Below are 144,179 nucleotides of genomic sequence, written 5' to 3' on the forward strand. Positions count from 1 at the left end.
AAAAAAATTGGACAAAAGATAAGGCAATGAACCAAAAGAAAAGAATAAGCTGGCCTTCTTAAAGTATGATTTTTTTTTTATACAATCTATTTAAGCAAAAAGATTTAATAATTCTTTGTCAAATTAAAACTTAAAAGTCTCCAGTCACAAAATTGAAATGACATTAATGATTTTTATTTTTGTTATAAAAGTTTAATATTTACCTCCCATGTCAAAAGTGGCAGCCATTTTGGGGGTCATTATTCCGTATAATAAAATTGACAAAATATGAGAAAAAAAAATTATTATATTGGGAATGACCATCAAAAATGGCTTCCAGGGGAAGAAATAATTGCTATGTGAAAAGCATTCCTGGAGTATAATAATAAATTTTAAATAAAATTCAGTACAGACGTTAATGTGTCAGTAAATATTCGAGTTCAAAACCTATACTTCGGAAACTATTTTTATCTTTTTATAATTAAGTTTTATATAAATATAAAGTAAAATCCCATTGTATTAACATCAATTTTGTTTGCTATATTCTAAAGTTAGAAAAAGGCCAGCTTTTCATAAAGTGGGTGCACTCACTACGTATATAGAACAGAGTTATTTTAAAGCAAACCCAAATTCTCTCATTTGGCATTATTTGTAATAGTAAAAAAAAATTGCAAAGCATAACAGATACATAATGTACTCTATTAATTCCTGGAAATGTTTCTTTTTTTATTTATATTTCATTAAATTTTGTAAAACAAATATTTCTATCAGTGGTAATATATTTATGGCATCGATTTTTTTGGACAAATTTCACTATAAATACTTTTTAAAAATTGGACTATAAATCCTCATTTAAAAAAAAAAACTCAGAGAAAATTTTTTTGTTAAAGCATCTCATTACAGACCACCCCCCCCCCCCCCCCCCCCAAAAAAAACCCCCCCAAAACCCCCGTATTCAAACAATTATTTTTTTTTTGAAAAATTACCGGAAAAAACAGGCCCTTGACCCGTTTTTTTTTAAAACTGCATAAATTTAAATATGACATTAAAGCGCATTCTGACCTTCTCTAATTTTTAAAAATTTTTAAAAAATTTTATTAAAAAATAAAAATTTTTGAAGGAAAAAAACATAATTTCAATTAAAACACACTTTATACATTAAATTTCCATAAAAAGGGAAAAAATGCAAAAAAATTTACTTTTCTGCCTTCCCCAGAAACAGGAAAAAACATAAATTTGGGAAAAATTTTTCAAAACGGCTAAACCCCCACATAAATAATTTTTTTATTTCTTTTTTCTTGAAATTTTTTTTAAAATTTTTAAACTGTATTTTTATTTTAAATTTTATTTTTCTGGGGTTTAATTGGAGGTGGGGTTTAATTTCATGAGTTTTAAAATTTATTGAAATTGCTTTTTTTGAATTTTCCTTTATTTTTTGTTACTAATCTAAAACAAACCTTTCTGGTAGGGTTTAAAATTTAAAAAAATAAAAAAATTATTCAAATTATATAGCCGTGCCGACAAAACCAACATAAAGCGTTTTCGACCACATGGACCCAGACCCGCCCCGATTCCCCGTTGCTTCGTTTTCCAAATCTATAACAAGTAGAGAAACTGATAGCGAACAGCATGGATCCTGATCAGACTGCACGGATGCGCAGGCTGGTCTGGATCCATGCTGGTCGCAAACCCATTATGTTGGTTTTGTCATGACACGGCTCATATTCAAATGAAAATAAAAAGTTTTGAACAATTTGTTTTTTCCCAGGATTAATAGAATACAAGATGCATGACCTGTGTATATATTTACTGAGCTATATACCTTGGCTGGATATTTGGGGTCATGTAATAATTCCTGCTCCTGGTGAAGATGTAACAAATAAAAAATATTTAATAAAATATTTACTGGTTATGTAGCATGTATATACATGTATATATCACACAAAAAAGAAATAGGAGAAATTTAAACACCAGGGCTGCGTTTCAAAGAAAGTTTTATCCTAAGTCCTAGGACTTAAGACAAACAATAGGGCTAACTTTAAACAGTTTCAAAAAATATTTTCATCTATAGTTAGAGTCTAACACTATTATTTAATTCTTTTCCCCAATGTGTAAATCTTCATTTACATTTGCTGTTCAGAAATTGGAAAGATCTAAAACTAAAAGCGTAAATTTGGTAAGTTTTTGAAACAAAAAATGTCCAAAGGTTTTGTTATTGGGGAAATTTTTAGACTTAGAAAACGTAAACATTAGTTTCTCAGGAGTATATATTGTACTCACGGAATCTCACTGATATTTCTTAAACATTTAATCTGTAAAAAAAAAAACTTTAAAACCCGGGAAACACAGTTACCCGTGTGTAATTTTTGATTTTCCTGATAAAAATAAACATAACGAAGTAAGAAGGCACTTGGGGACACATGAAAAAAAACAAGGTGGCCATTTTAAACTGTTAAGTTTCAATAAACTGTTTTGAAACTTATAGGGGTTTTTATAAAAAAAAAATTTTATCACAATTTAACAAATTAAAAGTCTAAAAAAGAGCTTTTGATTAAGTGTTATGTTTTAGGTTTTTCCCAATTTTTTGCTAACAAAAACAAAATTTATGCTAGCCCCCCCCCCCCCCCCCCACAAATCATAATTTGTAACATATAGTGACCGATTACACCATATTACAATTTTATTAAGTTTTGTTGCAGTATTTAAATTCTATAAACAATCAACTGATAAAAAATCAGACTCAAACTTTTTGTGACTACCTTGATTTATAAATATAATTATTCCCACCAAAAATCCAATTTGTAACTTAGTACACTGTACAAGGAAATAACCATAAAATCAAAATTTTACAAACAGAAACTGAAAAAAAACAAAAACAAAAATTAAACCATGTTTTGATCCCAGCAATTTATACCTTTTACATATGCTCATCTATTGCAAAGTTCTCCTGTAAATAGTGTAAATAACATATATTCTGTTCCTTATTTTTTTGTTGTTGTATTTTAGATCATAACTGAGTATTATTGAGTTTCCAGCTTTACTGATGGAGGTCAGACATACATGAGAGATGTCACTCTGCAGGGCGAGTAAAATCAAATTTTGACTTACTAAAATCCATTTTCATCTGAAGCATTTCTTAACTTGTACATATCATTTTTATATAGTATATTTATATCGTAAATGATAATTTTATATAGTATATTTATATAGAAATCTTGAATAATTCCACTTGTCCATACAGGGTGCCTTGGGACCGATGTGAGCAATAAATGAACAATTGATTTTGCCGCACCTTCATGCTTTGTTTGTTTGTTTGTTTGTGTCATTTTACGCCTTTTTCCAACAGACTATTTCAGTCATATAGGCGGGTAGTTTCCTAACCATCGTTCCTGGAGAGTTACACCAGTACTTGACTACCTTCCTCCGCGCTAAACTACCAAAGCATCTCCCGGGGATCGAACCCACACCAGAGAGGTAACTGGATTAGAAGTCATCGACTCTAACCACTCGACCACGGAGGCGGTTGCACCTTCATGCATTATTTCTGGCAGGAACAGGCACCGACTGGTAAGAACCACTAATCTTCTGTAAGCTAGCTGAATAGTTTCCTGACACATGATCCCCCCCTCCCCACCACAACAGATACAATCAATCTTTAACAGTTATATAACCTCACCGTGCCCTACAGGTCACAATAGTTTATAGTCAAACTGCTGCCCTTAATTTCGAAGCTGTAACTGTAAAGTTTGTACCCCTAGATTAGCTTGGAAAACCGCAAAATATTTTTAATTCTGAACTAAGTCGTCTGGTTCTTCAGGTAAAGAATAAGTGGGTGTACATTTTGTTTTGTTTTGTTTGTTTGATTGGATTTTACTTCGCACTGACATGGTATAGGTCATATAGCAAAGCTCCAGCTTTTCTGGTGGAGGAAGACCTCCCAGGTGCCCTTTGTGTATAAATGAATTTATTTCAGGCACGAACTGGCACCTTGAGTAGAAACACCGATGTTCCATATGCTAGCTGGATAGCTTCCTCAAATGAAAGAAATCCAAGACCCTGTCGGGATTCGAACCCACAGTCAGATGAGGGGCATGTGGCTTGAAGTCAAGGACCTTTTCCACTCCGCTACGGGCGCCCCGTTGAAATTAAAGAGAAATTCAGATAGAATGATTAGTGGTTAGTTTGAAGACAGACGATCACAAAATCTGGTCACTGCAAACAACAGGTGATGATGTGTTGATATCAAACTTGCTAAATACTACTAAAATAGTAAATATTCAGTATGAGTCTCAGTCAGTTGATGAAAGAAGGCTCCTGGAGGTGTGTACAGAATACTGTTCTTATATAGATTTCACTATTAGAAAGTGGGTGATTTTTTATCTAGGGTGTTATATAAAAATACTAATCTATGTAAAAACTTGCTATTATTTACTAAAATAATAAAAAATTCAGTATCACTTTCAGTAAGAGGTTGAGAGAGGGATCCAGTGTATCAGTATAGATTTCAGTATCAGAAACTCGGTGATTTATAGTTTAGTGTGTAATAAAAACTAATCTCTAAACTAAGAAAGATCACTATTTAGGAAACACACAATTCTATAAAACATAAAACTTTCCTCTAAAGGGACTATACATAGTCTGTAGAATGATGATGTAAGACAAAAGTAACCATTTCAGTTAAAAGATACATGTCAATCTTATTGCTAAATAGATACCGCATAAACATGTTATAATGTTGCTTTATGTATGTACGGCAATATGGCAGAATAAAAAGTCAAAAGTACTACAAATTATATGTATAAATCATTCTTCAATTGAACTTCTTGGTAAAGGTTTGATTGTTTGTTTTTTTGTTGTTTTTTTTTCGTTCTTTCATCTTTTCATCGTGCCACATTAGTATAACTTATAAAGCATTAATACACATATCAGGTACAGTACTTTAAATGATTAAGTCAGAAATTATAGAAACAGAAGTTTAAAATATTATATTATAGTAAGTTTTCTAACAATAGATAGAGGAAATTCAAGGTTTTTCTATAAATACAGGACATATTTTAATCGAATAATATTAAAATAAATATTTCATTAATGGCGGAAGCCACAAGTGAAATCTGATCATCTTTATACCACAAGATGAAAATAAATCCTGTATTTATAGATATAACTTGAGTTTTCTAATTTTCTGTTTATAATATACAATTTATTTTCTCTTTTTTGACATACAATTTGAAAGGTTTCCCCTTAAATATTGTGTACTGGCTAAATTAAGAAGAAAATAGTCAGGCAAGACACCATTGAAAATACCGAAGAAAATATGTTTCACTGCAGTGCACAATGTTTACAGTGAAAATATGGAAAATGAAAATACGCATTTTCATTTATCAACATTTCTAATATTTCATTTTCAAGAATATAATAAAACATATAACTATGAACACAGCTTGTTATACGGAACACTGAAAATGTTGAAACCAGAACAAACACAGTTAGTAAACTAATTATCTGTGTAGAGAAAGAAGACATGTGTACGAGATAGAATTAAAAACTTGTTAAAGTCAGTATCACGTTTCTTACGCAGTTAAATGCTTGAAAATTCCTCGGACTTTTTTCCCTACAACATATAACACGATAAATCAATCATCTTGGTGTAAAATAATAAATGTGTTGCAAATAAAGAAAGAATAAATATACTTAAGAAAGTTTTTATAAGCCAAGTTATTAAAGATAAGTTATAAATATGCTCAAATTTGGTATTTGCCAATACTCATATTGCAATATAGTGTCTTTTTTTTTTTTTAAATGACATAAATATAATTGAAAAATACACACAGATTACTAGATTACTGGTAATAACATAGTTTGGTAAAGTGTCATTACAAAAACTAGCAGTTCCTTTCAGAACGGACCAAGAGCAGTAAATATAGGGAATGCAGCTTCCCAAACATCATATGCTGATTGTGCATTCTCTTTTTTAAATTAGACAAATAGAAACTATTCATCAAGAAATTCCTAGATTTCAATATAATTTCTGCAAACAAAGATGAGCATACCAGTATATGTATATCTTTATGTATATAAAAATGAAGAAACATGAAGAAACGTTTAATTAAACAATAACATTGAAAAGTCAAGAGTTTGGGGAAAAGTTTTGGTATATTTATACATGTCTCGCCTGATTAAAAATTCATTCACATGCAAATTGGTTTCCGGCAACACAAGGTCTTCCTTGAATGAATAGAGGAACCAGTCTAGAAACAATCAACACTGTATCAGTAAAATCTAAGGTATTCCAAAAATTGTTTTCCAGCAGGTGCTTGTTTCTTGACTGGTTCCCTTACCCTTGAATGAATAGAGGAACAAGTCTAGAAACAATCAACACTGTATCGGTAAAATCCAAGGTATTCAAAAAATTTTTTCCAGCAGGTGCTTGTTTATTGACTGGTTCCCGTACCACAGCGTCCTTTCCTTGAATGAATAGGAAACCAGTCTAGAAACAATCAATACTGTATCGGTAAAATCTAAGGTATTCCAAAAATTGTTTTCCAGCAGGTGCTTGTTTCTTGACTGGTTCCCCTACCACAGGGCCTCTTCCTTGAATGTATAGAGGAACCAGTCTAGAAACAATCAACACTGTATCTGTAAAATCCAAGGTATTCCAAAAATTGTTTTCCAGCAGGTGCTTGTTTCTTGACTGGTTCCTCTACCACAGGGTAGCTTCCTTGAATGACTATGGGAACCAGTTTAGAAACAATCAACACTGTATCTGTAAAATCTAAGGTATTCCAAAAATTCACGAATTCAAAAACCTAGCTAAACGCCGTTTTCCAGTACTTTCTGTACATGGCTCTGGGAAATTCACCTAATGTAGTGTAATAGCGAACTCGATGTTTTCGGCCTTTTTTTAAAATTAAATTGGAATAAAACAGTTATTTCTTTATAAGAAAATAACTAAATATCATTGTATGAATAATTCCATACAAAAAATAAAGTAAATACACAAGTTTATGCAGAAAATAACCTTATTTAGTATGGAAGATTCCACTACGTCTGTTTGAATTTTATTGATTTTCATTATAAATAATTTATTTTTTTGAATAATTTGCAATAGATATTAATGGAATATTGATAATTTAAAAAAAAAATCTTTTTTTTCACCTTAAACGGTTAAATAATGATAGAAAAATAGAAATATCACGTAACTGTGTTATGTACTTTTGGTGTATTATTCCCCAAAGCTATTAATAATAACGGTAATGTACCAAAAAACGGTGTTTAGCTAGGTTTTCGAAAAAGTCAATTGTTTTCCAGCAGGTGCTTGTTTCTTGACTGGTTAACAAACTTTAGGTGGTTAGGGTTACACATTGGGAAGCATTTTAATACAAACCAGTCAATTTTCAGGGACAATTTTATTGGTTGCAAACAAGGAATGTTTGGGACTTTGCTACATGTAATAAAATGAAAAATAAAAATATAAAATCATCATCATTGTCACAGGGCAATAAGTATTGGCAATGACAAGTGTTTGGGATTAGTATATTAAATTAATATAAGCTATCATGCTATAGGACTTTATTATTCTTCAGCTTTTGTTTTCTTTTTGGTTTAATGTCAAACAAAAACAGTAAAGTAATGAAAAACGGGATCCTTTCAAAAACGCCCAAAATCACAATAATGTGATAATATGGTGGTCATCATGGAACCTTCAATGTGACACTTTAGTTGCAATTTCTATGAAAAGCTGCGTTACTGGTCCCCCCAGTAAAAGAGTGTGTCCTGAAAGGTCAATACTTGGCATTTTCTTCAATCTTTTATTGGACATAATATAAAAGCAGGAAACATAATTTATACTTCTTGGATTTCTTTATAAATAATAAAAGTTAATGTAAGTGAGTATATTATGGTCTGATTATGTGACAGATGCTATTTCACTTCTTATTGTAAGGATACAATCATGTCCGTTACACAAAAATTACATCTTGGGGATTACATTATGGGTATAATTATCACTTTAAGTTCTGTATACTGCTCATACTTTACCATTTACATATCTGTTCTCTTTTTCTACAAAATGTTTATTATTTATTGAAATAATTTAAGTTACAGGTATTCATTTATAGGTACCTACCTGTTAGAAATATCATTGTATCAGGTGCAGGCAGAATATTATCATAATATATGACCAACTCATTTACTTTCTACAAATTACAATTAATATGAATACCTACACACAGATTTTCACCTATTCCTGGAATGAATCTTTCAGTTTGATTAGAATACGGTTCATTTAATCTGAACCTTATAAACCAGCTCAAGTTGTGTAATATGGATTGTTCAAGCTTTGAATTTAGGAAATTAGTCTGGTGGAAATCTAAGAAAGTTTAATACAATAAATGAGCTATGATATGAAACAAAGAGCATAATTATATAGCCAGATATGCAGGCATATGTGAAGGTCTGTACTGGGTAGCAAAGGCTTATAAATTTTGGATCTTGAAGATGGAAAGGTCTGTGTGTGTTAATTTTATATTGGGCAGTGTATGTGTTATAATTTGTACTGTTTGGATTGAAGGGAAAAATGTGCTGCAACATTTTCCAAAGGAACTCATGTTAATCTTTGGTAAAAGGTCAAGTAAAGGTCTGTTAAAGGTCAAGTAAAGGTCAGGTAAAGGGCAGGTAAAGGTCAGATAAAGGTCAGGTAATGGACAGGTAAAGGTCAAGTAAAGGTTAGGTAAAGGTCAGATAAAGGTCAGGTAATGGACAGGTATAGGTCAAGTAAAGGTCAGGTAAAGGTCAGGTAAAAGTTAAACAATCAGACATAGTGTATACAGAGAAATATCTCTAAGGTAACTGATATGAATTTGCTAGATTTTGTGAGACATTTACAACAATTTCATCATTCTTTTAAACAAATGATTCATATTAAAATTTTATACATGCCTTTTTTAAAATATTTTCTATTTCTTTTCTTTTTTAATGAATGATTGTCATTTAATAATTGTTGCAAAAAAGTACCAATAAAACCATAGTAACTAATATGTCCTTAACTATCAAACAACCCAAATAAATCAATATAATGTATACACTGTGTTGTACCCCATATGGATCTAAAAATTGTGCATTTAATTTTACATGAGGGCTTGAAAAGTTTAAAACTTATCCCTTGATTGTGACCTATTTTCTCTTTTACATAATGGTGTTATACTCGTAGTGCATGCATGGATCAGAGGAAATTCACATATTTTTTTAACAATGCTCAATTTTGTGATCCATATGTAGTTCACCTACACTGTCATACAATGGAAGTTTTTTTGTACTGTTTAAACATCAATCAATGAATCAATGAAGGAGACTGGTTATCTGTCACTTAAATTTTCACGAAAATCTAGCAATGCATCATGGGAAAAATTTTGGTAATGTACATGTATGTATATTGTTTAACAAACCGAAAGTATGGTATGGAGTAACTTTGTTGGTTTTCTGAAAATAACGGTCATCTTAAAAAACTTAAAATCTTAAATATCAACATCACTTCCATCACTGTTTAATAATTTATACTGTTCTCATGCCTAAATCTTGTTGTCCATCATTTGTTGAACAATTTATTGGTTAAACCATCTGAGAACAGTGTGAATAGTGTATCAGTCCATAAAGTTGCAAGCTTTCCATCAGACCATTATCTATCTATTGGTTCACAGTTTTGAAAGCTGTATATTGTGTCATAATTATTTGTGTAAGCTGTGTATTAGTCCTCAGTTTTGTAAGCTATGCAGTGTTGGTTTAACAATTTTGTTAGCTATGTTTGGTCCCTAAATTATGCAAGCTGCGTTTTGGTCTCAAATTTTGTTAGGTATGTTTTGGTGTACAATATTGCAAGCTATGTATACAAGCTTTGTATGGTTTCACAGCTTAATCATGCATTTGACAACAATAATGTTAGCTTTATCCAAATTTTATTAGCTATATAAATTTTCTAAGCTATATAATGGCCAACAATTTATAATGCAAGCCATGTTTTGGATTCAAATTTATTTAGCTATATAATGGTCCAACATAATGAAAGCTGTGTTTTGGTAGCTATGTAATGGTCCAACATAATGAAAGCTGTGTTTTGGTAGCTATGTAATGGTCCAACATAATGAAAGCTGTGTTTTGGTAGCTATGTAATGGTCCAACATAATAATAGCTGTGTTTTGGTAGCTGTTTATTGGCCCACAATAAGGCAAGCTGTGTTTTGGATTTTATTTTTGAAAGCTATGTAATGTTAAACAATTTCACAAGCTGTGTTTTGTGTCCAGAGTTGTATAAGGTAAATAATGCAAGCTTTATCAGTTCAAAATTCTATGAACTATTTCAACTGACAATTAATTTACTAGTAATTAGAGCCCACAATTTCATTAGCTATATATATCTGTTCACGCACTTTTTTGTTAGCAATATACAAGAACTAATCTAAGCATTAACAAATGCGTCACCCCACGTTTAAATTATAGACATGTTAATGATATATAGGTCAAGGTCATTTCACTACAATCACGTGGCGTCTTACCCGGCCATAATGATAGTCTCTCTCCCGTCGTCCTCTTTCCTTCTCATACTGACAAAATGTAACAAATTTTTATATAAAAACTTTTCTACCCTTTACCCTGCTGATTTTACAAAATGGACTGACCCTTGCTTTGAATTTGGAACAGTCCATTCAAAGTTTAAAGCAGCATGCCTCCAGTTGAGCAAAAAAAATATCAAGAGAATCACACTTGAGAAAAGTGTACTAAGATTTTTTCAAAAAATTAAGATGATTTAAGATTCAAGTAATAATCTACTTGTTCTGTGCAATAAAATGAATTCTTTATCCCCATATTTGCTTTTGCATGACTAAAGCAGTAAGAGTTATGTCTGCATATTTTGACTTCATTTAAGTAAATTATGACGATTGTAAGTAAAGAAAGGATGCAATGTGTAAATTACTTTCTTTGTACGTATCACAATATTTTACTTTCCAAAAAAAAAATTCAAAATTTTTTCCTGCAAATAAGCATGAATCTGCAGGCATGCTGCTTTAAGAGATTTAAGTGTCAAAAACATAAAAAGTAAAAACTGAGCTTCCAGAGGTATAGAGCCTGGTCAAACTGTAGGGATAGTTCAAGCTGGCGTGACTCTATACTGGTGGCAAAATGCTTAAATCACCTATAGTCCCAGCAGTGTCAAGGTCAACTAATTAGCTTCTTCTACAAGATATAGAATTGTCTTAGTTTTATGCTTATCACATACCCATACCGATTTTGTGACACCATAAAATTGGTATTGCATGGACGTTCAAATATTTTGACGTAACGTCATTTACGTTATATAAACATAATGTAATGACATGCTAAATGTTAATGTAACACCATATGTGCTTCAATGAAAAATTGATTCTTTTCGCACTATTAACAGTCTTCATTTTGGGTATGTGATAAATAGAATATTATATTTGTCTAGGTTCATTACTATATTTATTGAACTTGTTCGATAAAATAATATTTTGCTCACCAGAGGCTCGCATAATATAATTTTATTCAACTCGTTCAATAAATGCAGTATTGAGCCTACACTTATTCAATATTCTGTATTTTCTAAGTTGTTTATATATCCATTGTAAAAGCTTATTTAGTCAATTTTTTCATAATCCAGTATGACCACGTCTCAATGTCACCGTGACTAGAAACATAAAGTCGAAACTTCACAATGCAATTTTTTTTTCCCATATGAATAGTTGCTAAGAAAATTGACAAAACTTAGTGACATCTTTTTTAGAGCATCTTGACAAGATGTTTTCTTACAAAAGTTTCTACAGTACACAGACCAGTTTCTTTATATGAATTATTTTCATCTCTGAAACCCCTACTTGACTATCATTTTATTCAATATACATGTAAAGATCATATTTTGATTTTACTCCCTATGAAAAACTCTCTGACAAAAAATATTCTAATCGAACAAATCAGATTTTTTTTCATTAAGACTTGTATTTCTTTTAACAGTCATTTGTCTACATTTCATAGAATATTTAAGATTAAAAAAAAAAAATCAAAAGTTTTCATCGCCATGAAATTCTTTGAGATGTATCACTAAACATAATGAAAAAACTTACAGGTGTCTAAAAGTAAAATAAAAATATGTTATTAAAAATGATGTAGAAAAATATATGTTACGAAAAACTGAAAAAATTTTCAAATATTTGATTTACGTACCTGGGGATAGCGTACCGGTTGCGGTTGTGGAGGAAGTTGTCTGTTTTGATTTCTGCGCCGACGCAGAGTCATAGTCTCACTTAACTTTCGCGCCGGCTTGGCCTTGGGATTTGAACTTGGTGTGTGCACGGCACAAAACTTGATGAACAATCCCATAGCTATTACCAACCCTATACCCATCAACAACACAGCCCACCAATGCTCCTGAAGAATGAGCAAACAGAAAATCAATCAAACCATGAATAATACCTCTTGTGTCACCATTTTGTTATGTCATTTACTATCATAAAAGTAACATTATGCTCGTTTTTTTCATTGTCAAGTTGAGCTGAATTGACTCTATATTTCACAGATTGACTGTGTTATAATGGTGATTGCCCAACAGGTGTCATTGGAAAATACTATGGATATAATGTAAATCTGCTGAAAATATAAAAAGACTGCCCCAATCTTTTTATAAGATAAATCGAATATTATAGGTATATTTTGTATTCATTTACGGAAGCTTGCTTGACCCTGGTAACTTAAATATCCTTCATGTGCAGAAAATTATAAAATTAAAAGAATTATGGCAAAATATAGACTTGTCATCTTCGTGCAGTAAGGTACCTATACATTTTTTTAAAATGTCGTAAGACAAGAAATGAAAAATTTGTTAAGAAACATGCAATAATTAGTTACCACAATCCAGTTGGAAATGTCTTGCAAGGTTTCTGGATCGAAGATAAGATTTTTTAGTCTTGACAACGGTCCTTCAGCATCAACTCCACGGCAACGATAAAACACGTCGCAGTAACCTTGGAAATTGTTACATGGTGAACCTGTGAGAAATATAACATTATATTTTTTGTTGTTGTTGTTGTTGTTTTGTTTTACGTCTCAACAAAGAAGAGGTCATAAAGTGGAACAGTTATGTGATAAATTTCATAGCAGAAATCAGTAGATTAATTAAATACCGAAAAATAAAAGGTAGGAAGTGAAAACTTTGTAGAAACTTTGATGTACATTGTGTGTGTTTGAATGAATAATTAAAGATCCTGTTTTGGGGGTTTTACACAACCAACAAAATGGTTTGCGACCAGCATGGTAGAAGACCTGGGCTCGCGCATTTTTCAGGACCAACTGGCATAGTCCAACTTTGTAATAGGGTTTTCAAGGAAAGAATGATCCGGGGATTCGACCACGGGGTGGGGAAAGGTGGTTTGAATCAAGCTTCCCTCGGCCAAACCCCAAAAAGTTGTGTCAACATAATTATGTTTTTATATCATAAATATAATGCTGAAATGAAGATTTATCAATATTGTAAGTTCCAAAAAGCATTATTTGTAAAGATATTTCCAAATTTACATTTCATGTTAATAAAGGGGGGTAATTAGAAATTTATTTTCTATTAAGTCTAAGTCAATTTTTTCAATACGAAATGAATGCGTATATTTTAATGATTACATATAATGTGCACAAATATAAGCAATACATATTTTACATATTCTTCGATGTTTGAAAATTCTTTTAGAAGCATAATTATATACATATATAGAATTTAACTTAAGTGTGGTAACAACCTTAATTATAACTTACAGAATCTTTAGATAATTTATTCCCATTATCAACACCAGCTGTTATATTTGCACAGCTCTTTATGAAATGATTTTATTATTATACTAAAATAAAATATACTGAAATATTGATAAAATAAAATGCATATTTTTATTGAAGGGTATTAACGCAAAAATTACATCTTGCCTTCTTACGTTACATTGTGCTTTCTGACTTGTACACCTTGGATTCTTACATTTTATATTATGACATGCACACAATCCATCCTGACTTGCACATTTTGCATTATGGCTTGCACATTTTGCATTATGACTTGCACATTTTGCATTATGACTTGCACATTTTGCATCATGACTTGCACATTTTGCATCATGACTTGCACATTTTGCAATTATGACTTGCACATTTTACATTATGACTTGCACATTTTGCATTATGACTTGCACATTTTGCAATTATGACTTGCACATTTTGCATTATGACTTGTACATTTTGCATTATGACTTGCATATTTTGCATTATGACTTGCATATTTTGCTTTAAATTGCATGAATCATTTGTTATTTGACTATCTTCAAATTTGTCTATGTTATAAAGTTATATGTTTGATGCTAAAATCAGTTCAGATTAATGATAATGATCGTAAACTGTCTACATTTAATGTGTACAAAAATAGGAAACCTATGTTAATCGATTATATATGTATAAATAATACATGGAAGCACGCACTGTGTGCAATACAACAAGGCAGGTTGCAAACTACACTTTTTTTACGACAGAGGGCACAGGCTCAGAAACATATGTATGGAACCATACGGAAATTACCGAAAATATACGAGTATCCGGAATATCGATCACAATAGTTATGTCCCTTATTTGCAATTTAGCCATAATCTTATTTGTTACGGTTGATGTCATCACAGACACTTGGGGTGTGGAGCTTAAAACACCTTTAGAATCCAAATTAAATGTACATTTGTCAATCCCAGCACATGTGCTGCTCATAAATAGACAAGGGTGCCATAGTCACAAAATACGCCCGTTTACGAAAGCTTTAGATGGAGATGGGGGCATTATGGATAAGTGTTATCTAGCAAGCAAGTTTTTATTCTTGGCACTGTGTTGTTAAATGAACCTTAAAACATATCAGTAGGGAAGATATGCACAGGATGTGTGACCTTGACCTTGGTCGCAGGCACCTGAATTTTATGCACGGCACTCAGCCTCACAATGATTAACATTTGTGCCAAATTATATTGAAATCCCTCTATGCATGTAGAAGTTTTGCTCCAGACAAGCATTTTTCTATGAGCTCTAACTAAGACCTTCACCTTTGACCTAGAGACTTGGTTCATGTGCAGGGCACTATGTCTCATGGTGGTGAACAATTCTATAAAGTACCATGCATGTAGAAAATATGCTCCGGACAACATCTGGATATTTAATCATCTCCAGTGAGCTTGACCATGCAAATATTAACCTAAATTAAATGTGTCACACCTGAAGTCATGATAGTTACCATTTGTGCTACAATCCATCAATAAATGATGATTAAATCGTCCCTATACACATCTTCATATTTTTATCTGAACTTTGACCTCTATGTGTAACCTTGACTTTGGTCGCAGGGATCTGAATTTTGTGTGCGACACTCAGCCTCACAATGGTGAACATTTGTGCCATAAGTTATATTGAAATCCCCCTATGAATGTAGAAGTTTTGCTATGGACAAGCGTTTTTCAATGAGCTCTAAGTGTGACCTTGACCTTTGACCTAGAGACCTAGTTCATGTGCGTGACATGGCTTCTCATAATGGTGAACATTTCTATGAAATTTCATTAAAATCCCTCCATGCGTGTAGGAGATATGCTCAGGACAAAATCTGGATATTTCATCATCTTTAGTGACCTTGACCTTGTATATATTGACCTAAATTATATGTATCACAGCCATAGTCTTGATAATGACCATTTATGTTACAATCCCTCAATAAATGATGACTAAATGGTCCATATACACATCTTCATATTTTTATCTGAACTTTGACCTCTATGTGTGACCTTGACCTTGGCCGCAAGGACCTGAATCTTGAGCGCAACACTCCGCCTTACAATGGTGAACATTTGTGCCAAGTAATATTGAAATCCCTCTATACATGTGGAAGTTTTGCTCCGGACAAGCATTTTTCAATGAGCTCTAAGTGTGACCTTGACCTTTGACCTAGAGACCTGGTTCATGTGCGCGACACTGCTTCTCATAGTGGTGAACATTTCTATGAAGTTTCATTAAAATCCCTCCACACATGTAGGAGATATGCTCCGGACAAAATTGCCAGGGGCGTTCCCATAATACGTCCCGTTTTTCAAACAGGCGTATAAAAATTGATTGTATCCAAAAAAAAAACTTACTATAAGCCGTTTTGTTTCAACGTCTATAATAATACACATGTACTTTTAATTTATGGTCACAGGTATTGGAAATAAGCCCTGTCAAAAATTTGGAACTTTCCAAGAGGATGAAATATTTTACTAAGAAGTTTTTATGGCCCAAGCGCTTTGAACAACTGTTCTATTTTATAATTATTTTGTTGATAAAAAAATAATTCTAAAATCATTGATTTGAAAATTTGAAACTTGTCATTGTCAGCTGGAAATATAATTTGACCCACACAGTTTCAGTAATTAATACAAAAATTGGTTAAATCGTTTTGTATATAATTATGTTTACCTTATTTCTTCCATAGTGGAAATGGAAATTTAAAACAAAGGGACGTAACTTGGTAACTGAATCCGAACCGCAATTCGGACTTTACCGAGAATATAACTGTAGCGCCACCTGTTAGCATAATTTGGGTGTCACATATTATTATACCAGATGTCACGTCGCGTTATGCTTGCTGCATTCGGCTTTTGGCTATGCGTCATTCTACCTTATGACATTCGTTATTCAAGCTGAGTAAATAGACCCAAATATAAACAGTTGCAGGTTAAGTTATTGAATTAATACACCAGATCAACAAATGAATAATAATTGATCGTTAAATAACGATATCAACATACAATTAAGCAAGACGCACACATCAAAAAGCATAATGTGCATGTAAGAAAGCAACATGTAAAAGTCAGAATGCAAGATGTACAAGTCAGAATGCAAGATGTACAAGTTTGAAAGCACGATGTAACGTAAGAAAGCAAGATGTAATTTTTGCGTTAATTACCTTCCATATATTTTCATTTTCCATACATTCAATGTAAAAATTTATTTTTCACTGCAATAAAATATATTTTCCATATCTTCACTGGGCATAGAATCGTTCATCCAGATAACCTGTAATTCACTGCCATTCCTATATATCTGTTGGCCATAATCTTTTAACATATAAAATCATTATATGAATTAAGTATTAAATGCACTGATGTAACATAGATTGAGAGAGATATAATAATCAAGCCGTCCAGTTAGCTCAATAGGTAGAGCATTGGACTGTGAATTGGGCGACCGGTTCGATTCCCGAAAGGGCGCAGGTTACTTTCATAGTGATTTATCATGAAATCCTTTCTACAGTCATTTGCACTGTACCTCTGCTCTGGTATGTACAAAAGTTTCATTTCCTTGCAAAAGTGAAGGCAACTAGTACTGGCAAAACTGCTTGACAGCCTGCCCAGGAATGAAGTGGTGGTTGAACTGTACTCTGGTAAATTCAATTTGGCTTACTGCCATGATCCGAAGTGAAAACTATACCACCACAACCAGCACAAGATAATCAAGCTATTCAATAGTAATATAGAATTTACCTGGTGCTAGTTTAATACCGTCTGATCTTTCGTTAGATTCACCCCTCCCTGATTTTGATCGACCTGCAAACACTTCGCCTATCATAGACGCATATTCTGGAAATTCTTTGTTAATTCTGTCTAGGTCACTGGACAAGATGCACTCTCCATTTGTTATATTGTCTGTGAAAAAAATGGGGGGAAAAAATGTTACAAAATCAAAACCAAAATAAGCTTCTTAGATGTGCTTTCAAAACAAAAACAGAAATTACATATATAATATTAAAGGGTATAAAGCAATATCTTACGGCATTTTTTTATAAAATTTATAAAAAGTAATATTATATTGTTTTCATGATGATATGGTTGTTACATGTCTGTAATTTCAAGATGTTTTCGGGAGTTTTCATATACATATAGACATACACTTAACAAAATTTCTAAACAGCCACTTTTATATCATCATTTTCTCCATATCAAAATGCCGGAGTTGAAAAGTATGACACACTTTATCAAATTGAATGTTTCGTAAGAGCTTGCAAGTATTCATTCCACTCAAGCAAAACATCATATGCTATGTTGGCTATTTTTGCACAAGAAAATGGCAACATCTGTTACAGGTGGGAACTTTTACACAATTATGTTAGTTAAGTGACCTTGCCGATAAGAAAAACACCAAAAATGGCTAGAATGATGATTGAAGAGCGCGCACATGCAACTGGAATGGTGACAGTTGAAACCATTTAGTAAATTTTTAACTTTTCTCTTTCAAATTAAATTCTTATCAATAACATTTAGCTCTAGTTATCCTAATTTACATCCCACACTTACAGCTACATCCTAATTAAAATTCACAATTATATATACATCCTCATTTACATATCACACTTATGGGAAAATCCTAATTTACATATCACACTTATGGGTACATCCTAATTTACATATCACACTTATGGGTACATCCTAATTTACATATCACACTTATGGGTAAATCCTAATTTACATATCACACTTATGGGTACATCCTAATTTACATATCACACTTATGGGTACATCCTAATTTACATATCACACTTACAGGTACATCCTAATTTACATATCACACTTATGGGTACATCCTTATTTACATATCACACTTTCGGGGACATCCTAAATTACATATCACACTTACGGGTACATCCTAATTTACATAATTCTTCTTGTTCTTCTTTAGTTTTAGTTTTACCAGTCTGAAAACATTCTGTCCAGTGGAATTTTTCACACAATGACCCAGCGCATTCCTATAATGTGAAAAAAGAAATGTTTTCTTTAATTAGGCTAAAAAACTATAAATGAAAATATTCTTCATAAATTTATAGGGAGAGCATCTGATATGTTGTCCCTTACCTTCCATGGTAAATGAAAAACTAGAAATGTGTCCATAGGACACGGGTGCCCCCACCGCGCCACTGTTCTGTCAATCTTTTTACTAAGTCAAGGGAAATAACTCTACAAATACTGGATAAATCCACAAGCTAAACCCAAGGTGCAAATCTAAATATGCTGAGCAAGCTGCCCATAAGGTTTAATGACTATGTAAAATCCTTTTTTGAGTAACTTGCGACACAAGTTGAAAATTGCAAAAAATTTCTAAGTGAAGGGCAATAACTCTAAAAATACTAAATAAATCACGAAGAAAATACCTAGTGCACAACTGCACATGCTGATCAATATTCCTGTAAAGTTACATGACTCTAGGTCAAATACTTTTTGAGTTAAGTGCGACACATGTTGAAAATTGCAAAATTTTACTAAGTCAAGGGCAATAACTCCAAAAATACTAAAAATATCCACACGAAAATACCCAGGTGCACAACTACACATGCTGATCAACATTCCTGTTAAGTTTCATGACTCTAGGTCAAATACTTTTTTAGTTGCGTGCGACACAAGTTGAAAATTGCAAAATTTTACTAAGTCAAGGGCAATAACTCTGAAAATACTAAAAATATCCAGACAAAAATACCCAGGTGCACAACTACACATGCTGATCAACATTCCTGTAAAGTTTCATGACTCTAGGTCAAATACTTTTTGAGTTACATGCGACACAAGTTGAAAATTGCAAAATTTTACTAAGTCAAGGGCAATAACTCTGAAAATACTAAAAATATCCAGACGAAAATACCCAGGTGCACAACAACTCATGCTGATCAACATTCGACTCTAGGTCAAATTGTTTTTGAGTTACATGCGACACAAGTTGAAAATTGCAAAATTTTACTAAGTCAAGGGCAATAACTCTGAAAATACTAAAAATATCCAGACGAAAATACCCAGGTGCACAACTACACATGCTGATCAACATTCCTGTAAAGTTTCATGACTCTAGGTCAAATACTTTTTGAGTTACATGCGACACAAGTTGAAAATTGCAAAATTTTACTAAATCAAGGGCAATAACTCTGAAAATACAAAAAATATCCAGACGAAAATACCCAGGTGCACAACTACACATGCTGATCAACATTCCTGTAAAGTTTCATGACTCTAGGTCAAATACTTTTTCAGTTACGTGCGACACAAAAGTGAACGGACGGACGGACGGAAGGACGGACGAACGGACGGACAAGGGTAAATCTAAATGCCCGCCACTAACGTGGGGGCACAATAAAATCTGGCGGAATAGAAAGTGCACAAAAGACCGCCTGCAGTATGTATGTTACTAATAAGATGGTATCATTGTAAATGAGGCATCTTCAACAAAGAGGAAGCTAACACAAAACTTAGCATTTTTAAAAATCAAACTCTCATTTAATGATTTTAAAAACTGTATAATATTGCATTAGACTTATTAGTAATAAACAACTCTTACCCCATTCTGACATGTGAAGCCAAAGTAATTACAGTAACTACCATCAGGTGCTAACACTGAATCCGGACACTCTGCCTTGTTCCCAGTGAACAGATGTTAAGGAAATTGTAGAATTAAATCAGGTCAATTTTAATATACAGAAAAACTTATATGAGTAGTACTTCGATTTGACGTTTTTCTCAATGTGTCGTAGTAAAAACCAAAGTCCCAATTTTCCCCTTATATATTCTTTATAAATAGGGGGCCATGATGGCCCTGGATCCCTCCGTCAGGGTCCCTGACCCATCAACCGCATCCATGCAATGTCTTAGACAATCATCCTTCTTTTAAATATAATGAGAAATGAATATATGGAAACAAATTATTACATTAAACAAAATTATGAAAAGTCAACACAACTTAGTTACATCATCGCACTTTGTGTATTACTGTATAAGTGGATATTTATGTCACAAAAATTTTGTGAATGTCTATAAGTGCGGAAATATTTGCGAAAATATGATTTTTTTAGTTTAATATCATTAATTAAGCAGGTACATGTTAATAATATGCCACAATTGTAATCATTCTATTCAGTTGTTTAATACCTGTATCATTTATATAATTGTTTGAAATATACATTGCTAGTTTGATAAATTTCTTTGTCATATTTTGAAACATTCAGATGTCATATGAATAACCTATTGTGTAATTAACACATCATTAACACATTTGTGATTTGTTAAGACCAAACTATTGAACAAACAAGCAATGAGAAAAATAATTTCACAACTTGAACAGTCAAACTTATTCATGTAAGATGTTGTATGAAAACATGTTTTAAAATTATAGAAGAAAGTTTGTCTGAAAAGAAATAATTTTTGCGCAATCAAATATTTCCACATCACAAAATTAACCACTTATACAGTCTATTGATCTAAAAGTATAATGCATGGATACAGTCAAGATTCTCAGTAATGTTATAATTAATGATACATTTTTGGTGTTGAATGCACAAAAGTCACAAAAATAAAATCTTCACATAGTTGAACAAAAAGGATATGAGCAATAGGCTGCCGAGTAGCACTCATCTTTGAATCTGCATGTTTTGTTTAATGCAAATGGTGTAAAGTTACAATCGCTTTCACAGCAAGGACCTTTTGACGGGCTGAAAATACATGTTTAAAAATTATAATTTTTTTAAATATGAGGAAAAAAAAAGTACTAACAGTAATCAAGGAATTTCAATTTTTTAAACATGACCCTCTTTCTATCCATAGCTTCAATATACTGACATTTTGAATGACTACTCCCCATTCAATACTCTAGAAGACACTCCCCCCCCCCCCCCAGACATGCCTCCGCTGCCCCGCCCATCCCTTAATTGAATAGTTTATCATATGAAATGATCTCATTATATACATCTTCCCGAACACGTCATTTCCTATTTCATCACATCTACTCACACAGAATTTTGACTTTTACAAAAAGCATGCAAATCAGGTTAAATTTAAACATTATAATTATTTAACTGAAGAAATGTTTCTGAAACATGTATGCCCCACATAAACCAAATGAAATGTTTCTGAAGCATGTATGGCCCTCATTAACTAAAAGAAATGTTTCTGAAACATGTATGCCCCTCATTAACCAAAAGAAATGTTTCTGAAACATGTATGCCCCTCATAAATAAAAAGAAATGTTTCTGAAACATGTATGCCCCTCATAAATAAAAAGAAATGTTTCTGAAACATGTATGCCCCTCATAAGTAAAAAGAAATGTTTCTGGAACATGTATGCCCCTCATAAATAAAAAGAAATGTTTCTGAAACATGTATGCCCCTCACAAATAAAAGGAAATGTTTCTGGATATGTATGGCCCTCATTAACCAAAAGAAATGTTTCTGAAACATGTATGCCCCTCATAAATAAAAAGAGATGTTTCTGGAACATGTATGCCCCTCATAAATAAAAAGAAATGTTTCTGAAATATGTATGCCCCTCATAAATAAAAGGAAATGTTTCTGGAACATGTATGGCCCTATTAACCAAAAGAAATGTTTCTGAAACATGTATGCCCCTCATTAACCAAAAGAAATGTTTCTGGAACATGTATGCCCCTCATAAATAAAAAGAAATGTTTCTGAAACATGTATGGCCCTCATTAACCAAAAGAAATGTTTCTGAAACATGTATGCCCCTCATAAATAAAAAGAAATGTTTCTGAAACATGTATGCCCCTCATTAACCAAAAGAAATGTTTCTGGAACATGTATGCCCCTCATAAGTAAAAAGAAATGTTTCTGAAACATGTATGCCCCTCATAAATAAAAAGAAATGTTTCTGAAACATGTATGCCCCTCATAATCCAAATGAAATGTTTCTGAAACATGTATGCCCCTCATAATCCAAATGAAATGTTTCTGAAAACATGTATGCCCCTCATAATCCAAATGAAATGTTTATGAAACATGTATGGCCCTAATTAACCAAAAGAAATGTTTCTGAAACATGTTTGGCCCTCATAAACAAAAAGAAATGTTTCTGGAACATGTATGGCCCTAATTAACCAAAAGAAATGTTTCTGAAACATGTATGCCCCTCATAAACCAAAAGAAATGTTTCTGGAACATGTATGGCCCTAATTAACCAAAAGAAATGTTTCTGAAACATGTATGCCCCTCATAAACCAAAAGAAATGTTTCTGAAACATGTATGCCCCTAATTAACCAAAAGAAATGTTTCTGAAACATGTATGCCCCTCATAAACGAAAAGAAATGTTTCTGAAACATGTATGCCCCTCATAAACCAAAAGAAATGTTTCTGAAACATGTATGCCCCTAATTAACCAAAAGAAATGTTTCTGAAACATGTATGCTCCTCATAAACCAAAAGAAATGTTTCTGGAACATGTATGGCCCTAATTAACCAAAAGAAATGTTTCTGAAACATGTATGCCCTTATAAACCAAAAGAAATGTTTCTGGAACATGTATGGCCCTCATTAACCAAAAGAAATGTTTCTGAAACATGTATGCCCCTCATAAATAAAAAGAAATGTTTCTGAAACATGTATGCCCCTCATAAATAAAAAGAAATGTTTCTGAAACATGTATGCTCCTCATAAGTAAAAAGAAATGTTTCTGAAACATGTATGCTCCTCATAAACCAAAAGAAATGTTTCTGGAACATGTATGGCCCTAATTAACCAAAAGAAATGTTTCTGAAACATGTATGCTCCTCATAAACCAAAAGAAATGTTTCTGGAACATGTATGGCCCTATTAACCAAAAGAAATGTTTCTGAAACATGTATGCCCTTATAAACCAAAAGAAATGTTTCTGGAACATATATGGCCCTAATTAACCAAAAGAAATGTTTCTGAAACATGTGTGCCCCTCATAAATAAAAAGAAATGTTTCTGGAACATGTATGCCCCTAATTAACCAAAAGAAATGTTTCTGAAACATGTATACTCCTCATAAACCAAAAGAAATGTTTCTGGAACATGTATGGCCCTAATTAACCAAAAGAAATGTTTCTGAAACATGTATGCCCTTATAAACCAAAAGAAATGTTACTGGAACATGTATGGCCCTAATTAACCAAAAGAAATGTTTCTGAAACATGTATGCCCCTCATAAATAACAAGAGCACCGCTAGGCGGAGCATTATATGCCCGAAAGTGTTTTTTTTTAGTAAGGATGAAGCATTTGTAAGACATGGAATTCGCTGTTCATCCTATAAAATTTTACAGCTGTAGGTTGATTAATACTTAAGTTATTAATAATGACCTTAACCGTTGACCTTGTGACCCCAAAATCAATAGGGGTCTTCTACCTTATATGGACAATCATCCTAAGAAGTTTGAATATTGTGGGCCAATTGGAACTTTAATTATGCTCTAGAAACTGTTTTCAGTATTAAGGTAAAAGTGACTTTGACCTTGTGACCCCAAAATCAATAGGGGTCTTCTACCCAATATGGATAATCATCCTATGAAGTTTGAATATTGTGGGCCAAATGGAACTTACGTTATGCTCCGGAAACTGTTTTTGGTTTTAAGGTAATTGTGACCTTGACCTTTGACCTAGTGACCCCAAAATCAATAGGGGTCTTTTACCCAATATGGACAATCATCCTATGAAGTTTGAATATTGTGGGCCAAATGGAACTTAAGTTATGCTCCAGAAACTGTTTTCAGTTTTAAGGATATAGTGACCTTGACCCTTGACCTTTTGACCCCAAAATCAATAGGGGTCTTCTACCCAATATGGACAATCATCCTATGAAGTTTGAACACTGTGGGCCAAATGGAACTTAAGTTATGCTCCGGAAACTGTTTCCAGTATCAAGGTAATAGTGACCTTGACCTTTGACCTTGTGACCCCAAAATCAATAGGGGTCTTCTATCCAATATGGACAATCATCCTATGAAGTTTGAACATTGTGGGTCAATTGGAACTTAAGTTATGCTCCGGAAACTGTTTTCAGTATCAAGGTAATAGTGACCTTGACCTTTGACCTTGTGACCCAAAAATCAATAGGGGTCTTTTACCCAATATGGACAATCATCCTATGAAGTTTGAACATTGTGGGTCGAATGGAACTTAAGTTATGCTCCGGAAACTGTTTTCAGTTTTAAGGTCATAGTGACCTTGACCTTTGACCTTTTGACCCCAAAATCAATAGGGGTCTTCTACCTAATATGGACAATCATCCTATGAAGTTTGAACATTGTGGGTCGAATGGAACTTAAGTTATGCTCCGGAAACTGTTTTCAGTTTTAAGGTCATAGTGACCTTGACCTTTGACCTTGTGACCCCAAAATCAATAGGGGTCTTCTACCTAATATGGACAATCATCCTATGAAGTTTGAACATTGTGGGTCAATTGGAAGTTAAGTTATGCTCCGGAAACTGTTTTCAGTTTTAAGGTCATAGTGACCTTGACCTTTGACCTTTTGACCCCAAAATCAATAGGGGTCTTCTACCTAATATGGGCAATCATCCTATGAAGTTTGAACATTGTGGGCCAAATGGAACTTAAGTTATGCTCCGGAAACCAAATTGCTAACGGACGGACGGACGGACGGACGGACGGACAGACAGACAGACAGACGGACGCCAGGGGGTATAACATAATATGCCCTTTCGGGCATATAAAAAGAAATGTTTCTGAAACATGTATGCCCCTCATAAGTAAAAAGAAATGTTTCTGAAACATGTATGCCCCTCATAAATCAGAAGAAATGTTTCTGAAACACATATGCCCCTCATAAATAAAAAGAAATGTTTCTGAAACATGTAGGCCACTCATTAACCAAAAGAAATGTTTCTTAAACATGTATGCCCCTCATTATAATAAGCCAAAAAAAAATGTTTCTGAAACATGTATGCCCCTCATAATAATGAGCCAAAAGAAATGTTTCTGAAACACATATGCCCCTCATAAATAAAAAGAAATGTTTCTGAAACATGTAGGCCACTCAATAACCAAAAGAAATGTTTCTTAAACATGTATGCCCCTCATTATAATAAGCCAAAAGAAATGTTTCTGAAAGATGTAGGCCCCTCATAATAATGAGCCAAAAGAAATGTTTCTGAAACACATATGCCCCTCATAAATAAAAAGAAATGTTTCTGAAACATGTAGGCCACTCATTAACCAAAAGAAATGTTTCTTAAACATGTATGCCCCTCATTATAATAAGCCAAAAGAAATGTTTCTGAAAGATGTAGGCCCCTCATAATAATAAGCCAAAAGAAATGTTTCTGAAGCATGTATGCCCCTCATAATAATAAGCCAAAAGAAATGTTTCTGAAGCATGTATGCCCCTCATAATAATGAGCCAAAAGAAATGTTTCTGAAACATGTATGCCCCTCATAATAATAAGCCAAAAGAAATCTTTCTGAAACATGTATGCCCCTCATAATAATGAGCCAAAAGAAATGTTTCTGAAACATGTAGGCCCCTCATAATAATAAGCCAAAAGAAATGTTTCTGAAACATGTAGGCCCCTCATAATAATAAGCCAAAAGAAATGTTTCTGAAACATGTAGGCCCCTCATAATAATAAGCCAAAAGAAATGTTTCTGAAACATGTAGGCCCCTCATAATAATAAGCTAAAAGCAATCTTTCTAAAACATGTAGGCCCCTCATAATAATAAGCCAAAATAAATGTTTCTGAAGCATGTATGCCCTCTCAAACCAATCAATGATGACCACAAAATCAATGGGTACATCTTCTTGTCATGACCAAACTCCACAATAAATTTTATGAATGTAGACCAAAATGGTTATAAGTAAGACAAGTCTTTCTGTAGAGAACTCCACTGTGACCTTGACCTTTGAAATCAACAGAGGACAAATCTCAAAATCAACAGAGGTCATCTCCTAGCCATGACCAACCTCCAGGCAAAATCTTAAGACAGAAGATTTAAATGTTCTCTACTAACTATTCTCATCACCTTTTGTGTTCCAGGCCACAGTGACCTTGACCTTTGACCTACAGACCCAAAATTCAATATAGGTCATCTACTAGCTACGAGCACAATTTCAGGAGTGTAGATTTAAGTGTGCACTCTAAATCTTAGGACTGTAGGCTAAAAAGCAGGGATTTTTTTTTTTGGCTTATTTTATTGCCGATATTCGGTCATATTCCCAATTGAAAATAGTATATAATTTTCCCAATCCGCAGGAAAGAATTCCCAATTGAAAGTTACAAAGTAAAAGTATTGAATAACAAATTCTAAAATCTTTGAAAAAAGGAGTTTCTTCATTCTTAAATATTTGAAGATGCCATCCTAGACAATAATTCTTTCCATATATTTAATCACAGCAAAAGTTAAGTCATGCCTTTTTCCCATTTTTTTTCACAAAACATCGCTTAAATTCCCAATTCCATGGGTATGGGTCATGTTCCCAAAATCCTGGAAAAAAAACCCTGCAAGGCAAAAGAGACATAGTAACAGTATTGTACCTGCACACAGCATTAGGTTTCAGTTTACAGGCCTGCTTTTCTGTGTAGCCAGGTGTATTTCGAGCTATACAACAATTGTCTGTTTCATCCTTGTAGAAACCAGAGTCACAATCCTCCCCGTCTTCAACTATACCATTCCCACAGAATGGTCCACTCTCTGTAATAAACAACAACAATCAGGGCATTTTTTGTCAAAATTGTGAAGAGGCCTTGGCCTGTTCATTTAATGAAAAAAGCGCGATATGTCATAAAATTGTGAAAAAATGACAAAATCAAATTTGCCATTTAATGAAATTTTGAAACCGGATATGATGAAGCTTGATAATAATTTCTGTAAAATCTGCTTTGAGTCTGGTAAACATGCACAAATACCATATAACTTGATTAAAACTATTTACATGTTTGCAATAGGGAAAAATCAAGTTTTACCAGAAGGTAAACAATGAAATTTGAAGACAAAGTCCCAAAATTTTATGAAATCTCTTTTGAAATTGTAAATTTTTTCCCGCCACTTTGTGAAAAAAAAAGTGCAATTTTGAATTGTGAAGGGGCCTGTTATCGGCCCCTGTTAAAGAAGTAAAAAATGCCCTGACAATATAAAATAAACATGTACCCACTAGTGGCTTTTTCAGGTATTTTGGAATAAGATCACATACTTAAATTCGAAATAAAAAATGTAGCTTTTGAGGAATTAGAAATTTTTTTTAAGTTAAACTGTGTAAATTAAACTATCATTCTTTGTAAAATAAAAAGCTATTTTTGACTGACTGTTAAAGCCCCACTATGCCCAATAAAATGCTTTTTATTTCAGTCACAAATGCCTATTATTTTTAGAGTATTTTTACAGATTACAAACATCAACTTATCGGCCAAATGTATGAATCTATTGCTTTCTGGCAATAAGTATGGTATTGTGATACATAATTTATATGGAAGTCAAAATACTATATGTTTACATTTTGCTACTTTTATAAAAAGTCATGTCACATTAAGCGTTACTCCCTTCATGAAATAAGCCATCTAACTGGCTAAGTAACCATTATTTGAACATTATAAAATTCATGTAACCCTACGTAAAGAAGTGAAAAAGTATTCATTTCTGAGGCATATTATGCCTTAATGCCATTAACACAAATAGAAATCTTAAAATATTTCTTCAGATTAAAATTGGTATTATCAACAATTTTGTCGACAGGGCAACATTTGTTTTCTATCTAATACAGATAAAATGGAAACTGAATTATGATAAGGCATCGAAAAATATTTTCTGAGTCACTCATCCTGCAAGACCAATAGCTTATAAATCCAGGCAACATTTTTCTACTCGACCTGCATCGTGTTCACTCAAATTCTACTAATAAATACGAGCAGACAATTGGAATTTTCTATCTCTGATGATATATTTTTACCTTCAAAGCAGTTGTATTTGCCTGGGCTTTTGTTCACTATAGCATGTATGACACGTGTAATGTTGTCTTTACTGCAGCGTGAGAACATACTGTTGTGAGGTTTATCTCCCATTGTCGCACTCGCGTACATTATATAATTTCCCTGACTAGCATCGCTGGCGCTCGTTCCGTACGGTGCACATTCTATACCATCATCATGCTATAATAAATAGAGGATACTGAATGAGTGTCGGTTCAATAAATAAATTATTGAATGAGTTGAATAACTAGAAATGTGTCCATAGGACACGGGTGCCCCCACCGCGCCACTGTTCTGTCAATCTTTTAACTAATTCAAGGGAAATAACTCTACAAATACTGGATAAATCCACAAGCAAAACCCCAGGTGCAAATCTAAAATATGCTGAGCAACCTGCCCATAAGGTTTAATGACTATGTCAAATCCTTTTTAAGAAACTTGCGACACAAGTTGAAAATTGCAAAAATTTAAGTGAAGGGCAATAACTCTAAAAATACTAAATAAATCCAGACGAAAATACCTGGTGCACAACTGCACATGCTGATCAATATTCCTGTAAAGTTACATGACTCTAGGTCAAATACTTTTGAGTTACATGCGACACATGTTGAAAATTGCCAAATTTTACTAACTCAAGGGCAATAACTCTGAAAATACTAACGATATCCAGAAGAAAATACCCAGGTGCACAACTACACATGCTGATCAACATTCCTGTAAAGTTTCATGACTCTAGGTGAAATACTTTTGAGTTACTTGCGACACAAGTTAAAAATTGCAAAATTTTACTAAGTCAAGGGCAATAACTCTGAAAAAACTAAGAATATCCACACGAAAATACCCAGGTGCACAACTACACATGCTGATCAACATTCCTGTAAAGTTTCATGACTCCAGGTCAAATACTTTTTGAGTTACGTGCGACACAAGATGAAAATTGCAAAATTTTACTAAGTCAAGGGCAATAACTCTGAAAATACTAAAAATATCCAGACGAAAATACCCAGGTGCACAACTACACATGCTTATCAACATTCCTGTAAAGTTTCATGACTCTAGGTCAAATACTTTTTGAGTTACATGCAACACAAGTTGAAAATTGCAAAAATTTTTATAAGTCAAGGGCAATAACTCTGAAAATACTAAAAATTTCAAGATGAAAATACCCAGGTGCACAATTACACATGCTGATCAACATTCCTGTAAAGTTTCATGACTCTAGGTCAAATACTTTTTGAGTTACATGCGACACAAGTTGAAAATTGCAAAATTTTACTAAGTCAAGGGCACTAACTCTGAAAATACTGAAAATATCCAGACAAAAATACCCAGGTGCACAACTACACATGCTGATCAAGATTCCTGTAAAGTTTCATGACTCTAGGTCAAATACTTTTTGAGTAACGTGCGACACAAAAGTGAACGGACGGACGGAAGGACGAACAGACGGACTGACGGACAGACAAGGGTAAATCTAAATGCCCGCCACTAACTTGGGGGCACAAAAATCAGTTTTATTCAACTTTGTTCAATAATTTTAGTATTGAATTTACGTGAATATAATATAAAATTCTATTTATCACATACTCAACAGATACCCAACATAAGAACTGTTCACAGTGAAAAAATATTACTTTCGCTTTGACGCGCCTATAGTATAACCCTAACATTTAGCATGCCTTTGGGTTATGTTTGCATAATGCAAATGATGTAATGTCAAAATATATGCTAAGTCGTGCAGTACCGTGCATATGAAACGATTATAGCTTTAAAACTTTACTTAGTCTGTAAAAGGGAACGCACCTTCCAATACATAGTTTAGTTATTCTTTTATTCAAATTAGACATATTCAAGATATTTAAGATTTCAATACATTACTGCAACAAAAATATTTTACTCAAGGAAGAGCACAGTGTATCGTTAATCGACTTACCGGCGAGCCAAAATTATGACCAACTTCGTGAGCAAAAGTCAGTTGTGACACTTTAGAAGGCACTTCCTTGCCATAATTTACTGTTGATACAATCCCTGTATTTAAACTTTTTGACACGGTTGCGGACTTCTCGCTGAATTTCTTGTTTCTCTCACAAACTCCACCAGACGCAGCTGTAAAGTATTGCTTGATTGGTAAAAAGGTTGCATACCTCCAGATGAGCCAAAATATTTCAAGAAATTCAATCTTTAGAAAAATGTATTAAGATCTTAAGAAAAGTAAAAAGATTCAATAATTTATTAATTGTTTACTAATGACTGATTTTGCAGTATCAATCACTATAATTCTACTGCTTTACTAGCACAGTAAGAGGTTTTTATGTATATTTTGACCTCTTTTTGGTACTTAACGCGGATTGTTAGTGTTGTTTGCAATGTATAAATTACTTTCTTTGTTCACTTCACAATATTTTACTCTTAAATCCATTTTAAAATTTTCATGAAAATTGCAGTCTCTGGAGGAAAGCTGTTATGCTGTTTTAATGCCAGACCAACACAGTATAACGTCATATGTCGCCGAAACAGGAAAAAATGTAAAATTTCATTGTGATTGATCACGAAATCCATTCTACAGTCAACCTCACTGTACCTCTACTCTGGCAAGGCATGTACTGATCTTAAAAAGTTCTTTGTCAAAATTAAGTCTCTAGTACTGTTAAAACTGCGTTACAGTCTGCCTAAGAGTGATACAGTGGCTGAACTGTGCTCTGGTGAATATGCAAACTGGTTTACAGTGGTAAACTACCACAACCACCCACAACCAATTTTTGATACTTACAGTTTGAGGCCCCAACCCAGGCTAGGCCTAGAGTTCCTGCGGAGAAATCCCGATATGTAAACACGTAGGCAAGACAAAATCCATCATGGTTGATAAGTGAATTGAGATTTAGGAAATTACTGACGTCGATGTTAGGTTGACAGAATTGTCTGAGGTCTACATCATTGCAATCAGCCTGTGTCATCACCTAAATCATACAAGAAATATAAAGTTAGTTTAGTTTATATAAATCTAAATCATACAAGAAATATAATGTTAGTTTAGTTTATATAAATCTAAATCATACAAGAAATATAATGTTAGTTTAGTTTATATAAATCTAAATCATACCAGAAATATAATGTTAGTTTAGTTTATATAAATCTAAATCATACCAGAAATATAATGTTAGTTTAGTCAATACAAATCTAAATCATACAAGAAATATAATGTTAGTTTAGTCTATACAAATCTAAATCATACAAGAAATATAATGTTAGTTTAGTCAATACAAATCTAAATCATACAAGAAATATAATGTTAGTTTAGTCTATACAAATCTAAATCATACAAGAAATATAATCTTAGTTTAGTCTATACAAATCTAAATCATACAAGAAATATAATCTTAGTTTAGTCTATACAAATCTAAATCATACAAGAAATATAATGTTAGTTTAGTTTATACAAATCTAAAACATACAAGAAATATAATGTTAGTTTAGTTTATACAAATCTAAAACAAACAAGAAATATAATGTTAGTTAAGTTTATACAAATCTAAAACAAACAAAAAATATAATGTTAGTTAAGTTTATACAAATCTAAAACATACAAGAGATATAATGTTAGTTTAGTTTATACAAATTTATCTTAGTTCAATTCAATTTAATTCCTTTAGTTCAGTTATGTAGGAAGCTATAAGCTTATTGAAACAGTCTCAAATTCATAGTTCTAAGTAGTGAGTGTAAAGTTTCTTGTCCAAATGAAACAACGGCTTGGCCCTGAGAAAATATGAACCATCGGCCCAGCAATCCTAAGATTACTAGTCTGATTAGTAAAAACTCGGCCACATTGATATAAAACACTTATCAATAAAAGGTCTAACTGATTTTCTGTTTTGAGCTCAACGAAAGGACTAATTATGAATATTTCTGTACATATTGATTTTGTTTTATATGATTTTAAGAGCAACAAAAAGCAACAATTTTTTTGTGTTTTGCACTCAAAAATGTTTTATACTGTGTAACTTCTGAATTCCAGAGATCAAAAATTACACTCGTCCACTTGTACTAGTAACAAGCAATTATCATAGTATTGCAAGCAATCCATAAGTCCCCTACCGGTTAGAACCCCAGCAACATTCTGAAGGGCCATTGGCAATTCACTTATGTTTCTATTTTAAGTAAATTTGTTGAAAAAGTTCTTTAAAAGTGATCACAGGAAACAGTTTTTATGTACAGACAGACGGACTGAAGGACACTCTACAGTTATTTTTTAAACATCCCTGTTATCAAAATATAACATTTTTAAGAGCAAAATTTTTAAAAAGGAGATAACTCTTGAAATAAAGATGCAAGATGTCATACCTGATGTGAGTGTAACAAAGAACAATTAGTAATGAACGTATGAATAAAGAATGGTTATTTTTAATTTGAAGTAAATGAAAGTTAAAAGAACGAATAAGAAAAATTAAAAGTTTAAGGAGGAGATAACTTTGGAAATATGGATGCTAGATTTATAAACCTTGTCATATTATTATGATGTGGGAATTTGAAGAAAATCCTATCATGATTGAAGAAGTTGAAGTAAAAATTACCAATTTCTCGAAAAAAAGTCTAAGTTCAAAAGGGGCCTAATTCTGGAAATAGTCTTGATAGAGTATTGAACTTTCTCACAAATGTTAAGTGATAATAAGAAACATATATAATTATGAAGTTTGAAGTAGATACATTCAGAAAAAAAGAAGTTATTAAAAAAAAACAATATTTTTGTTTTCATGAAAATTTAAGTTCAAGGGAGGTAATTCTAATAAATTTTGTGCTAGAGTTGTAAACTTTGTCACATATGATGTGGTTGATGACTAGCAACTTATATTTAAAGTTTGCAGATAATACCTTAAGAAATAAAGAACATATAGTGAAAAAACTTAAAAAACTAGAATCAGAAATCTTGAAATTCAGTCCATTTGTTGCCATAGCAACCAGGAAGATAAGAAAAGGATGTGCATAATTTCCAGACTGCCATCTACCCATATGTCAAGTTTCATAAAAATATTTTCAGTACTTTTTGCGTTATCACTGGATCCAGGTTTTGTGTAAAATTTGCTATATTTTCAGTCTATTTGTTGCCATAGCAACCAGAATTTTCAGAACAGGAAAAAAAGAAAAAGACGTGCATAATCTCCATACTGCCATCTATCCATATATCAAGTTTCATAAAAATATTTTCAGTACTTTTTGCATTATCGCGGGATCCAGGTTATGTGAAAATTTTGCCATATTTTCATTAGATTTGTTGCTATAGCAACCAGAATTTTCAACATAGGAAGAAAAGAAAAAGACATGCATAATCTCCATACTGCCATCTATCCATATATCAAGTTTCATAAAATATTTTCAGTACTTTTTGCGTTATCGCGGGATCCAGTTTTGTGGACGGACGGACTGACTGACGGACGGACGGACGGAGGGTAAACCTAAAGTCCCCTCCGGTAAACCGGTAGGGGACTAATTAGGAGTAGAATTTAAGAGACTTCGATGCAGGACAAGTAGAAATTTTTTCCCCCAATTGCACCTCAGGTTGGATTCAAAATTGCCACCATCAGCTTATGCGTTAAGTTAACCAATAACATGTAGAAACAAATCTAGACCAAAATTTTGGAAACAAGAACAACAAACTTCTCCATAAATGACTTACCTTAGCTTTCTGTACAGCAAATGTAACAGCAGTGTATGATATTGTATTATCGTACGTCGCAAAAGTTGTAGCCATATATATCTTCTTTATAGCATCAATATGACTAGCAAAAAATAATAATATAGCGTCTCTTGCCAACTCGTTGTTCTGAAAGAAAAACCAAATATAATCATTCTAGTTCTAAGATAAATGATGATTTATTTGAAATAAAACTTTGACAAGTATATCATGTTCCTTTTTCTATCTGGATAAAAACCAAGTTGAAAAGTTTCTTTGCTTCCAAAAGAAACATGGAAGACATACACTGTTATAACTTATGTATTGTTGTAATCTGGTTGATAAATAAATGCAATATGATATATATACGTGTACTTCTATTAATGTCTATGCCAAGGAATAAAAGTGACAACTATTATTGTGTTCTTATAAATCTGGATATATATGATATAAGGTCATTAAACCCCAGATTGGCACTGCTGAGATTGTTTGTGTTCCTGGCTTTTTTTACATACGTTTTTGGTCATATCACAGTGGTTGTCCACCTAACCGGCTAAATTTCTGGATAACTAACCAGTAATTACCAACTTCTCTGCAATTACTTATCCCACATTTCTGTATCAGGAACTGAGGGACCTTGTCCCAGGTCTAAACCAGCGACCCAGATATTACTTATCTGTCCTCACCCTGTTGAGCTTACAGGGTGGACGACAAAGTTAATTTCTTTTTAAAAACTAACTCTCACAAAAAGATGTAAAAATTTTATCTTCTATGGTGCTCACTTAAATGACCTTAACACAATACATGTATCTTTGAACAAGGAAACATGTAGAATAATCTATTTTTAGATTCAGAGGCCTTGAACTTTTTGTACTTACACCGTTAGATTTGACCAGGTAGTGATCATAAAGGAAAGGGTCGGACATGAGCGACATGAAGCATGAATTCTTCTTATAATTAACATCTATTAACGAAGATCTCTTCTTGCGGGAAACAATTTTCTCGGATTTCCGGTTGGCTTGTTCCGTATATTTCTGGTGTGTATCTTCAGTCTGAATCTCCTGCCAGGCGGAATCATGCTGCAAAAATAAATAAAGGACAAAATTGTTAACACTGTTAAAACAAAAAAAGCTCAGTAGACTATACATGTATTGTTTCAAAAACGTAGGTAGTAACAAATGACCTTCCGAGAGCTAGATATTCAGGTCTGTTACAACAGCTGGTGTAGGACATTTTTTCTTACATATTACTTACATTTCAGTAAGACATTATGAAAAAAATATTTCAATTCAGCACTTTCTTCTTATAGTAGCGTATGAATTCACAACTTTATTCATAACGGATAAATGATGTCATCCAAAGAATTCAATTCATTCATAAGAGGCGGGCGGGAATGACATCAGTTTAAAGCACGCAACTTGTCTTACACATTGGGCTGTAAGACAGGTTTGTCTAGCATTGGTGTCTGATAAGCAAGAAAAAAATATTTTAACATGTAACAATGGAAGCAACAACAACCAGGAACAGGTTGTCCTTTTTGTATATCAATATATATCCTCTCTCTAAAATGCTGTAATCTTCAATGTTCTCAGTGTTAAATAAAATATTATCATAATTCCCTCTAAACAAAACAAATATCATCTATACTGGTTTGGGAGATAAACTCCGCCGAAAATCAGTGTTTTGGGGGCATATTTCATTTATTTGTTTACGTATTCTGATGAATCTTACACCATAATAAACTTCAGCTCTTCGATTTTCCGGTATCACCATAAAAGTTATATTTAGAAACATAACGGGTAATTTTGAGAGGCCTTGGAAGAGGTACGTAAAAAAGGATATTTTTAACGCGCGCGAGTAGATAATTCCGGCTCTTTGTTTTTTTTCTTAAATGAGTAAGTTAAAACGTAAAATAACATGTTTAGACATTTTATTATTTCTTTGCTGTTCATTTATGTCAAATAAAAGATATTTGTTACCAATATTGTTGAGCATTACGTTAGTATAATGAATATCTATGATAACACAATATTTATATGCACCGTTCTATGTAACATATAAACCATTTTACGTAAAAACACATGCATTATCATTTATTAACGTATAACGAAATATGTAGTTAAAGAATTAGTGATTCAAATTTATTTTTGCTTAGCTTAACAGAGTGAAGAAGAAATTAATTTAGTGGTATTCAACTTACACATTAACATATAAAAGGAGCATTTAAAATCAGTCTTTCAATCCATTCCAATTAAAGATTACAATTGTGTAAGAAGCCTTTTTTCTGAGTTAGCAAGACAAAAGTGAGTCTGAATTTCATCTACAAAATGTATACGTCTACAGACGTTGTCTGCTTTACCGGTAGTCGGTCAATATATAAAAGTACCCCTGTGCGGGCCTCAAAATGAGCATCTGCTGCACATGCGCACAACAATGGGATTCCCGTACTTTTTATAGGCATGTTTTGTAAACAAACAGGTAAAAGTCTGTGTTATTTTTTAAATATCTTACCAAACTTGACAAAATTTCCAGATATTGTCGAATTCCAGCGATAGTACGAGATGGTGAGCTTGATTAGATAAAAAATTCCGATAACTCGATTTAATTTTAAAAAGCCGAGTTTATCAACCAGCCGAAGTTATCTCCCCAACCAGTATGTATAATTATGCACTTTTTTTAAAAACTACAATTTATTACTTCTCAGTGTTAAATAATATATTAGCATAATTCACACTAAACAAAACAAATATCATCTATATGTATTATGCACTTTTAAACACTACACTGAATTACTTTTGTAGCTCTGTTAGCATAATTCACTTGAAACTAATCTCCTATATATTCATTATATGAGCCGCGCCATGACAAAACCAACATAACGGGTTTGCTACCAGCATGGATCCAGACTAGCCTGCGCATCCGCGCAGTCTGATCAGGATCCATGCTGTTCGCTTACAAACCCTATCACAAGTAGAGAAACTGATAGGGAACAGCATGGATCCTGATCAGACTGCGCAGATGCGCAGGCTGGTCTGGATCCATGCTGGTCGCAAACCCATTATGTTAAATTTGTCGTGACGCGGCTCATATTCATTTTATGCACTTTAAAAACTACAATGTATTACCCTTTTAGCTCTGTTAATTTCTTTTATCTCTGAAGCTACAACTTGTCTCATCCATTCTTTGGCGTTTGTATTACCACATGTCCCCAACTTTTCAGCATCTCTTTTTTCCCTGAGTCTTCTCTCCCTAAACATACAGTATGGTCGAGGTTTTAATGGGGTTTTTCGGTTTTTTTTTAACAAATAGTACGGTAGAGGTTTCTGTGTTGGTTTTTTTCACAAATAGTATTGTAAAGGTGTTTTTTGGGGTTTTTTTCGTAGACAAACTTATTAGTCATGATTGTAATGACACAGTATGGAATAGATTTTTATTTTAGCAAATATAGTATGGTAAAGTTTTTCATATAGAATATATTTGTACACATGACAGTGATAATATGGTATGGGATAGGTTTTAAGCAAATTGCCTTACAGCCTGTTAAAGATCAGGATAAATAAATAATCTTAGTAATATAACAGATTAAAGTTAAACAATGAAATGTTCATTTAGCCTGAAAGTATAACAATTAAGAACTAAAACAATGAATACACAAGTAGGTAAAAAATTGCACATATTGGTTTTATTAAATCTGTTCATTTCACCTGATTTAGCAGCCTTCAACCTTCAAGAAATTAAATCTTACAGCAGAAAGTTGACACAGCATCAGTGTAAAACCTAGAAAATCTAGTTGATATGCAAGAGTATTTATTCTATAATGCTTCACGTTATTTCCTCATAAATAGACTGAGTACTTGAGGGTAATATATAGAGAATATTTGTTTAGTTCAGTGTAAGACCGGAATATATTTCACCGAGTGAGCACCAAAAGGTATATTTCACGAGTGGCGCTGCCACGAGTGAAATATGAATTTTTGGTGTTCACGAGGTGAAATATATTTCGATCTTACATAAAACTAAACAAATTTTCTTTTTATTATATGCAAAGAAACGTTTAAAAAGACATTTTTACCCCGTACTAAATAAAAAGGGCGCCAAATAATAACACAACGTGACATCATTTACGACGTCACTTCATTAAGTTGGTTTCTAGTACTGTGAACGCTTGTATTTCAGTGAAACAACGTAACAGGCTTAAATATTCAAAACAGTGAAATTACCAAATGGATAATTTCACTGTTTAAAACAGTGAAATTATCAGTTTTTATTTCACTGATATATTTCTATAAACCACCGAAAAGCATGTAATAAAAAATGATAATACTTACATGTAAGTACACAAAATAAGAGAAAGAATGTTTTATAGGCACATTTAAAGCCCTAGAAATAGTTACACTTTTTCTTATGTGTTTTTTAATGTTGTTTATAATAATGTATTTAGAATATGCGAGACGCTTATCACCATTTATTATGGCTAGCGACAGGAAGACAAGAGGAATAGGCAATAACAATATAGGTTGTGTTGTCGCTATTGACGAAGCAACGCGCAAAGTGTACCAAATCAGCCACCATAATTTATGAAAGAGTTCAGTGCTATTTTCTTCAGATGTTAAGCATCTAACTTGCTCTTAATCCATTATTTTTTACATGACATGTATGTAAAACACATGTCTGCTCTTTCTAAAGAAGGAAAAATTAATTCATTTCTGAAGCATAATGTGCCTTTAATTAAATGAATGTTGATGTCATATGAGCAAATAATAATAGATAATCATATAAAAATTTCTTCTCTACTCAATGTAGTTAAACTCTTAATTAATTAATCAATTAGCAATTGATATAATGGCACTACCTACAATGATACAAGTATATAATACACAATTTCTCCTTCAAATTCTTTGAACTCAACCCTTATCGCACTTAAATATCTTAAAGTGGATTAGTCTTCAATGGGCACACTTTCCATAAGCATTTCATATATTTAAACAAGATTGCATTTGAGAAAAATGCTATGCCACCGCATTAATACAACACTAAATAGTAGTGTAGGAACAGATTTTTTTTTGTTTCTATACAATTGAAGATTGTCATAATGCATAGATCCCTGACCTATCTAATTCTTATTATCAGATTAGTGATTAAATCTATTGTTAATCAAATAAAAGATCAGAGCAGGAATATATCAATGCACTTGAGTCTAGTGAATTTGGTGGTGAAGGTCATATTTCACACAGCCAAATTTCATGACTACATCAAAGGACAACACAGTAAGACACTTTGTCAAAATCTAGGTAAGCTGATATCAAAGTCCACTTTACATCTTAATCTGTGCACATGGTTCAAATTTCATAGCTGTAGATCAAAGCACAAGAAAGTAGGTCACATTATCAAAATCTAGGTCACCTGATATCAAAGTTCAATTTTACAACTAAAACTGTGCACATGGTCAAAATTTCATTGCTGTACATCAAAGGACAAGAAAGTAGGTCACTGTCCCCTTGGTCAAGGCAAAATTTTGACCCAAGGGTTTAATTCAGAACAATCTTGATACAGGTCCACCAAACAACATTTCAAGTCAAATATCTAAGCTGAAGCTTTCTCCCATTCAGAAAACATTTGTTTTATTTTCCGTTTTTACTATGTGTACATAATGAGAATCATGCCCCTGGACAGGGCCAGTTTTGACACCAGGGGAAAAATTTGAATAACTTTGGTAGAGGACCTATAGATGATATTATATAGCAAACATGAAAGCTCTATGCCTTGTACCTTCAGACAAAAATATTTTTTATTTTTTTACTAGATATACATAATGTAAATCAATGACCCCCGGGGCGGAACCAATTTTGACCCCAGGGCTAAAATTTGAACAATCTTGGTAGAGGTTCACTTCGCAAAGTCTCATGCCATATATTTCAAACTCTAGCCTTTTGTCAATTCAGAGAAGAAGATTTTTCAAGTTTTTACTTTATACATATAAGGAAATCTAGCGCCTCTGGGGCAGGGCAATTTCAACACTAGGGGTATAATTAAAACAACTTTAGTAGAGGACCCAAAGATGATATTATATACCAAATATCAAAGCTTTAAGCCTTGTACCTTCAGATAAGAAGATTTTTTAATTTTTACTCTATGTTCATAGTGAAAATCAATGACCCCTAGGGGTGGGGCCAATTTTGACCCCAGGGTTATAATTTGAACAATCTTGCTAGAGCTTCACTACACTATGTTTCATGCAAAATATCTTACCTCTAGCATTTGACAATTACTAGAAGATTTTTTTTTAAGTTTTTACGGTAAGTTTTTACTATATACATGTAAGGATAACCAATGACCCCCGGGGCGGGGTTGATTTTGACCCCAGGGCTATAATTTGAACAATCTGGGTAGAGGTCTACCAGACAATGCCTTCTGCAAAATATCTAAGCTCTAGGCCTTTTGGGTCCTTATAAGAAGGTATTTTAAGTTTTAACAATATTTACATATAGTGAAAATCAATGACCCCTGGGGCCGGGCCAATTTTGACCCCAGGGCTATAATTTGAACAGTCTTGGTAAGGGTCTACCAGACAATGCCTTATGCAAAATATCTAAGCTCTAGCCCTTTTGGGTCTTTTCAAGAAGGTATTTTAAGTTTTTACTATATGTACATACAGTGAAAATCAATGACCCCCGGGGCGGGGCCCATTTTGACCCCAGGGCTATAATTTGAACAATCTGGGTAGAGGTCTACCAGACAATGCCTTATGCAAAATATCTAAGCTCTAGGCCTTTTGGGTCTTTACAAGAAGGTATTTTTAGTTTTTACTATATGTACATATAGTGAAAATCAATGACCCTTGGGGCGGGGCCGATTTTGACCCCAGGGCTATAATTTGAACAATCTTGGTAGAGGTCTACCAGACAATGCCTTATGCAAAATATCTAAGCTCTAGGCCTTCTGGGTCTTTACAAGAAGATTTTTTAAATTTATTCTTCTAATTCCTTTTGGTTGCCATGGCAACCAGATTTCTGCATGGAATGAAATTCTTTGAACAACTTTGGAAGCCCTTCACCCAAGGATCAATCCTGCCAAGTTTGGTTTAAATTGGACTAGTGGTTTTTCACAAGAAGATTTTTTAAGTTCACTATATAATCTATATAACACACACACACACAAACAAACACACACACAGGTGAATCGCTATATGCCACCGCATCGCAGATGCTGCGGTGGCATAAATAAAAAAAAAACCACCATATAATTTGGATATACATGTACTTATAAAATATTTCTTGGAGGAAAAAAAAGTTTACGGAATTTAAAGTGATATATTAAGATCATATAGTATAATGATGAATAATAATATTTTGTTCTAGAACATCTTTTTATCTGATATATATAGATATTTTATATCAGATCATGAACCTCACACTTACCAAGAACATCTATATATGAGCCGTGTCACGACAAAACCAACATAATGGGTTTGCGACCAGCATGGATCCAGACCAGCCTGCAAATCCGCGCAGTCTGATCAGAATCCACGCTGTTCGCTATCAGTTTCTCTACTTGTAATAGAGTTGGTAAGCGAACAGCATGGATCCTGATCAGACTGCGCGGATGCTGGTCGCAAACCCATTATGTTGGTTTTGTCATGACACGGCTCATATAATTATTTCAGGGTATTATTGTCATGCTTGATACTACTGAACTCTATGACAGTATTACAGACCTAACATTATGCCCTTATTCACTTTAAATTGGACTAGTCTATCTTACAATCTTAAGACAAAGCCATTCATTGTTTTAAAAAAAACACACAATGTAATTGTATTGATTTCAAAGCAAAAAGAGCAGACCATCAGGTGTGATAGCACGCCTGATTTGAACCTTTTGCGGCAAGTTTGAAAACAGTTAATCATTCATATAATTATATTACTAGGAATCTGAATTTGAACTGTGTGTTATTGTACAAGAACACGTTCAAAATTATGGGGGGTGTGGTATGGGGGAGGGGAGGGGCCATAAAAATTACCTGAATGGGTCCAGGTTCATGTCACTTTCTTTATAGATGACAGAATGGAACTGTGGCTTCTTATCGAAAAATCTGTAACTGTTTTCTACATGATATGTCTCTTGCTCACTGGGTATATGAATGGAACCAGTGAACACACCCTGTATAATCCCACCCATCACAGAACTGCCCGGTTTATCTGTAAATATAAATTATTCACTAACAGAAATAGAAGATATTCAAGTTTTTTTTTTCCTATAATACTTAAGTAAAGATTTATTTTCATCAAGTGGCACATAGAAGGATATTCAATTTTTTCTATTAAGACTTTAGTAATGGTATATTTTAGTGAAATATGATATAATTTTCATGCCAAGAGATGAAATTAAATTCTGTATATTTATAAAAAAAAACTTTAAATTTTCTATTTATTATATTTATACTTTTTACTCATATTGGATCTTACAGTTATTAGTGAGGAAAGAGACTTCCATATGAGCCATGTCATGACAAAACCAACATAATGGGTTTGCGACCAGCATGGATCCAGACCAGCCTGCGCATCCGCGCAGTCTGATCAGGATCCATGCTGTTCGCTTACAAACCCTATAACAAGTAGAGAAACTGATAGCGAACAGCATGGATCCTGATCAGACTGCGCGGAGGCGCAGGCTGGTCTGGATCCATGCTGGTCGCAAACGCATTACGTTGGTTTTGTCATAACACGGCTCATATAATTATTTATTTGATATGAATTTAGTTTAAACTAGTTAGGAAGGACACCAGTGAAAATAGGGATAAATAATAATTATTTATTTCACTGCTTTGAAAAATAATTTTTTTACAGTGAAAATATGATAAATGAAAATATGCATTCTATTTCATCAATATTTCTCAATATTACAATTATAAGTATATAATAAATAATCATGTACATGTCACTGTTATTTAAATTCTTGATTTTTATTAAAGCCCCATTATGTCCGAAATAAGCATTTATCTTAATTTCTCAAAAGTGTGATTTTATTTTATGTGTCAAATTCTTCCTTGTGAAGCATGTACTGTATCTAAAACAATTATTTAAATTTTATAAAATTCATGTTTGCCATTTAAAAAGAAGGAAAAAATTAATACTTATAATTGAGGCATAATGTGCCTTTAAACCTGTAGTATCAGATTTTATAAGGATGGCTTTTAATGTATTAGTTTCTATGAAACAAAAACAACAACAAATATTTATTTGGTTGGTTTTAGGCCGTTACAACTAACTGACAATGTTATGGCTATTAAACAACTTGGCGAAGAGGAACAAATTATTTTTTGGAAAAACTGGCACTAAAATCTTTTAAAAGCAAAACAAGATATTGAAAAATATTGTTATCAAAATATCTTAATCTGTTTAAAAATGTTCTATACTTTAACTTATAGACAATTATAATATACTACACTGTTTTTTATTTTACTGATTATAAATTTTTTAACTTCCTGAGTTAAATATCACCTTGCTTATTATCTACAACAGGAAGTAAAGGTTATTGTGTTACATTGTGCTATTACATCTTGCCTTACTATTATAAATTATTAGCATTATAATTGTCATTGTTCTTTCCCCATTAATTTTTTTTCTTCCTTTTTTTTTTGGTTGGATTTTATGTCATACCAACATAGTATAGGTCATATTATGGCAACTTTCCAGCTTTACTGGTGGAGGAAGACCTCAGGTGCCCCTCCATGCATTATTTCAGGGACAAATTGCCAGAAACCTGAACCTAACAGTACTGATCCCGCACTGTATTTAACAGTACTTTTAAACCCTGTCTCTTACATTATTTATTCAAGCCCTGAATCTTACAATACCTTTTCACATCTTAACACTGATAGTACTATTCACAACCTAAACTTTACAGTTCTTATTTAAACCTTTAACTTGACAGTACTCATTCATATCCTGCACCTTACAGTACTTATTTGCATAAAAAAATTAAAAGTATTTATTCACACAATGAATTTAACATTTTTTTTATTTTCTTATTCAAACCATTAACATAACAGAACTTATTCACACCCTGAACCATAAAGTACTTATTCACACCCTGAACCATACAGTACTTATTCACACCCTGAACCTTACAGTACTTAATCACAACCTGAACTATACAGTACTTATTCACAACCTGAACATTATAGTAATTTTTCACATTACAGTACTTATTCACACCCTGAACCTTACAGTACTTATTCAAACCCTGAACATTGTAACAGTACTTATTCACACCCTGAACATTGTAACAGTACTTATTCATACCCTGAACCTTACAGTACTTATTCACACCCTGAACATTATAGTACTTATTCACACCCTGCACATTACAGTACTTATTCACACCCTGAACCTTACAGTACTTATTCACACCCTGAACATTATAGTACTTATTCACACCCTGCACATTACAGTACTTATTCACAACCTGAACCATACAGTACTTATTCACACCCTGAACCAAACATTACTTACTCACACCCTAAACCATACAGTACTTATTCACACCCTGAACCAAACAGTACTTATTCACAACCTGAACATATCAGGACTCATTCACACCATAACCCATACAGTACGTATTCACACCCTGAACCAAACAGTACTTATTCACAACCTGAACATAACAGTACTCATTCACACCCTGAACCATACAGTACTTTTTCACACCCTGAACATCACAGTACTTATTCCCACCCTGAACATTGTAACACTACTCATTCACACCCTGAACCAAACAGTACTTACTCACACCCTAAACCATACAGTACTTATTCACACCCTGAACCAAACAGTACTTACTCACACCCTAAACCATACAGTACTTATTCACACCCTGAACCAAATAGTACTTATTCACAACCTGAACATATCAGTACTCATTCACACCATAACCCATACAGTACTTATTCACACCCTGAACCAAACAGTACTTATTCACAACCTGAACATAACAGTACTCATTCACACCCTGAACCATACAGTACTTTTTCACACCCTGAACATCACAGTACTTATTCCCACCCTGAACATTGTAACAGTACTTATTCACACCCTGAACCTTAAAGTACTTTTTCACAACCTGAACCATACAGTACTGATCGTCATTCATTTTTATTACCAAGAAATCACACTTACCTTTAACTTCTCCCTGGTAAATGAAGGACAAGTCTGGTCTTTGTTTTGTCCCATTGAACTCGAGCACAAAGTCTGGTGTGAACACAGATGCATCATGCTTTAAACGTAAATTGAAGTTTCTGAAATAAGAAAATAGAAAATTACAAGTATTTATATTAGCCAGATTTTTTTCCAAAAAACTTTTACCTTTTACATACATAAAGACTGCAGAAATGATTTTTTTAATTCTTTAGATCTTTAGGCATTCATGAGTTTTGTTACATTAAATAATGCATTTACAACATGTTAAATGGTTGATGAAAGGAGAGCAGAGGGATACATTCAAGTACCTTGAAGTCAAAATTTTTTACCAGTGCTCTGTCACTGACACCCCTTTCAGAAGATTTAAAGCATTCAATAATTAGGCAATCCAAGTAATTCAAATGTAAATGGCAAAAACCACAAGGAAAGACCTTTGTAACATACGAATTAATGCGGTGCTTTTTTCATTTACCCTGGTGACCTTGACTTTAACCATAGTGACCTTTGACCACCTGACCTCTAAGTTGGTCTGGTGTGTTAACCTTATCAATATACATGAAGTTTGAAGGCTGTGGGTTGGATTAAGACTTCTGCGTTATCATCAAAGTTCAAGTTTTGTGAATAAAACAAACAAACAAACTGACAGACAAATAACAAAATGCTCTCCCAATGATCTACAACTCCAGGATGTAAAAATCTAATCTTTTTATTGATACAATTCACATGAAGTGTTATCACATTCTACCCTTGAATATTTATTATCTACTTATCTCTATTTTGTTGAATTATACATACTATAAATTATAAACCTAAACACCAAAGAAATGTTATACCCTTTCTTTGATAAAAAGCCAATCTTAACATACACTTATCATCAAAGTATTCATTCAAAATACATCAAGAAAAATATAAATATCTAGTGTTGACCACTATTGATGAGTTTTGACTGTGACAGTTTTTACCCAGTTTTGACCACTATTGGTGAGCTTTGACCACTATCAATCAATAGTGACTGTCTAACCAAGTGCCGACCTCTTTTTATGAGCTTTGACCACTACCAACCAAAAATGTCTGCTTATTACCAGTATAGTCCAATTAAAATAAACATTGACTGGCACCACCTGGTTAAAATTGACTGGCACCATCTGGTTTATGATTAACTAACAAGGAATTACCCTATTTCTCCGCAAGTGATTGACAACTTATCCCACATGATTTCTACATCAGCAGTGAGAGACAAATGACCATCAAGTTCATAAATAATAAAAATATCTGACATGTTTGCGGTTCGGACCGAAATATCCGTCCCGAAGGGATCTGCCCATGGGCGGGTTCCCAAGGGACGGATATCACGATCCGAACCGCAAACATATGTCAGAGATTTTTTCTTGCATATTCTAACTTTTAAGACTAACTTACTTATCAAATGCATTTAAGTTTAAATGCACTGCGTTATCTATTGAACGTTTATGCCGCATATGTTTATTGTGTAGTTGTTCTGTGTTATATGTCAATTCCTCATAGTGCAGTATATACTCGTCTAATTGTTTACACTCTGAAATAAAACAATAATAACAATTAATTACAAGTCGAATTTAAAGTAAATTTGGTCTATATTACAAAGATCTGTTATATATATGAATAGTTAATACTTTGACAGCCTATGTAGTATTAGTTTGTTTGTTTGTTTGGGTTATACATCACACCAATACAGTTTAGGTCATTTGGCGACGTTCAAGCTTTACTGGTGGAGGAAGATGTCAAGTGCCCTTCCGTGCATTATTTCAGGCACGAACTGGCACCTGAGTAGAACCACCGACGTTCCATAAGCTAGAAAGATAGCTTCCTGTATTTAGTATTAGACATGTATAATAACAAACAATGAAAGAATTTATATAAACATGAAAGTTGTAGGCAACTTGACAAAAGTTGTGAGATAATTATGATAGGATATTTCATATATATTATATTTTATATAGTGGATAATAAAATGTTCTAGAATACAATATTATAATTCATCATATACATTGTAAATGTTCAATGTACGTCACTTAGAATTTTAACATTCTATTAACTAAAAATTAACAACCACCATCCCCAAACACATTGACCCCCCTACCCCCAAACAACAACAAAACACAAAGGTGGGTTAATTACGTTAGCCTGATAATACAATTTTCCTTTTTCCCTTTATATCAATAATTATAGGATAAATAAAGATGTCAATTAGTTTTACAAGTGGGTTGAATTTTCAGCCGCATTTTGTAAAACTCTCAATATACTGTATTTCTCCTGTATAATGTTTCAAATTGATATTTTTGTTCATATCAGTAAAATCATAAATTTTAAATATTGCAGAAAAAATATTTTGTTATATTACTTTTAACCTATTACCTGCCTTTATTCTTTAAATGTAATTATACATGACATTGTATCATATATAAAAGTACTAGAAAAAATATTTTGTTATATTACTTTTAACATTTTTTTTTTTGATGCGTTTATTTAAGGTCGCCGCCGGAAAGCCCATATGGGCGACCGTACACTCAAGTCGGGCCTTCCTAGAGCGTCCCGCCGAGATTTTTCATCGATTTTTTTCCAGCTTTATTGGTGGAGGAAGACCCCAGGTGCCCCTCCGGGCATTATTTCAGGCAAGAGCTGGCATCTGGGTAGAACCACCGACCTTCCGTAAGCCAGCTGGATGGCTTCCTCACATGAAAGATTTCGACCCGAGTGAGGATCGAACCTACAGCGGTGAGGGACCTGTGATCTCAAGTCAGCGACCTTAACCACTCGGCCACGGAGGCCCCTTTACTTTTAACAAACACCCGCTTTTATTCTTTCAACATTTATACATGACATTGTATCATATATAATATAATCATAACAACCAATTCTTCTTGATCATACATTTTAAATACCAGAATAACTGCTTTATTATGGTATAACTTTTAACCTACAACCCCATTTATTTTTTAAACATTTATACAGTCATGACATTGTATATGATATTATCATAACAACCATTTCTTCTCGATACCAGAAAAAAAAAAATTGTCATATTACTTTTAACCTATACACCAACCTTAGATTATTTGTTATACTTGACATAGTATAATATATAATTCTAACATTACCCAAACAGGAAGATTTTTATGTCACCCTGACATTATGATCGTCACTATTCAGGTATTATATATCAGGTATATAAACTTGGTATAATATTACATTTATTTACCCAGGTGTATAACTTACATTGTAAATTGATCTTAAGATTATACAATCTTATTTTGACTAACATTTCTGTCTTATCTCAAGCAGTAATTTCTTTATACTTGTCCCTATGATACAATACTTATACAGTAAATTCTAGGAAATCTTCATTTTACTTTTTGAAATTTTGTACATTAGCTTTAGGATATTTCTAGCTCAGACTACCTGGAAAATAATTACGGACAATTGATTTTACTGCCCCTGAATATTAGATGCCTTTGTCTTATTTGATATAATACAATATCTTGTAAAATTTCAGTCCAGTCATGACATCTTACATTAAACATTGTTCAATTGTTTTTGTATTTGGTTAAGCTGCTGGCCTAAGTAATGGAAAGGCAAGCTTCAGTCTTTTAATACAAAATACACTGAAAACGTGTATTAAGTCTTAGATAAATAAAATATTCGATTTCAAGGTTTGAAACCAAATATCAGCTAAAAAGAACTGTTTTCATTAGCTTATGTAACAGTTTGTTGTGATTTTTTTTTAATTAACATGTTTGACAGTTCTATAGGAAGATGTATGACTGTTAACATTGTTTTGTTGAAGTTCTTGATATTAAAATGACAACATCTGTATATATCATGAATTACTGGTGAAAGTTCACCTGTAATTAACAAGAATCAATTAACAATCAACACATAATACATGTTACATCTGTTACAACTGACATTTTAACATATGATCAAATCTTAAGGCACAAGGTTGGGAAAAAAAAGCTTCTTAAGTAACATCTATAATCTCTATCTAGGGAGAGGAACAGTTTCCTTTCGTTCTTAAATCCCTTTCAATTTTATGTAACAATTATGATACATGTACATATAAAATGTAGTGAGTTCTATATTGTCGCCTGGCAATAAGTACAGTAATGGGTTAACTCTTTTTATGATTTTATAGGAGTTAAGCTGTTATAGCACCAATGTGACGATATATATGTTATGACAATTACCTGTAAATATAAGATGAAAATAATTTATAAAATTTCAGATAATGTGGTTATATTTTTATGTCAGCCATGATTAATCATTAAATACTTTCAGTATTCTCAGATATCAATTTAGTCATGACTCGTGTATTGACAGCTATATAATTACAACTGTCAATTAAAATCACTAAACAGTTGTACATGTATATGAAACTATATACATGTGAATGACTATATTATAAACACATGACTCGAGTTATTAATGTAATGTAATTGTGTAGATGACTGTAACCTGATTAATGTTGCTTGAAGGTAAATAAATAATACACCCTACCTCTAAAACAACAACTAAATTACAGTGGTAAAATATTTGTAGTTGTTTTTTATGCTAATTTGTGACTTTTACATTATAATTTAATATATAATAAAAGAATGTTCTATTTCACAGGTCTCTAATCTACAAAAAGTTGATAGCTTGACATTCTTTCTAAGTTTCAATAAAATATAAGCAAGTGCTTATAAAACATAGCTCAATATGCCACTTCTGACCTTTTAATTTACCATTTATTACAGGAACCATCCGGTTTAGCTCATTAGGTAGAGCATTAGACTGTGAATCTAGTGGCCCTGGTTTCATTCCCGGACAGTGCCAGTCACTTTCGTTGTTATCACATTGTAACTTAATTGGCACTTATAAAATATGTTAAATCAAATGATTTTCTAAATCACTTATAAAACCTTTCTTGTCAAGAAATATTTAACAATGATATCCAAATAAAATATTACTATTGTTTTTGTCAAAAATTTGAAATACTTTTGAAAATGTGCCCTGATATACATGTATGGTAGGCCAATCCACTTTAAAATGTGCTCACTAAATAACCGACCAATCCACTTCACTAAACCGAATCAGTTCCCTTACAACAGCTCTATCAGAATTTCACACAAGGACAATAACTGGGACAATAATTGGAGGAGAATTAACAGATGAACAATAATGTAAAACTTGGTAATCCAGTTATCACATGACCTCATTGTTGTTGGACTGGTTATTGATTCTATAAGAGACAATATAGTGATAACAAAAACCAGTCTGTGTTCTTCTGTCCAACATGTACAACAAAAACAACATGCACAAAATTTTAATACAATTACAGACGGGCTAATTAATTAAATTTCTTTACTAACCATAAACCAATCTAATTCCCGTGCTCATAAAATATGATACAAATTAAAAGCTTAGTTGTTTAAATTTAATCAAACCTACCAACTAAACCTTATGCTTTGTTCAAATGTGTATGTTTTTAAGAGCTTTTACATGCAATGCAGAGCAAAATTAACAAATCTTTGGAAAAGGAATTCTTAAAGAGCTGCTTTCCCCAATGCTTGTTCCTCAGTAAAACAGACACCTGAGTGGACAAATAAAGGTAAAATTGAGTAAGATACCAATTACAGTAAGGTAAAATTAATTGAGTTATAGGCCAATTAAGGTAAAATTGAGTTACAGACCAATTAAGGTAAACTTGAGTTATAAACCAATTAAATATTGAGCATATCTTTATAAGTGGTTTTTATGCTATTGACATGAAGGTCCGTTATTAAAAGTTCTGTGACCTAAATCAATTACTGATCCCTCAGAGCATGCAAGATTTATATGAGAAAAATCTAAATTTTTCGTTCTACTATTTTCTATTGTGCTGTGCTAAATATTTTACAGTGTAAATCAAATTAAAGGATCTTATGAATACTTTATAAAGCACCTAATTTTGCTGCTCTTTGATGCAGAGTATTAAGTGATATTGTTTTGTGCACTGTAAGCAGGGTGTTCACTAGCCATGAAATCTTGAGGGTCATTTTGACTAAGTTTTACTGACTACAAGGCAACATCCCCATGAATTTAACAAAACTCTGACCATGGCTCCAGTTAAAATCATGAGGGTCAAATCAGGCATTTTGGAAATTTGAAGGGTCAAAGTGTCATTTCAAGGGTCAAACGGACACCCTGTGTAAGTTTTCATAGAAGATAATGTTACACTATCCCAATCGGAGAATTATTGTAAGTGTTTATAAAACAGCAGGAATGTTGCTGCTTTCATAAAGTCATCTTGCATTTATTACATTAACACTCATTGTAAAAACCTTCTCCAGATACCTGTATACAATTATATACAGCCTCTATTGTAACAATAAGAAATTGATCATTTAAAGGGACTCCACTGAGGTTTAAAAACCTAAAAGCATAACATTTGAATTTCTTACATAAATGAGCTAGGGCACTTTAAACAGAAATATATGCAAAGATAGTTTAACTTAGGAAATATACTTTGAAATAAATTGAAAATCGTATTTTTATGCTTTTCTTAAGCCCAATTTGAGTGAAAAGCGTTTAAACGTTTTTCATTTTGGGTAACTTTTTACAATTTGAATAATTATTCTGGAAAAACGAAATGCGCATATGATTTGAAATTTTGCACAAAGATTAGTGTTCTAAACCTACATCAAATGGTTCATTAATCTTGAAATAATATTTCAGTCCCATCATATCAAAAAACCTCATTGGAGTCCCTTTCAGTTGTAATGTTGTAAATAGCGAAGCACTCTAAGTTTGGTTTGTATTCTCTTTAGGTAAAATATTCACCACTTGCCCCACACCTCTGTAGGGTTTGTCAATCCTACCAGGGGTCTCAGATAATGTTCCATGTGAGAAAGCTATCCAGCTAGCTAAATTAATACAGAACATTGGTGATTCTTTACTTACATGTAAGTTCCTCCTCAGCAACAGTAAGTCCTCACCTTAGTGCAGTAACGGGTAAGTTCTTCTAAATTTAATCAGTTAACCAGTTATTGCACTAATGTGACAAAGTGTTAATATAATTAAATGCAAAAAATATATTAAACTGTGAGTACTGCACTATAATTTACAATGTGTACATATGAGCCGCGTCATGACAAAACCAACATAGTGAGTTTGCAACCAGCATGGATCCAGACCAGCATGTGCATCCGCGCAGTCTAATCAGGATCCATGCTGGTCGTAAACCCATTAAATTAGTTTTGTCATGACGCAGCTCATATTATAAAAGCTGAGAATAATACAGTATGGGGGTTAACATGTTTACATAGAATGAATGTCTAAACAGTGACAAAACCTTGTTTGACCTTATTTTGACCTTTTAGTACATTTGTACATTGTATGTTTGTATAGCTATTAGTTTACTGTCAGTCAACTGTAATGAAACTTTATAGTAAAATTGTAACAGCTTCATTGTTACATTCATCACACTACCAATCACTGCCTCCCAGGTCTGACCATATTCCAATAAATTCTAAATGTTTTTAAATGTTTAAGTAAAGGATGCTTACAGTAAAATTTTAATGAAAATTTTGTGGTTGTTTTTTAAATGGCAAAAAAAACAAACAATATACATGTACTGTAGACTGCATTTATGGAGCAATCTTTTTGTCCAGAAATATTCATAAAGTTTTGACTTTTTATAACAACGCTTTGTATCGTAATACAAATTTGTTCAGAATTATCATAAAACATGTATTATTTCTGTAGCAAAAAAATGTGTTCTGAAAAAATTTTATATAGCAGAATTGTTTATAATAGTAAACATTTGCTCAGATTAATATTCAGTATCTAAGTATATGAACTGAATAAAAATTCATCCATATGTAAACATTTCATATGTGTGAGTAAAATATATACATGTAAGTCTCAAAATAAATATTATAAAGTGTTAAGTGTGCCATTCAAAGGTAATTTATTGTATATACGTAAGTGGAATAATAAACACACACTTGTTGTATCATCAACAACAACTTTTTACAGGATATGATAAACAAATAAATAACTTCTAAATTTATATAACAATAAACTTTTGTTAACATTGACATTAACAATTATTGGATATAACGGTGAATCCTTAGATAATAGGCCATTGTTTGAGGTCTAATGTATAAATTGTCCACTTTTCACCTTTATAATAAACAAAAATATAATTTTAGACATTACATCAAAAGTTAATATTGTATAAAGATGACCTACTGTAAATCTTTGACCATATTCAGGGGTAATAACTCTGCAGAATTTGTTACTGTTAAACAATAGACTTACTCAAGAATTAAGAATATTTTGTTGTTTTTTTTTCAAGTTAATAACATAGGCACAAACAAACTTTAAACTTTAAGACATTAACAGCTTCGAAAATGAGCAAAACAGGTTGACTGGGGAATGACTAATCTATAGTGACAGGTAGTGCACCGTGATGCTAAAACAAGGTAAAAGTTAGTACCTATACAAATCCCACTAATAAATTACTGAATTCCAGATAATGTCCATTGATGTACAAAAGTTTCAAAAGTTGACACAGATTTCAACCGTAAACTTGTCTATCTTAATTTCATTATCTAGACAAAATCCTTTCATCATTATTTTTTTTGTTTTTTTGGGAAAATTAAAATAAATATATATATTATATAATTATGTAAATAATACAATGACTGAAAAACAAACAGTGCAGACCATGATCAAATGTCGCTCCATGGCGGAGTGGTTAACACGCCGGACTAGTAATCTAATGATCGCAAGCCGCATGGGTTCAAACACTGTCAAGGGGCAAGTCGATGTTTCCATGAGCAAGAAACTTTACACTCATTGCTCAGTACTGGTTGGTTCAAGGAACGTTTCGAAAGTGTGCCTATAAGCTTATAGCTTCCTACACAATTAAACTAAAATAAATTCTGTATAAACCACCAAATGGTCCGCACTGATCTTGTTGGTAATATATTTAGTTGTTACCAGCAAGGTAAATTGTCAGATTTATATGTGATATCTATGTATGTAGATCTAATACGTAATTTCTCTTACATTAAAATTTGTATAACTTGTGTAAAATCTACAAAATAAAATTTATATTCAATTTCAGTGTAATATATTACATGAATCATTGAAAACGAATATTAAATATATTATCATTGAAACGAAAATCATTATTTAATTTTTTTTACTTTAACGTAGTTGTGGGAAATTGCCCATCCACCCAACATCCATTAGATTTATTTGCATGATGTTTTAATGTCATGATTAACAGAATCCTTTTATATATAATATAAATCTTTATGGGTAAATAAATCAGCATTCAAAACATGTTTCTTGTATTGGTGTTATTTGCGTATCTGCCCAACCAAAACTTTTTTTACCCATAGAAAATGTGTCATTATAGTATTTTATATGTATCATGAACAAAGTTCGATGTTTTGAATAGGGATGTTAACAAATGTAAGATAAATTTATAGATGTTGATACTCTTGAATGATCTTCAAATTTACTCAGAAGAGAACATATCTTAAAGGGACTCCCCTGTGAGGTTAAAAAGCCTAAAAACATAACATTTGAATTTCTTACATGAATGAGCCGGGACACTTTAAACAGAAATATATGCAAAGACAGTTAGGAAATATACTTTGAAATAAATTGAAAATCATATTTTATGCTTTTCTCTAAGCCCGATTTGAGAGAAAAGTGTTTAAACTCTTTTTATTTTGGGTCATTTCTTTTACAATTTGAAAAAACGAAGTGCGCGAATGATCTGAAATTTTGCATCTAAACCTACATCAAATGGTATATTTATCTGGAAAAAATATTTTCAGTCCCATTATGTCAAAAACCCTCTGAGTGGAGTCCCTTTAATGAACTCAAATTACATAAAAGCACATAAAAACAGTGGTGAATCTTTGTTGTTTAACATATGAATCATCATTTATTAAATCATGATTATGTTCAGTTGTAAATTTACAGTGTTAAATTTTGACTTTGCCAGCCACTGGGGCTTTAATATATGGCGAGCCTTGCCAGTAGGGTTTGATATTAGTAATATTAGTATAAATGACTTTGTGAATAAATAAATAGTCTTCATTATAAACTGAGATGTTAAATACATGAATTTATTTCGGGTAATGATTATGTAATAAAATTGCTCAAATATCGCATTTTTATAATGGTAAAAAAAAACACACACACAACACCTCAAGCATATCTGTATCTATTAGACCATTACACCATTATATGATCAATGATCATACACTGATTTTGAACACTTACCTTCCAGATTTTATCATTATAATATTGTATCACATTACCAACAAAAACTTTTATAGTTTTTCTGAAAATATGTCCTAAAGCAATTATATGAGTGAATATAATAGTTTCAACAAGGCTCTAGTCTATACTGCTGGCAAAGACTTATCAATTTCACTTCCATGCAGTCACCAGGCTCTATATATACTATTTGCAAAGACTTATCAATGTCACTTCCATGCAAGCTGACCAGGCTCTATATATAGTCAGGTTGCACAGAAGTGAATTTATTAGCCTTTGCCAACAGTAATAATGTTGTCAAAGGCTAATAAATTTCACTTCTGTGCAGTCTGACCAGACTCTATACTATTGGCAATTTAGGCCAATTAATTCAGTCTGACCAGACTCTATACTATTGGCAACTTTTAGGCCAATTGATTCAGTCTGACCAGACTCTATGCTATTGGCAAAGGCCAATTAATTCAGTCTGACCAGACTCTATTGTACTGTTAGTGTTAGCAAAGGCTAATAAATTTCAAATTTCAAATTTATGCAGCTCAAATTTCAGTTCAGTATCACATGGACTGGTGAGATTCTTTATAATATTTCTAAATATTATTTTTATCTTTTATTTAGTTTGAATTCTTTAACAATTTCCCAGTTTAATGGGCATATACATGTACAAGTTTAGCTGTTTAGCTTTAAAACATGCACACAATTTAAAATTATTACTATACACATATACTGTAAGGTGAAGAAAGGGGTTTATCTCTTTTTTTATCTGACAATGGGAGATTTATCAATATTTACAAATAAATCAAACATATCTAATAAATATTATCAGTGAGGATTACTTCATTTCTATGTAAAATCATAAAGTTTTGTTCACAAATAATACAATAATACAATCAATTGTACAATATTTATAAATATAATGACATCACAATGCTCTTGTTGGTCCATTTGAGTTATGATTTCAATGCCAAAATTAAACAAATAGACTGCTACCCAGTAACACAAAATCCATTGAAAAGGAGAAATAATCTTAACATTTTACATGTAGTTTAAGTAAATTGTAAAATAAAAGAAAAACACTTATAACTTAATAATGACAGTGACCTGTTCCCACAACTGCAGTAAAAAAATATGTACAGTCTTTAAGTAGACACAAATGTTGAAGTCTAAATCATTTTGACACATTGATTTCTTTTAAATTTAATTAACTGACCGTCTTATTAAACAACAACATTAAATTTCATATATAACTGAGAAGGTATGACTTTTATTTTAAATAATCATAAATTATTATAAAATATGTTTTAATTTCTTATAGTATATAGATAGATATAAATATATTATGCCTAGTATATACATGTAGATTTACACCTCTGCAGACACATCACCTAAAGCCATTTTTTGTAAACAGTCACACTCACACTTCATCCCTCTTTTTACACCTTGTAATTTATGAAATCTGATTGAGACACTTCATCCCCTATTTTTGAATTTGTGTTTGACATAAATGAATGTGAACGGAAACATTTATCTTGTACTAATATGGTTCCCATTGACTAAAGTAAGCAGTGCATAAAATATCTAATTAATGCCATTTTGAAAACAAAAAATGTAAACTAAATAAATGATCATTTTTTATTACTTGACTTCCTTGTTCTTCGGATTTGTCTATTTTCATTTTAAGTGTTGAGGGATGAAGTGTCTTCACAAATTTGAGGGGTGAATGGGCAGCACAAAATACCCAAATACACCCAAATATTGCCTAAATATACCCAAATATTGCCCAATTATACTAAAAATAAATGTTTTATACTAAAAAAGTGCTGTTTTAATCATGAATACAATATACACTTTCACTAAGATATAATCAACCATACCCAAAAATACATTTCCCTTTCATTGTATTTTGAACCAAAATACAGTCTATATGTACACCATCAAAGCTATTTCTTTTAAATAACATGGACACTTGTATATGATATGTATATGATAAAAATGTTAAATATCATATCTTGATTTAAAATTGCAAGTACATTCATAAAGAACCTATATAGTAGATAAGCAAATGTCACAACTTTATTTTCTTACAACATTGTAACTGTCCATTTCAACAGAATGAATGAAAATTATAGTAGCAGACTAAGTCATATTATATTTAATAAACAGTTATTCATTTATCATTATAATAGTAATAGATATATTTTAATACGAACAAAAATAAATGTTGCTATATTTGGGTATTTCGTGCCACCGGGGTGAATAGTCTTATTGATTTATTATTATTCATTTACTTTTTATTAATTTTTCATTTTTTTTTTGGGGAGGGGGGGGGGGAGTGTCTTGATGTGTGAAGTGTGTGGATCAACTCTTTGTAAAATGTAAAATAATACATGCAATTAAGTGGCTAAATTTTGTTGCAACAGGACGTTTCGGCCCCATACCAAATCGGCCCCAGTGTAAAAATCGGCCCCTGGACGTTTCAGCCCTTTTCCGCGAGACGTTTCGGCCCTACTATTTAGTACAGACAATTAATTAAATTAATTAACAACAATAAATTTAATTACAATTATGACCCTTTAATTCTTTAAATAATTAATTATCTTTTGATCTCTTGAACAATTTAGATATATGTACGTTTAGGTTTTTAAAGGTGTAACAAACAATAAAGGCAAGTTAATCCTTAATTTATAAAAACAAACCACTAAAACTTCTTGATTAAGAAAGTTAGTTACAATTATTCCTTAGAAAACATTATTTTTTGATCTTAATTAAACTATGGGCCTACGTATTTTTTTCAAGGTTTAACTAATTAAATGTTCATAGCTTTATGTAAGTAATATCAGAGAAAACTTCAAAAGATTTTAAAAAAAACGGTTTGCTATAATCTCCTGATCACTAACAAAGTTCTATGCTCCTGCGTTTATGAATAAATTATGCAAATGAGCCACGTTGAGCCGCCATGTTGGAGTTTCGGTAAACGTGTTGGAAATTGCTACCTGTTCGTTTTGAAAGCTCGTCCTAACTTACAGTTTCCTTGAATGTAGGAAAACTTGGTTTTGTTTGATTGCATACTGAATGATAGGTATTACAAAATAAATATAGTGAAAATCGATCAATCAATAATTGTATTTGAGCGTTATTAAGTCAATTTAATTCATCAGAATAATAAGATTCTGTTACAGGGTATCGGTAAAAGACTGCTTTTTTTCCCGTTTTTGAAATTTATTTGAACACGGAGACAATTTTTCTCAAACAGGTTTATGAATATACTTTACGTTGCAACAGAGTTTACCGTGTGTCCATTCCTTATTTAAATTGTCTAAGAAGTTAAATCTGTTTCTTTACATGTAAATATGTACCGTCATTTTGACTGACTGGAATAAAAACTATTATGACTGTGATAATACCGGATATGTAATGAAAAGTACGCCGTGTAGTGCAAAGTTTTCGAAATTGCAATTAAAATTAACACTTACGTTGATTCAAACTGTTCCTTGTCAGCAAAATTGAAACCGAAAGTAGTGGTTGTTCTAGAATTTAATCAAATAAAATGGGTGGGATTTAACCCTGTGCGAACGTATTGTTTACATCCGGTCGTAGCATAGGGTAAGAGTGCAAACTTTGTTAGTGCTGATAATATATTTAATTATTATTGTTATTAGATAATGATCGATGCTATATGTTATAAAAGTGATTGAAAGACTGAAACCAAATTATAAATGCTATGTACCTGCTATATATTTATTAATTAGTTTAATCAAGCAATGTTGACAATGACAAAAGAATTGTAGATATTATGGCGTCTGTTTTCTTTTCATTGTAAAATTACATGACCGAATGTTTCGATTTTCACGTGCATGAACAACTAACTTTCCTTATCTGATAATTAAATGTGTTAGATTTTACAATATCAAGGAAATAATTACGAGTAGCTATTTATTGTGAGATATTTATAAACATTGAAGTTAACATTAAATGCAACTTAAATGCAATGTTAATAATAATTTATTGTTCATGCTGCATTTCATTCATAGGTTCTTTACAAATGTTTTGTAAATCTGTACACAAATATCCATGCCTATTGAATGATCATCACAAAACAAAATTTCAATTACTTGACTAAGACCTTGTTTGAAAGGGTGTGTCATTTAAAATAGTCACGAATTTTCAATAGAAATATGTTTACCTGTCCATTTAGATGTAAACACAGCCAATAAAGTTGTTATAAAGTATACTTTCAACCATATTTCCATTTTGATTGTTCACAAATATAACGCAAAATCGTTTCGTTATACCAGCCTACCTAAATATTTACAATTGAAGTCACTATTTTAAAATAAATTGATATTTTCTCCAATTAAATATCGTCTATTTTCTGACTCAAAAATACTTCCTGTTTCGGTATGACGCATGCGCGACTTGTCTTCCGTCCATTGACCGTACCATGCCGTACAAAATCACCGTTCCATACCGTTCAATAAGTACCTTTACTTTCGTTCTCGGTTCAAAAGGCTTGAATAAAAAAAATAATAATAATAAACTTGGGATGGCACATTTGTTATAATTTTATCGGATATATATTATAAAATCTGTTCAATAAAACAAAGCTTTTTCTTATATAATCATTCGACATTTAGATTTCTTCAGAAAAAAGTTTATAATTAAAGTAACAAATACGCTTTCAAACTTTGTATAATCATTATTATGATTTTTCTTTTTATATTTTATTTTCATTTTCATTGTAAGTTGTATGTTCACATCATTGCCACTTTACGTCACAGACACTTTACTATTTATTATTATTTTTTTTATAGTCTCATCTGCATGTGCACAATTAATTACATACATTTCAACATTAAAGATAAACATTACATTGTACATAGCCATTCCTTGAGTAGAATTACAAAGACTTAAGATGTTTTACATATTTTACAATTAAACTTATAGTATAGTCTGTTATATTACGTGTATGTTTTGATAATATTCTTAAATATTGTTGGTTTCTCACATGCTCAGTTTGGCCTCAAGGTATAAACACGGAATTTAATTGACAATAAAAGTCTCTGGTATCTATAAAAACTTGAAACTTGCTTAAAGGAACATGAAAAGCTTTGGTGAATAAAACAGTACGTTTATCATAGGCCTCGCCTTTTTCACAACACTGCTTAAGAACAACCAAATATATTTTAAAATCACTGTTTGTAGGTGATACGACAGGGTAACTTGCCTTTACCAGCTTACAATGACTTCATTGACCCACCATTGAAGAGTACCTGATGAAATTCGAATGTTTGGTTAACTCAAACATTCAGATATCCAGGCACTCTTAGCCCTATGATTCGAGCATTACAACAACATAGCATTGCACTGAAATAACAAATTGTACAAACTTTAAGAGAAAAGATTAACAAGAGGGAGTAACGTCCATCCGTGCTTCCATGGAACGCTGACGATAAAGTCTTTTAAAGAATTTTACATTCTTGCACTGATTTATGACCGGAGAATTCATTGGGAATTTTACCACTAAATTGTTACACACGACAGGACTTTTCTGGAAGGTCTGAAAAAAAAAGGGTAACAATTTATTGGTAAAAGCATATCAATCGCTCAATCGAAAGGGGAAAAAATGTTGATGAAAATTATAGATCTATCTGAAACAGAAAATATCAACAATTATAGTTAAAAAACACAGAAGATTGAGGATATGTAAAAAGATTCCCGGAGAACAGAAAGGAGACGTGTGGCACGTGTTTATTTTTAATCTGACTGTTTAATGCAGTGGATTTGTTTTGGTGCCAAAATAGCGGGTATATTTGATCACATGCAACGATTCGCTGTGCATGTGTTGACGAACGTTTGTCCGACTGTATGAATAAAATGATCTCAAACACTATTAAAATTATTTAAAGTGTGTTTAAATAGAATAACATTATTGTTGTCATTATGCTACCAAAGTTATATCTTTGTCAAACTCTAGCGTTTTAAACGTTTGTATACCCTTTGTTTAATATTGTTTTCGCATCTCACTTTATATTTGTTTATACATGTACCATGGATACTTCATTCTATGTTTTTATGTGATGCATCATGAAATCATTAAATTGGTGACATATAGGCCCATTGGGTTGGGTGCTATAAATGTACATAAATATATATGATTGCATATGTACATGTCACAAATTAATAACAATTTACTTACTTACTTTACTTTACTTTGCACTTACTTTTACATTACTTTTACTTTTTTTTCTTAACTTCACTTTGCTTTGCCTTACCTTCCCTTACATTACCTTGCCTTGCCTTGCCTAAACTTACCTTACCTTACATTACCTTACCTTTCCTTACCTTACTTTACCTTACCTTACTTTCCTTCGAACAATTTAGCTAAAATTCGACTATTCTATTCATTAAGACTATAAATACACGTTCTTAAACAAAAGAATAACTGACAGACAACAAAAGATAAATTCTTCGCTCCGACGACGCCATTCATTTTGTCTCAAAATAAATCACGTGCCTATGATAAACATTAGCATTGCTTAAAAATAGGATAAATTAACGAGAATAATCAATAAGCTGGTAAAATAAATGAGTTAATCGTGTAATATTTAGTGAAAATTTTGGAGTTTGTTAAGAAATGAATACAAGGAATTCAAATATTTTTTTGTAAAAGTGAATAAAGATACTTCCTGAAGAAATGGTGTTTATGTTGATAAAATAATTAACTAGCACGTGGAGCATTTCATGTTCAAATAAACAACAACAACAACAACAAAACAACAACAAAAGCAAGGAATCAAAATACCAATGTCAAACACTCTATTGTACAAGGTATATACAGGTATGCGATATATTAAACCGTTTCTGATTCTTCTTTTTTATTAAAGGCACATACTGCCTCATAAATAAATACATTTTTTTAACAGCAAACATAAAACGTTAAAATAATGGTTTTAAGTATGTAAGAACCTGAAGAAAGTTGTAATAAATGTGAATATATTTGTTATAAAAGTAGCAGAATTTAAACAAAGTATAGTATTTTGACGCCATACAAGATACTAAATCTGTACTAATTGCCAAAAGTGCAACAGATAGAAAAGATGATTCAGGTTGTTGGCCAATAAGTATCATTTTGGAAACTATATCTGTACACCAGCGATTTTCAGCTCATTCTCTCACTACAGGAACTTGAAATTCTATCAATATTTATGATAATATCAAAAATATACCCCTATACAGTTTTTTTATACTGTGTAGGGGTATATTTTGGATATTATCATTAATATTGATAGAATTTCAAGTAACTGTGCCCTCACGATGTTTTCCTCCCCAGGAATAATGATTTGAATCGACCACAAAATATAGAAAAAACGTTGCCACGATTTTTGCTTAAGTCAGGCTAATAATCCCACAAAAATCGATATTCAATTTAATTCTGAGTATTTTTCCTTATGACTTTTTTGCAGAATTTCCCATTAAAAGTGGATACTTTGATCAATATAAAATTTTCTAATTTTATCTTTTTATGCTTTTGACCTCTGTGGAACTCCTCAAGAATATTTTGTATTTCATATATTGGGTCCATGACGCTGCGTTTAATAATTATATATGTTCATATATCATTTGAATTTATTTTCAGTTCTTTGTTTTTGCACATGCGCAAAGAGTGCATGTACACCAGAGTCTGTGAAAGATGACCTTGACCGATGTTTAAGGTACAATCGAATGTTATCGTACTACATGTTCCCAATTGTCAACGCTACCGACTACAGGAATCTTTGTTTGTAAGTGTGCGTTATTTTACTGCAATAATAATAATAAGAAGAATAATAATAATAATAATAAAAATAATAATAAAAATAATAAGAAAAATAATAATAATTACAAAAAGATACATGTATATACTGCATAATATAATAATCGTTTTGGTTGTTGTTGTTGGTTTTCTTTCCTTTTTTGTGGGAAATGGCGGAAATTGAATTACAGCATATATCAAATGTTAAAACGTATTTCAAATGAAAAATACTGCAGTTTACACGGTTTTGGAGTGGTTGAAGGTTGTAGAGTGGGTAAGGGGCGGGGGAGGGGATGGAAGTGACCAATCAACACGCCAAACATCTGCTATGCGTTTTACATTGGAAAATATGCTTTATAATTTTGTTAAGTTTCGGTATGTGCGGGTAGGTTGTACAGCGCCAGAAAGCACCTTCTTGTATTTTATACTATTTAAGGATCATGATTCGAGCTCTGCTGGCCTTATATAGTACCATAGTTAGTCCAAAAGAAGAAGTGAACTCGAGAGTGACTCAAGCCTCCATCACAGTTGTGCTAAAACAAATATGTTCTAATTAGCTTTGAAGCAAAAACAAAAAGACAACAAAACAAAAAAACAACAACAACAGCAAAACAACAACAAAAAGCAACAACAACAACAAAGAAACAGCAATCGTTGATTAAATGTTATGTCTTTTCTTTTTTACTTGTAAGCGGATGTTTATAAATTTAAAATTGCACCGTTTTCAATCTTAAATGTTGAATTCTGATTAAACTGGTGCTAGGGGGCGTGGGCGGTAACTTGCAATTTCCCGTGCCATCCAGGAGAAGGCTCAATCAAACCAAGCCTGCAACATTTTCAGGTTTCTCGTTTTGGGCGTTCTCTCAGGATTCAGTTTTTCTCTATTTTTATATTTACATGTACGTCAATATTTTTATTTCTCAAATATTTTCAGTAACACTACGTGCCTAACGTACTGTATGGAACTTGTAGCGGAACCATGTATGTCACATGATCACACTATTCACATTGGTAACGGTGACGCACTGACGGCCGCGTATCTAGGACTGTGTGACCAGATCGAGTCTGGTAAATTCTTATTATTTTATTTACAATAATTTACGGCTGTGACTTAAAAAAGGATTGGAGCACCACACTAAATACCGTATTCCGGTATATACCGGACAAGGCGCTTGAATGATAAAATGCTAAAATCTTGTCTTTTTACCCAACGGAATGAACTTTAACAGGTCTAATTCATCTTTTCACACCGAATCAAGTACGATAATGAAGGAAAAATGTAAAATTCGGCGAAAAAAACTATATTTGTCTATTTTGTGATCATGATCTCTGCAAGCGTCTAGAGGTACTGCTCCAATCCTGTATTGAGTTAAATCCATAATTTACTATAATATTCTAAGTTTATAATACTGCACGTTTGTAACGTCGCTTTTCATTGGATAACCGTGACGCTTATATAACCTATATACACGACTGTTGTCATTTTTTTCCTTTTTATCTCAAATCTGGAATAAAAATATGCTAAATGTTTTTGTCCCAGCTCAAATGAAGTAATTTTTGCTTTATTATTATAGTTATATAAATTCGTTTAAAGATTTTTGACAAGTTATATGACCTTATACATAGCGGCTCGGGTTATACACGTATATACAAACAACCGCTTATATAGAGCCATATAACCTTTAAAAATTGTTTATAACTAACATATACAAGTAAAGCATTATACAAGTAAAATGGTTTCCTGCGGTGAACATTTTAATGATATAAAGATATTTCATTTAACTATTTTCAACATTATTTGGGGGGAAAAGGTTGACAATTGAATAAACGATAAATATAGAAGAAGGTCTTTGGAAACTGGTGACCGTTGAAGACCGGAGAAGGTCGAACATACAACAATTATTTCTTTTTAAGAAAATGATTAAATAGGCCTACCATTTTATGAATAATTCCGAGCAAAAAATAAATTAAGTAAACACACAAGTTTACGCAGAAATATTTCTATTTATTATTGCAGATTCCACTACGAATATTTTAATTTTGTAGATTTTCAGTATAAATTAACAATTTATTGTTTGTAAAATTTGATAGATATTTAGAAACATTGATAATTTTCAAACACAACATTCAAGTTTTTCTACCTTAAACGGTAAAATAGTTATAGAAAATTAGAAATATCCCGTAATAGTGTTTTGTTCTTAATTAGGTGTAATTCGGACTAATTCCGGCAAACGGTATTTAGCTAGGTTTTCGAAAAGGTCTATTAACCAATCATGTACGGTTTACAGATCACATGCTCCTCCATGTACCGAAAACAGGTCACGTGCTCCTCCATGCCTCAAAAGTTAAACGCGTACCAATACCCTGCGGTCTCCAGACCGCAGGGAATGATAAAATGCTACAACAATCTTACACCAACTGCCGGTGCATGCAGGGATATCTGGCTGAAGGGTACTAGTAAATGTTGGAGGTGGCAACTAGGCTTCGTCGCGTTTACAAGTACATGTACTAACCAATTACAGTTGTTTTATAGATCTACGAGCTATTTTTGATCGTTGTATTAGCTACGAACGTTTAATCTGCGATCTATTTTAATAATTGTATTAGCTACGAACGTCTAAACTGCGAGCTATTTTGATAGTTGTATTTGCTACGTTAGCTATTTTTGATCTTTGTATTAGAACTTTTTTTCGATGAAATAATATTTGTTTATGGCCAAGAAAAATAAACTTATCTGTCTATTAATTATTGTAATAATTTTGTACGTATATGAATATTTTACAGAGGTCACGGACGCTTTAACTTGTGGTAGTACGGTTTCGGACCAGGACGTCTGGACCGCAATAAGAACGTTCCAGACTTCACTTGAAAATTCCTATGCGACCAGCACTGAGAATACAACAGTGATCTGCTCGTAAGTTGTCATGGTAACTAACTTGTCCTCTTGCCATAGTTTCCGTGTTTTCTATTGAAGAACGTTTTTGTCACGCATCCCATTGTGATGTCATTATCTTAAATAAATCGAATTTAGGACAACCACTGTATTCGACGCAAATTAAGCCCCCAAAACGCTGATTATTTTTACTTTTCTAAAGCTTCTTATTTTCGTTGTCCTATAATAGTTGTAAAAAGTAACTCATTGGCAATTATCCCTTTCCGTCCTTTGCTTCTTTTGCATTTCGGAAATTAATACACTTATGGTATTTTAGTATTTTGTATGGGAGCAAAATGCCACTTTACTTTTACTTTACGTTTACTTTTTGCAACAATGCGGTAATCCTATCTTACTACACACATTCAACGTTATTTTGATCAGATGTTAAGAATTTTTCATGTCATGTTCTAAATCTATTGTTGCAACATAATAAATTACATGTTTATACAACAGAACAAAAATATTCATTTGGTAGGCATAATGTGCCTTTGAACTTAAAACAGTTTGATGTCATCCGGGAATACAGCCTGATAATTTCAGTAAGCCATATTGTATCAAATTTGTCCGATATAAGAATACACATCTCTTTTTCTAAAAAAAAGCAACAAATCTTATAACTGCCTTACCTTCAATTACTTCATGTATAGTAATTGATGAAAAAACAATATCTGACACAAAATTGTAATTGTTGAACGATTTTGAATGCTTCTTTCTCTTTTTAGACGTGATTTATATAGTTGTATGTGCTATAAGCATTGTAATATGTTTAATGCATAAGCATTGTAATATGTTTAATGCAATAAAATTATTGTATTGCGTAATATATCACAGTGCTATACGCGTATGTATATATGTAAATAAATATGTTAATAATGTTAAGGTGTTAAGGTGGTCAGTTGATTGTTACACCTTATTACAATACCAACGTGTTGTTGTCAGCTGAATTTTGTTACACTTGCCAGCTTGTGACTTTTTAATTTAAATAATGACAGAACTTCCAGCTATACGTACACTTTTAAAAGTCCTATCATTGTATGTGCTTTTTATTTTATAAAATTTATAATTTTCATATCAATCTTTAACTATTTTAGTTGTTATTATTTTAATAACATTGTTGTATTATGTGTATGATATGTAATGTGTATAATAAAGTGAAACATAAACACAAAAATCTTTTTCATTATGGATGTTTATTATAGATCTAAATACATTATGTTCAGATACCAGTGAATAAGCGTATCATTACAATCATAATGAAAGATGAAATTCAATATACTGACAAATTCGATATACTGACATATCCTTTGGGAACCAACAGTGTCGTTGTAATGAGTCCTGACTGTATACATTTAAGCTGCATGCATCTAGATGAGCAGGCTATTTTTCAGAAAAATGTACTAAGGTTTTCAGGAGAATAAAAAGATTGAAGTGATAATTCACATGTTACGTGCGATTAATGACTTTTTTGCAGTATTTTTTCCTCCATATTTCTACATCCTGACTAACACAATAAGGGTTACTTGTGTAACTTTGACCCATTTTTGGTAATTTACATGGATTGTATATAACTGCCGTTTGCAATGTGTAAATTACTCTCTTTGGTAACTTCACAGTACTTTTACTATAAGATACCTTTTCATTTTTTTTTCATGAAATTTACGTATAGCATTAATCTTGAGGTATGCTGCTTAAAGCTGTTGATTCATGCTAATTTTCATGAAAATTTTGGAATTGTGTTCGAATGTTAGTAACGCAATAGAAATATACATGTAGTTGTAAATACTGAAAAATCAGTCATTAATCGCACATACGATGTAAAACATTACTTGAATCTTGAAACTTTTTTACTTTTCGTTACATCTTAGTACATTTTTCTTAAGCGTGATTTTATTGAAATATATTGACTCATATGTTTAAAATATTCTCATTTAAATATATTTTACAGGGAATGGTTGACCCTTAAAGCGACATTAGGCAGTTTAATAACTGGTGTGTGTTCAGGGACGTCTCTCACACATTGGCAAAACTTTTTAAACACTGTTTCTCATAAGTGTGACAACAGTCAGCCGGGTACATGGTAAGTTTATGATATAGGTATTGCTATTTAATGTCAACTGAACGAGTATCAATGAAACAATCTCCGGTATGATGTTTAGTTAATTGAAGCAATAAATCATTATGGCGTTCGATCTCAGTGCTCGGGTTTGACACCTGCGTCCATTCAGACTATTGTTCAGATCTACTTATTTCTTTTATGTAGCGGAGCATTATTTAGAGTTGATTTTAATCAGATTGCAACAACGTCTTGATATCATTTTGGTAAATTTTGTTGAAAACACTATGGAATAAGCCATACATTTTGACTCCCGTTTCACCAATGTTCATCTATTAAAATTGAATAAATGTATTGCAATGACCAGTGTCCAAGACTTTAAAGAAATTTTCTCATCAGTTCAGAATCTAATTTGTTAATTATCTCGTGTCCACGACTTAATTATCTCGTTTCCACGACATAGTAACTCGTTGCCACGACATAGTATCTTGTGCGCAACACGTAGTTATGTCGTGGCCTCGACTAAGTAACTCGTGGCCACGACTAAGTAACTCGTGGCCACGACATAGTATCTCGTGCGCACGAGAAGAGTAAAAACATACATATGTCACCTCTGTGCCACCGTAAAACTCTTGATGGGTTAGAATGCCACAGAAAATTTTCAGTGACCAATGAAAATCCTTAAATTTAAGACAGAGCTCAGAGAAAACACCAAGGCCAGATCAAGTAATGAAGTGAAGTATGTTCATAGATAAGAAAAGGCAGAAAAAAGTCACACATACTAGTATATCTTTAAAATATTTTCACACTTTCGGAAATTAAAATATATCATTTACCTAAACACTCATTGAAAGTACACGAAACTGTGGAATATATTTATAAAGCTAACTCATTTAATTTATTTCTATTATTTAGGTACACATCCTATAGACAAACAACAAACGACAGATGTTCTGGCAGTGGACGACTATTTCCTAATATATACTTTATACTGTTGTATCTGACAATAATTTTATATTCTGAAATGTTCATAATGTAACAGTTATTACAAATATATAAAGAACGGACATTGTGTTTTACATTAACAACAAGCGTGGCGAATGTACAAATATTTCAAAATATACTGTGATTTTGTTTCTTGAAATATGCGCGTTTCTTTAAGCGAATAATTAATTTTGCCCATTACAAAGGTTTTAATATGTTGGATAAGTCTGGCATTTAATGTAATGTAAAAACATCATTTCCTACTATCGTATTTTTAGCTCTACTATCTGAAAAATATGAAACACTTTTGTACTCACCCAGGCGCCACACTCTGTTTAAGTTTTTTGAAGTTGGTATCTCCTAAACTAACAAAAGGGAAAACGGGTTCAAACTTCACTCACTTATTTGAGAGCATAATAGAAGTTCACTGTCAAAGTCCCATAACTTTAACGTAGATTTTGACAAAAATATGCCCCATTATGCTCTTAGAAAATTCTACATTATCCAGGCTCTTATTTTACTATCAAGCACTGATAAAAGTCGAGCACACTGACTTGCTTACCTGAACAATAAGCTCTTACATAAAATGACATCATATATGACAATTTTGTTCATAATTTGTAAAACTATTTTCTGCATATATAAAAGAATCAAATTAAATAAAAAGTTATATAAAATTTAGTGTGTTTGAAAATGTGTTTTTTTATCTCCTGATTTATTCTCTTGAAGTTTTCCTCGCATTTAGATGAAAGTGCAATGCACAATCCCAAACTTAAATATATCTTATACTTGACTTTTCATTGTGAATGAGTAACATTGCTACACAAAGATTAAACCGTTGGAAAATAAACGAATTTTACAGTCGGACAAAATGTTAAAGAAATACACTTCAGCCATTCATTTCTCAACGTTTATCCACTATTAGCGGAGCGGGAAATAAGGTCTCTCCTGTCAAAATAGTGCAAATTGTGATACAAGCATGAAACTTTCAGGAAATCATCTTTAGATTATAGAGATTCCAAAAGTGAAGTGGGTCCAAAAATATCTCTGCTTATCTAAGATGACCGCCATTTTCAAGATGGCCGCCTTATAAATTTGACGTATATAATAGCTCATTCAGTGAAATTTTTGTACAGGCCTGAAACCTACACTAAAGCATGTATAAAGTTTCTCCTTTACAAAAATTCAAATCTTGAACAAAATCAGCGTTCATACCTCTTCAGAATTCAAGATGGCGTCCAATATGGCCGCCGATTTTATGCAAAACTGATATATCTCTTTTGTCATATAATTTGGATCACAAATTATGCATATTTCGATAAAAAAGTGTTTAACCATATCAAAGATAATCAAATTATATGTAAGTCAAGCTTTTTAAGTTAGTTATCCAAAAAGTATCTTTAAAATATTAAAGAAAAAGTGCCAATATTTGCATATTTTTCTAACATGGTTTCTAATAGGTCTTTGTACAAAACTCAAAAGTTACTTAGTATATTAAATAGTGTATTTGGTATTTAATTAACACTATGCGTTTATTGTAAACATAAAATCTATGGGTTTTATTTTTTGTCAAAGTTTGTGGAGTAAATTTATCTGATAATTGAAAAACAAGAACAACGAAATTTGTAATTTAATTTTATTTCTTTGATGTTTGTTAAACTTTCTATGAATTCTTAGGAAAATATTCACTGTTAAAAACTTTTGTTTTTTAAAGGAATTTTTGTCTTCATTCAGGTCTAGAGGGCGTGCTAAAATGCACATACATTCATGTGTATACAGTCGGTTGTAAAATTTGTTTGCAAGATATAACTTGTTTCAATATTCTTGATATTATCAGTTAATTGTAACGATAGTAGACTGAATATACATTAACAAAGCATGCGTTAAATATTGTCTTATTTACGAATACAATTAATTCCTTCACAATTTCTTTACGAAAAGATAAAAATCGCTTTAAAGCCAACACAATGAGAAAAATGAATTTTGCATTAGATATCGTAGTCTTACTGAAGGCTTGTTACAGTAACGTTACGATTCAAAGTTATACCTACTTTCATGTCATGGTAATTAGGTATAATGGAATTAACACTGTTTCTAGAATAACATATCTAGACATGGTATTTTCAAAAGATACACAGATAAATTAAAGCGACTGATACATCATATGATCTATAGATGTGTAGTGAAATATGTGTATCAATAGTATCGCTTGACCCACATATATTTGCTGATGATTTGAAATATAAACTAACTGTGTGTCAAAGATTATTCAAATTTCATGTTCCCCATTAAACATTCCTTGACCATTCACCTAAGATCCACTGCAGGATGGAAAATTGCCATACTTTTAAGTACAGAAGTAAGATAAGATCATGCTAGGAGTATAAAACTTTTTCACCACATACTGTTATGATTTATGAACAATTTTTGAAGGTTCGCTTCCAAGGAAACATGCCCAATATCTAGGTACTCATAGGAACTATATCACACAAGAAGATTTGGTGCTATGTCAATAATTCATAATTTTTATAGAGTATCACAGAGTGATTTTTCATGATAATTTTTCGGCTCTTGGAAATTTAGTTTTGGAGAAGATTTTTAAGACAGTTTTAAGTCTATGCAAACATTAGAAACATTCCAGGGAAAACAATTTTAGACTGCAAGAGCATGAATAAGGGGCCTGCCATGAGCGGCACTTAGTTTTGAAAGACTTATTTAGGAAATCATATGTAAGGCCTCTTTTAGATACCTTCAATGCCTATAACTTAGATATTCAACATACCGGTATAACATTGTCAAGTAGAGAAGACCTCTTTAAAAGTCTCATCACTTAGTGTACATAGCAAAAATGTTTAAAAAGTCTTCTCATTAAGCAGAATGCACAGAGCATAGAGCATAGATACTAAGCATGTACCATCATCTTGTGTCTTTAACATATTGAATGAATCTTGCTCATAGAGCCACCCGGGTTTATAAACTTGTGCAGGAAAACACAATGAGAGAACTGCTAGTGTTAAACTAAATGCGTAAAATTGTTTGATGTCCTGCAGTCATAACCTTGCAATAATAGTTTATATGGACTCATATAGTAATATTAATAGTTATTTAAGTCCTCTCATGAGAAACAATTATGAGAAACTGGATTTTAAAGCATCCTTACAATATTTCACAAATCATATATGTTATGACAAAACTGATACACGCAATTAACTACGTTTATAAAGAATTGTGACCTTTTCCAAATGATGGTGTGTAATTTAGGGTCATCATTGCCCTGTTAAAAATTGATATGAGGATATGTATAAAATTCCTTTATGTTACGCGTCATCCTCCCATCCCCACCCACGGGGAACCGAGTGGAGTAGTAGTGTGGCACGTTCATATTTTTCGTCTGCAGGGTTAGTAATTTACAGTGGTTTTGTTTTGGCGCCAAAATGCCGTAGCGGGGATATTTTGATCACATGCAACGGCTCGCTGTGACGAACGTTTGTCCAACTATATTAATAAATCATATTTAAAATTTAATTTATTTGATCTGAAACACGGTTTTATTAATAAAAGGTGTATTTTTAAGATAATAATGTTATTGTTGCGATTATGCTACCAAAGTTTAATATATAGTATATTTATCAAGCTTTGTATAGAGCGTTAAACATTTGTAGCCTTTTATAAATATTGTTTTCGCATTAATTAGAACCACCTCACTTTGTATTTGTTTATACCATGAACACCACATTCTATGTGTTATACGATGCATTATGAAATCATTAAATTGGTGACTTACAGGCCCATTGGGCCGGGTTCTATGATTATATATATATTATATATATATATACATAATTGCCCATATAAATGCACACGCCACAATAATATACAATGTACACATTTATCTATATAGAACAATTCAGCAGAAATTCGACACGCTTTCACTATTGAATTAGTTTAAGACTATAATTATACGTTTTGAAACAAAAGAGTAGCTGGCAGATAACAAAAGATAAATAGTTCGCTCGGATGACACCATTCATTTTTTCTAAAAATACATTACGTGTCTATGAAAAACATAAACATTGCTTATAGGATTAATTAACGAAAACAATCAATTAGCTGGTGAAATTAATGAGTTAATCATGCAATATTTAATGTTAAATTTGGAGTAGGTTTTAATATTCAGTTTATAATAAATGTTACGCTGTATTTTTTTTTTGCTGAAAATAAAATTTCAACATAGTTGTATAGTTTGAAATAAAATACGGTCTAAAGGAATGTTTGATCGCCTTTGAAGAAATGAATACAAGGAATTTAAATTGTAAAAGTGAATACAGATACTTCTCAAAGGAATGGTGATAATGTTGATAAAATAACTAACTAGCTATATAGCACGTTGAACATTTAATGTTGAATAAAAAAAAACAACAACAAAACAACAACAACAACAACAAAACAGTTGGAATCAAAATACCAATGTCAAACACTCTATTATACACGGTTTATACAGGTATGTTATATATTTATTTCTTTTTATTCTCTTTTATTTCTCATATACATAAATCATAAATTTTAATTAAATAATGGTTTCATGTATGTTAGGTGCTTATAACATGAAGAATATGTAGCGCTGAATGTGAAATTATCTGTCATAAAAGTAGCAGAATGTAAACAAAGTAGTATTCTGACTTCCATACAAAATACTAAATCATTATATCTATACTAATTACCAAAAGTGCAACAGATAGAAAAAAAAAATGATTCAGGTTGTTGACCAATAATTATCATTTTGGAAACTATAACGGGACACCAAATATTTTCAGACCATCCCCTCACCCCGTCCCCCCAGGATGATGATTTGATTGTGCAAATCGATCACAAAAAATGAAAAGCGTTGCAACGGTTTTTGCTCAAGCCAGACTAAGAATCGCACAAAAAATCGATATTCAATTTAATACTGAGTATTTTTCCTTATGCCTTTTTGCAGAATTTTCCATTAAAAGTGGTTCCTTAGATCTATAGAAGATTTTCTTATTTTATCTTTTTATGCTTTTTGACCTCTGTGGAACTCCTCTAGAATATTTTGTATTTCATATATTGGATATTTGACGCTGTATTTGATTATAATATATGTTTTTTATTTTCAGTTCTTTGTCTTTGCACATGCGCAAACAGTGCGTGTACACCAGAGTCTGTGAAAGATGACCTTGACCAATGTTTAATGAACAATCAAATGTTGTCGTACTACATGTTCCCAATTGTCAACGCTACCAACTACAGGAATCTTTGTTTGTAAGTGTGCGTTTATTACTGCAATAATAAAAAATAAAAAAACGATACATATTATACATAATACATAATATTATACTAAAAATACATATAAAATACATATATGTATGTTTTTCTTTTCTTTATGGAGAGGTAAGGCGGCCGGGGGGGGGGGGGCGGTTAGTGACCAATCAACGCACCAAACACCCGTGCGTTTTACATTGGAAACTATGCTTTATATTTTTGTGAAGTTTCAGTATTTGCGGGTAGGTCTTACAGCGCAACAAAAGCACACTCTTGTCTCTTGTATTTTATTCTATGATTCGAGCGTTACTGGGTCAGGACCACGTTCCCTCATACGGCATGTGTGTGATGGGTTTATTTACCCTCGCCACCGGAATAAAACTATATGGGCGAACATATGCTGCATTTATAATAGGAAAAACTGTACTTAATTAAATCACTGCATATTTGACGCATGAGTGCCTTCCCGAAATCGGCAAATAAAATTACAGTAGATGGAGCCGGAAAAAAGTGTCCCGCACTTGTATGGCACCATAGTTAGTCCAAAGAAGAAGTGAATTCGAGAGTGATTCTTGCCTTCATCACAGTCGTGCTAAAACAAATTTGGTGTACTTTTTTTAAAATAATAATAATAATAATAATAATAATAATAATAATAATAATAATAATAATAATGATAACAATAATAATAATAAAACAAAAAAACAAAACATAAATAAAAAAACAGAAAAAAAACAACAAAAAAACAGACGTTGATTAAATGTTTTGCTTTTCTTTTCTAATAGTTATCGGATGTTTCTAAAATAAAATTTCACCGTTTTCAATCTTAAATGTTGAATTCTGCTTAAACCGGTGATAGGGGGCGTGGACGGTAACTTGCACTTTGCACCAGTGCCGTCCATGAACTGGCTCAATCAAACCGAGCCTGCAACATTTTCAAGTTTGTCGCTTTGGGCGTTCTTTCAGGATTCAGTTTTTCTCTATTTTTATATATACATGTACGTCAATATTTTTATTTCTCAAATATTTTCAGTAACACTACGTGCCTTACGTATTGTATGGAACTTGTAGCGGAACCATGTATGTCAAATGATCACACTGTTCATATTGGTAACGGTGACGCATTGACGGCCGCATATCTAGGACTCTGTGATCAGATCGAGTCTGGTAATTATTTTATATACTATTTATTATAATATTCTTAGTTGAGTTTGCATGCACTGACCAGCTACAGTTGTATTATAGCTACGAACATATAAACGGCAAACTATTTTTTGATCGTTGTATTAGAACTTTTATTCGATGAAGGAATATTTATTAATGAACACAAAAAAGTAAACCTGTGCATCTATTAATTATGTTAATTTTGTATGTGTTTGAATATTTTACAGAGGTCACGGACGCTTTAACTTGTGGTAACTCAGTTGTGAACCAGGACGCCTTGAACGCTATAAGTACGTTCCAGACGTCACTTGAAAATTCCTATGCGACCAGCACTGAGAACACAACGGTGATCTGCACGTAAGTTGTCATGGTAACTTGTCCTCTTATTGTGTTTCCTATTGAAGATCGTTTTTGTAAAGCATTCCACTGTGATATCTTTATTTTGAAGAAATCAAATTTAGAACCCTTCTTTACTTGAGGCCAATTTAACCTGAAAACGCTGTTATTTTTATTAATTTTCGTTGTCCTTTTACAGTTGTCAAAACGTTAGGCATTGGCAATTATCCATTGCCTTTCTGTGCTTCTTTTTTCATTTTTGGAAATAAGTACACTTCTAGTGACTAAGTATTTTGTATAGGAGCCAAAATTCTTTGCAACCATACATGGATTCTAAATTATTTTACATTCAACGTTACTTTCATCAGGTGTTGCTACTTTCATCATTTCATATGTTCTAAACTTGAAATTATATCAAATAACCAATATTAACGATAATATCCAAAAATTACCCCATATATAGTATATATAAACATTTTTTTATATGATCGTTTATAGTGGTTATTTGATAGAATTTTCAAGTTCCTGTGATCTAAATCATAGGCATGAATTAGCCTTTAAATTTATCATCCGAAAATAGCACCTGATAAGTTGAGTCAGCCATATTGTTTCATATACGTCCGATATAAGAATGCAAAACTCATTTTCTCCGAAAACATATCCAAGAATTGTGTTACCTTCAATAATTATATGTATAATATATCAGGGCTGCATGTGTATGTATACATGTAAATAAATATATTCTACACATTAAAGCTGCATGCCTCTAGATGAGCCAGAATATTTCAAGAAAATCAAACTTGAAATGAATGTATTAAGATTTTAAGAAGAAGAAAAATATTAAAGTAATAATTTACATGTTACGTGCGAGGCATGTAGCTTTAAGATATTCCAAATTAAACATTTTTTACAGGGAATGGTTGACCCTTAAAGGGACATTAGACACTTTGATAAATGGAGTGTGTTCAGGGACATCTCTCGCACATTGGCAAAACTTTTTAAACACTGTTTCTCATAAGTGTGACAACAGTCAGTCTGGTACATGGTAAGTTTATGATATAGGTAATGCTATTTAAAATCAACTGAACGAGTATCACTGATGCCAATTATCAATGCAATGAATTATTATGGCGTTCGATCTCAGTATTTTAATCAGATTGCAACAACGTCATCATTGATACCATTTTGGTAAATTCTGTTGAACACTATGAAATAAGCCATACATTTTGACTCCCGTTTCACCAATGTCCATCTATGAAAATTGAATAAATATGTTGCAATGACCAGTGCCGACAGAGTTGAAAAAATTTCTCTAAAACTCAGAATCTGATTGGTTAATTATCTCGTGTGCACGACCTAATTATCTAGTTCCCACGAATTAGTATCTCGTGGCCACGGCATAGTATCGCGTGCGCAACACTTAATTATCTCGTGGACAGGACTCAGTAACTCGTGGCCGCGACTTAATTACCCCTTGGCCACGGCGAACTTTGTAACTCGTGGCCACGACTAAGTAACTCGTGGCTCGTGCGCACCACTTAATTATCTCGTGGCCACGACATAGTATCTTGTGCGCACCCTTGGCCACGACATAGTATCTCGTGCGCACCACTTAATTATCTCGTGGCCACCAGATAGATAAAAAACACACATGTCACCTCTGTGTCACCGTATGACTTGGTCAGAAAGCCACAGAGATTTTTCACTGATTAATGAAAATCCTGAAATTTTAGACAGAGCTACAGAGAAAAGTTTTGTAACACTAGAGGCCAGTTCAAGTGATCTAATGAAGTATGTTTGTAGATAAGAAGAGGCAGAAATAAAGTCACACGTACTAGTACAGAAGAATCCCTACTTTAGACCAACTCAGATTTAAGACCACCCTGCTATTAAGACCATTTTTTAAAAGAATGGAATTTTCTGACCTTTATGTCAATAGTTACATGCTCCAATATTAAGACCACCCCGGTTATTCACTTTTAAGACCACCAGATTCAGTCCCAATTATTTGATTTATTCTTTATTTTAACTCACAATTTAGACCACTGATTTTTAAAGTCAACACCTACCAAGATCACATAATTTTTGTTATTATCTGCTTGAATGCTCTTAGGCATGACACTTGATTTAACAAGGTGTCAAAAACTGTCATTATAGGGTTATTGTATGAAATAATGTGTGAAAATAAATTTTAGAGTTACTGTGGTTCAATGTTGCTTTCAGCACATTTATTTTGTGAGGAATAATTTCTTATATGATAGATGAAATATGTTTATTATATAATAATTAATATTGAAATCAAACAAAAGAGAATTTAGAATTTTAAATTTCTTCAGAAAAAATTTTGCTCTCATCTAATTAATTAACATATATTGTATTTGTAGATTAAGATACATATTGTTTGTTCATTCAAAATGACTAAAAAAGACCATGGTCTTAAAGTATGTAAGCAATGATAAGAATATTCACAATTAAGACCACCTCACAATTAAAATCACTTTGGTCCAGTCCCGATGGCGGCCTTAGTTGAGGGTTTTTTACTGTATATGTTTAAAACATTCTTATATTTTAGAAAATATTTTTTTTATTTGCCTGAACACTCTTGAACGACAAAACATTTACGTGCACAACTGCGGATGATTATGTTATAAATATACATGTATAAAGAAATCTCATTTCATGTATTTTTATCGTTAAGGTACACATCCTATAGACAAACAGCAAACGACAGATGTTCCGGAAGTGGACAACTATTTCCTAATATATACTTTATACTGCTGTTTCTGACAATATTGTTATATTTCATAATGTAACAGTTATTACAAATGTAAAAAAAACCTGGACATTGTGTTTAACATTAGCAAATAGCGTGGCGAATGTACAAATATTTCCAAATATATATTGTGAATATGTTTCTTGAATTTTTCTTGAAATATGTGCGTATTTCTAAAACTGACACCCGTTACGAATATTTTAAAATAATGGAAATTACTGGTATTTTATGAAATATTCCAGCATCATTTTCTACTATTGTATTTTTAGCTCTTCTATTCAATGAATAGGAAAAGTTTTTGTACTCACCCCGATGCCTGCGTCACACTCAGTTTAAGTATTTTTTGAAGTTGGTATGAAAGGGAAAATAGGCTTACAACTTCACACACTTATTTCAGAGTATAATAGAAGCTCAGTGTCAAATGCCCATAACTTTAACGTAGATTTTGACAAACATATGCCCCATATTATGCTCTTAGAAAATTCTACATTATCCAGGCTCTTATTTTACTATCAAACACTGATAACAGTCGAGCACACTGGCCTTCCGACAGCTTTTGCTTATCTCTACAATGAGCTCTAATATAAAATGACGTCACGTTTGACAATTTTGCTCATAATTTGTAAAACTATTTTCTGCATATATAAAAGAATCAAATTGAATAAAAAAAGTATATAAAATTTAATGTGTTTTGAAAGGTTTTTTTTATCTCATGATTTATTCTCTTGAAGTTTTCCTCGCATTTAAATGAAAGTGTTATGCACAATCACAAACTTAAATATATCTTATACTTGGCTTTTCATTGTGAATGAGTAACATTGCTACACAAAGATTAAACCGTTGGAAAATAAACAAATTTTATAGTCGGACAAAATGTTAAAAAAATAATTGTTCATTTAAAAAATAGTGTTCAGCCATTCATTTCTCAACGTTTATCCACCATGGTTGATAGGCTTATAAGACATTTATCCAATATGGCCAAGAAGTCTATAAGACATTTGTCCGCTATGGTTATGAAGTCTATAAAACATTTATCCAATTAAGTCTATTAGACATTTATTCATTATGGTTAAGAATTCTATAAGATATTCATCCAATACATGATTAACTAAATCTGTCAGACATTTATCCGTTATGGTTAAGAAGTGTAAGACATTTATCCATTAATACCGTTAAGAATTCTATAAGATATTCATCCACTACATGGTTAACTAAATCTATCAGACATTTATCCGTTATGGTAAGAAGTGTAAGACATTAATTTTATCCATTAATTAATATGGTTAAGAATTCAATAAGACATTTATCCACTGTAAAGATACATATAGCAAGGATGCAAAAATCAATCCAGTCAGAAGAGCATTATTATTCCAATAACTATAATGCATATTCCAACATCTTTAAAGTCTTCATCAATCATAATTAAAAATAAATACTGCTATTTTGTATATTTACGACATGTACAGTATACATATTTTTGTTTAAGTTTTTAATATGATGCCAGTTCAACCAAATATAATGCCTAGTTAACTCAATGCAATATCAAAATGTTTAAACATATTTTTGACCCAACATGATGTACCACTGACTGAACATTATGATAGTTTGACCCGTATGTCAAACTGACTCAAGGCAATATATATAACAAAATGCATTCTTAACCCAACATTATGTGATCACGGCTTCCATTAAGTTTCAAAATTTGGAAGCCAGAGACTGAAAATGTCTGACATTGGAAGTCAGATTATATAGGTAAAGTAGGAAAATCATTATATTTTGGAAGTCACAAGCACAAGTCAGGAGTAAATGATTCCCGAACACCCACTAATGGAAGCCCAGTGTGATATTGGCTAAAAATTAATGCTAGTTTGACCGAACATAATATGTAATTGGCTCAACGTAATGTCAAGCAGACTTAATATCAACGAGACTCAACCTTTTGTAATTTTTGACTTCAACTTATGATACGTTTACTCACCAAACTGTCAACTTGACTTAATTTACGTAACGTCAACTCGGTTTAATGCCAATTCGACCAAATACAATGTTAATTTGACTGAGCCTAGGCCAAACTTAACTCAACAAAATGAAAACTGGACCATGTGCACATTCGGCTCAACGTAATGCTAGCTGTACTCAACCAAACTTAAAAAAAGCAGTTTGGCGTTCTGTGCCTGTTAGATGAAATAACTGTTGCATGTAATATGCACCTTGCTTTACTGATGATCTCCCCTCCACTGTATAAAATACTAAACCTTTCATGGACAGCACCATACAAGTATTTTGACAGGTTGTCAATTGCTTTGGTTTGTTCGAGGGCAGAATCAGAACGAAATCAGAACGGCACGAGCAGAAAAGCTCGGAGAGGCGGGTAGGAACGGGAGAGTAAGTGATGCATTTCAGGGTCGTTTTTGTTGCACCATGCACTTAAAGATTTTTTATAATAAACATGAAACATGGGAATTATTTAAACAACAGCTACGTTATTGAGGGTTTACTAAGGGCGCCCTCTATATATGCACCCACCCTGAATCAGCACACCCAGCCTGAATCCGCACCCTCACCCTGAGTCCACGCCTGTAGACAGTGATTTGAGTACTTTATATAATACAATATATACGAGAATTTTCAACAAATGAAATTTTCAATTTTCCAAAAAAAAATATATTATTATTGAAAAAAAACAACAACAAACAATACCAAAACAACAACAACAACAACAAACAACAACACCAACATGCATCATTCATCACAATTACTTTAAAAATCTCTGTGATCAAATATATTACAAATCTGAATAGTGAAAATGTTCATAATACAATACGTTTAAGTTAAAATTAGTGTCTGTATACAGTTATCACACACGCATCGAAAAATTAAGAAAGAGCAGCATTTTAATTTCCATTCACTAACGTTGTACGACATATCCAGCAACATTTTCTTTCATATTTTAATGTTTGTCACCCCATGTTTCTCGTGCCGGGCCCGCTGATAAGTACGTCTGACTTGAATTCATATCACCCACAGTCCTGTTTCCAAATATAAACAAGATATATGTAAATTAAAACGATCATACCCATTTTAAATAATTGATTTATATCTTTTGTTGGTAAATAAAGCACAGAAAGCGGCTCTTATTCTTTCACATTATGAACTTTTATTTTGCTTGAACATTTAGTACTGAGTAGTGATAAAAACGAACAGAACTAATAAAAGCCGGATGAATAAATGAGACGGACAACAAAACTTATAACACATATTTTCTTAGTCTTAAAATAGATACTTTAAGAATAAAAATTCCATAAATAAAATACCTAGAAAAGCCATATTCCGGTAAATAAAACAATACATTTTATATTAAATATACTCGTATGTACGAAATAAAGAAAACAATTTTTTCTTCTGAAAATCGATTCCCTCGGTTTAATAAGTCTATGAAGTAAGCACAGAGACCGTTTGTCACTGTTGAGCTGGAATGGGAAAGCTGGCACAACATTCAGCCCTACATTAGATTTATCACTGTTGAGGTTGAATGTGAAGATGTAACGATTTTTGATGTTGAGTTGGGATGTGCAGTTGGCTCGATATTCAGGACAACATCCATACTGACATGCGTTTATGTCTTCTTTTGTTAGTGTCGAGCTTGTATATGAAGCTTGCTCGACCTTTAGCACAACATCCATACTGACATAGTTTACGTTTTTGTCTCCTCTTGTTAGTGTCGAGCTTGTATATGAAGCTTGCTCGACCTTTAGCACAACATCCATACTGACATACGTTTTTGTCTCCTCTTGTAAGTGTCGAGCTTGTATGTGAAGCTGGCTCGACCTTTAGCACAACATCCATACTGACATACGTTTTTGTCTCCTCTTGTAAGTGTCGAGTTTGTATGTGAAGCTGGCTCGACCTTTAGCACAACATCCATACTGACATACGTTTTTGTCTTCTTTTGTTAGTATCGAGCTGATATGTGAAGCTGGCTCGACCTTTAGCACAACATCCATACTGACATACGTTTTTGTCACCTCTTGTAAGTGTCGAGTTTGTATGTGAAGCTGGCTCGACCTTTAGCACAACATCCATACTGACATACGTTTTTGTCTTCTTTTGTTAGTGTCGAGCTGATATGTGAAGCTGGCTCGACCTTTAGCACAACATCCATACTCACATACGTTTTTGTCTTCTTTGTTAGTGTCGTGCTAGTATGTGAAGCTGGCTCGACCTTTAGCACAACATTCAGATTGACATACGTTTTTGTCTCCTTTTGTTAGTGTCGAGCTGGTATGTGTAGCTGGCTAGACCTTTAACACAACATTCAGCAGCACGACATACGTCTTTGTAACATTTATTGAGTCTGTCCATGTGAGAAAAATAAAATCAATTCCTATCTACAGTATATTTAAAAAAAAATACAAATTTATACTTACCGTCGATTCTTCGTAACTTTGTAACATCGTACGTAAACCACGGCAACGGTTGCTATGATACCAACCAAGACTGAACCAACTATGATGCCGATAAGTGCAGCAGACGATAAACCGATGTCGTCATCATTACAGGAAACTAAAATTTGTTAAAACTTTTATTAAAAAAATCCCATTAAATAAAATAATTTTTTTTTAATAATATAGAATTAAAAGGAAACCAACAGAAAAACCGCAGGTAGAAACTTGTCATATTTTTTTAAAAAGACTATTAGTTAAAGCAACACGCTCCTGATTAATGCTTAATTTCATTAAAATTTGAAAATTAAATTAAATGTATATATTATTGTATATTAACCAAAAGGAATCATTTTAAACATACAAACCACGTTTATTACAAAAGAAGGTCAAAATATGCCCCAAAACACCCTTACTGCGTTAGTTATATAGTTACACATAATGAAAAATTAACTATTAATCACTCATAACAGCCATGTAAATTATTACTTGAATCTTGAAGTCTTTCTACTTTGCCTAAAATCTTAGTACATTTTTCACAAGTTTGATTTATTGAAATAGTTTCGCTCATCTGGAGGCATGCTGCTTTAAAGCAACAAAAAACTTTATTCCAATGATTCGAATTAAGCGAGCAACATTCACCACAGTCCGTAACTTAAATGTCAAATGTAAAATAAAACTGGATATTTCACTGTCAAATTTCCAGTAAATTGTAAATTAAAACACATCACACCTTTAGTCCAGCTGTATGGGTTTGTCTGGGAGTCGCACACAAAGCAGTCCGATGAAGTTTGTAGGGTGCTATCTCCCGTAATACAAGATCCACCGATGTAACAGAAATTTTCCTACATGGATGAACAACATATAAGAAAAAAATATAATTTACGTGTGTTTAAATATTTATAGAAAGGGAAATCGATGAATATATCTTTGATAAACTACATTGATAGGAAACTGATTTTCGTGATCTGACTCTTTGACGTTATACTTGACATTCCTTTCCCATATACATTTTATATTTGACAATTAGTCAATTCTTCGACTTAAGCGGAATAAGGCGATTTCGAATTATTGTGAATTTGTAAAGTTGAAATCGTGAAATTAAAATGTGAATTCATAAAGTTGAAATCGTGAATTCGCGCAGTTGAAATAGTGAAGTTCAAAAGTTTCAAAACATTACTTCATGAAGTTGAAATTGTGAATTTATGAAGTTGAAATCATGAATTTGCGAATTCCGTATGTTGAAACAGTGAATTCGCCAAGTTTGCATTGTGAATTCAGGAAGGAAAATTCGAAAATTCATGATGTTTAAATGTCCGTAAGAATAGTTTAACTGTAAATTTCAAATTTTCAATGCAACACATATCTTGCTTTTATTTATAACCAGTGTGACTAAAATTATCTTCTTTTTTGAATCCTACCTCAAGATTAATGACTACGATCTCCCCATCATCGGTGATGACGTAATTCAAACACGTGGAATCATAAACATATACGGACTTGCTTTGTCCGAAGTTCTCTCCGTCGTTACTTATAACAAAGTCAAACACAAGTACAGAAGGTTGGGAATCCTCCGTTGAACGTTTGGAACGCTGGTGAGGTACGCAGCACTCCCCGGTAAATATATCTTCATATTTGCCAACATTAGTAGACTTACCTACCTGTGTTTTTGTGCCATCGAACAACATCTTAAATACAAAAAAGCCTCACAGATTTGTACATTAAACAAAACAAAGAAAGGAACAAACAAAAACAAAGAACAAAAAGTGAAAATTGTGACGTTTGCAAATAAATTATCATAAAAATGATCAATCAAAAGCATGTTTGTCGTAAATAGAAGAAAGTTTATGAGTGTAAATTCAATGCTGAATTTATTTAAAGAGTTGAATAAAATTATATTATGCGATATCGTTCAACAAATTCAAATATGAAACTTTCAGAATATAATATTCTATTTATCAAATGCCCAAAATAAAGACCGTTTAAAGTGAAAAGGACTAATTTTTCATTAACACGCCTATAGTAAAACAATAAAATTTAGCACTCATTTACAATATGTTTGTATAACGCAAAAGACGCCACGTCAAAATATATGGTCTAAAAATACCAAATGTTACGAAGTCGCAAAAGAGGCACCATTATGTGAAAACATATCTGCAGGCCTATTATCAAGGGACGTTTTTAATTTATTGTATTGCCAAGACAAATTGACTAAAAAATCTAAACATGTTTTACATAACAAGTAACACAAGTAAAATACATGTACCTCAAAAGTTGTTATTTCGTATTTGAAGCCATCAAATATGTTATCAGTTCGTATAACAAAACAATCACATTCATTCCCATCAGCTGTATCACATAAACCACCGTCATTTATGTCATAGATAATTGGTGGAATTCTCAAATCTATACTACAGTCAGGTCCACGGAAAACATCTTCACAACTGCACAATCCTGTATTAGTACGAAAATTTATTATTTTCATTTGTAATTAAGTTTAATTGATTAATCTTGAAATCTTATACATGTTATTATGAAATAAAAACACATTATAAAATTAACACATGTCTCTCAGAGTAATAGTGCATAATAACAACCCGAGAACTGATATAACACTCTGGCAGACATGTTATCGCTTATTATTCCGGAGAGAACATTACGTTTCCTTAAGTCTATTATAGTAGATTACTCGCCCCAAGAAAATATTGCAATTCATATAGAAATAACACAATGTGACATCACAGTAGACTGTATATTAAATGGATACATGAAGTATTATTATGATGGTCCGGTATTATGATATAAAAACATGTCTGTCAGGGTCATAGTGCATATAAGCAATCCTTGAACTGAAATAACACCCTCCGCCTCTGATGTTATATCAGTTCTAGGATTGCTTATAAGCACTGTTATAATACTGCACGATTACGCTGAGTGACTTGTGATATTTTTGCATTGTTACCTTACACCAACAAGTCAATTGATAGATTATCGAACACAAAGTAATAACACTTACTATCATTTTAATCCATACCCTGTAACAAATTAATGTTTATCAATTCGAATCAAGATTAAAGAATTAAAAACAACAACAACAACAAAAACAAACAAACATTGACCTGAATCGGAGCATACTCCATGTCCACTACAGTTATTTGTACATGTCTGTGACAGGAATGCTTTTACTGTTTCAGAATTGTTGGCAGCAAAATCAGGACTCAGACTGATCACTGTTGATGCTATACTATTGAGAGCATCGACATGTGCTGACGCCCATACTGTACTGTTACCATGCTATAATGTTAAATAACCAATTAAGTTATGTAGAACATCGGTATATAGTGATGCCCAAACTATATCACAAATGCATTACCTAATGCCTTCTATAAATAATAAGACCTTATTTACAACTATTTTATTGAACAGCTGAAATCTGTTGCCCCGAGGTATCAGGCATGACACATGGAACTAATGGTACTGTAAAACAATGTTACATAAACTTCTAATGTTGCTATAATATAAATCAAACTTTATTAAATAAGAGTAAACTTACAATAATGTCATACACGCATTGGTCAAATACAATGTTTGTGTCTTCATCTCCAAGCTGGTCCGAGAATTCTTTGACGGATGGGGCTCCAGTTATAGAGTTGTTACATTTTTCACGAGCTTTATCGTCTGAAATGTCCCCTCCAGTACTTCTCTATTGGATAAAATTGGGAAATTGGTATTAGATTTCCATTTTTACTTAATACATCATTGTAAAGGAGTTTTTGTTTCCATTTGAAAACTGTTGTGGCTTGGTGATAAAGATTTTCGTTTAATTTCATTGTTCAATAACTCTGTGAAGGTATTAAAAATGTTTTTCTAATGATCTGTAAAATATAAGTTAATCTCAATTAATGCGTATTTATCAATTATTCAACGGAAGTGAATAGATGAAAACAATCAAACTGCAAAGCGAGCCTAAATATCTAAACATATACGTAGCATGAATAGATAACACATCAACAGTTATTTACTAATTATCTTATTATGCATCAATGTATTTTGTAACCATTGTAATCATATGAACTTACAATTTGTGCATTGAGTTACATTAATATGTTGCTTAGGCAACTAACCTTATCTCTCATGTTACTTGACTTTATTTCTTTTCCAATTCTTGTGACGACATCTCGCCGTTTTCTCTTCTCTCCGCCAAACTGACATTTATTCTTAGATATCGAGTTACCGTTCGAACAAGCTTCATCCATGGATGCTCCATTGTTAACATTCCATTTCTCTAAGACTCGGCTTTCATTATGTAAGAAGTTTTCCTCATCTAGTAATCTATTTTTATAAAGTGATACTTCAGACACACTAATATTTCTAATATAAATCAATGTAGAATAGATATATAAATAAATGTAGGATAAATATATAAACTAATGTATAATAGGTAGAATAGGTATATACATTCATGTAGAATAGATATATAAATTAAAATAGAAATATAATTTATTGTGAAATAGATATATAAATCAATGTAAAATAGATATATACAGGTATGTAGAAAAAATGAAGCAAAAATATTCAGAACATCACATCTTTCGATGAAGAATAAACTTGTCAAAACATTTTGTGCTTTCACTTATTTAACACTTGGGAAAAATTTAATTGAGACAAGTTTTAAACAATAACAAATAGGAACTTAATTATTACAGTTTACCTCCAACTTTTTATAAAGTCAGTATAACCATAATAGTCATTGGATGGGGATGATTGGGAGCCATCTCTGTGCCTAAAGTCATTATTTCTATCTCCATCAAAATATCCACAAAGTCCGTCAATGTTGTGGAAATCTTTGGCAGATAAGTAAATATCAATATCCATCGTCCGCCCCCAGGAGTGAAGGTTTACAATTATCACAGTTCCTATTGGTGTTATTACCTACCAAACATACAAGGAACTTATTTACATCACAAAACTGATTTCATTAACCTGCCAATTGCATACTGATTATAACAATATATTAATCTTCACTAGATTTTTCAGCACGTTCCGTGAGATGTACGCAGTAAGCTGTGATGTAACATTAGTTACATATACTCCATAATATTTCTTGTAAAGGGACAGGGAACATAAATTTAGCAATTTTGTAGTTCAGTGTTGCCAGTCACACAATTCCATATATTACAAAATCTATTACACAGACAGAAAAAGAGTTGCACAGCATTATTCAAGGATATGATATACATTGAAGAAAACAATAGTTGTATACTATTATCCTAAAATAATGACTGAAAGCAATTTATATTTACTCCCACCTAACAAAAATCACAGCTGAAATATACCAATATGGACCATCTTCATGAAGGTGAGGATACTCCAGAATTCACCCGATTCCTTTAAAAATATCACTTACACACAGTGCAATCAATGGCAATCTTATAAATGTCAAATGAACTGTCAGTTATACGTTTAGATTTTTCACAAAAGTTATCCGAAGTTTCTCACTTCTTTGGTGCCAATTGTCAATGCTTAATTTTTAAAATTTCCACCTTCATTCGGAGGGTTACGAATACATGGAAAGCTACCAAAATGTTCAGTTCCGGATAAAACCTCAAAAATACTGCTAATTTCCTACACACAAACAAGAAAGAATAACAATGACAGAGAAATATCAAGTTTTCAGTACCTTCAAAACACCATGTCTATGTGATACATAATTTGACATAATTCGAATATGTCCCCTGCCCCCTTAAACTACACGGACAGAACCGGAGAGGGATCGAATATTTAAATGAGTGCTACAATGTATTAATAACTGCCAGGTCAATAAAATCAGACTATACTAAATCTCAATTGCAAAAAAATAAAACATAAATCAGTGACATCATGAAAACAAACGTAAGTCACACTCAATTGCATTTCAATTATTTTCAAATATGAAACTCATAAAAATTTAAAAAATATGCAAAAGAAAACAATATTCTTACAAGAACTAAATCCTAATTACAGACACATTTAGGCATAAACAAATAATGCATGTTATAAAACATACATGAAACTTAATTGCATACGGTTGATCAATATTCTCCGAGACAATAGGGGACATATTATATACAGCATCATTGCAAATTTAGAAATAGTACACGCAAGATGGAAATTACAAGCCCCTTAAGGTTTTGACTTGCTGTGAATACGACAGTTTACAAGTCGAATCAAGTACAGATCAGGTGTACCTATATTTGGGAGCAACCATTTGCATATTTGATTATCAAATATCATATACATGCTTATTATTGCCGTAAAGACCAACAGATAAGGCTCATTACAGACATATATATTTAAATTATGACCTTTATTTAGCACCATCAAATAAAAGTACTTTTGTCTCGACAACAGAGGTGTGCTCCCTTTTTTGAAGGTGCAATTATATACAATTATTCCCTTGAATTCCCCAATTTAATGACCCCCTTAAAAATATTCAAAGTTCCTGAATGTTTCAGCAGCACATGACAAAAAGAAACCAAAACCTTGTAACGATAATCATGAATTCGCTGAACATCAATGATTCCTCCATCATTACATTGTAAGAAGTCTAATATCGTGTAGTTGCCACATCTGTTAATTACAAACACATCGGCTCCTGACCTGATGGCTACACCACAAGCACACACTGCTCCGCCATTATTATTACAGTATCTGGCATACTCATGAACCTTTAATGTTAATAAGATTTATCTATCAAATTATAAGTTATAAGTATAGAGTGTTTGTTGCTGAAAATAACACGTTGTATGGAAAACCACATTTTTGGTGTACTTAATGATAACCGGTCGTTCTGCTGTATAAGATAATTAAAACATTTAAAGATATTCCTGTCCTTCATTTTCAAATTGATAATAAGGATTAAGCTTAATTACACCCCTTGCTATAATAAACATATGCATCATATATACATTGATAATATTAACATAACTTTTGTCAAATGAAAAGTGTCGTTATATAAATATATAATACTTATAGATTTGAGATTATACCTCAAAAATATCAATCAAAAACCTACCTCTGTCTGATATTCTTTGTTTCTATAAAACATGTGATCACCGACCAATTGTTGCCCGAAATACCTATACAAACATACAAAGTACAACCTAAGTCTAGTGTTTATTTTTAGGTATATGCAAATTATATCAAGCATTTAAAACAGTTATGAAATATAAGTTATAAAATCCCTGTCTGTATATTCTGTACATGTTTAAGAACTAGTACGTTGCTTGTGCTTTCATACAAAAAAAATCATTTCATTTAAAAATAAATCAGCATCGGCTGCTTGAGCAGAATTCAGCATTTAACATGAAATGGTAAAATGTTGATTTTGGAAATATCCTCTGATGCGTTAATGCGGTGGCTATCATGGAACCTTCAATGTGACATGTAAGTGACATTCCATGAAGGGCGGCGTGTTATTCGCAATTAAATGAATACGAGAAAACAATGGGCGGAACTAAATAAATTGGAATTTTGAGAGGGTGACCAAATGTTATGAAGCATGATATCACAGACAAGACGTCAAAATACAAATTTATAAAGCAGACAAAACATCCTATAGGTGATTAAACACTATTCAAATAAGAATTACTGGAAGCATCCAACTGGCTAAAAAGCCAAATAGAAATAACTAAAAGTACCACAGACATAATAATAATTTCGTGTTGAATATCTCCATGGATGGGAAATATACGATCTCTGATTGTATTCACGGGGAAACATGTTACGACTTTTTAAATACCAGGGCTAGTTTCGTAGAAAGTCTTAAATACATCCTTAGTCTTAGGATATAAAACCAAGTTTAGGACCAACTTTAGACCGCTGCAATAAAACTTTTATCTTCGCTTAAATACTTACTGTAGGTTATTATAAATTCATATTCTTGAGCAAAGTTAAGAAACACATTGACAGATCATTTTATTTACAATGTGAAATTAAAACACTCATGAGATAGGAGTCATAAGTTAGGACATTTTCTTTGAAACGTAAAATTGTCTCAGTTTTGGTCTTATGACTGATTTCAGACTCAGAACATTCTAGGAAACGCATCCCTGTTACCTTATCTCTTCTTATTATTAATTATCTACACTAACCTTCCGTCCGCGGTTCGCACGTGGGGATCAGCATGCGAGTAGCAGCGTTTGTATCTATGCAATGCCGAGTGTGTCACCTCAACCTTTATATTAAATCAGAATATTGTTTATCTAAACTTCGAGGAAAGATAGATGTTTACGGTTTTATAAGAAAAAAATAACATTACATTCTTACAAAAACAGCAAAAACAATTAAACAAAAACCACCAAAGACATACATCCCGACTATTTTCCATGCATTGGTATCTATATAGAAGCACGAAAGTGTGTACTTCATAAAAAAAATGTAACATTATAAAAAGTTAAAACGTAATAACTAATTTCAAAGTATTTCGACATTAAAATAATACGATCTTTAAATTGAATTGATTTTATTCTTACCGCAACAGTTCCAATGCGCTAAAATATATAAAGATATACAATATATAAAATACTATTGATTTATAACATAAAATATTGATATGGATGATTGTAATTTTAAAATTTCATGAAAGTAATTAGTTTTATTTTGATTTAATAGCTGAGTTACCCAAATGTCAAACACGAATATTTGTTAATCATACTGCTTTACACCTAGTTCTCTAAAATTATCAATCATTTGCCGATAAAAAAAAACGTCATTGAAAACTTTGTTACAAACACCTCCATGTATAAGTCAACAATTTTATATTACCTTGGTTTCTTCCAATTATGTCAATACATACTTTGTAACAAGCAACTCGATGTATGAACAATTCAATTATAGTTTACCTCTTTATTTACCAACTCTTACAAACACCTCTATTTATACGCCAAAAATTTTATCTTACCTCAATAATAACAAATTATATTGCTTTTGTTTAAAGCACCTACATGTATAGCTCGCCAATTTAATATTACAACTATCAGTTTTGTATGAAGCACCCTCATATAAAGCTCGACAAAATTATGTTACCTCAGTATTTACTACTTCTGTCAGTTCAGACTTTGTTATAAGCAGCTCCATGTTAAAGTTCAGTTTGTCATCGTAGTCATGATCTATTGTAGTTAATCTAAATCTATACTTGATGCTGGAGTTCCAAACATCACCTACCATCAAACTCTAAATAATGTAGAAAAAGACTCATGTTCAATACAGAAAAGTAAAACATACTACTCATCAAAGTTTGATAAGGACCACTTTTGTAGTCTGTTATTATTATTGATTAAATTTCCACATTGAAAAGTTTATGATATATTATGGTTTCTTTCTATATAACCAATGAATTAGTCATCTAAACTTAATAATTGGACTTCAACATGAGTGTAAAATGATCATAGCGGAAAAACTTGAAAATTCGTAAACTGCTTGAACTTTGTAAAAGTAGTTTTTTTTCTAAAGTCTACATGGAATAAGTTCAAAATATTGTATAGTGTTCACATATCAGTATTTCCCTCGCTATAATATAATGGGTATAACACATACTCTTTATTGTGGTTTAAACCCCTGTGACACTAGAACGGCGTTCTCACGGCGTCAAAAGACAATTCAGAATGCTGAGATGAGCGCAGAAAGATCGCAAACATCGCCACAGCATCGACACAGCATCGCCTCAGCATCGTAGTGGATTCGCAGAGAACTCCGACCAACGGCGCGCATTTTGAGCATGCTCAAAACAAACGCTGTCACTCGACGTTCTGATAAAAGCGCAGTGGGATCGCAGTTATGACACATTAATAACTCTGTAGCATCTCCTACAACGCATATGAGCGCCGTGAAAGCGCAAAAGGAATGCCGAATGAACGCGGTGGTTATCCACGGCGCTTGTACGAAGATTGTGCGGCGTCTCTACCGCACTAATACTGTGTGCGCACGGCGCTTTGAAGGAGCTACGATTTCAGCGCAGTTTGAGTGCCGAAAGGGTGCCGTAAAAGCGCAGTGGAAGAGCAAAGAACACAGTAGAAGTGCAATCCGAATGGAAAGAATCGCCAATTGAAACGCCGTAGAAGCTCTGTAACATCGCCATGACCGCCGTTAAAACGCCGTGAAGTCATAAAAAATATCACATTTTTCTTGCGATCTCGCAGCGCGTTATTAAAATTAACACCCACATGCAAACGCAGTGAAAGAGCAGTCTATTGTGACAGGGCCTTTACATTTAAACCATTATCATGACATCATCATATATTTTCTTATTCATTGGCGAGGCAGCTGACAATAAAATTTTGCAAAAGAAATAAATATCATATAAGTCATCATTAAAAAAGATTTACTTTAACACGATGATCGACAAATCGTAAAAATCAAGAAGTTAATAATTCATTTATAACCTGCAAAGAATTTTGTGCACCTACCGTCAAGAAGTTATGTGTAATGTTATTGTTACGAACCTTTATTGTATGGAAAGATGTTTTATTATTATCATCGTTCATCACGTGTATTCCAGCCTTGCATGCATCAGTTTCACGGTTAATATCTAAAAGTGAAAGAGTTTCCTCACAAAATCCCTCTCCAGTATTGGTATACGTACAACCTAAAGGTACTGTCTGTTCAACTTCAATAATTATATAACCATTCTTTGGAAGTCCTCTGGATGTGTCTGAAATCTGTACCGATCACATAAGATGATATTATTTTATCATAGTTTAGAGACCTTTATATTGAAAATGTGTCCGAGTTAAATCGTATAACCATAAATGCACAGCGCGTTTACTGGAATGCAGGTGTAAGTCGGGGATAAATACAGAGCATGCTCGTTGATTTGGATTTTCTTATTATGATAACAAGGACAGGGATAATAATCTTGTTCCTATGTTCTTTTATTCGTTCATTTTTTCTGGGTTTGATATTGTCACGATAGGGAAATTGATTTGATACAAAAGAGAGACCAAAAACAACATCAAAACAATCGGCAGTCTGGGTTACGCTCCCCCATTCAAATCTTTTAGCGTCGTGTTTCGATAATCTTTCTATTACCAATTTTATTACTCTTGCCATGTATGTGTATCAAGAAATTAATATGTCTTGTAAACCATTCATATCACATTCACAGCATACGTAATTAAGTATGCCCGGAAGGGAATACATACCTAAATCATAACTTTTAAAAGTTGTAAACAAATTTTTCATTTAATGTTTATACAAATTATAAAGTTGATATATTACCTTCCAACCTGCGAAAAAGGTATTGCTCAATTTTTCATCTATTGTCCCATCTGCAATGACACCGCATTTCAACTAAAACGAAATGTTTAATTCTCTTATTCAAAGACATTTATAAAATAAGTACCCAATATCGTTAATAGTTGAGTTAGTTCTTTTAGGAAATGAAATGAACGCAACAACTATTTGTGAACTCTCAAGTCTTCAAAATACAGTACAACTTCTAAAAAGCAACACCCTTTGGGTGAAAAACAATTTGGTTGTTTTTGACCGGTGTTGTTGAAGAGAAGTAAAAGTTATATTGAATTGCTACTCTAGAAAGAAATTTCACTGCTGTTACAAAGTTGTTCTACAGTATGGTGCTCTGCTTCTTGTAGCAATTATAATGATTCAATGTATTCATCTTGTTTAAAATATTTAAGATAAAAGTTATATATATTGTTGTTGTTTTTAATCAACATAACCGGGAGCACAGTATCACAACCTAACATTAAGCATGGGATGTTTTTTAAAGTGTGGACATCTAGACAACAGTTAAGCGACCCATTTATCGTATTTACGATCTTTAAGGAACATATTATCAAATATGTATATTGATTATTTATGGCAGATTTATAGACAGAAAAATAATTAGCCCCTAATTTTATCTACCTCATATCCGCGTCGTAATTGATTTAAAGAATCTCCGCTTAATACAAGGTCATCCGGATTAGATGAAAATCCTGTCTCACTCCATAGTGTTCCATTGATATACCTTTTTGAAAGAGATGTATATAGGACAATGTATGATGCACTGAGAGAAATAAAGAATTTGAATCTTTTCATATACATAGTATTGTGATCATTTACACAATTAAGAAAACATGTTTATCATTTTTAAACAAAACATCGTATATTTTCAACACTAAATTTTTTCTTCACAATCAACGAATTGTTCCACTGTTTCGTTAAACCCATTTTGCCATTTGCAATCATTTTTTTCAATCAAATATAAAAATGATTGTTACCATGTCACTTTGTATTCTGTATTGTCAGTCATCTCAAATGAACATCTGAACTGAATGTATGGTCTATATATAATTCTATCATCACTGACTCTGTCTTCTTTATGTTTTATTTCTGGTATTACCTTCACATTGTTGTAATGAACTGACAAAATATGTATTTTATTATTGTCATAATTATTGTCATTACTACTACTACTACTACTATTATTATTATTATTATTATTATTATTATTATTATTATTATTATTATTATTATGTAATTAAGGTTTTAATCTTGATTTTATTGTTGTATTGATTTTATTTGATGTTCTTCGTCAGTGAATGATAATAGAAAGAGCATCGAAACACGAGGCTATCTGATATGTACGAGGAGGTGTAGCCCGGGAGTATAAATCTGATTGACGTTTGTATTGATGTTCTTTCTGTTTTGTATCATAGGCAAAAATAAAAACACGTTCCGTGCTGCACAAAATTAAACCCAAGAAAAATGTACGATCATCTGAATATGTCTTTTAAATCGTTAACTAATCTATGGTAACTAATTTACGCACTGTGAATGTTTTCGTATAAGATTTAACTCCGACATGTTTTCATTATCAAAGCAATAGTAAAGTCTCAAAACTATAATACAAAGCAAGGATAACGATCCCTTGTATGCAAGGCATCATTTCGGTATTTTCTTTAATAAAGCCAAGAGTGGAAAACACGTTGCGAAAATAATCTTAGAAAGGTTAAACACTAAAGCGGCTTCTTGTTCATGATATTTAACTTGACTTTATCGGACGTGAAGGCATAGAATCTACTTACTGAAACACAAATGGTTATAATGGCGAAAATATGTTACATCAAACTGGATTTTCCCATCACATTTTCTGGCATAAACGTAACTATCACAATACTCGTCATAATAATATTCCCCATCAATATAGTTGTCGTAATAATCATAGTCGTAGTTGTAGTATTTGTATACATAGCAAAGTGCATACTTGACAGGAATATTCTCTGGTATATCTAGAGACATTCTCTCTGAAAATAAATGAGACATTGATATATTTTTTAATTACACGCAGTTAAATGATACTTGAAAATATCAAATTAACTTTTCGACATCCCTCAGCGACCGGATAATGAAAGCAATAACAAAATATCAGCATTAAATTCAAAGCATCTGATAACTTAACATATAGACTGTTATTAACATCAACATTTTAGACTATCTATTAACTTTGTTTAATTGTCACGTAAGTACGAATAACATGGATCATATGTGCTGTAAGTACTTGACTAATTTAGAAGTGTACCTTTCAGAAAATAATGTTCGCGATTACCTGCACATCCTTCGTAAACGTCATCAACATCGTCATAGGCAGGCAGCACATACTGTTTCCCGTTTTGATGAGCGTCTAACCATCCAAGCTGGATACTAGTATATGTCAAGTTTAGGAACCTATCTGTCACATTTCCAGCAGAGTAAACAAACTCTGATGACTTGCAAGCTGAAAATGATGTTGTTTGTTCATCGTTATTCATATCTAGGTTTTATAACGATCTTATATTTTATGGTCAATATTATCAACTTGGGTTTTTTACAGTTTCTACTTCACTTTATAACATATTTAGGTTAACAGGCTTTACTATGCACTTTCAACAAAAGTGTTCTGTATTGATGTTTATATTATGTGTTGATTGGTTTATCCGTTTTCTCAACAAAGCTTAAATGACATAACAGTGTATGGTCTATTTACACTGTGAAGTTATTTACTGAGGATATAAAGACCTATATGAGTCGGTATGCGAGGGTTATATTGCAAATAACTGTTTTTATATACGGTCTTATAAGCTGGCAGGAATCTCAATAACAAATGTTTAATACCGCAGATTTCCTTTATCAAAATAAAAAAATTCATAAATCGACTGCAGCCGTGTATATAAATTATCTAACGTCACGATTATCTAATAAAAAAAGACGTTACAAACGTGCAGTATTATAAATGTCTATAATATACAGTATAATGAATGTTTAAAGAAATATATAACCATTTCAAAAAACGTTTTATTTTAGAAAATGTTATTTTATATTTTTACTTTATACTTACAATCCGTATATACTCTTTCTGCAAGATAATAAATGAAAATTAAGACAGCAGAAAATGTAAACCTTCGTAAAATTATACTACACTTAACAAAAGTTCTAACCGATCACTTTTTAAATTTTAATTATTTTATAACGGGTCAATAGATCCTTATAGAATTTTGCAGATGTGATTTTTGTGTCATTTTCTACCGATTTGTGGAAAGAAAAGTAATTTAATACGGTTCCATGCACTCACGCGGGAGACAGGGCGCGGTTTACACATTTTGGCACGAAATGTTTGTGCAGAGCGTGGTGAGCATTAAATTTTACATTGCATCAATCCTTGTAAACTTTATAAGTGAAAAAAACCCATAAAATATGGCACGAATGTCGATGCAGGATCGTGTCGTAGCAGTTGGAATGTTGAATGCTGGAGCCTCTATCAGACAGGTTAGTGGCTGTTCATAAGAATATTTTTTAAAAATATCGATCAAGTATTATCTAGATAGAAAATGTTATAATTTTATTATTCTCAATGTGTCCATTCTCCTCGAAATAAAATAAAAGTCGGATCTATTGGTATTATTCTTTTTCATATATAAGAGAAAACTCAGGGTGATCGGTTAGAACTTTTGTTCAGTGTATATCCACTAACGAGCTTGCGCATGACCTCCGTGATTTGTCTATTGACATAGATTATATTGGAGGTTTGAGATGTACATATTTTTTACATTTAATATAATAAAATATCTAACAGTTATTATGATTATATAGTTTATCGTGAGAACTCATGTTTTACAATTTATTATTTTTATAAAGAAAAAAAAAATAAAGTATACCAAAACAAACGAAAGAGTTATAGTAAATGTTGGAGTAAGGATCATAGTCATGGTCATAGTTCCATTGAAATCTGTATAGTAAGTGACCGTTACAAGTTCTCATTTCTACAGTGATATTGCTAATGCATTCTTCAGTGTGATTCCATATGCAAATTTCCGCCGTAACGACATCCTCTCCTATATCCTCTATATCCACATGCTCTCCTGATATGAAAAAAAACATCAACATATTTATCATAGTTAAGGAACCTTTCTGTTGAAAGTGTAAGAGTAAAATCGTATACATATACATGCACAGTGCGTAAACTAGAGTGCCCTCCTGAGTATGCATTTTGAGTGGTTCTTTTTTCTGGAGTTTACTAAATGTGACGATAACGATAGAAATATCATACTCAGATGATCGTACATTGGTTCCTTTTGTCTGGAGTTTCATATTATGACAACAGGGAACTTGTATTTATTTTGCCTATAATACAAAAGAGAAAGAACATCAAAACACTCGGCAATAAGATATATGATCAGATAGCCTCGTGTTTCGATGCTCTTTCTGATAGTTGAAAAATTTAACTTGTAAACTTGTTTTATCTACCTTTTAACAAGCTTTTTGATTTTGAAATGTTCTTTTTTGCTAAAAAAATACTGACCTGTTTACTAGAGTTTTACATATTTTCGTGAAGTTAACCAGATAGCCGAAACAGCCGTAAAACATTTTGTCTTGTCCATGGCAGATGTTAAGGTACTCCGGCTTGCCATAACCCGGTTCCGACTGAATCGGCTAGCCAGAAATAATACAGTTAAACACGTGTCAAAGGTAATTGGTTTACTCATTAATGAAGTTTCAAATTAGTTATTGCCTCGGTCTCTGGCTATTCCGCAAAACCAGAATAACCGAAATCAAGACTACTTATGGTAAAAAAAATTCGTTGACAGATTTCAGAATATGAGTTTCGTGAATGTCAACTGGTATATAGTGTCCGTCGGATACTCTAGTATCTTACCGTCGTTGAGCCGAAAATCTTCTATAAATGGCCATTTTAGCTCATATCTTACTTGCGGAAGTGAGCCACAGCCTCAATTCCGTAGAACCCTATTCGGTGGTATGGTAAGTGGGTCTGACAGCTTTCCGCTAGTATAGGTGTGTCTCTCGAGAATACTCTGGTTATTTTGACGACGTAGAAAATCGTACTATAAATGGTCATTTCAGCACATCTCGCCATTTCCGACTGGCCAATGTGAGCCCACGCCTTAATGCCGCAGAGACCCATATGATTGGATGGTTAGAGGGTCTGACAGTGTCCGCTGGTATAGGTCGGGAAAACTGAGGCATGCTGCCTCCTTATGTACAAAATACATTTTCAATTCCGCAATGGTAACATTTGTTTTACCTTTTTCCAATTCTATAGAACTTAACCTTGAGTTATTACACGAGATTTCGATATTTTTATAAATAATATAACTATCTATCAGCTATTTTTGTACCATATGTATACTTTAAAAGTAATGACTGTATTTATGACAATTACATTTATTATTTTCTGCAATTAACTTTCCTACTCAAACTCTGTGCATGTGCAATAAAAATAACATGAAAAGAGGTTGTACGCATCTCAATTGTTCACTCCAGCAACTTTTCAAATCGAACCTGCTCCATAAAAACATGCATTTATGTATATGATAGGTTCTCCATTTCCCATTCAAAATATAGACAAGTTTGCTTCTTTAAAAAGAAGCATGCGAGAGGTCTTTATACAGCTGTTGAGGATTTATTAAATTGTTCAAATGGCGGAAAAGTAAGAATTTCTGTTCTGCGGACAATAGTAACATTTCGGCTATTTCCATTAGTCTCTCAGATAAGAAATAATCGGCGAGACGTTCTAAAGTTAAAGAAGCAGCGAAATGTCCATACACGGTTCACTAGGTCATATTATAGTACTTGATTTGTTACGAAATTACTCTCTTTTAACAGAAATCTGTCTATACACGTTTTCGCTGAAAATATCTTTCATTTAGAATTCTATGCGTCCAAGTGAAAGCATGATAATTAAATCAATTAAAAATTAAAGTTTTGCTTTGCATCATCATTATATACTAGCAACAGTCTAAAAAAAATTAAACACTTTAACTACAAAAATTCAACTCAACAACAGCATCTCTTCAGCTCTTATAAACTCAAAGAGCCCCAACAAAAGATTTCAGCTAATAAACCCTTTTGTTGGCGCACACAGCTAGCGTTATGTGCAAAAATGTACTGGATCGCGACATACTTGCAGAAACCAGTCTGACCTGAATGCTGCGCGAGCTGAAATGCCTTAAAATTATCAAAATGGCGCACAAGTGGTTCAGGTATACGTATGCAGACTGTTCTGCAATGCATAAATAGGTACACAAATACATACACATATATGTTTACTCAATAGCATTACATTTGTTCAAGTTTAAACATAGTTTATTTCAAATAAGTTCACAGTATATACTACTATGCAATAATGTACACAATACAAACATGAATTGTTGAAAAAGCAAAATTTTGACCCAAGGGTCTAATTCAAAACAATCTCGATACAGGTCCACCAAACAACATTTCATGTCAAATATCTAAGCTGTAGCTTTTCCAATTCAGAAAACATTTGTTTTAGTTCCTGTTTTTACTATGTGTACATATTGAGAATCAATGCGCCCGGGAAGGGCCAATTTTGACAGCAGGGCAAAAATTTGAACAACTTTTGTAGAGGACCTATAGATGATATTATACAGCAAACATCAAAGCTCTATACCTTGTACCTTCAGACAAGAAGATTTTTTAATTTTTTACTATATGTACATAGTGAAAATCAATGACCCCCGTTGCGGGGCCAATTTTGACCCCAGAGCTATAATTTGAACAATCTTGGTAGAGTTTCACTTCGTAAAGTCTCATGCCAACTATTTAACCTCTAACCTTTGTCAATTCAGAGGAGAAGATTTTTCAAGTTTTTACTTTATATATATAAGGAAAACTATCGCCTTTGGGGCTGGGGAATTTTAACACTAGGGGAATAAATTAAAACAACTTTTGTAGAGGACCCAAAGATGATATTATATACCAAATATCAAAGCTCTAAGCCTTGTACCTTCAGACAAGAAGATTTTTTTTACTATATGTACATAGTAAAAATCATTGACCCAAGGGGGTGGGGCCAATTTGACCCCAGGCTATAATTTATGCAAATCTTGCTAGAGGTTCACTACACAATGTTTAATGCAAAATATCTAACCTCTTTCCTTTGTAAATTTAGAGAAGACACTTTTTTAAGTTTTTACTATATACATATAAGGAAAACCTATGACCCCCGGGGCATGGCTGATTTTGACAATAGAGGATAAATTTGAACAACTTTTGTATACTACCTATAGATGATGTCATATAACAAATATTAAAGCTCTAAGATTTGTACCTTCAGACAATAAGATTTTTTGATTTTTTATTATATGTACTAAGTGAAAATCAATAACCCCCGGGGCGGGGCCAATTTTGACCTCAGGGCTATAATTTGAATAATCATGCTAGAGGTTCACTACAAAATGTTTCTTGCAAAATATCTAACCTTTAGCATTTGTCAATTTTGAGAAGATTTTTTACTATATACATATAACGAAAACCTATGACCCCAGGGGCGGGGCTGATTTTGACACTAGGGCAAAAACTTAACAACTTTGGTAGAGTACCTATAGATGATATCACATACCAAATATCAAACCTCTAAGCTTTGTACCTTCAGACAACCAGGTATTTTAAGTTTTTATTATATGTACATATAGTGAAAATCAATGACCTCCGGGGCGGGGCCGATTTTGACCCAAGGGCTATAATTTGAAAAATCTTGGTAGAGGTCTACCAGAAAATGCCTTATGCAAAATATCTAAGCTCTAGACTTTTGGGGTCTTTACAAGAAGATTTTTTTGATTTATTCTTATAATTCCTCTTGGTTGCCATGGCAACCAGATTTCTGCATGGAATGAATTTCTTTGAACAACTTTGGAAGCACCTTCACCCAAGGATCAATCCTGTTAAGTTTGGTGGAAATTGAACGAGTGGTTTTTTACAAGAAGATTGTTTAAGTTCACTATATAATCTAAAGAACACACACACACACACATGTGAATCGCTATATGCCACCGCATCGCAGATGCTGCGGAGGCATAAAAATTACTTTAAGTTTGCAACCTCTTTGTCATAATTAGAACAAGCGTGTCTGAGAAAGACCTAATGACGAATGATCATATCAAGAAATAACTAAGTTGTGCCAATGACCTTAACTGTTAATGGCCAAATTGTTTTACAACGAAATTAGTTAAAAATGTTTGCCAGATATACCATCCTAAAAACAATACACTTCAAATTCATAGTATTGCATTTACTATAAATGTTTACTGTCACTTATTTTTTAATTCTTTGTTCACAAAACAATAAACAATTTATTACAGTCGATGTTAATTTTTCGTTTAAGTAAAGTCGTATGTTTGTAGACTGGATCTAATGCTTTTAGCCTGTAAATAAGATTCATTAAACTCAATTTGATATGCGAAAATTGATGTCGCCGGCAACCAACCACAGCACTGTGGAGAGGTTTGATGATCACTCCAATAATGAACACCAGATCTTTTCCCAATTATTTGAAAGACTATTATAAAAATATAAGATCTTTAAATTTTTAGAAGCTCAAATATCTAATATCTAATTTCTGACCTGTTTCTTATTCAGTTCGAAACTAATGATTCTATGTTTAACAGGAGTACAAATGATCATGTTATTAAAATGGAGAAAAGTTTTTATTTATATTTACCGTAATACTTAGACATTTTTGTTGCATAATTACATAAATGATTGGCGATACTTGAGCTAAAAGTCGGACACCTAACTTAATATGTTTCTGTGGAACTCAGCCTTGTGATTACAGGAGCAAGATTCGGGCAGATGTGACAACTTTTATTCGTCTTAACAGAAAATCTGAGTATTACAGAAAGAACTCGAACTCGCAGTGGCCGGTCGAAAATGGCCGCATATGAGCTGAAGTGACCATTAACAGTTCGATTTTCGGCTAAATGTAGCCAAAGTTTTTCCTAGGGAAACACATTTATCAGCGGACAAACGGGCAGACCCTCTAACCAACCCACCATATATGGTTCTGTGGCATTGAGCCTAGGTAGCACAGGGGCCAGTTGGAAATGGCAAAATATGAGCTGAAATAGCAATTGACTGTGTCTTTTTTGTTTAACTTTCGCGAAATGCCACATTATTTAAGACGAACCTATACCATCAGACACACGGTCACACCTCCTAACGAACTCACCATATTGAGGTTTGCAGAATTAGGCTGGGTCTTACAGGGGCTAGTTTGAAATGGCGCGATATGAGTTGAAATGACTATTTACAGTTCTATTTTTGGCTAAATATCGGCAAAATACTAGAGTATTCCCGACGCGGACACACCTACACAAGTGGATATACGGTCCAATCTCCTAATAATCTTACCACATAGTCTTCTGCAGAATCGAACCATAGCCTCACAGGGGCCAGCCGAAAATGGCGAGATACGAGATAAAATGACCATTTATACTCCGTTTAACGGCTTGACGTTAGCAGAATACCAGAGTATGTCCGACGGACACACATATACCAGAAAAACACGGGCACACCATTAACATAGACACGCTCTTAAATTTGTGTCAGACTTTTTTTTATCAATAGTAGCCGTTATTCCGGTTATTTTGGCTAACCGAAATAGCCAGAAATCGTAATTTAAAATTAAAATAGTAACATGAACATTATTTTTTATTATCTTTTGCACAGGTTCAACCAACTGTATCAACTCTGGGTAACCAGTTTAGCCGGAGTAACCGGACTAGACAAAAAAGTGTTCCGGCTGCTCGGGCTGTTCCAGCTGTCTGGCTAACTTCACGATAACATTTACATATAATGATATTTGCTTACTCAAAATAATAATAATAAATATCTAAAGTTGTTTTGTTTTAGTTAAAGCTCTTTATAAGATACTAAACTAAAAGAACAAACATAAATACTGTTTCGTATTTTCTTATACAATAAACATGATAACCATTACCTTTTAACACGACGAAACTACTGGATGGCCATATTGCGCATTTATTTTTGAGGTTTTCCTTCCAAGGAATCTGCACGCGACCTCCCCAAAATGTGCTATTGCACCAGTAGTTACGTTGGTTTCCAATATACCAATTGGAATACGTTTCGTTGCCAATTTTATACACATGCCCTAAGTTGTCACATGTTCCACTCTCTGTAAATACGAATAAAGATACAGTCATTTTTATTTGATTATCTTATATATAATCAACAAAGAAAAAGGTATAGTACTCCTTTTTCATAAGTCGACATGCAATCAATATAAAGTATGTTGCAGTAAGAATAAAACAAGCAAACAATAAAAAAACAGACACAACATGTGATTTAGTGTGTTCGTGTTCGACAATGATATAAAGCAGTGCAAAAGGCTGCATAGTTACTAACCAGGATATCATTTGAGATGAATAAATATATTACAAACCTGTCGTAGAAGGTATTACAGCAGTAGTTGTCGTCAAAAAAACTGATGTGGAACTTGGAGTTATTGGTGCAGATGAAGACATGGCTGGCGTGTGTGCAGTTGGTGTATGATCCGTTGTCGATAAGGCTTGATATAATCCTGTAGATAAAAATGAGTTTGTTGTTTTAATACTATTATTCTTTTTCAAACTAAACTAACGGATAAAAAGTAAAAGACATTTTCACATCATAATAACGTTTAGAAGAACGCTCCCCATAATATACAAAGTTTGGCATTTCATTCTTGAACTTCAGAATATTTGAAAATCCCTCCGCCTGCTTTTCAGCAAAAGCACAAATTATGATAAGGGCATAATATTCCTCTCAGATGCGGCTTATTTAATTTAGTATCGTGCATGCATTGCGTATTTGTGAGGACATCCGAACTGTCCGCAATGTCTAACCAATTTCAAAGTTATGAACAACTTATGGCACAAAATCATGAGAACATGTGTATTGAAAAAAGATCAAGTGAGTTTAAAAGAAGCCCTCAGTTACTGTCATTAACTAAGCAAAGGATTGATATGTGTTAGTGAAAATGCGTATTTAATTAAAACATGTTTTCACTAATTTCATTAAATGATAACATTTACAAATAAATGATTAAGACCAAATGCGATTTTCCTATTAGCATTATACGTACATGACATATTTAGATTCAATTGAAACGAAGAAATAATAATTGCTATGAAGGTTGACATAACAAATGAAACAATGATGAAAAAACATACACAAAAACTTAAGCTTACATAGAAGAAATTCACTCACCTATTTTGAAGCAACAAACGATCAAAATAAAAAGTAAGCCATAAAAACTTTGCATGTTCTTTAACGACATACTGTCTTAATGGTCCGCCGTGGTTTGGTAGTGATCTTGCAGTTTCAATCACTTTTATATCTATCTTAATTTATGGTCAAATATTTTCTTTTTGGGTTTTACAGTTTCTACTTCACATTTTACGACATTGAAAGTTGTGTAACAAAAAAAATATTCATGAATAATAAATGTCAGAGGAACGAAAAAATGAACTTATTGGACCATGATTAAAGAAACTTCAATGAGGCCAAAAAGCATATGAACATAAAAATTGAAAAACTAGTATAGATCAAATGAAAGTAATAAAATAGGAAAAGTATACAACGGATAATATTAAAATATGCTCAATATTTAAAGGCAACTCGACTTTTTGTGCGATTCTTAGCACGATTTGAGTGCATTGAAAAGCTTTTCATTTTTGGGTCATTTTGCACTATATAAATGATGATGTTTTGATAAATTGATCAAAAGAATGATCTGAAAATTTGCATACAAGTTATTGATCCAAACCTACATCCACTGGTACATAAATCTGTGAAGAAAAACAATATTTCTAGTCCCGTCATGCCTCAAACGTATTGGAGACCCATTTATCCGATATACATTAGATAACTGGCAGTAGCTTGTATTCATTAGAAAATTAATACCTATACTTAATCAGACCTATATGGTCTAAATATTGACTTGTATATCTTTAAGATATAACAAATACCAACTGCTTATAAATTATCTTGAAACAAATATTGAGAGAGGTGGGATGGGGAGGTCACCGTTATTTAAGGACTAAAGACTTAAGAGCCAACAAAAAATATTTTACTAAGGTACAAAAGCCTAAAATTATAAAATAAAAAAATCTTAAATAGATCAGTTGGGACACTTATGGGAAAAATATGCAAGTGATAGTTAAAAAACATACTCAGAACTATATTTCGTATTGTTGTGCTATTCTTAGTCCACTTTGAGTGATAAGCGTTGCGACGCTCATTTTTCACAATTAAAATAACTTATCTAGAAAAACCTGAGTGAGTGAATGATCTTGCACTCAACCTACATCAAATGGAGCAGAAATCTCGACAATTTATTTCAAGATATGTCAGATTCCCTTTAATTCGCTTTTATTCACTTCAACATTGATTTTTTATGATAAAATGTAAACGTTAGATACTTACTAGGGGAGACGAATAGTTAAATTTTATAATACTTACTTAAATACTCACCATACACATATTTTTCGTGCGTTTTGTAAAACAAATAGCATAAAAAACTTTTATTTACGTCATAAATCATTTCAAGCACTGTATAAAAATGTAAACTTCACATGTTGTAATTTTTTCATTTATTATGTTTGAAACATAAGAAGCGATAAATAACATACAGTGTTCGTAGTGGTTAACAAATAAATGTTTTTGTTTACCTTTTACAATTTAGGAGCCAATAAAACGTCTTCACATCATCGTATGTCTGTTAAGAGAAATATGTACTATTCATTATAAGTAGAAAACATACTTTACTAAATACACGGTTGCCTATCAAATCATCATAAGTGACCAATATTTCACCATTTACCGTGATGTGGACAACAGTCTCAAAAAAGTGTATACAACAAAATGAAATATCTTAAAAATCAATAACAATATATTTCAAGGGGCGCCCGAGTGATTAAGGTCATTTACTTCAAACCACCTGCCTCTCACCGCCGTGGGTTCTAGTCCCAACAGGGACTTTAGATTCTTTCATGTGAGAAAGCTATCAAGTCAGTTACGGAACGTCGGTGGTTCTACTTAGGTACCCGGTCGTGTCTGAAATTATGCACAGAAGGGCACTTGAGGTCTTTCTCCACCAGTAAAGCTAGGACGTCGCCATATGATCTATACTGTGTCGGAGTGACATACACCCAATCAATCAATCAATCAATCAAACAGTCAATCAATCAATCAATCAATCGAATACGTGCTTACCCACTGTTGAGTTCACAAATCGCCGACTTAATATAACAATGAGCTTACTGCATTTTTACAATTTTGAGAAAAAAGCCTTCAAACTCGATTGTATCAATGGTCTATGGTTAATTTGGGGAAACCAATATGCATCCAGATTGTACATGATTAATGGTAGGATTATATTGAATTTTATATATTCATTTTAGATTAAAATTTAGAGCTCAATTTGATAAATGTTTCTTACTTTTATAGTGCGTTTACTGCCATAGCAAGTAAAGAAAATTGTTGTCATATGAAATATTGCTGTATCTCGATTAGCTGAACTTGACTTTAGCCTAATGTGACATGGTGTTATTTCGATCTATCATCTTCGAAATAAGTAACACCCAGTCAATTTGTTTTTGCAATATTCCCCAGGGGCGAGTAATCTGTACAGACTAAAGAAAGAGTAATGTTCTAGTTCTCTACCCTGACCACACTCAATGATGAATTGCTGTCATAGCGTTGAAAAATTACATTAAAATATGGTTTGGTATAATAAAAACAACAACAACAACAACAAAGAACAACAAAAACACGTGTCTCTCGAATAAGCATCGACTCCTCTGGTTGCCAATCTGCTCTTTTACCCTATCAAAGGTATTATTGTTGTAATGTTATCAATCAATTTCAATTAATTTATTTATGGATGCCATACATTTGTATATTATTAAGATAAGTAGCGTTAGCCTACAGTTCGGGATGGTATTAGTCAACAGACGATAGCCTACTGTACGGATAGTTACCGATCAGACTGATTCTTGTCTGGGCATTGCTATAATTAGCAACAATTTTTGTTTAAAAAAAATAAATTATAAAACCCCTCTACACTCTATGAATTTTGTTCTTGGTTAATCAAGCTTTATTATAAAACTTTATAATTTTGTATAGAAAATGATTACAAAGAATGACTGCAATACCACAATACCTGCTTTGCTATTACATTTAATAATTATGTTACTTTGCTTTACATTTACATTTTCTTTGTGTCTCTGTTACACATTTAATGTCGTTGGTTTACGCTTTTAATGAATAACATATATGATTTTCTTTTTGATACAGACCCTAGATAAATGCATGCAGAATAATTTAAAAGAATATCGAAATATGTGCAAAGTTAGCTTTTATAACCATTTAATATGTAACTTTGTTGTACGTTTTGTATGTTTTGAAACTAACCCCTATGTTGAGAACTTAACCAGTCTAGTTATAAAAGAACATTGTATGGTAATAACATGACTGAGTCTGGGTACAAAATGATACATTATGAAATAATATTGTTTGTCATTAAATGTCCAGCAATAGAACAATATTTTTGCATTATATTCGGCATTAGTAGGAACACGGGAAAGTGATCGTCATGTCCTGTATTATGCGTGTAAATTATATGAATTCTCATGATGTACATTATATCAGGCAGGAGTAAGAATACGTGTATATCATCACAAATCAATGCATTTCATCAGACAAGAGACATAGATAGGAATACATGTAAAACATTACCATGGTATTCATTTTATAAGGCATCGGAGCAGTAAAACATTACAAATGAATAAATAAATAAATAAACAATTACCTGATAATGATCTGTTTATTAAGTCATAACTGACACAATAAGAACAATAATAGCGGAGCAAAGTATTTGTATAATTGACATTACACGTACGAAGGAACGGGAGAGGATAAGCTTCACATTTTGGGATACGCCCCCAAAAATTAAAATAAAGTGAAATGGGCTTTCCCCGGTGTCATTTTTTGATACAAAAAAAGGCACCAATTTTTTTTCAATAGGAAATTAACGGGGATCTTAAAAAAGTGTTATTAAGGGTTAACTTGTTTTGATTTTTTAAAATCCTTTTTTTAAAAAAATTTAAACCTAATTAACCAATTTGTTATATACCTAATTATTTCTAAAAAAAATAATTTTTTTTCTTTTTAAACAAAATTTAATTTTTTGAAAAAAAAACAGCAAAGTAACATTTTCACTTACACAAAAAACAAATCTGAATATAAAATTTTTAAAATTAAAGTAAGTTTAAAATAGTGTTTTACAATTTAACCACCCACAAAAGTAAAAAAAGAGCACTTTTTTTAAATTCATTCATAAAATTTGGACATAACCCAGCAACTTTTTTTCATATTTTAATGTTTGTACCACCCCATGTTTCTACCCGGGCCCGCTGTAATAGCCGGGTTTAAATTCAATCCCCCAGAACAGTTCTGTTTCAAAAAAAAAGTTGTATGTAAATTAAAACGTCATTTTCATTAAAAATTTTTGATTTAATGTTTTGTTGGAAAAGCGCACAGAAAGCCCCCAATTTTTTCTCTTTTGAATTTTTTTTTTTGTTTAAAATTATAGTACTCAGAATAAAAACGAAAGAACAAAAAGTCGGCGGATAAAATTATGAGACCGAAAACAAATTTAAAACAAATACATTACGAATTAAAAAAAAAGGCCTTAAAGAAATACTAGAAAGAAAATTTAAAAGCAAAAATTTTTAAAAGATTTTAGCTATGAAAGCAAAAAATTTAAAAAATCTTTCCTTGTTTAATAATAAAAGTTTAGCAAAAAAAATCGAAATTAAACATTCATGCTTTGGGTTTATCCTGTTGGTTTTGAATTTTGAAGCTGAAAACGATTTTATTTTTGATTGAGTAAACTCGAATTAACACAAACCAAAAACAATAGTTTTTTCTCCTTTTTGTTAGGGAGTTTATTTTTTGTTTTACAAAATTCCGACAAATTCGCACATTTTTTAGTGCCTTTTGGGAAATAGAAATTGGGATATGCCCCCCCAAAAACCCGCGATGTTTGTAATTTTGCCTTTTTTAAAATGTTTTGAAAAAAAATCTTTTTAAGAAAAGGGAAAATTTCAAATGCGGAAGAAAACCCCAAAAAACAATCATGCAATCTCAAATTTTTGTAAAACTTTCAGGCCTAAATGAAAATATTTTTAGCTTCTGAAACTTTGGGAAAATTACTTTTTATTTTAAGTCGGGCAATAACTGAAAAAATTTTCCATATAAAGTCCCGTGAATACCTTCCAGTGATTTGAAAAAATAAAATTTATTTTTGTAATTTAGTTTTGGAAATTGGTTGTTCAACTGGGGCCTAAGGAAAATAAAAAAATAAACAATAACGGTTTTTTACAATTAAGGGGAAATATTTAAAATTAAAGGAAAAAAATCCAAGCAAAAACCCTTTAGGTAAAATAAATTGCTGAAAAAATTTCCAATTTATGACTATTTTTTCCCCTTTTTTGTTAAAACCCGACTTAATTAAAAAGCTATTTTCAATTCAAAGCAAAAACTCAAAAATACTTGTCCAGGAAATTAAATCAAAACACACAGTATAATATCCTTAAATTTTTTTTACTCATTCTTTTTTTTTGGTTTAACATGGGGAAAATTTAAAAGAAAATTTTCTTTCAACAAACCTAAAAAACCGCTAATCCGACATAACGGTGCCAATACAGCTAAAAATTTGAAAAATTTTACTTTTAAATCTTATAAAAATAAAAAGAAAACCAACAGAAATATCTTGTCATAATTTCGTAAATCAGACTGTCAATAAAAAAAGCTTTATTCGAATAATTGATGAATCAACATCACAACAACGGCCTGTAACTTTAAATAATAAATGTAAGATAAAACTGGATATTTTACTGTCAAATTTCGGTAAAAGGAAAAATTAAAAACAATCCAACCTTTTTAGTCCAGCTGTAATGGGTTTTATCCTGGGAGTCGCAAGCACAAATCCGCAATTCTGGATGAAGTTTTGGGGGTGCTTCTCCCGTAATACAAGATCCACCGATGTAACAGAAATTTTCCTAAATGGATGAACAATGATTTCATTTAATTATATGACGTAATTTATGACATTACTTCCCCTATGAATTTTATTTTATTCATATAAATCTTTACACGGGTTAGCCTAGCGTTAATTAAATTAAATAATTTGATTACGCTTGGTTCAGAAAAAAAATCAAAAAGACAGTTAAAGAAGTTTTTTTGCAGTGCAAGACATATTTTTATTTATATCAAGTGTGACTAGAAAAAAATCTTTATTTATATTTAAAACTTTAAAAAATATAATCCTACCTCCAAGATTAATGACTGCGGATCTCCCCATCCACCGGTGATGACGTAAATTCAAACACGTGGAATCATAAACATATACGGACTTGCTTGTCCGAAGTTCTCTCCGTCGTTACTTATAACAAAGTCAAACACGGGTACAGAAGGTTGGGAATTCTCCGTTGAACGTTTGGAACGCTGGTGAGGTACGCAGCACTCCCGGTGAAAATAATCTTCATACTTCCCGACATTTGTTGACTTACCATACCTGTGTTTTTGTGCCATCGAACAACATCTAAAATATTCAAAAAGACTTCACTAATTTGTAAATTAATCAAAACAAATAGAGGAACAAACAAAAACAAAGAAAAAAAAGTGAAAATTGTGACGTTTGCAAATAAATTATCAGAAAAACGGTAAATCAGAAGCATGTGTGTCGTAAAAAAAGGATAATAAATGAGTGTAGTTTCTTTACTGACTTTACTGAACGAGTTAAATAAAACTATATTATGCGATATCTTTCTATAAATTCAGTAATGAAACTTTCAGATAAAATTCAGTAATGAAACTTTCAGAATATAATGTTCTATTTATCAAATGCTCAAAATAAATGCTGTTTAAAGGGAAAAAGACTCATTTTAATTGGCAAACCTTTAGTGAAACGCCAATATTTTGCGTGTCTGAACACTTTGTTTATTTAACGTAAAAGACGCCACGTTTAAATATATGCACGGTCGTGCAATACCAATTTGTACGAAGTTGTAAAAGCGGCACCATGTTGTCAAAAACTATCTGCAGGGCAATTTATCGAGTGGCGTTTTTGGATTTACTGTATTGCCAAAAAAAAAATAAAAAAAAAAACCTAAACATATTCTATATGACAAGTAACACAAGTGAAAAATATATTTGTACCTCAAAAGTTGTTATTTCGTATTTGAAGCCATCAAATATGTTATCAGTTCGTATAACAAAACAATCACATTCATTTCCATCAGCTGTATCACATAAACCACCGTCATTTATGTCATAGATAATTGGTGGAATTCTTAAATCTATACCACAGTCAGGTCCACGAAAACATCTTCACAACTGCACAATCCTGTATTAGTACGAACATTTATTATTTTTCATTTGTAATTAAGTTTAATAGACTAATCATGAAATCATTAAAATAAATAATCTACTAATCTATACATTGACATTATATTATAATAATTAATTCAAATCAAGATTTAAGAACAAAAAAAAAAAAAAAAACAGAAACAACAAAAACAACAAACATTGACCTGAATCGGAGCATACTCCATGTCCACTACAAGTTATTTGTACATGTCTGTGACAGGAATGCTTTTACTGTTTCCGAATTGTTGGCAGCAAAATCAGGACTAAGACTGATCACTGTTGATGCTATAACTATTGAGAGCATCGACATGTGCTGACGCCCATACTGTATGTTACCATGCTATAATGTTAAATAAGTAATTGAGTTATGTAGAACAATCGCATGGGTGACCGCCCGTACTGTACTGTTACCATGCTCTAATATTAAATAAGTAATTAAGTTTATGTAGAACAATCGACATGTGCTGACAGCCGTACTGTACTGTTACCATGCTCTAATGTTAAATAAGTAATAAAGTTATGTAGAACATCGACATGTACTGATGCCCAATAACTGTACTGTTACCATGCTCTAATGTTAAAAATAAGTAATTAAACTATATAGAACATCGGTGGTTGGCTGATGCCCAAACTATATTACAAATTGTTTTACCCTAATGCCTTCTATAAATAATAAGACCTTATTTACAACTATTTAAATTGAACCGCTGAAATATGATGCCCGAGGTATCAGGGATGATACTTGGAACTGTTGGTACTGTCAAAACAATGTTACATCATAATTTTTCAAATGTTTTATATATAAATTAAACTTCATGAAATAGAGTAGACTTACAATAATGTCAATACACGCATTGGTCAAAATACAATGTTTGTGTCTTCATCTCCAAAGCTGGTCCGAGAATTCTGTGACGGATGGGGCTCCAGTTATAGAGTTATTACATAATTTCACGAGCTTTTATTCGTCCGAAATGTCGCCTCCTGACTTCCTCTATTTGATAAATTTGGAAATTTTGGTATTAGATTTTCATTTTTACTTAATGCATCATTTTAAAGAAGTTTTTTTTTCCATTTGAAAACTGTTGTGGCGTGGTGATAAAATTGTTAATTTCATTGCTAATTATTATGTGAAGATATTTTCTCCGAATGAATCAGCTCTATAAACATATAAGTTGATTTAAATTAATTCGTCGTTATTAATTATTTAAGGAAAGTGAATAGCAGAAAAAAACTGCACACAGCGCCAGCAAACCTAAATGAGACTAAATATTTATGAAGCAAAAAAAATAAAATTAAATATACCCAAAGGCTTATTGTCTAGATGTCTATGCAGTATAAAAGGATAATACATCATCAATTATTTAGTAATTACCTCATTATGTATATATGCATATTGTAATCATATAAACCTACAATTTTAGCATTGAATTTTCATTAACACTTACCTTTTCTCTCATGTTATTAAAATACTTGACTTTATTTCTTTTTCCAAAATTTTGTGGACTTACATCTTCGCCGTTTTCTCTTTTCTCCGCCAAACTGACATTATTCTAGATTAAATCGAGTTACCGTTCGGAACAAGCTTCATCCAGGGATGCTCCATTGTTAAAAACATTCCATTTTTCTCTAAGACTCGGTTTTCATTTATGTAAAGAAGTTTTCCTCATCTAGTAATCTAATTTTTATAAAAAGTGAATACTTCAGACACACTAATATTTCTAAATATAAATTCAATGTAGAATAATATATAAATAATGTAGGATAAATATTACTAACTATGTTTATTAATAGGAATAGAATAGGTATATACATTCATGTTTGAATAAGTTATATGAATTAAAATAGAAATATAATTTTAAATGTAAAAATAGAATATAATAAATTAATGTAAAATAGATATATACATGTATGTAAAAAAATGAAGCAAAAATTATTCCCAGAACATTACATCTTTTTAATGAAGAATAAACTTGTTAAAAACATTTTGTGGCTTTCCCGGATCTTTTAACATTTGGGGAAAAAATTTTTAATTGAGGAAAACAAGTTTTAAAACAATTAACAAATAGAACTTAATTATTACAGTTTACCTCCAACTTTTTATAAAGTCAGTATAACCATAAATTGTCATGTGATTGTGGACGATTGGGAGCCATTTCTTGTTTGCCTAAAGACATTATTTTTATCTCCAATCAAAATATCCACCAAAGTCCCGGTCAGTGTTGTGGGAAATTCTTTGGCAAGATAAGTAAATATCAATATCCATCGTCCTCCCCCAGGAGTGAAAATTTACAATGATCACAGTTCCAATTGGTGTTATTACCTACCAAACATACACTGAGCTCATTCACATCACAAATACAAGAACCGTACATTCATCAAGTTTAATTACACAATTAATAAAACATAGATTTCATTGTATCATAAAAACAAACGTTACACGCAATTGCATTTTGCAAAGTTTACCATTAAGCTCAAATTACACAATTCATGATGCAAAATAAAACAATTGACTTAAGACTTAAAACAATTGAATTCTGTCAGCCAAATTATGTATGCAACAAAACATAATAGTATTTGAAGCCCCTGAATGTTTCAGCAGCACATGAAGAAAAGAAACCTAAACCTTGTAGCGATAATCATGGATTCGCTGAACATCAATGATTCCTTTCGTCATTACATTGTAAGAAGTCTAATATCGTGTAGTTGCCACATCTGTTAATTACAAAGACATCGGCCCCTGACCTGATCGCTACACCACAAGCAACACAACTGCTCCGCCATTATTATTACAGTATCTGGCATATTCATGAACCTTTAATGTTAATAAGATTTAAGTATCATTCTAAGTATAGATTGTTTGTTGCTGAAAATAACACGTTGTATGGAAAACAAAATTATTGTTGTACTGAATTAAAAACAGACCGCTCTGTTGTATGATAAGATAGTTAAAATATTTAAAGCTATTAATGTCCTTCAAATTCAAATTGATAATAGAAGTTGAGCTCAAATGCTACTTTTCAAAAACGAACACATTAGTTTAAACATTAAGTTGGAAACATCTCCTCTCTACAACGTAGAAGCTATATTCCGGCTCAGAACAAGATGTACCACAGAATCTAACTTTAGATGTTAAGTGGCTATGTGTCAACAGTTGCTACCTTGTATTACCCGGTAAAAGTGCTACATAGTAAATTTATTAATGGTCATATACCATGTCAAAAGTGTTTATAACGCAATAATTTTGATATTACAAATATTATTATAACATTTATGGTAGATTTTCCTAGTTTCGTTCATGCATGTTTTTATTTTAACTTGTATTCCAGCATTTTCAAATAAAAAATGTACACAATATATATTGATAATAAAAACATAACTAATGAAAAGCGTCGTTATAAATATGTAAGGCATTTAGTCCAACTTCATGATGTCAAAGCAATGTAAATTAAGTTTCAAATCTTATAGGCACTAATGTTTAAATAAGAGAAACATTTAACCTCAAATATGTCAATCAAACCTACCTCTGTCTGATAGGCTTTGTTTCTATAAAACATGTGATCATCGACAAATTGTTGCAAGAAATACCTATACAAACATACAAAATACAGTCTAAGTCTAGTGTTGATTAAGATATATACAAATTTTATAAAGCTTATCCAATTTGAAATTATAAAATTCCTGTCTTTATATTCAAATATTTTTAGGGACTATTACGTTCCGTGTTTTTAATATAACAAAGTCAAATGAAGTTCTTATACAATGCATCATCGACTTGAGCAGAACATGAAATGGTAAAATGTTGATTTCGGAAATATCCGCAGATGTGTTCATACGGCGGTCATTATGGACTATTCAATGTGACATGTTGGTCCCATTCCATGAAGAGCGGCGTATTATTCGTAGATAAAGGAATGACGGAACTAAACAAAATGGAATTTTCAAAGGAGGATTAGACGTTATGAAGCATGCATATTACAGACAAGACGTCAAAAGACAAATTAAAAAAGCAGGCGAAATATCCTATAGGTGATTAAATACGATTAAAATGAGAAGTACTGGAAGCACCAAACTAGGTAAAACACCACATAGAATTAACTAAAAGTCCAACAGACATAATAATAATTTCGTGTTGAATATCTTCAAGGATGGGAAATATACGATCTCTGATTGTATTCACGGGGAAACATTTTACGACTTTTTAAATACCAGGGCTGTGTTTCATAGAAAGTCTTTAATACATCCTTAGTCTTAGGAATATAAAACAAGTTTAGGACTAACTTTAGACCGCTGCAATAAAACTCTTTTATCTTCGCTTAAATACTTACTGTAGGTTATTATAAATTTTCATATCTTGAGCAAAGTTAAGAAACACAATGACAGGCCATTTTATTTACAATGTGAAATTAAAACAATCATGAGATAGGAGTCATAAGTTAGGACATTTTCTTTGAAACGTAAAATTGTCTCAGTTTTGGTCTTATGACTGATTTCAGACTCAGAACTTTCTAGGAAACGCAGCTCTGTTACCTCATCTCTTCCTATTATAAATGACCTAGTTACACTAACCTTCCGTCCGCGGTTCGCACGTGCGGATCAGCATGCGAGTAGCATCGTTTGTATCTATGCAATGCCGAGTGTGTCACCTCAACCTTTATATTACATAAGAATATTGTTCATCTAAACTTCGAGGTAAGATAGATGTTTACGGTTTTGTAAGAAACAAATAACATTACATTCTTACAAAAAACAACTAAACAAAAACCACCAAAGACATACATCCCGACTATTTTTCATGCATTTGTATTTATATAGAAGCACGAAAGTGTGTACTTTATAAAACATGTAACATTATAAAACGTCAAAACTTTATAACTACTTTCAAAGTATTTCGACATTAAAATAATACGATCTTTAAAATTGAATTGATTTTTGTCTTACCGCAACAGTTCCAATGCGCTGAAATATTAAAAGATATACAATATATAAAATACTATTGAATTAAACATAAAATATTGATATGGATGATTGTAATTTTAAAATTTCATAGTAGTAATGTGTTGTCTTTTGATTTAATAGCTGAGTAACCAAAATGTCAAACACAAATCGTTGCTAATGACACTTCTCTACACCTTAGATTTTCCAATATTATTAATCATTTGCCGGTAAAATACCTTATTGTAAGCTTTGTTGCAAGAACCTCCATGTATAAGTCAACAACTTTATATTACCATGGTTTCTTCCAATTATGTCAATACATACTTTGTAACAAGCAACTCGATGTATGAACAATTCAATTATAGTTTACCTCTTTATTTACCAACTCTTACAAACACCTCTATTTATACGCCAAAAATTTTATCTTACCTCAATAATAACAAATTATATTGCTTTTGTTTAAAGCACCTACATGTATAGTTCGCCAATTTAATATTACAACTATCAGTTTTGTATGAAGCAACTCTCATATAAAGCTCGACAAAATTATGTTTACCTCAGTATTTACTACTTCTGTCAGTTCAGACTTTGTTATAAGCAGCTCCATTGTTAAAGTTCAGTTTGTCATCGTAGTCATGATCTATTGTAGTTAATCTAAATCTATACTTGATGCTGGAGTTCCAAAAACATCACCTACCATCAAACTCTAAATAATGTAGAAAAGACTCATGTTCAATACAGAAAAGTAAAACATACTACTCATCAAAGTTTGATAAGGACCACTTTTTGTAGTCTGTTATTATTATTGATTAAATTTCCACATTGAAAAGTTTATTGATATATTATGGTTTCTTTCTATATATAACCAATGAATTAGTCATCTAAACTTAATAATTTGGACTTCAACGTGAGTGTAAAATGATCATAGCGGAATAACTTGAAAAATTCGTAAACTGCTTGAACTTTGTAAAAGTAGTAATTTTTCTAAAGTCTGCATGGAATAAGTTCAAAATCTTGTATAGTGTCCACATATCAGTATTTCCCTCGCTATAATATAATGGGTATAACACATACTCTTTATTGTGGTTTAAACCCCTGTGACACTAGAACGGCGTTCTCACGGCGTCAAAAAGACAATTCAGAATGCTTGAGATGAGCGCAGAAAGATCGCAAACATCGCCACAGCTCGACACAGCATCGCCTCAAGCATCGTAGTGGATTCGCAGAGAACTCCGACCAACGGCGCGCATTTTGAGCATGCTCAAAACAAACGCTGTCACTCGACGTTCTGATAAAAGCGCAGTGGGATCGCAGTTATGACACATTAATAACTCTGTAGCATCTCCTACAACGCATATGAGCGCCGTGAAAGCGCAAAAGGAATGCCGAATGAACGCGGTGGTTATCCACGGCGCTTGTACGAAGATTGTGCGGCGTCTCTACCGCACTAATACTGTGTGCGCAAGGCGCTTTGAAGGAGCTCTACGATTTCAGCGCAGTTTGAGTGCCGAAAGGGTGCCGTAAAAGCGCAGTGGAAGCGCAAATAACGCAGTAGAAGTGCAATCCGAATGGAACGAATCACCAATTGAAACGCCGTGGAGGCTATGTAACATCGCCATGACCGCCGTTAAAACGCCGTGAAGTTTCCATGTCATAAAAAATATCACATTTGTTCTTGCGATCTCGCAGCGCGTTATTAAAATTAACACCCACATGCAAACGCAGTGAAAGAGCAGTCTATTGTGACAGGGCCTTTACATTTAAACCATTATCATGACATCATCATATATTTTCTTATTCATTGGCGAGGCAGCTGACAATAAAATTTTGCAAAAGAAATAAATATCATATAATTCATCATTAAAAAAGATTTACTTTAACACGATGATCGACAAATCGTAAAAATCAAAAAGTGAATAATTCATTTATAACCTGCAAAGAATTTTGTGCACCTACCGTCAAGAAGTTATGTGTAATGTTATTGTTACGAACCTTTATTGTATGGAAAGATGTTTTATTATTATCAGCGTTCATCACGTGTATTCCAGCCTTGCATGCATCAATTTCACGGTTAATGTCTAAAAGTGAAAGCGTTTCCTCGCAAACTCCCTCTCCAGTATTGGTATATGTACAACCTAAAGGTACTGTCTGTTCAACTTCAATAATAGCATAACCATTCTTTGGAAGTCTTCTGGATGTGTCTGAAATCTGTACCGACCACATAAGATACATAAGATGATATTATTTTATCATTGTTTAGAGACCTTTCTATTGAAAATGTGTCCGAGTAAAATCGTATAACCATAAATGCACAGTGTGTTAACTGGAATGCAGGTCTAAGTCGGGGATAAATATAGAGCATGCTTGTTGATTGGGGTTTACTTATTATGATAACAAGGAAAGGGATAATGATCTTGTTTCTATGTTCTTTTTTTATTGGTTCATTTTTTCTGGGGTTTGATATTATCACGAAAAGGAAATTGATTTGATGCAAGAGAGAGAGACCAAAACAACATCAAAACAATCGGCAGTCTGGGTTACGCTCCCCCATTTAAATCTTTTAGCGTCGTGTCTCGATAATCTTTCTATTATCAATTTTATTACTCTTGCCATGTATGCGTATCAAAAAATTAATATGCCTTGTAAACCATTCATATCACATTCACAGCATACGTAATTAAGTATGCCCGGAAGGGAATACATACCTAAATCATAACTTTTAAAAGTTGTAAACAAATTTTTCATTTAATGTTTATACAAATTATAAAGTTGATATATTACCTTCCAACCTGCGAAAAAGGTATTGCTCAATTTTTCATCTATTGTCCCATCTGCAATGACACCGCATTTCACCTAAAACGAAATGTTTAATTCTCTTATTCAAAGACATTTATAAAATAAGTACCCAATATCGTCAATAGTTAAGTTAGTTCTTTTAGGAAATGAAATGAACGCAACAACTATTTGTGAACTCTCAAGTCTTCAAAATACAGTACAACTTCTAAAAAGCAACACCCTTTGGGTGAAAAACAATTTGGTTGTTTTTGACTGGTGTTGCTGAAGAGAAGTAAAAGTTATTTTGAATTGCTATTCTAGAAAGAAATTACACTGCTGTTACAAACTTGTTCTACAGTATGGTGCTCTGCTTCTTGTAGCAATAATAATGATTCAATGTATTCATCTTGTTTAAAATATTTAAGATAAAAGTTATATATATTGTTGTAGATTTTAATCAACATAACCGGGAGCACAGTATCACAACCTAACATTAAGCATGGAATGTTTTTTTTTAAAGTGTGGACATTTAGACAACATTTACGATCTTTAAGGAACATAATATCAAATATGTATATTGATTATTTATGGCAGATTTAAAAACAGTAAAATAATTAGCCCCTTATTTTATCTACCTCATATCCAAGTCGTAATTGATTTAAAGAATCTCCGCTTAATACAAGGTCATCCGGATTAGATGAAAATCCTGTCTCACTCCACAGTGTTCCATTGATATACCTTTTTGAAAGAGATGTATCTAGGACAGTGTATGATGCACTGAGAGAAATAAAGAATTTGAATCATCTTTTTATATACATAGTATTGTGATCATTTACATAATTAAGAAAACATGTTTATCATTTTTAAACAAAACATCGTATATTTTCAACACTAAATTTTTTCTTCACAATCAACGAATTGTTCCACTGTTTCGTTAAACCCATTTTGCCATTTGCAATCATTTTTTTCAATCAAATATAAAAATGATTGTTACCATGTCACTTTGTATTCTGTATTGTCAGTCATCTCAAATGAACATCTGAACTGAATGTATGGTCTATATATAATTCTATCATCACTGACTCTGTCTTCTTTATGTTTTATTTCTGGTATTACAGTCATATTGTTGTAATTGACTGACAAAATAAGTAAATGAAATAATAGGAAAATAAAAAAGAGAAATACAGAATCCCTTAGAAGGCCAAACACGGCACAATTTATAATGTTGCAGGCTCGGTTTGAATGAGCCTTTTTGTGGACGGTACTGGAAAATGCAAGTTTCTGTCCACATCCCCTAGCACCGGCTTAAGCAGACTTCAACATTTAAACATGAAAATGGTGAAATTTTGAATCTATAAACATCCGCTGAAGTGTTCATACGGCAATTATCATGGAACCTTCAATGTGACACAGACGTGTCATTCCATGAAAAGCGGTATATGGTCCCCGAGTTAAACAATGCAAGGTTATAACCTTGATTTTACTGTGAAATCATATTTCATTAATATACGACTTAGAATCCCTTACAAAGAAGGAAATTTGTGTCCAATGACAAATTGAGGCGACTATACATAACTTTTTACTCCTATGTGTAAATGATCAGAAATTCAGATAATGGTGTCGGACACCAAATATTTTCTTCCAAGCACCAAGGCTTTTCTGATTTTTAAAATATTTCATGAAATTTTATTATTTTGATCTTTATTTTCGTCTGACATTTTAACGGAATTTATAATTTAAACTTTAACAATATATAATAATAATAATAATAGTAGTTAATTACATACAATATTTGATATTTTCAATAAAAAAGTTCTAACTTTAGAAATTGCACGAAATGTTTTCATAATTAAAAAGAGGATAAGAGTCCCTAGTATGCAAGGCACCATAATGTTTTTCTCTTATAACCTCAGTGTAGAACACACGTTAAGAAAAGGTTAAACACTTGTTTAATTCAATGTTATCAGAAATAAGCCGATGTCAATACGGACAAGATTCTTTAATTGACTATGTCTGATTTGAAAGAATACTTACTGAGACACAAATGATGATAAAATCGAAAATTTGATACATCAAACATGATTTTCCCATCACATTTTCTTGCATAAACGTAACGATCACAATACTCTTCATAATAATATTCCCCATCAACAGAGTAATCGTAATTGTTATAGTTGTTTTTGTAAACATAGCAAACTGTATACTTAACAGGAATGTTCTCTGGTATATCTAGAGACATTCTCTCTGAAAATAAATAATTTCTTGAGAGTAATAAGGCATTTTTATTATACAGTTGGAAATGTAAAATTGACGTTTCAACGTCCCTCGGCGACTATAAAAGGAATAAACGTGGATATAAGAGGATACTTGACGGCGATTACCTGAAAAAAGAAGACAATAACAAAAAATCAGCATTAAATTTCAAGCATATGATAATGATAATTATATACATACATGTGCATGATGATATTAACATTACTATTTATTTCTTACTTCGTTCATTTGTAAAGTAAGTACTAATAATAAGGATCATATTTGTCGTAAGTACTTGACTATTTTATCAATGTACCTTTCAGAAAGAAAATGTCGCGATACCAATTATTGATACCGACACATTCTTCGAAAACTTCAATTACGTCGCCATAATCAGGCAGCACATACTGTTTCCCGTTTTGATGAGCGTCTAACCATCCAAGCTGTATGTATGATTATGACAAGTTTAGGAACCTATCTGTCACGTTTCCAGCAGAGTAAACAAACTCTGATGACTGGCAAGCTGAAAATAATATTTGTTCATCGTTATTCATATTTATATTAACCGGTTTTGGTAAAAACTTTCAACAATAGTGTTCACTTTTAACTTTACGTGATTGTGTCGATTGTTTGTTCCCGTTTTCGCAGAAATGTTTAAATAATATAAATTGTATGGTGTTGTTACAGTGTAAGTTATATGGTCCTACATGAACGGTTGTTTGTATATATAACCCAAGTCACTAGGTGAAGTTTATATTGCAAATAACCGTTTTTATACATATAAGCTAGCAGGAATCTAGATATCGAATTCATAATGCTGCAAATTTCTTTTATTAGAGAAAAAATGAAATTACTTCAATCGACTGCAGCCATGTATAAAGATCATATACACATCAAAACTATCCAATTGATGAAAAAAGACGTTACAATCGTGCAGTATTAAAAATCTCTGTAATATATAAAGAATGTTTTAAGAAATATATATAACTATCTGAACATAAGTTTAATGTTAGAAAATATCATTTAATAATTTTACATAATACTTACAATCCGTATATACTCTATCTGCAATATAATTAATGAAAAGTTTAAGATTTTTTGACAGTAGAATTTGACTTTATAGATATTATACATGTACAATATCTACTTAAGAGCTTGTGCAAAAGCCCCGGTCACATATTCACGGATAATGCCACGGAAGAGCTACTATCTAATCGTTCACGGATTACTACGGAAATATGAAATTCCGTAGTCCGCTACGGTTCCAGTACGGACACACAACGGTATGAGTACGGAGTCCGACGGATTTTCCACCAAAAGCACCCGGAGAGACACGGATTGTTACGGACAATCACGGTTTGATACGGAACGACACGAATCAGGACGGACGCACTACGGATACACCACGGTCTGCTACGGTATAAGCACGGGTTAGTACGAATAAGTACGGTCTGATACGGAGAAGAACGAATTGATACGGAGAAGAACGAATTGCCACGGATCTATACGGACCTAATACATCCGTCCACAACCTCTTGCATGCTCATTTTCAAAATGCCTCACAAGAAAAGAACACCTAGAAAACGAATTGCAGAGTTCAATGATTTTGTCGAAGAGGATTCGGCCTAATCGCGTCCGACCCCCGAGACACATCAGATCCGAATAAAGTGAATTTCTTGAAGGACGCAGGATCCTCAACAAGTTCGGCCATGAGAGCCCCATACTGAACATGAAGGGGTCTTCGGAAAAGCCCATCTCTAGTCCCCCATCTCCTCTGTCTTCTCTTACCTGATTAGATATGGACTACTTATCATTAATGAAAAATGTTCCTTCTCTTTTAATTTAAAATTGCTGTTTATTTTACAATTACATTAATAATCGTGAATGTTTATGTTTAGAAAATATTAAAAAGCTTGCCAGTGTCAGAGGCTTATGAGAGACTTCTTTTTATGTACAAATTTACTCCAATATCACGATCCAATGTTTGTAAAATAACATTAAAGGTTATTCTATTTCTTATGAATTGTAGTACGATATTAATATATTTTTTTACCTCTATGCATGCCATCAAGCAGCTCGACCACTACCTCTGAGCCATTTCAGTATAAAGTTGCAGCCAGTAAATGCCAATTATCATTTATTGAATATGTCTTTTTAACAAGAAGGTCGTATTTATACCCTTGAAAAAGAACATGATACGAAATTCATCACTAAACAGTGTTGGACCGTACGATTTCGTACCGTTTCGTGTTGCAACGCAATAAACCGTATATTAATCCATGCCTCACCGTAATACAACGTATTACGATCGTTGCTTTCCGTGACAATGACGTATTAATCCGTATTAAAACCGTAGCTTATACGTAGGCTAACCGTACAAATACGTAGTTCTCCGTACCAAACCGTGGAAATCCTTGAGAAGTTGGTGGGCTACGAATCAGCACGGACTAGTACGGTTTAAGTACGGACCAGTACGTATCATTACGGTTTAATACGGACTAGCAGGGATACGCTACGGTTGTTTTTTCCGTAGCAAATTTTTGTGCATGTTCAAAAATTGTCAAGGATCGCCACGGATAGACAAGGACTACTACGATTGATTACGTTACAATACGGAGAGCTACTGACCGGTACGGGTAGCTACGGATGATGCCGGAATAAATCCGTGGCTCTCCCGTGGGCGTATTCCGTGAATATGTGACCGGGGTATTACCTCTATAATTTACATCATTCAATTGTCTATAAGCCTAGAATATATCAGAGTTGGAGATGTTAACATTTTTCATTTTCTATTATAATTAAGGACAATGAAAACGCACGGTCGGGATAATTTCATTTTAACAAGGAAAATATTTTTCTTTGAAATATTTTTTCACAGTTTTTTAAATCCGAATGCATTCCGGTCATTTAGATACCAAAGTTATGAAAAATGATAACATTTTAATGAAGTAATTGCATAGTAAAGACAGTATCCGAAAAAAATCAAAAGTAACACTTTTAGTTAATTGTGATAAGATCACAATAGAAAACAGAACAAACTAATTCATGGTTATTTTATGAAATGAAATCATTCATTTTTCAAAACTGTTTCTTATTAACTTGTTTTTCACACCTTTCTAGGAATGTTAGACACAAATGAGCAATAAAAATATTTATGAGAATGAATATTAAACTATGCCAATGGTCAGTTTTAGAAATCGTAAAAGCTAACATGGAAATTGCATATTCACACTTTTCCTCTATAAAAGTGCTAAATTTCAAATACTACTGGAGACTTGCAAGCAAATTGTATGCAATGGAAGAAATTACCGCTGGGTAGATTTAGGACAGATTCAGTCTGGTCTATCTAATAAACAAAGCGCCAACCGTTTTGGTGTTCATGTGTCTAGAATTGCTCGGTTTCACCAGCGTTTTCGCACTACAGGACGAATGGCGTCAGATTACACAGGCGACTACCCGCTGTAAGGTATATGAGGCGACGTACATCTGTAAGAGACCCTGATGGAGGACATTGTCGTTTCTAAAGATTCCGACGGTGACATTACGAATAGACATTTATGAGTGACTTTGTTTTGGATTTTTTTATTTTGGTTTTTGCCTTTGATAAGTTTTCATTACTGTGATGAAAAAGTGTGATTTTGGGATTTTCATATTAGGTTCTTTGATTTACTGGTATAAATTAATTTTAAACATTTTGAATTATTTTCAGTCGATAAGTTTGCGTTTTTTATGATATATATATCTAATGGAGTTGTTAGTGTTTTGTTTTCATGTAATAAAATGCATGTCTTTGCTAAACTAAAATAACAACACAACACCATATGCAAGGCCAGACGAACGTTTATTACGAGATGGAAGCCGAAAGTAGTTTGTTACAACATGAATTATTGTTTTTTAGCAAGGATTTTCATTCAAACTTTAACTATTCTTAGTATATGGCGTTATACAATTCAAAATTACAAATGCTAATATTTTATCACATTCATGCAAACAGATTTACGCAAAAATATTTCCAATAAACATGAAAATCTACACATTCAAACTTAACAAATCTTAGTTATTGCAAAATGTTTAACTATAATTAAAAGAAAATGCGATTATTCTTGTACATTATACAACCATTTAAAACACTAAAAATGACTACAATTGCCTAAAAAATTGCCTTCATTATCTTAAAACATACGTCTTTGCCGAAATCGGATAATGCTACATTGGCTCGCAGTGCGTTCCGACTCGCCCAGGAAAAACCATCGTGTGGAAACCTGTGTCCATTTGTCAAGTGTCGGTTCGCTAATGTTGGACCTCATCTTGCGACGACGTATGTTTTTGTTACAAAATCAAACATATGAATTAACTTAATAGTGATTACATTAACTACTCTTTTTTTTAAATTTATACAACGCGTCTCTGTGAAATCGTCTGGTAGAATGACCCTCTTTACACATTACAATATGCATATTGTGTTAAGTCACAATTAATTAAACACGACTGACCAGTGTTCACCCTTTTGAATGCGTAACGCGATAGACAATAATTTCACGCTATTACTATCGAAACGCGTGAAATATTAAGTCTTTGCTAAACTAAAATAACAACACAACACCATATGCAAGGCCAGACGAACGTTTAGAAAATAAAAAAGACTGGTGTTGTATCGGATTGTAAAACAACAACAAAAAGTATTATAATCCTAAAAGCTTAGATACTTCTAATCTCCTGTCCAAAGAATCGGCAATATAGCCATCTTTACTACTGTCAACCTTCCAACGACCGTGTCGTTTCAAACACCGATCATTCACACCTGCATTAGCAGCAGCAGTTACACCACCAGACCGTAAGGAATGCAATCCCAAGTTCAAATCTCCTGCTACCTCTCTCAACCTGTGTTACAAAGTTTCCCTTGCTCGAGTGTAACTCAAACATTTGTCTTTATAAATCAGACAACCATTACCTTTTGACCGTATACCAGGACGAAATAAAAATTTAGGACTGCTTATACATTGTTTTGAAATTCTTAAATACCGTTGTAGCATTACGTATGGACATGCTTCAGAAACCCCTTTTGCAATAACAATTTCTGAGCCAAAACGATACTGATCAGTTCTGCTTTTGTTAATTTTCAAAGAAACATAACAATTTCTGAGCCAAAACGATACTGATCAGTTCTGCTTTTGTTAATTTTCAAAGAAAAATAATTGTCATGAAAAGTAATGTCATTACAACGGAGATTTCGTATCTCATCAAACCTTAAAAATTCAACATAACCCAATAAAATCATACATAAATCTCGTACTACGAAAATGTCAATACTGTTTGCATACTTTGCACAAAGTTCAGTAATCATTTCTGTAGAAACTGGTTCTTTTTTGTTGACCGGTTTAGAATACAGACGCTTAGATGTTTCTAATAAGTTTTTTATAAACAAGTTTGATCTGGTAGATTACGGAGTGAATGAGCCCATTTAATTCCGTAGACCGTAGAAAAAACCATGGCATAAGAACACTTTTTATCTATTAACTCAGTTAAGTACATAGCTATTAGAATTGGCGAAGCTGGAACACTCTTGCCTCCCTTTGATTTAATATATTTTTCCCATTTCAGAAAATAATAATAATACTTTTCACTGTACTGTCCCTTTTAGAGCTAACAAGATAATCAGTCATCTTCCCAGCGGTATCTTTAAAAGAACTGTATGAAACGCCTGATTTCTGTACCTCATCCTCAATGCACCGTCTCAAGTTTAAACCTGAAGGAAAACGCAAAATATAACACACACCTGTACATATCAAAATCCTATAGCTATTAATCTAAAATTCAACGGCCGTCGTTTCTGCCAAAACCACGCTTCGTAAGAACTCCAGGCTGAAACATAAATACATATTTGATAAAGCTCGCTGGTTTCCCTGCCGGAAAAAGACATGGCCAAAATAGTGCCGAATGCCAACATGGCACCACTAAAGTACCACTACATTTGTCGCTATTAATTTTACTGACGCACCTTTCTATTAATCTTGGCGGTGGAACAAACCAATTGTTCTCACCGACCCAAAGTTGCTCAAAAGCATCTATACCTGGTGTACCCTGACACCAGTATCTTGAATTAAAGGGTTTACATTTAGTGTTGTAATGACACGCAAAACGGCCAAAGGTATGCTTTCTCCATTTATCATCTAATACTTTGAAAATCCAGTCAACAACTGACCAATCATCACTGTCCGAACATCTGCTCAGAAAATCAGCTTCAACATTATTTTTTCTTGGTAACCAACGAGAATGTAAATTAATTTGTTTGTCATCGCACAATTTATCTACCTTTAACGCTATCTCTTGCAATTGTGGTTTGCTACTACCATTTTGCAACACACTACACACATTTTTATTATCTGTGTTTATCAACACTTCTCTACCATGGAGACAAGGTAAATTTGAGTGTACTACCCTATATACAGACTCAAGCTCACGCCAGGTGGAGCTCAAAATGCTCTCGGATTCTAACCAAGAACCGATAACATCGCTGTCTGCAATACCCTGTATGTAACCCCCAAAACCTACATTACTTGCGTCAACAAAGACGTTTGCATAATTACAACTTCCAGCTCCACTGGCGTCAACAAAGACGTATGCCGTATCACCTATTTCAGAAAATAACGAACCCTTGTTCAAATTTCTAATGTGTATTCCAATAAATAAGCTCATCAAATGCACCACTGCTTATTTTGACTGCAGCATTCCAGCTTACTCTGCTATTTACACATTCATATAAATATTTGGTTCTGAGTCTTACTACAGAACCAAAAACACTCATCATCGATATCAACTGACCCGTTAAACATGCTACCTTTTTGACCGAAAACAAAACTACGCTCTTGCATACAGAAGTAATAATAAACTGTAATAATGATTCAGTCCGATCTATTCTTTCTTGCGTTACTTTCAGCAAACCCTCACATGTATTCCAAAAATAGCCTACCCAAATAGTTTGCTGGGTCGGCTCCAACTGACACTTATCTTCGGCTAACAGAAAACCGAAACTAATCAAATCTTTTTTAGCAAAAATACTGTTTTCCCTGGCCATCTCAAGAGAACTAGCTCCACCTAAACCATCATCTAAAAGCAAAATGATTTCCATCCCCAAATTATTCCATATCTTGATTACTACCCGTAAATATATATCAGGCGGTAGATATACCAAACGGCAAAACCCGAAACACAAAATATCTCTTCTGTCCCAATTCTGTCCATGAAAACCCTAAATAAGTAGCATGTTGGGGAAAAATCATAATATGATGATACGCCCCTTTAATATCAAAAGTATACAGAAAATCACCTTTTGAAAAGATTTGGCTCGCCAAGTCATGACTTTCATAACAAAATTTGTACTTGAATAAATCTGGGTTAATGTCGGCAGCCTAAGACTAACCTCGGTTTACCATGCCTATTATAAGCAACAGTTAACGGGTTTACCACAAAAGGTGCCTCTGCAACTTTTTCTATACAACCTTTAGTGAGAAGGGTTCGAATCATACTCGAAACAAAAACAGCATTTTCTCTGGCAGACCTATTAATTGTAAGTTCAACAGATTTTGGTAACGTTTTAAAAGGCAACTTATATCCTTCTGAAACTACACTTAAAATATATTAACCTGGCTCCGCCTCTTGCCAGTGCTTAATGCAATTATGCAATCTCCCAACCGGAGACACTACTTATCTAAAATGAAATGTTATCGTTGTCATACGTATGTGAAACATTCTTTATCAAATCATTAGAGCATTTATAGCTTAACTTTATTTTCTCAATACTAAAGTTATCAGACTGCTCAACTTCATTTAACAAAAATGAACCATAATTTATACTTATCTGTGTATTGCCATTCTTATCAGCCTGCAAGTCCATGCGGCACTCTGCCCGCCAATGCCCGGGTTTCCCACTCTTGAAGCATAGCCCTGGTTTCCTGTTTGATGTCTGTTAATTCGGAGGATGACTATCTGTAGCTGGCGGCGCTTTAGTAGCACGGTACAGTAAAAAACGTCTAGCTCGTACTCGACGTTCCTGGCGAACATTCCTATCTGCTTGAATTTGTGCCTTGTAGATTTTCTTCTCATCGTCGGAGTTTTCCGCAAATGGATGAGACTCGTACTCTTGTACGACACGCCAACCATGCTCTGAACTGTCGGCTAATTTTAGACATTTTTGACGATGTGACAAAATGTCCATACCTTCTGAAATCTTTTCTCTGGCACTGCTAGCAGACGATTTCGAATATTCCTCAGTAATGGGGGCAAGATAACCGTCTGCTTGTCTCATTTTTTCCATAACTTTAGCGTTCACCATAAACTGTTGCTCGTGGCCTTTTTTCTTGAAAACATAAGTACCACTAGTACACGCCGAAATTTGATTTTGTGATATTTCGTATATTTTCTTCTCAATTGTCTGCAATCTAGAATCTAACAAAGACCCTAAACTCGATAAAATACTGCTTTCTTCCATCCCAAGTCGCAACAGCTGCCACGTGCTAATTTGGAGTGTAAAATATTTATACAACGTGTCTCTGTGAAATCGTCTGGTAGAATGACCCTCTATACACATTACAATATACATATTGAGTTAAGTCACGATTCATTAAACACGACTGACGACTAGTATTCACCCTTTTGAATGCGTAACGCGCAATAATACTATAATAATAACGACAATAATTTCACACTATTACTGTCGAAACGCGTGAAATATTAAATAATGCGGGCGTGCGTTTCCGTTGTTCTTAAGTATATTACCCCTCACTTTTTTTGTAATGTTAATTTCCCATAGGTGGTGTTCTTACTGTTAATGCAAGTGAGCCACGGAACTATGATATTTGTACAGTCCTTTTTTACAGTATAACATCTGGTCACGTGGTCTATTTTTTAAATGAAATAAAATAAAATGGCCGCCAGTTTTTTCTCGATTCATTCTTATTTTCAAAGTTCACCACGATAGGGCATCACCAGAGTGATTATGAAACCTATAACATTTAATTGTTTGCACCCTGCAGTGATTTTGCGAATAAAACATCTTTTTGTTGAATACTTAAAAAGTAAACATCCGTTTTCATCGGAAGTAATTGCAATGGGAATAATTAGTGTCAAACTAAAACATGCAGACGATTAAACTTTGCAACAAAGGAATATTTAACACTTTTAATCAATGAAACAGTACAGATATGGTGTACAAACATAGAATACCATCGATATTTTGTAAATGCACTTTGACGAACATTCTGGATACAGAAGGATCAGATTTCAGATATCATAACCGTATAAATGGGTTTGTGTTTTGTTTTCTAAATAAAATATAGTTTATTGTATGTTTATGACTGGTATATATCCTCACTTACTTAAAGAATAAAAGAACAACCGGTCCAAGATGGCCCTAGATCGCTCACCTGACCCATCGAACTCATCCGAACAATTACCTAGACAAGCATTCTCAGACCAAGTTTCATGACAGGTGAGTCAAAAAATGTGACCACTAGTGTTCACAAGGATTATTCATATTTGACTAGTGTGACCTAGATTTTGACCCAATGTGACCCATATTCGAACTTGACCTAGAAAACATCAAAACAAACTTTCAGACCAATTTCAAGGATAATTGGATTAAAACAGTAGCGTAGCCACTAGAGTGTCAACAAGATTTTTCTACTTTTAGCTCATGTGACCTAGTTTTTCATTGGTTTTTCATCCGAGAGTCAAAAATGTGTCCACTAGAGTAACAAGATTTTTTTTTCATATTTGGGCGGTGACCTAGTTTTTGACCTTAGGTGACCCAAATACAAACTAACCATAGAAATCTTCAAAACAGACTTTCAAACCAATTTTCAGGATATTTCGATACTAGAGTGTTAACAAGGTTTTTCTATATTTAGCTCTGTGACCTAGTTTTTTATTCGAGATGACCCATGTTTGAACTCATTTGAGCTATTACCTAGATAAGCATCCTGGCCAAGTTTGATGACGACTGAGGCAAAAATGTGACCGCTAGAATGTTAACAAGGTTTTTCTATTTTAATTCCTGTGACCTAGTTTTTCATCCGAGATAACCCATGTTCGAACTCATCCGAGCTATTACATAGATAAGCATCCTGACAAAGTTTGATGATGATTTAGGCAAAAATATGACCACTAGAGTGTTAACGAACAAGTATGACAGACGACGGACGACGGACATTCAACGATCCTAAAAGCTCACCCTGAGCTAGCTCAGGTGAGCTAAAAATAACTCCTCAAGTGGGCCTACAGTACATTTATAAATTGCAAGGTAAGGACAGTTTAAACAGTTATTGTTACTCTTGGTTTAATTTTGTTACAATTACATTTAGTTGACACTTTCAGAAAATCACAGTATTTGTTCGGGGCAATAAAATGAATAACACATTGGTTTGTGAGTAACAGTAACAATATTACCCCTCGTAAAATACTGTTACCCGAGGCATTACCAATAAACCTGTGTTTATTTACATATTACATTTGACATATAAGAATAGTTAATAGTATTTATGATTATTAAAGGAGTTTATCATAAGATATCATGTTTTACAATGTATTATTTTTATAAAGGAAACAAAACTAAAGTATACCAAAGCAAACCAAAGTGTTTTGGTAAATGTCGTAGTTCCATGTAAATCTGTATAGAAGGTGACCATTACAATTTCTCATTTCTACCGTGGAATTTCTAATGCATTCATCAGTCTGATTCCATATGAAAATTTCCGCTGTAACGACATCTTCACCTATATCCGCTATATCCACGTGCTCCTCTAATATGAAGAAACAGATTTAGTATTTTATCTATCGTGCGTTTATATGTAATTACTTGTTTCTAGCTTAATACCTTGTTCTTTAATTTTGAAACGTTCTTGTATGCATATGTAGTATTGATCTGTTTTAACAGGGGTTTACATACATAGATTTCACTATCTAAAAATAAAAAAAAAAATGGGGCGTCCGTGGCCGAGTGGTTAATGTCATTGACTTCAAACCACTTGGCCTTCACCGATGTGGGTTCGAATCTTTGGATTCTTTCATGTGAGGAAGCTATCCAACTAGCTTCTACACAGATGCCCGTTCGTGCCTGAAATAATGCACGGAAGGAAGGGCACCGGAGGTCTTCCTCCACCAGTTTAGCTGGAACATCTCCATATGACCTAAGTATAACCTCTTTATAAAATACTATAATCTGAGCAACGTTAAACAGAAATTTCTTCATATATATTAATAGTTTGGAACAGTCCTTTTTAATAATACATCTATATGGGTAAATAAAATGTTGCATGTCCTGATTGATTGAACTTTTGACTGATAATTGTAAAAGTGAGGATTAAATATGGCAATAGCTCAATCGGTACAGCACTAAGCTCTAAAGGAACCTACTTCATGGCAGAGGGCTAACAGGCTTCAAAAAGTTGTTTTTCCCTTCTTAGTATTATTCATAAAAAAACTACATAATGCATGTAATGCGATCGATTATTTATCATTGTCCCTTTAAAGCAGCTGACCTCCAGAAGATAGCAGACAAACTGCCGTCTTGCTAATATTTCAAAATCCCCCCTCAAAAACATTACATAGTTGAAAGAAAACGAAATGACACTTCAAAATGTTCATATTTTAACTTTATTGATCTTATTTTTCCACCAACGGGAAATAGTTTCTTTTATTATACCACGGAATTCTTTTTTTTCTAGTATCAGGTGATCGTACAGGACAATATCGCGACCTGTGCTCCGGAACGCACGGAATCTGGGATTTTATCAAACATATAGGAATACCAGTATTGCGTTTGTTTTTATATTTTAAGTAATTCGTGGCCCTTAAATTTATAATTAAATAATTATTTCATATAAATGATGACCAATTTATCAATTTAACCTTTAGCTTGAATTGTGATATGGGCCTACTCAATGGCGAAAATTTAGAAACGATCCCGGGCATACTGGATACTGGGATTTTTCCGGACCACTGTTGTGACACGTGACCGCGTTAAATGATTTATATTGGCTACTGCGTTATTAACGTAGTAGATTATGGAAAAGAAAAACCCGAGATATTTACGCTTTTGTCAACATTCTTTCTTGACTTAAGGTGTCAGTGATGATGGATTTATACAATCAATCTAACTTGATCAGTATTTACTGTTTACTTGAAATTTTATTTCATATTTTTCATTTTACCATCTGGAGGTCAGTGGCTTTAAACCAAAGTATCTTCATCTCATTTATTCTCATATCTCATTATATTTCTTATTACAAATGTATTAACATCATGAATATTTTAACAGATTTTAGGAGACACAAAACTACAATACCCTAAAGTTCATATGCGTAATAATATTTCTATTTTGTCTAATAAGAAATTAAAACTTGAAAGAAAAAAGAGTTTCCACTAGGTTTCGAACCCACTTGTTGAATTCACTTTGTACAATAACGCGCATTTATATAAGTTTAATACACGTAGTAATTATTTGGTTAATCGCTTGCAGTAGTACCTAGTATGTTTTTTCTGTGTTATTTTTTTAATAGACCGTGCTTGTATTTTTAGAACTGACGAAAGTTCTGTTTATCGTGCCCGAATTATAGGAACAAAAATACTCTTAAATGATGCATATATCGTTTTTCCCCTATAAAATAAATATAGTAACCATTACCTTTTAACACAGCAAAATAATGGTATGGTGCTTTTGAGCATTTTTTGTTGATCTTTTCTTTCCAAGGAATTTGAACGTGACCTCCCCAAAATGAGCTATTGCTCCAGTTGCTATCGCTGTTTCCAACATACCAATTGTAATAAGCTTCGTTGCTAATATAATACACGTTACCCAAGTTGTCACATGTTCCACTCCCTGTAATGACGTAAAATCATACAGTCATTTTATTTGATTGCATTATATAATCAACAAAGAAAAAGTTATAGTGTTCCTTTTTCACATGTCGACATGTAATCAATCATGCAATCAATATGAATTATGCTGCAAAAAGGAAAAAAAAAAACAAAAAAAAAACTAAAAACAAAAAAACAAAATATGACATAAAATTAAAGTGAGCGCTTTCTGTCATGAACTGAACAAAGGGTTGGTATCTATTACTGAAAATGCATTTAATTACAAGACATGTTTTTCGTGCACTCATTCAATTAATTGATAACATTTACAAATAAATGTTTAAGACCAAATTCGTTTTCCCTTCTAGCATTATACTTAAATCACATATTTAGATGAAATAATAATTGCTTTGAAGGTTGACATAACAAATGAAACAATGGTGGAAAAAATACACACACATAAACTTAAGCAATATAAGCATTCATAGACAATATTCACTCACCTATTTTGAAGCAACAAACTATCACAAAAAAATGTAAGCCATAAAATCTTTGCATGTTCTTTGACGACATTCTGTCGTAATGGTCCGCTGTGGTTTGGTAGTGAACACCACTTTTATATCTTATAATTTATGGTCACATATTTTCCTTTAGGGTTTAACAGTTTCTACTTCACTTTTTAACGACATTGAAAGTTGTGTAACAAAAATGTATTCATGAATAATAAATGTCAGAGGAACGAAAAAATGAACTTATTGAACCATGATTAAAGGACCTCCACATTAGCCAAAAAACCTATGAACATAAAACATGAAAATCTTGCTTAGATCAAATGAAATTAATAAAATAGGAAAAGTATACAACGGTTAATATTAAATATGCTCAATATTAAAAGGGAACTAAACTTTTTGAGCGATTCTTAGCACAATTTGAGTGAAAGGCATTGAAACGCTTTTCATTTTTCAGTCATTTTGCACTATATAAATGAGGATTTTTGGATAAATTGATTGAAGGAATGATCTGAATATTTACATACCTGTTATTTATCCATACCTACATCCACTAGTACATAAATCTCTGAAGAAAAAAAAATATTTCTAGTCCCGTCATGCCTCAAACGTATTGGAAACCCATTAATGCGATATACATTAGATCACTGGCAGTAGCTTGTATTCATTAGAAAATAAATACCAATACTTATCAAACTAGGAGACCTTAATGGTCCAAATATTGACTTGTCTATCTATAAGATATAACAAATACCAACTGCTTATAAATTAATCTTCAAACAAATAATGGGAGAGAGGGGGTGGGGAGGTCAACCGTTATTTAAAGACTCAAGACTTTAGAGCCAACAAAAACATTTAACTAAGGTACAAAAGCCTAGAATTATAAAATAAAAAAAAAATCTTAAATAGATCAGCTTGGACACTTATGGGAAAGATATGCAAGATATCAAATTTGAGTGATAAGCGTTGCGACGCTCATTTTTCACAATTAGACTAACTTATCTGGAAAACCTGAGTGAGTGAATGAGCTTGCACTCAACCTACATCAAATGGAGCAGAAATCTCGAAAAATTATTTCCAGATATGTCAGATTCCCATCTGTGGAGTCCCTGTAAGGTTGAACTCTGTTGTATGACCGTTCTAATAGGTAAAATAAATACTAGTATTAATATAAAATTATCTTTTTCCATTTAATTCGCATTAATTCACTTCAACATTGACTTTTTTATGATAAAATGTGAACGTTAAATACTTACTAGAGGAAACAAATAGTTAAATTTTATAATACTTACTTAAATACTCACCATACACATATTTTTGTGAGTTTTGTAAAACAAATAGCATAAAAAAAACTTTTATTTACGTCATAAATCATTTCAAGCACAGTATAAAAATGTAAATTTCACATGTTGGAATTTTTCATTTATTATGTTTGAAACATAAGAAGCGATAAATAACATACAGTGTTCGTAGTGGTTAATAAATAAATGTTTTTGTTTAACTATCACAATTTAGGAGCCAAAAAAAACCATCTATGTTTAGAGCAATATGTACTATTCAAATACTAAATACACGGTTGCCTATCAAATCATCATAAGTGACCAATATTTCTCCATTTATCGTGATGTGGACAACAGTCTCAAAAAAGTGTATAAAACAAAATGAAATATCTTAAAAAACAATAACAATATATTTCAAGGGGCGCCCGAGTGATTAAGGTTATTGACTTCAAACCTCCTGCCTCTCACCGCCGTCTTCTTCCACCAGTAAAGCTAGGACGTCGCCATATGATCTATACTGTGTCGGAGTTACATAACCCAATCAATCAATCAATCAATCAATCAATCAATCAATCAATCGCTTACCGTCTGTTGAGTTCACAAATCGCCGACTAAATATAACAATGAGCCTACTGCATTTTTTTACCATTTCGAGAAACAAGGCCTTCAAACTTTAAAACTCGATTGTATCAATGGTCTATTGGTAATTTTGGGAAACCAATATGCATTCAGATTGTACATGATTAATGGTAGGATTATATTGAATTTATTTTAGATTTAAATTTAGAGCTCAATTTGATAAATGTTTCTTACTATTATAGTGCGTTTACTGCCATAGCAAGTAAAGAAAATTGTTGTCATATGAAAAATTGCTGTATCTCGATTGGATGAACTTGATGTGACATGGTGTTATTTCGATCTATCATCTTCGAAATAAGTAACACCCAGTCAATTTGTTTTTGCATTATTCCCCAGGGGCGAGTAATCTGTATAGACTAAAGAAAGAGTTATGTTATAGTTCTCTACCCTGATCACACTCAATGATGAATTGCTGTCATAGCGTTGAAAAATTACATTAAAATGTTGGTTTGGTATAATAAAAACAACAACAACAACAAAAAGACATGTCTCTCGAATTAGCATCGACTCCTCCGGTTGCCAATATGCTCTTTTACCCCATTATTGTTGTAATGTAATCAATCAATTTCAATTAATTTATTTATGGATGCCATGTATATTATTAAAATAAGTAGCATTAGCTTACAGCCCGGGATGGTATTAGTCAACGGACGATAGCCTACTGTCCGGATAGTTACCGATCAGACTGATTCTTGTCTGGGCATTGCAATAAATAGCAACAATTTTTGTTGTAAGAAAATATATTTAAAAAAACCCTCTACACTTGGTTAACCAAGCTTATAATACTGTATAATTTTGTATAGAAAATGATTACAAAGAATGACTGCAATACCTGTTTTGCTATTACATTTAATAATTATGTTATTTTGCTTTACATTTACATTTTCTTTGTATCTCTGTTACACATTTACTGTCATTGGTTTTACGCTTTTAATGATTAACATATATGATTTTCTGTTTGAAACAGACCCGAGATAAATTCATGCAGTATAGTGTAAAAATATAAAGCAATATATAACAATTGGATTTAATATGTAACTTGGTTGTACATTTTGAAGGCTATTAAACTTAGTCTAGTTTTTTTTAAAACAAATATGATGATAATATAACCAGTCTTGTTATAAAATAACTTTGTATGGTAACAATATGACTGAGTCTGGGTACAAAATGATATATAGTGAAATAATATTGTTTGTCATTAAATGTCCAGCAATAGAACAATATTTTTGCATTATATCCGGCATGAGTAGGAATACGTGCAAGAGATCGCCATGTCCTGTATAACATGTGTAAATTATATAAAGCACGAGTATGAATTACCATGATGTACATTATATAAGGTAGGAGTAAGAGCACGTGTATATCATCCAAAATTAATGCATTGCATCAGACACGAGACATATTTTAAACATTGCTATGACATTTATTATATAAGGCATGGATAGGAATACATGTAAAACATTGCCATGATATTCATTATATAAGGCATGGGAGCAGTAAAACATTACAAATGAATTAATAAATAAATAAATAAACAATTACATGATAATAATATGTTTATTAAGTCAAAACTGACACATTAAGAACAATAATAGCAGAGCATAGTGTTTGTATAAGTGACATTACACGTACAAAGGGACGGGAGAGGATAAGCTTCACATTTATGAGGATACGGCTCCAAAATGTAAACATTTACGTGTAAGTGGTGCATTCCGGTGCCATTTTTGATACATTAAACACTCATTTTGTTCTATAAGAACATTAAACATAAGACATGAAAGAACAGCAAGACACTCAATTCTTTTCTATAGGAAACATTAAACATGGGAATCATTAAAACAAGTCGTTATTGAGGGTTAACTTGTAAATTCTAGGGGCGCCCACCCTAATTCCGTGCTCCACCCTGAATTTGAACCCTCACTCTGAAACCGCGCCCAGTTTGGTTACTTTATACATACTATATATACTTAAAAAATTATAAATGATTGTTTTTTCATGTTTTACAAAATTTCTATTATTGAAACACAAGAACACAAGAACAACCCCCACCCCCAAAAGAAAACTAACAAAAACATAACAAAACATTGAAAACAACAACAACAACAACATGTACCATTGGTAACTTTACTTAAAAAATCTCTTTGACTAAATATATTCGCAATCTGTACAACACGTGTATGTTAAGATAAGTGTCTGTTTACAATTATCACACACGCACACAAAGTAAGAAAATGAGCAACATTTTAAATTCCATTCATGAAAGTAGGACATAACCAACAACATTTTCTTTCATATTTTAATGTTTGTCACCACCCCATGTTTCTCCAGCTGGGCCCGCTGATAAGTACGCCTGGCTTGAATTCATATCACCCACAGACACAGTTCTGTTTCAAATATAAAAAAGTTGTATGTAAATTAAAACGATCATGTGCATTATAAATTATTGATTTAAATGTTTTGTTGGTAAATGCGGCACAGAAAGCAACTCTTATTCTTACTCATTATGAATTTTTATTTTGCTTGATTATATAGTACTCAGAAGATAAGCAAACGAATAGAACTAATCAAAGTCGGCGGATGATTATATGAGACCGAAAACAAAACTTATAACACATATTTTCCTAATCTTAAAACAGATACTTTAAGAATAAAAATTAAGGTCCATAAAGAAAATACCCCTAGAAAAGAAATATTCCGGTAAATGCAACAATATATTTTATATTAGATATATATAGCTATGAAAGCAAGATTTTTTGTTCAGAAACTCGTTTCCTTCGGTTTAATAAGTCTATGAAGTAAGCACAGATACCGAAATTAAACATTCAGCTCGGCATTCGATTTATCACTGTTCGGATTGAATGTGAAGCTGTAACGATTGTTGTATTTTCTGATCGAAGATCAACCTCTGACACAGCGGGTTAACGACAAACCTAACAACAAGTAGTTCTCTAAACAGCTTAAAACTAGCGATTTAAAAGGAAGAAATATATTTTTTTTTTGTTACAAATATCCAACAAATTATAACGCATTCAATATTTGAAAGTAGCATTGGCTTATAGAATTGCCAATAAATGCACAATCAAAAATTACGCGGATGAATATGATTTTAATTAATGAAACTGCTATTTTTAGCGATGTCGATTACCGAATACTACACAAATAAATCTGACTGTCGAGTAGTGGAATATATAGATTCTACATGTCGGACTGTTTTGGTGAGAAGATTTTCGCTAAATTATTTACATCAATTATAAAACATGAACAAAATACCTCGAAATTCATAAAGATTACAAACCCAAAATGCAATGGCAATTCTAAATTTAGAATAACTTGATTTTATTCAGGCTTTCTTCGTATAACTTCTCCGTGGTGCAGGAGTTACGCGCTAGTTTAGTGTGTGAGAGGTCTGGTGTTCAAATTAAACTCGAGGCAACATTTCTTTTATATATTTTTAAGTGCCTTTGTTAAGGAAGTAGCCACGATATACAGTGATAAAGTGTGGCTGTCATAAAAAATGAACATAAATGATTTTTTGATGCAATTCTAGTTATGCAAAATTCCGTATGTATCAAACTCTGGTGCCCTGCAAGATAATTTATAGTGCATAAAAATAAACTTATACAGGAAAATACATACAGATATACAGTAATATTTAGATTGCAAAGATCAGAAAATACCAGAGCTTGCAGTCCTTTGATTTATGTTGAGCTGGCATGTGCTCGATATTCAGCACAACATCCATACTGACATACGTTTTCTTCCCCTTTTGTTAGTGTCGAGCTTGAATGTGAAGCTGGCTCGACCTTTAGCACAACATTCAACAGCACAACATACGTCTTTGTCACATTTATTGAGTCTGTCCATTTGAGAAAAAATTAAATCAATAACTATCTACAGTATATTATAAACGTATAAACATTTATATTTACCGTCGATTCTTCGTTACTTTGTAACATCGTACATAAACCACGGCAACGGTTGCTATGATACCAACAAAGACTGAACCAACTATGATGCCGATAAGTGCAGCAGACGATAAACCGATGTCGTCATCATTACAGGAAACTAAAATTTGTTAAAACATTTTAAACAAAAATCTTATAAAACCAAATAAAAAGAAAAACAACAGCAATACAAAATTTTCAAAATAGAATCAATGTATTATTAAATAAAGACCCCAAAATTATTCGAATGATTTTTAAATTTAAACTAACAACATTCCAACCCCCGACCGTTCGTAAAAATTTTAAAAGTCAAATGTAAGTTAAACTTTGGGTAAATTTTTCCCGGGAAATTTGGGAAAGGGAAATTGAAAAAACTCACCAAAAAACCTTTAATTTTCCCAAATTAAAAGGGTTTTTTTCTGGGAAAATTGCAACACAAAAAACCCGTCCATGAAAATTTGTAAGGGGGGCTATCCCCCCGTAAAAAACAAAATCCCCCGATGAAACAAAATTTTTCCTCATGGTTGAACAACAAAAAAAGGGAAAAAGAAAATTTTAACGTGGGGGTTTAAAATTTTTTTTGACGGGGAAAATCGATGAATTTTATTTTTTGAAAAAACTAAAATTGATAGGGACCTAAATTTTCCCCGTGATCTGACTCTTTGACGTTGTACTTGACATTACTTTCCCATATACATTTTTATATTTGACATTTAGTCAATTCTTCGACTTAAGCGGAATAAGCCGATTTCGAATTATTGTGAAATTGAAAAGTTGAAATCGTGAAATTAAAATGTGAATTCATAAAGTTGAAATCGTGAATTCGCGAAGTTGAAATAGTGAAGTTCAAAAGTTTCGAAACATTACTTCATGAAGTAGCGATTATGAGGTTGAAATCATGAATTTTGCGAATTCCGTATGTTGAAACCGGGAATTCGCGTAGTTTGAATTGTGAATTCACGACGGTAAATTCGAAAAATCATGAGGTTTTTAAATGTCCCCCGTAAGAACAGTTTTTAGGCCTTGTAAATTTCAAAATTTTACATGCAAAAACATATCTTGAATTTGAAATTCAAAACCAATGTAAAACAAAAATATCTTTTTTGAACCCCTCCCTTTCAAGATTTAATCCCCGACCCCCACCGGTGATAAAAGGGTAAATTAAAAACACGGGGAATCAAAAACATATTCCCGGACTTGTTTTTGGCCCCAAATTTTCCCCTCCGTCCTTTTACTTTAAAAAAGTAAAACCCCACAGGGACAAAAGGGTTTTGGGAATAAATCCGTTGAACTTTTGGGAAAACGCGGGGTGGGCCACACTCCCCCCGGAAAATAATATCTTCATACTTTCCCGACATTAAGTTAAAACTTCCCTCCCTTGTTTTTTGTCCCAATCGAACAAACCCAAAATATTCAAAAAGACTTCACAAATTTGTAAATTAATCAAAACAAATAGAGGAACAAACAAAAACAAAGAAAAAAAAAGTAAAAAATTGTGACGTTTGCAAATAAATTTTCAGA

General features: G+C 32.5%; 5 protein-coding genes and 2 long non-coding RNA genes across 7 annotated transcripts in view; 2 read left to right on the forward strand and 5 right to left on the reverse strand.

Annotated features, from left to right (window-relative positions):
• Window positions 1–1,657: 1,657 nt before the first annotated feature.
• Window positions 1,658–60,356, reverse strand: LOC132735627 (disintegrin and metalloproteinase domain-containing protein 10-like). Its single transcript, XM_060722602.1, has 19 exons — window positions 60,127–60,356; window positions 47,064–47,199; window positions 45,624–45,742; window positions 42,467–42,644; window positions 37,575–37,698; window positions 35,328–35,528; window positions 34,453–34,599; window positions 31,555–31,741; window positions 30,718–30,890; window positions 28,766–28,964; window positions 27,357–27,513; window positions 21,436–21,540; window positions 20,394–20,478; window positions 18,711–18,819; window positions 17,561–17,722; window positions 12,891–13,030; window positions 12,210–12,413; window positions 10,526–10,573; window positions 1,658–1,840 (listed from the first exon to the last, which is right to left on the reverse strand). The coding sequence occupies exons 1-19, from the start codon at window positions 60,191–60,193 to the stop codon at window positions 1,673–1,675; spliced, it is 2,709 nt and encodes a 902-aa protein (XP_060578585.1). The 5' UTR covers window positions 60,194–60,356; the 3' UTR covers window positions 1,658–1,672.
• Window positions 60,357–62,495: 2,139 nt separating this feature from the next.
• LOC132735625 (uncharacterized) lies at window positions 62,496–70,349 on the forward strand. The gene is made up of 6 exons (XM_060722600.1): window positions 62,496–62,781; window positions 63,580–63,724; window positions 64,670–64,803; window positions 66,520–66,649; window positions 68,616–68,747; window positions 69,639–70,349. The coding sequence occupies exons 1-6, from the start codon at window positions 62,748–62,750 to the stop codon at window positions 69,760–69,762; spliced, it is 699 nt and encodes a 232-aa protein (XP_060578583.1). The 5' UTR covers window positions 62,496–62,747; the 3' UTR covers window positions 69,763–70,349.
• Window positions 70,350–73,806: 3,457 nt separating this feature from the next.
• On the forward strand, window positions 73,807–79,945 carry LOC132735621 (uncharacterized). The gene is made up of 6 exons (XM_060722596.1): window positions 73,807–74,205; window positions 74,843–74,987; window positions 76,021–76,154; window positions 76,379–76,508; window positions 77,401–77,532; window positions 79,186–79,945. Exons 1-6 carry the CDS (start codon window positions 74,103–74,105, stop codon window positions 79,298–79,300), a joined length of 759 nt encoding a protein of 252 aa, XP_060578579.1. The 5' UTR covers window positions 73,807–74,102; the 3' UTR covers window positions 79,301–79,945.
• Window positions 79,946–82,000: 2,055 nt separating this feature from the next.
• LOC132735622 (von Willebrand factor D and EGF domain-containing protein-like) overlaps window positions 82,001–144,179 on the reverse strand; it is a 106,275-nt gene continuing 44,096 nt past the window's right edge. The window contains exons 16-22 of the mRNA XM_060722598.1: window positions 87,256–87,405; window positions 86,822–86,996; window positions 85,969–86,156; window positions 85,124–85,390; window positions 84,436–84,547; window positions 83,688–83,823; window positions 82,001–82,289 (exon numbers count right to left, since the gene is read on the reverse strand). Coding sequence (XP_060578581.1) covers window positions 82,211–82,289; window positions 83,688–83,823; window positions 84,436–84,547; window positions 85,124–85,390; window positions 85,969–86,156; window positions 86,822–86,996; window positions 87,256–87,405 — 1,107 coding nt within the window. The 3' untranslated portion in view covers window positions 82,001–82,210. The remainder of the gene's footprint in view (window positions 82,290–83,687; window positions 83,824–84,435; window positions 84,548–85,123; window positions 85,391–85,968; window positions 86,157–86,821; window positions 86,997–87,255; window positions 87,406–144,179) is intronic.
• Window positions 94,959–96,098, reverse strand: LOC132735618 (uncharacterized). The gene is made up of 3 exons (XR_009626478.1): window positions 95,963–96,098; window positions 95,607–95,709; window positions 94,959–95,030 (listed from the first exon to the last, which is right to left on the reverse strand). It is a non-coding gene; the product is annotated as an uncharacterized LOC132735618 (long non-coding RNA).
• Window positions 96,853–136,890, reverse strand: LOC132735614 (uncharacterized). Its single transcript, XM_060722592.1, has 6 exons — window positions 136,790–136,890; window positions 136,114–136,308; window positions 134,051–134,230; window positions 124,482–124,499; window positions 123,751–123,957; window positions 96,853–96,988 (listed from the first exon to the last, which is right to left on the reverse strand). Exons 1-5 carry the CDS (start codon window positions 136,857–136,859, stop codon window positions 123,890–123,892), a joined length of 531 nt encoding a protein of 176 aa, XP_060578575.1. The 5' UTR covers window positions 136,860–136,890; the 3' UTR covers window positions 96,853–96,988; window positions 123,751–123,889.
• On the reverse strand, window positions 141,008–142,784 carry LOC132735615 (uncharacterized). The gene is made up of 2 exons (XR_009626477.1): window positions 142,644–142,784; window positions 141,008–141,098 (listed from the first exon to the last, which is right to left on the reverse strand). It is a non-coding gene; the product is annotated as an uncharacterized LOC132735615 (long non-coding RNA).

This window comes from Ruditapes philippinarum, unplaced genomic scaffold (assembly GCF_026571515.1).
Source record: "Ruditapes philippinarum isolate M1 unplaced genomic scaffold, ASM2657151v2 ctg464_1_1_1_1, whole genome shotgun sequence".
NCBI lineage: Eukaryota > Metazoa > Mollusca > Bivalvia > Venerida > Veneridae > Ruditapes > Ruditapes philippinarum.

Bases quoted from the DNA above. Each gene is read 5' to 3' on its own strand.
- LOC132735627 (XM_060722602.1), bottom strand. From the start codon at position 60,193: ATGGAAATATGGTTGAAAGTATACTTTATAACAACTTTATTGGCTGTG. The intron at 31,742-34,452 runs GTAAGTCATTTA...TGTATGATTTAG, and splicing joins TTGCTGTACAGAAAGCTAAG to GTGATGACACAGGCTGATTG. The intron at 21,541-27,356 runs GTACAATACTGT...ATGTATTTTCAG, and splicing joins AAACCTAATGCTGTGTGCAG to CCCGTCAAAAGGTCCTTGCT.
- LOC132735625 (XM_060722600.1), top strand. From the start codon at position 62,748: ATGTCAAACACTCTATTGTACAAGGTATATACAG. The intron at 63,725-64,669 runs GTAAGTGTGCGT...AAATATTTTCAG, and splicing joins GACTACAGGAATCTTTGTTT to TAACACTACGTGCCTAACGT. The intron at 68,748-69,638 runs GTAAGTTTATGA...TCTATTATTTAG, and splicing joins AACAGTCAGCCGGGTACATG to GTACACATCCTATAGACAAA.
- LOC132735621 (XM_060722596.1), top strand. From the start codon at position 74,103: ATGTTGAATAAAAAAAAACAACAACAAAACAACAACAACAACAACAAA. The intron at 76,509-77,400 runs GTAAGTTGTCAT...CATTTTTTACAG, and splicing joins AACACAACGGTGATCTGCAC to GGAATGGTTGACCCTTAAAG. The intron at 77,533-79,185 runs GTAAGTTTATGA...TTTATCGTTAAG, and splicing joins AACAGTCAGTCTGGTACATG to GTACACATCCTATAGACAAA.
- LOC132735614 (XM_060722592.1), bottom strand. From the start codon at position 136,859: ATGTCGTCAAAGAACATGCAAAGATTTTATGGCTTACATTTTTTTGTG. The intron at 136,309-136,789 runs GTGAGTGAATAT...ACGTCATTACAG, and splicing joins AGTTTGTTGCTTCAAAATAG to GGAGTGGAACATGTGACAAC. The intron at 134,231-136,113 runs GTAATGGTTACT...TCTTCATATTAG, and splicing joins TTATTTTGCTGTGTTAAAAG to AGGAGCACGTGGATATAGCG.